The 144,179-nt window shown below is 42.6% G+C and overlaps 1 protein-coding gene across 1 annotated transcript; it reads right to left on the bottom strand.

The window, feature by feature from the left end:
* Positions 1–2,102: 2,102 nt before the first annotated feature.
* On the bottom strand, positions 2,103–119,083 carry TTBK1 (tau tubulin kinase 1). The gene is given in 16 exon segments (XM_071581948.1): positions 2,103–9,359; positions 10,881–12,475; positions 47,795–48,353; positions 50,927–51,102; positions 57,205–57,424; positions 58,350–58,504; positions 64,647–64,772; positions 65,480–65,572; positions 67,222–67,287; positions 80,777–80,881; positions 83,797–83,937; positions 85,318–85,391; positions 98,696–98,843; positions 106,508–106,666; positions 118,855–119,040; positions 119,042–119,083. Coding segments are annotated over 16 exon segments (4,257 nt in total). The 5' UTR covers positions 119,069–119,083; the 3' UTR covers positions 2,103–8,932.
* Positions 119,084–144,179: the final 25,096 nt, after the last annotated feature.

Here is a 144,179-nt window from a genome sequence, read left to right on the forward strand (position 1 = left end):
ATTTTCATCTGCCTGTTCCTGACACATACTTTAAGGAGCTTCTTAGGTGCCATTGTTTCTTTCTATGATTTTGGATTCTACACTAGAGTCAAATGTGTTTTCTTTTGGCTATAGGAGAAATAATAAAATCTGTCATCAAAGGAAACACCTTTCCAAGGGAGCACTTATTTTTTTATTCTTTTCTGCACTCTCACCAGTTTTTCACAACTCTTTAAAGCTGAGACAAGCTCATGGTGTTCTCCTGTCAGACTGGTGTACCGAAAGGAGACTAAGATTTCTGCTCCTCATTGCTCCTTAATTGGATTTACTTTAATTTGGATTTACTTTACCCCAGCTTGGCTTAGTTGCATCCCCAGACTCAAGGGGGTTGGCAGATCTCACCTGTGAACTATGCACCTCAGCGTATAATTGTGGTAACAGTGGTTTTTGGATGCTTAGTCAAATGCTATATATGATGAGTTGTGTAATGTAAAAAAATAAGCTACCATATTTACGTAACAAAGCCAACTTCCAGAAAATCATGTTGACTGGGACAGATCATATGCCTACTCTCTATGTTTTCATAATCTGAAATCTCAGAAAAAGCACTCATTTGGTGTGTTAAACCATGATGCTAGTTAAGGTCTTTTACCATAAACTCAAATGTTTAAAATAGGTATTTCAGTCACAACTGAAAACCAAAAACACAGGCAAAGGTTAAATTGTTGAGATGGTGACACTGAGCAGCACGAGGACACTCAGATAAAATCCTCAAAAAAAAAAAAAAAGGCATCAGAGAAATGGAGATGGCAACGGAGCAACAAGAGAATGAATCTGTTTCAGGGAGCCACAGACACCGACACCCACTTGCCAGCAGACCGTGTACATGCTGTGTGCCTGCGAGGTGGCCATTGAGTTTATGAATCTTTAGCTAAGTAATGTGTTTGAGCCCTGCCCTACCCGTGCCAGGCCACAAAGAACAGCTGTCTTCTTCTAAACTGTATTTCACCCTGCCTGCAGAGTGCCTAGTAAAGGTGCCCAAGTGACAGCGGTAAAAGGTTATGAACTTAACAATTGATGACAACAATCCTTCATAGCTTCTCTGTTCCCTCTTCCACCATCCCTTCCCAAAGCTAGGTAAGAAACTGTTACTACCTGTGTGGTCTGCACACAACAGACATGAGGCAACTTGTACGCAGGTTAAATGTCAGATTGTCAGAGGGTATTAATAGCCAAACCATGCCAAGTTACTGGTTTGCTTCTGCTCCACTTCCTACATATTAATGTGCAGGTTCAACTACAGCCCCAGCTGATTGGTACAGACAAGGACAGGGAAATACTGTGTTGATCCCAGTGGTGCTCAAATTGGGAAGATCATACAAAGAGACCAGTCAGGTGAAATACTGTCCCTGGCCAGCTCTAGAGTTCAGTGAAGTGGGACTGCATGGACAAGCTAGATGTGGGTCCTGCAAACATCTCTACGAATGCTACTTTTTTAGTTTTTAATTTTTTAATTTTTTTTTTTTAATTGCAGACTTTGCTCTCTGACAGGTACTGTTTTGGAAGTGGATGGCTGAGCCTGCTGCCTGTGGCATGGTTCTTGGTCAACAAGATTCATGGTGAAGGAACATGTCTTGCATGAATACCAACACCCCTGCTCTGACGTGTTCCTCCAAGCCGTTTCTCTGACTTTGCCTGCTTGCATGATTCACAAGCCACAAGAGAAGAGAGAGCCCATATTACCACTGTGACACAGGAAAAGGCTACCAGCAAATCACACAGCTCTCAGTTTTTGCACACCTGTTTACATGCACGAGGTAGGAGCTGCATTGGTGTTCATATTGAAACAATGGAATGCTCTTGGTCCTTGCTAGCATGTGTACTGGGCTTAGTCAGAGCCAACTGAGTTGACATGATGTAGGAAAAAAAAACCTTATGAGGAGATTTTATGGCTACCTGGGCACAACTCTGCAGGAGATTTCAGAGAAGGACTGGGGGGGGCACAGCTGCCACACAGCTGCAATGAAACTCAAGCACAGTTGTAGCAAAGGTCCCTTGGCAGCAATTCAAGTGGTATTTCTGCTTCACATGTGGCAACACCAATAAACGCGAGAAGAGACCAGTGAAAAGGTAGACAGGCTTTTAATGGCATGATCGAGAATCCCCTTTTAATAACAAATCTAATTACAACTGTGTCTGGTATGAACAAGAAATGGCATCATCATTTATTTATTTTTAAGATGTGATCTGAAATTATGACAAATGCCAGATGGATCTGTACACAGACAGGGCCTCTGTGATGCATGCCAGATTTTATGGCCAAGAAATTTGCCATGCAGTTGAACCGGATTGTGGTTCCTCAGTCGGAGTCCTACATTCTGTTTGCAGAGTGTAAACATTCTCCAGCTGCTTTCCTAAGGAACGCAAAGAAGATATGTAGAGAGATTTAGCCTTAGGACCCAGTCACATTTCCAGGCAGGCAGTACTAAGGAGCAGAAGTCCTGTCTCCTGAGTGTGCCGGAGGTGAAGGAAAACATCAGTGTGCCAGATACAATGTCTGGGTGTAGAATCACATGCTATTGTGTTAAAAGGAGATATATAAAATTATCTGTGTTTCCAGTTCCAGTTCCTGTCTGGAGAAGAAGCAGCCCAGATCCCATAGCACAGCAGTGTCGCTGACACTGGTTTTCACCCACACGATTAGGCCTGGTCTCCTTGCCTAAACCTCCTGGAGAGCTCATCCCACCCTCTGCAGGCTATGGTCCCAGAGTCTGTGCCATGCACCCCTGCCTCATTTACCTATGTGCTGAGTAAATGTTACCCCCTGCCTCCTCCAGTGACCCCGTGTCAGATCTTGTGCTCTGGGCAGGGGCAATATGAGCAAGGTCAGAGGCAGAGCAGCTACAGACAAGGCCGGTGCTGATACTAATCCTGCAGTACCCTCACCCCTGCAGGCCCCTCTGGTTTAGGAGCTAAGAGCAGGAGAAATTATCTTGGTCCCTACCAGGAACCCAGCTCTGGATTTGCTTTGGTGGCTCACTTCCTCCTTTCAGCACAGAGAGCATCAATATTTACTTTAAACCTGCTTTCCAGTCATTTGCAGCTCCAGAAATAAAAGGAATGTTCCTTATTATGACCCTGCATAGGTTGGTGGCCAAGTCTGCCTCAAGTTCTGCAGAATCCAAGAGAGTTTCAATTCCCCAAGGACAGAGGGGCTGACCTGCAGGGAGTACACAGTGACTTTGAAGACAAGATTTGCTAGAGGAGATGTATTGGGAATGAAAGGACAGGATAGTGATGGTGTACAAATAACTTATTTCATGGGATTCTGGCTGTACTTGGGATCACAGCTCACTTTAGGCTGCAATCACAGCTATCCCCTGGCCTCACAAAGATACCAACCCCAATGCTCAGAGAAGTCTTAATGTCAGTCAGCTCTGCTGTCACTGTCAGCATAGTCCCAGCCCCTTCAGGGTTCTGCAGACAACCTCAGGAGCCAGCACACAGCAAGTCCATGGGCTCCCACTCAGGAGCCCTGTAACAGGCATGCACTCCAAGAAGAAGGGGTCTGAACAGGAGCCCAAGCTCTCTCCCTCTTGTGGAGCTGTAGGGGCAACTGGCAAACAGAACCAAAGGTGGTTGCAAACTCCCATGTGGTCCCTGCGTGCTTTGTCAAACCATCCCAGCACTGGTGAAGCATGGTCATGTTTCAGTTAAGCCAGAAGAAACTCATTTGATACCAGACTCATCATGTCCACAATGGGACTTATACAGTGTTCACAAGATTAATTTAACTGCAGGTGATTGATGTGTAGAACAAGGTATTAAGTGAGCACTGGTGTGTACACATGTGGATTAATAGTGGAATCATGCCATAGGTCAGTAAACTATACAGAGAAGAAAGAAATGCACAAAGGGATTATCGAACTGCTGCTAGAGCTGGTCAGGCTATCAATAGTCATCTTCTTACATAGGATCTACATTGAAAAAACACCTCTGTGTTGGAAAAGAGAAACATGAAAGATTTTCTTGCCCCAATACAATTTGCTTCCAATTGAAATGTTTCACCGCCAAACTCTCAAAGCCTGTGTTAGTCAAGGGCAGCAGTGATACTCCAGATCCTGATCCATGCCCCACAGAGATGTGTGTCAATCTGGCAGCTATTATAGGTCTGATGGCAAGTATGCCACCTGCTAACCACCCAAGCTGGGGTGTTTTGGCCCCAGTTCGTGCTCAGCCGAGTGGAGCCTCACAGCTCATATGCACCTTGGTAGCGTGGTACCCTGTTCCTCCGCCCACATTTACTGCACACAGCAGTCAGTCCTGCACACTTAGAAGTCACATAGTATCAGAAGACTTCTTTGAAGGTAGCAGGATCCTTTTTAACCTTTAGCCACTATATATAATGGTCACTACTTATATTATATTGTTATAATAACATATATATTATAATATTCTTTATTTAGAAAGTCTCCTGCCTCTCCCAGGTTCCAAGCACAACTGACTCAGACATGTCTGCTACCAAAGCACCTTTTGCACCAAGGCAAGCAGAAGTGTCTGTGTTGCCAACCAGACAAATCAGTTAAGCAGCTCCATCCATCTGTGTGTTTGAGCCTCTCCACAGTATTAGTCTGACTGGTGGCATTTTATTTCCCCTGCTTACATAATCTGTTGTCACACTGGCTTAGCACTGAGAACTGTCTTTTAGATTCATCACTTGGCACATTTCCCCTGTATCCCTGTTTCTTTGCAAGCAACACCTGACCAGACAATAGCCATTGACTCTTTTTACCGGCCAGTTTGCCATCTTTCTAACTGGCAGATAAAACCACTGTAAAGCAAAGACTCAGCATGACACCAGGTAGTCTCAAAGACACTTACAGTCTCAACATATACAGGACTTCAAAAAACTCCCCTGAACAAGACCTGTCTGTTCTTACTGCCTATGCAGATGCACACACAAATGTAGGTGCAGTGGTACCTTGTCAAAACACACATGGGCACAATTACCTGCAGCTGGCCAGGACAGACCCTGAAGCAAAGTCACTGTTGGGAAAACAGGTAGTGTGAGGCTGATCCTAAAAATTCCCACAAACATGGGCAAGTTCTGGGAAATCTGCTTTTCTTCCCCTGACCCCACACAGATTTTCTTATTCTTCCTAGCCATTTCCTCCACTTTGGTCAGCTCTGCCTTCTCTTCAATCTTCTCCTCTCTGCAATGAAGGAAGGAAGCAGCCACACATCAACAGCAATCTTTGAGCAGCCCTGTGTGTCCTCGAGGCTTGACAGAGCTTGCACATGATTCATAGCAGAGAACACCAGGGTCTTGCCTCCCTCACCTTTCTGGGATGTGACAGCTCATCATGTTCTGTGAGGCCATACTAGATCATCTGGCATTCCTCAAAGACCTAACTTCTCCCTAACATCAGAGTCTCATCCCCTCTTGTCCCCAGACATGATCTCCTGTGTTTGCTTCAACTATGGCAGGTGCCCTTTCTACTCTCTGAAGGGTAGTGGAAGAAGAAAGGACCCAGAGGAATTTGTTAACCCTTTTGGATAACTGTTTTCTCAGTGACATTAGCAGAGAGCACCAGCTGCCAGAAAATGCCTTAAGAGAGACACACAAGAGGATTGCGAACTTCTGCAACCAGGGTCTCAGTGATGGGACTACCGTGGAGTATCACCCCAGAGGACATGACCTGGGGAGCACCATGCTTTTGATGTACTTTCCTGCTCCCCTCCATGCCAGGGGTAGCTGGGAAGCAGGACTGTGTTGGGGCAGGGAGTCTGGTAGCACAACCACAAGGAGAGATGACTCATGCTAGTCCCAGATCTCTGTGGGTTCAGCTGCACCCTCAGTCCAGCCCTGTCAAACATTGGGAATGGCTGTTATTTTCTGTGCTGCTGATCTTTCTCTGGCTTTCTGAAAACTGTCTCATGGCTCTCCAGCATATGACAACTTTAGCATGTGTCCTGGTAGGACCAGGAATCTACTGCACCACAAAGAGAGATACTTTGCAGGTGTCACCAGCATCCTGCCTGCTACTTGTGGTTGGGTCATGGTAGAAAGACCTCTTAGAATGCAGCTTGGTTTCTGAGAAACCTTTTTAGTAAGAAAAAGTCCCCACATTCCTTTGAAAAAATTCACTGGATGGCTGCTTCACAACTAAAAGCTTGCCCAATTTCTTCATCTGCCATTTTGGCTACTCCATCTTCTCTGTTTTCATGTGCCAGATGGAAGATCACAGAACTTTAGAATGGTTTGGCTTGGAAAAGACTAAAGATCATCTGGTTCCAACCCTGCTGCTTCCAGCCTTCCACTAGACCAGGTTGCTCAGGGCCCTGTCCAACGTGGCCTTGACTCTGCCCTGGAGCTTCTTTCCTGACATGGTTATAGCTGGGCCACCAAAAACTCTCCTTTAAACTTTCTCTTGAACAAATACCTTGATCGTGCGTTATTGGCTTCTCATGATGAGGCAGTTTTTTTAACCCTGTTAATAGTCCTGTAGTCTTCTTTCCAAGCTCTTTCAATGCCAGTTTTGGCATGAGCTCTGAAGACCTGGATGGAACATCTGGTAAAATCTTCATGGCAAAGTCTTACCATCTCAGCACTCTAAAATTAATAGCCCTTTGATAAATTAATAGGACCCCCATTATGAGTTATATTTCTAGAAATAATCTGTGTTTGGGTTTACTTTGTTTTCTAGTTTCTAAACCTGCAGGACATGTTTAGGTTCCATTCTGACCCACACTTCAAACTCACATGAAGTTATAGTGTCGCCAGAAGTGGTCACACTCTCTGTCCTCTCCTTCTTCTGTTGTGTAACCAAATGGTGAACCCCACTGATCAACTGAATCAGATGAAAACCAAACCAGCAAATCAGAGCTGTTGGTGTCATGCTAGATCAGCATTTCCAGACACTTTAACAATAACTGCTCCAGTGTAAGGTGGTAGAAGCAAGCAATGAAGCAGCTAGAAGTTGGAAGGATGTTGCTTTTGGTGGCAACATCAGCTCAGTCTATGAAACCACAACCTGAGTTTCCTCTGAGTTCCCAATGCTGCTCTGCAAAGATGAGGGCATGTTTTTAGAGTAGAAGCTGTGCTTGTTTAGCTGACCAGGGTGAGCCATGTCACTGGAGAAGACTGTGAGCTAGGTGAAATAAATTCTTAGTCTTGGTAACACTGAGACTGTTATATAAAAAGGTAATTCCTGTCCTCTGTTTCTAGACATTTCCCTGTTCAGGTGTCCAAGGACTACCCTTTTCTCCCAGCCACGCTGTCACAGTTCTCATGCTCCTTTGCAAGTCACTTCCTGTAGATATGAACAACTTCAGGATTTCCCAGACTCAGTAACCATCAGTGTGACTGTTTGCATTCATGTTTCAATAATCAAGGTTATCACTGTCCAGATTCCTCTTGTCAAGCTTTGTTGTCTGCAAATAGTAAATATTTGTGGGTAGTTGCAGCTGCAAGAATAGGTGTACAGAGCAACAGTATTTTTGTTCTGACTCATGCCAAGCTTCTTTTAGGCATGGCAATGGTGTGAAGCCCAAAGTATTTGGGTCTGGACTGTTTTCTTCAGAGGTGTGGGGAAAATTTTGTCTACTTCAAGAACTCTTCCAATGCACACAGGTCCTTCTCACTTTCATTTTCAAGCTTTCCTAATTAGTCTGGGGGCTAAAAAGTTGGTTGATGTAGTTCTAGCTGAGCGCTAAGCTTCTAATATTACATTCACATTGTTAGTTCTAACGCAACATGTGACAGAGCAGAGCACCAAGAAAAAGACAGAAACCTGACCTCTGCCACTTGACTCACCGTACTCTCAGAGAGAAATGCACAAGGTACCCACAGCATGCCAGCAAACCTCTTCTGGCAAAGCAGCATCTTTTGGGTGTACTACAGGGAAACTTTCAACCACAGCGCCAAAATTCACAAACACCAAGAGTGTGACAACAAAACACAAGAAATTTAAGTGTAAGGGGCACCCAAGCTAAAGACTATTCACATCTTCACAATGGAGCTGTGTTTGGTGGACTACAGGTCTGTGGCACCAACAACACTTGGGTTGAGAGGAACCACCCTTGCTGGGAGATGTGGTATCCACAGACCACAGTTTGGTACTTGAGACAGAAGTGGCTGCAGCGTGCTCCCTTCTACATTAATTAGCAAGAGCTCTTGATTTCCCAGCAACTTGCCAATATTACTTCCACCTAAGTACCCACCACACAGGCATCTGCTGAAACAGTAGCAAGTGTCACTGAGCCGCAATGCCAGATGGTCTCCTCTGTGGGACATACTGGAGTAGACAGGAGCATCCAGCAAGACCTGCCTGCCTCCCAATTCCCACTTGTAGAGGTATCTCTGGAAAGAAGAGCCCCCTCCACCTTGCCCCTTCTCTTATCTCAGCATGCAAGGACGCATCCATTCCTCTTGGCTAAGCTGGTAGCAATCCCTTGCTAACAGAGGTGGCAAGAGGTAAGCTAACACTCAGGTAGATGGCAGCGGCCAAGGCTGGTGTTTTTTCAGCAAGGAGAGGGAGACACCTGAAGGACAGGAGCCTTCCTTTTTAGCAGGCCTTGCTCTCATCACCTCTGCTCCTCTTTCCACAGCCAGGGTTGGTGTTGGCAACTGATATTGCTAACAGACAGAGGGGAATTCCTGGGGAGGGAGGAGGGTCAGGAACTGGGCAGGCTGTCTGGGTCACTGTTTGGTGCTGTGCAGTTAGCAAGCGTGAGCTGCAGACTGGATGTCTCCCTTGAAGAAGGGTCCATGGCTCAGAGGCTGTCAGGCTCATGGGAGCTGATCGCGGTGTGGGGTGAGAGTGAGTGAAGCATTGAAGTACAGCTACTGCTATACACTTGCAGGTCCAGCATGGAAGGCTGTGCTGCAGCATCTCAAGTGTATACTCTATGCAGAAGTTACCCAGTCTGTTGGGCTTGCAGAGGAAGATCATTATCTGGCAGCTGCCTTATTTTCCAGGGACACCTGCTTTCCTTTGGTTGCTGGACTCTGAGTCTGGGTTTTTCCTCTTTGTCGTTTTTTGGCCATGCTAGGAGATGGCAGAGAATCTCCTGTCAGCCCCAGAGCCTGAGCTGAGGGCTGAGGTCGAGGAGAAGGAGGAACTCGCTGAGGAGCAGTCCCTGGCTTATGCTGTCGGCAGGGAGAAGGACTTTCCCTCCGAGGTGGCAGTTGGCTTCTGGGAGAAGTACTAGGGTTCCTTGAAGAAAGGACAGGGCTCCGAGGGGATGCACCACTGGACCTCTGTGAGCTGCTCCGTGGAGGAAGAGAAGTAGAACTCGGTGAAGAAGGAAGCCGACTTTGTACCTGTGTTACTTGGCACTCACTTGGGACGCTTCCAGCTGGTCTCTGTGTCTGAAGCCTGCATGAGAAGAAAAGAGAGGATGAAGGTGAGTTTCTCCAAGGGGCTCTGGGCTCTTGGCAGGATTGGCACTGAACATTGCTGGGCAATTACAAGGAGTCTCCAGTACTAGGATGACAGGAGCTATGCTGTGAACCACATGGAGCCCTGGTTTGAACACCATCCTGTAACTTTCAATGCAGTTAACTAATAAGTGTTTGTCTTGATCCTTCAGAACCCTCTGGGTCAACACGCAAGCATGGTTTGGCTCATAGCACATATCTGGGACCCTTTTCCAGATACAGGATGGATGCAGCAACCTCTTCCAAGTCAGGAGATACACTTTGGAAATATGGGCAATGGATTGCACCAGTTGGCCTCTGATGGTAACTGTGATGGAAGATAAGCCAACTGAGGCAATCAAAACTGGCAGCCTCATTGCCCTTGCAGCTCTAATTGCAATAGCTAGGCCAGGTCTTCCTGCAGAGTTACGGCTGTGCCTAGCATGCTGCAAAACTGAGAGCTCAACACTAGGGGCATTGCTATTAGCAAGATCAGACCAAGTGAAAGAGCTTGTGAAAGGAAGGAAGGAAGGAAGAAATTGTGGTAGTTTTGGCTTTAGTCAGCATAGGTCCCCATTTAGGCCTCAGTTTTTAGCAGACCTCAAAGGATGTGACACAGATTAGAGGGGACAGGTATCATCTGACTTAAGCAGCTAAAGATGTATTTCATATCATCTGATATCATCAGGAAGTGTTGGGGAGTATAACAAGCAAGGGGGGAGGAGTCTCGCTCCTTTCGGTCCATGCTTCTGACCAGGAGGGTTCCTGCTCCCTGACTGCTGATATCAGGCCCTGCTGCTGGTCCACGCGGCTGTTTACCTAGGGATGTGAGCATATTCCTGTTAATTCCTTTTTCCCTCTTGCTGGGAGGTTTCCTTTGGGGAGGAGGTTTGGTTGGTTTGGAATTTCGCTTGTTAGCTGGGGCGACCTTGGTGAGCCTGTTGTTGTTTCCTGTCACTATGTGCTATTTCATATTCTGTGTTAAGCTCTCCTCTTCTCTGTATACACATAAAAACCTCACCGTGTTTAAAGCCTCGTTCCTGCTGTTTTCCCTCATTCTCCTGCTCTGGGAGTGGACTTTTTGACTGGGTACCAGGCAGTTGGCATTTAGCCAGCTCAAACTATGACAGAAATGGAAGGGAGGAAGGGAGGAAGGGAGGAAGGGAGGAAGGGAGGAAGGGAGGAAGGGAGGAAGGGAGGAAGGAAGGAAGGAAGGAAGGAAGGAAGGAAGGAAGGAAGGAAGGAAGGAAGGAAGGAAGGAAGGAAGGAAGGAAGGAAGGAAGGAAGGAAGGAAGGAAGGAAGGAAGGAAGGAAGGAAGGTTGGTTTGTTTCAAAGCCAGGACAAGTGAAGAGTGGCTTCAAAAAAAGAAGACAGAGCAGTGACAATTTCACACACCACTGAGCTGAAATGACAGTAGGAAACAAGGACAGACCATGCATTCAACCCAACACTTTGCATTTCTCACTGCTTTGGTCTTACCTGGAGGCAGCAGCTGCATCCAGCGGGGAGCTGCACAGCCCTGCAATTGTGACAACCATGGAGATCTCAGACCTTGTTGCCTCCAGTGGTGTTTTCACTGGCGTGATGGGACGAGGAATTCTGCTCTTTGTACTTGTGAGTCTCTCTTCTTTCCCCAGGAGTGCAGCCTTCTTCTCTCCCTTCCTTGGGATGGAATCATCAGAGTCATGGGTGTCCTCCTCAGAACAAGTGGCTGACAGGGTTTCTGTGGCTCGCCATCTGTCATCGCTGGAGGAGGCTGAGGAGGAGGCTCCAGAGGCCAGGCAGATGAGGCGGTTCTGTCTCTTCTCCATCACCAGGCGAGCCAAGTCAGGTTGCTTTGCCCTCTTATAAAGCCTTTCTTTGGCTGAGAGTGAAGTTGAAAGATCTGAGCCGGTGTCCTCTTCAGAGAACAAAATGGGTATCCGACTTCTATACCTGGAGCCCAGCAGTCTCCTGGGGCCCTGTTGTGGTGTGTCAAGGAGGGTCTCTGCTCGTTTAAGCTGTTCCGTCACTGATACTGACTTCTCAAGGCCAGGGTCCCTTGTAACCTCCTTGTCAGGCTCTTTCAAATCAAGTGAGAGCACCACTTTGCAGGAGAGCTTTGGCTTGTCCTCAGGAGGCTTTGCTATGCCATTAGGAAGGGCCAGCTGCTCGCCCACTGTCTCTGAGATGGTTTCAATGTGATTAGCTGAAAGTGCACAGCTCTCTGTCTCTGCCCCTTCTAGCCCTGAATGTATGCTTCCATTCTCTACCAGCACCAGGTTGTCCTCCAGCTCTTCTTCAATAATGACTTCCTCAAACTGTTCTGGAGGGCAGTACTCCTCATGCCGCACTGGATGGCCACTGGAAGACATGACATTTAAGTGGGTCTTTTCAGCAATATGAACAAATGTGCGCTCAACTTTGGTAAAGGGGGAGGAAGCTGTAGCCACTGCCACAGGAGGCTTTGGTTCAGATTTAAGAACTGAGGACAGGGTTCCTGGCTCAGATACATCCAGTTGGCTACCCATAGGCTGAGGCCGCTCACTCTGAGGTGTCAGTGCAGCAAAAGTGCCCAGATCAACTTCTGGAGCCAAGTCTGTGGCCACTGGAGACTTTTTCAGATCACCTGGTGAAAACAGCACTAGTGTTTTTGAGCCTTCCTCCAGCTCCACATCCCCATCAGCAGTGGACACTCGACCCTTGGATCCCTTCTGGTCATCAGCCAGGAGTGTGGATGGTGCACATTCCTGGCTGTGCTCTGTGCTTTTTTGACTCAAGTCACTACTGGAACCACTGTGCATGTCAATTTCATTGCTTTCCTCCTCCCCCTCCTCCTCCTCATCTTCTTCCTCCTCCTCATAATCTTCCTCGTCTTCTTTCTCCTCCTCTTTTCCATTCATTTCCAGATAAGGTTCCAGAGGTTTGCAAGGAGCAGTCAAGACAACATTTGAGAAATCAACTTTCTTTATTCGCTGGGACACCTTAGACTTTTCCCAGCAGTCTGGCACATCTTTTCTGAAGTCTTGATAAGGCAAACTTAGAGGGACCACCTTGGGCAGGCCATTCATTTCAAATGACTTCAGCATATATGCCTGCAAGAAGACAGATGTGACAAAAGAAGAGGGTTAGTTAGTTAGTATTCAGACACAGCATTGACACAGACAACATCAGGATCAATGGCAGCCAGAAGAATCCATGGAAAGTATCTAGCCCATTCTGCTTCCAAAATACATGCCTGAGTAGTGGTCACTTCATCATTTGATTCATACAAACCTTAAAAAGCAGATTCACAGATACTTACCAATGAAGGCAAAAAAATGTGCCAGAGAAGTCCACTTGTTAGCAGTCTTTAACCTGGACCTAAAAGAACTGTTTTCAAGCAATTCCTCAGGATTTTTTAATGTTTCCCAATCTTTTTCAGTATTTATACTTTTATTTTAGTATTCATATGTTTACATATTCAGTCCTTCCTTACTAGAATCACTCAGCAACACTCTTTTATACCCAAGCAATATTGAAATCAAGGGGCACCTCTGGTCTAGGGAAATTTCCTGATCACTTTGCATTACCATCTGCCATTGTCCCTGGAGCAGTAACCCTTGCAGCGTTAACTATGTTCCACTGCTGCACTGTCCATTGCCCCTTCTGCTCCTACATCCCTCCAACAACTCCTCCTTCTGTCTTCTACAGTTTTCTGCATTCACTAAAATCATCAGCAGGTAAGTCATGAAAGCTGGAACATAAAGTGTCATTATCAGAATCTGGTGTGTCCAACCATGAGAAGCAGAGGGTGGACAAGACAGGTGGTGGGGGCAGTGTTTCTCCAGTCTGTGGCAGAAAGGTGGCATCTGTAAGGTGCCAGGAACTGGTTGTAAAATGATTGCAAATGATACTACAGAAAAACAGCAGCTCACACACACACACGTGAACACACTTGACCAAACAAGCCCAAAGGGCAAAATAAATAGGAAATACTCATTGAAGCTTGGCCTAATTAACAATTGGTTGTAAGTGAAAATCAGCACTACTCTGCAGAATGGACTTACATCATTTAGATTATACTTCTGTTAGGGCTGGAAAACTGTAACCTCTCCATAAACTCAACTGGTCAATGTTACCCTTGAAAAGATTTAATCATGATCAGAAGGGTTCCAAACATCTGCGTTTTCAAGCAGCATTTGACAGCATCAGAGGATATTTAGGCTACACAAGCCTAACAACTGAACAAGGATCCACTCAACTATGTGAGCTCCAGAGCTGTCGACAGTTACCACATTCACCTTGACATGGGAATGAATCTTTTTGTTTCTAGGGAGAAGGAAAGTCCTCACTGGCTTCTCAGTCCAATGGCACAATTTCAAAGTGTGACGAAAATCTGCATGTTATTCTGTGCTGAGCAACTGTCCTAATATGTCTGAAAAACGTGAGATTTTTATGCTCATGTACTACAGGGACGTTTCCAATAGATTGGGGGGCAGCATCAAGCTGTACTGCATGGTGTTAACTTGTTATCCAGTTAGTATTTCTTTTTATATCTTATACATTAAAACACAAGTTGGTTTTGGCAATACCTCTGGAGTCCAAAGCTGCTTCTCTTCTTTCATTACAGCTGAAGCCTGGCCCTGAAGATGGCCCTGTATTGGCCTAATTTGGGCTTTCACTGATGTTTTTATCAGGATAGCAGATGTGGAACTTGGATTGGTGAGAGGCACTTACCACTCTGCAGAGGAAATATTATTCCCTCAGGCATTTCTTGGAAATTACTCCATTTAACAGCCTGAGATTGGATTCTGCTTGTTGGCTGCGTTTGGTTTTCCCAAGAAACATATCCACACTGCTGTCCCTGGAGTCCTGAACAAATGGGTGCACTCCTGCAGCGGGACTGGGACCTGACTTGTGCTGAGCTTCCCACCAGAAAAAGTTCCACAACCCCAACAACAGCTTCTCTGCTGCTCTACATCACCCCATTTTCTAGGTGCTGTGGTTGATGATGCAGATGGATGATTGCTGCTTTCTCTTTGCATACTGAAATATGCACCAATCTAGACTGTCTAGTTTCCTCCCAGCCCTTTGCTTGTGTCATCTCCTCTGCTTTGTGGTCAAGGCGAACTGAAGCCAGTTGGGCAATACATATCCTACATAGGCCAGAGATATGGTTTCTGTGCCCTGCAGTCTTGTCCCATCAGCAACCCTGTCTCCAGCAACCCCTCTTTCCTCAACAGCTCTTCGCCTTGCAAGACATAGGAAGCTTTTCTGAGAGTGAGACTGCACTAAGCAATAAGATATGACATGGAGCTGGACAGCAGGACCTTGCTTGTTATAAGAAAAATAATGGCTTTTTATTTCTTGTGCTCCGGTGCCCCCTTGCTGTTGTTGAGTAATGCTGTAGATACCTTTCTAACCTCCATTTAATTTCACTTCTACAATTCCTTGCAGTTTTTAGCAAATGGATTGCCTTTCTGTCTGTCATTTCAATTTCTTCATGTATTTTCTGTTTTCCCTGCATGGACACTGCACCCTAAGCACAACAGTGACTGCTTGGCTTCTACCTACCTTTGTGAGATTTGGACTGCTTAACCTGCTGCATGCAGTACCCCAAAATTGCCAGAATGCATTCCTTAAAGCAGCCTGAGACAATTGCTGCTTTGCCACTGTAAATGCACCATGGAGAAAGTTCAAAGAGCATAAATATCCAACTAAAAGAAACTTTGTTGAACTGTCTCTTGGGTTAAGTATTATTGTAACATATTTTCTTACCTTCACTACTATCATCACCTGAAGCTGTTAAGAAGGAAGACTATCCTAGGGCATGAAAATTTGAGACTTGTCTTCACTGTTGATGTGATCCGCAGCCAGCTGCAAGTGGTCACTCTGCTGAACTAGGTGTTCCTAGTTTGAACACCTCACTAGAGAGACTTGGGTCCTTTCTTGACAGACATCATGTGTCTTTTGTACTAGAGCACACTCAGCTGCTCTAGGAGTATTCATGAAAGGTCAGAGAAGAACTTTTCTGCTCTGCTCTTCTGATGAGGGGAACTGAGGGAAGGTGTCAGAAGATCAGAAGTGGAGAGGCTTAGCCTGTACCTTAAAACTGTGAAATAAAAAAGGTATAAGGAATCTCTGGAGGTGTCTGGTCAAATCACCCCTCAAAGCAGGACCACTTTAGAGCTGGCTGCAATGGGCCATGTCCAGCTGAGTCTCCTTCAAGGACTGAGATCACACAACCTCTCCAGGGGCCCCTTTTAGCATTTGAGGCTCTTTGTGGTTGAAAGAGTGGAGGTTTTAATAACTTAATGCCTATATCTAACTTTCCTTTCATGCAGCTTTTGTCCATTACATCTCATCCTTTCACTGTGCACCCCTGAGAAGAGCCTGGCATCTCCCTTCATCAGGCAATTCAAGGAAGAAATAAGATCCCACACCAATCCTTCTCTTTAGGGCAGAACAAATCCAGTTATCTTAGCCTCTCCTTATGTCAGATATTTCTAGTTCCTGATCATCTTGGCAGCCCTCTTCCAGGCTCACTCTACTGTGAGCAGGAACCGTGAGCTAAGGCAGCCACACCATTTTAAAAAGCTTCAGAGACTGGAGCTGGACAAATCTGAGTCAAAAGGACTTCCTTTACTTCCAGCAAGCTCTGATCTCTGTGTTCTTCAGTTTCTCAGAAGACACATTGCCTGTCCTTGTTATAATGAACCATTTTTTCCTACCTGCTTCAGCTCAGATCTCCACTCCTGACTCTCTCTTGACTTGGTCAACTGTCCAGGCATGCATATGGCAGTATATGTGTTGGAGCACGTGTTCCCCACAAAGTCTGCACGTTTCACCTTTTTAAGACTCTGTCTTTCCATAGAACTTGTCTGCATTTAAATTCAATTTGGCTAGTGAATGCTTTGTGTAACAATATGTATTTGGAAGCCCTGCTTTGCACAGAGGCCTGATGGGATGCACCTATCTCAGAGGGGTAAAATAATTCTAAGCACAGGAGCTAGAGGGGCTCATTGACAGACCTTTAAACTAGCTTGGAAGGGAGGAAGGGACAAAACTCGTCTCACTGGTGATGAGCAATGGGATGGTGTGTCAAAACTGGGGAAAATGAGCACTAATGGGATCACTTCAATCTGCTTCATGAGGTGTTGGCTACAATGTTCCACACCTGAAATGTTTCTACACTGATGCTCACAGCATGAGGAACAAACAAGAGGAGCTCCAAGCCTTGGCCCAGTCCCAGAGATTTGACATCATTGGCATACGTGAAACCTGGTGGGATGAGTCTTGTGACTGGAGTGCTCTGTTGGACAGTTACAGCTTCTTCAGAAGGGATAGGCAGGACAGAAGAGGCAGAGGGATGGCACTGCATGTGGTAGAAGGGTTAGAATGTATGGAGCTCACAGTTGGCAATGGCACAGCTGAGAGCCTCTGGGTAAGAATCAAGGGGCAAACAAAGTGGATGTCATTGTAGGAGTGTGCTGTAGACCTCCCAGCCAGGATGACGACACCCATGAATTATTCTTTGAGGAACTAAGGGACACTTAGTCAACTGCCTTTGTCCTTACAGGGGACTTCAACTTGCCAGAAATTACCTGGGAGCACCACACAACTGGTACAACCTAGGGCAGAAGACTCCTATTAAACGTGAATGACAACTTTATGGAACAGGTCCTAAGGGAACTGCTTCAGAAAGATGCCCTCCTGGATCTGCTGCTTGTTACCAGAGTGGATTTCATGAGTGAAGTGGAGATTGGTGGCCATCTTGGTCACAGTGACAACAAAGTGATGAACCTGGGGTTCTGGTCAATGGCAAGTTGAATATGAGTCAGCAGTGCCCTGGCGTCCAGGAGGGCCAACTGTGTCCTGGGGGACATCAGGCAAAGCATTGCCAGCTGGTTGAGAGAGGTGATTGTCCCACTCTGCTCTGGTTCCACTGGTGCGGCCTCACCTTGAATACTGTGTGCAGTTTTGGGTACCACAACATAAGAAAGATATTAAGCTATTAGAGAGTGTCCAAAGGAGGGAAATGAAGTGGTGAAGGGCCTTGAGAGGAAGTCATATGAGGAGTGGCTTGAGGGCACATTCAGCCTGGAGAAGAGAAGACCGAGGGGAGACCTCACTACAGTTTATAACTTCCTTGTGAGAGGAAGAGGAGGGGCAGGCACTGATTTCTTCACTGTGGTTACCAGCAACAGGTCCCAGGGGAATGGCCTGAAGTTGTGTCAGGGGAGCTTTAGGTTGGATATTAAAACAAAAGGTCTTCACTCAGAGTGTGGCTGAGCACTGAAACAGGCTCCCCAGAGAAGTGGACACAGCAACAAGTCTGACAGAGTTCAAGAAGCATTTGGACAATACCCTCAGACACAGGGTGTGACTCTTTGGGAGGGTCATATGCAGGGCCAGGAGTCAGACTCGATGATCCTTGTAGGTCCCTTCTAACTCAGCATATTCTGTAATTCTTTGAACTGCAAGTGAATGTATTAGAATTGCTAATAAAAGAACTGAGGTTGTTCCAACAGCTCGGTCTCCTACACCCAACTGACCTTATTCATGTAGAATGGGCATTCAGTGAGCATGGCTTTCCATGTAATCTATGGCAAAAGGGGCCAGAAGCACTGGAGACACCACTGTAGTTAGTCTCCCACTCTTTTAATGACACCAAAATGAGATACTCTGATCTTGAAAAGGGTTTGCTGCCCTTGGTGCAAGCAATGAAACAGGCAGAACAGATAAAAAGAGGATAGAGCGTGATTATGAGGGGACCTTCCCACCTACTAGATGTAGTCTATAAGGGTGCAGGCACTTCTCAGAAACATACAGTGGTTTGTCTATCTGGGAGGTACTAATGGAATTACGAAAGAATGGTTCACCACATTTCCTCTTCCAGGGGAAATTCAGAGTGGCAATGGCTTACAAATGTAAAACAAAACCGGCCATGATAGTTCAAGTTTTGTCCCAAGATTTGTCCCAATATTTCGTGTTCCATAATATCCCCAGGCTAATGGTCTTGTTGAATGCTCCAGTGGGTTAGTTAAGTGATTTGTTGAACCCTGTGAGCCTGGATGGCATCTGTGGCATCTGTGACTGTCTAACGCCATCTATCAGTTTTATAATAAGTGGAGTGGAGATGCTCATCTGAAAATGAGGGCCTTCTATGGCTCTGCTTTGATGCAGAAAGAAAGCTGGGGGAACACCCTACTGGCTTCTACACTGACCAGCCTGTGCCAGTTAAAATGCTTCAAACTGGGACAGGGACAATGGTATGAATGACCCTGAAAAATCTTGCCTGGGAAGCAAGAGATAGTTCAGGAAAAAGATATCGCATTAGTTCTGGCCAGTAGCAAGACTGAGCATTTGTCTACTTTTTGTCTTAATAGGTGAATTGTATCTTTATGCACTGCACATAGAGTGAAAAACTGTCATATGTAGAGCCAGAGTGCCTATAAGGTGGTAGTTTTTGGTGATAGTACGTATACTACTTGATTTGATGATAAATTTGGAAACCAAAATTCCAATAATAATGTGGATAAAATACTGTTATTCTTACTAGATGGAAGTTCAAGTCTTGCTTTCCATCTTATGCTGCAGTTAATACAAGTTTTTAGATTAACATAGGGTGTTAGTCAAATAACTGCATGTTTACTTTTTCCTCAGTCTGCCAACTCACCAGTACCTTTGGAAATATTAACTATATTTGACCAAAACTTGGGGGATCTTACGAAAAAACGACAAAAATCTGACTTGGGGAACTGAGGAAGGAAAATATATTTTAAAGTGGACTGACAGCAATACAACTATACGAAATTGCAACATCATTAAGCCACCATTAAAATTTGGGACTAATAGCGAAACAATTGATATGATTTATTCTCCTCCCCAGGACACATGCAACAGCTGGACCTGTGGTGGGGTGGGTTCTGGAGTCCCAGCTGGTGGCATTCCAACACTGAATGATGTTATATAACCTCACTGGGGAAATCAAAGCATTGACTCGTGAGAGACTAAAGGAGTTAAAGGTACAATTACAGGCAACATCAAAAATGGCTGTGCAACCAAGCTAATGTCAGACTTCCATTATTGCCTGAAAATGGAGTGTGTGGATATTTGAGTCTGTCTAATGATACCTGTTGCATTCATATACCAAATGTAACTAAAGATCTTTATAAACAACTGGATCATATGCAGTGTGCAGCAAGAGCGCTTACAGATTTCAGAATGGAAAATGAATGGTTCAACAAGCTTCTTGGTGGGTTAGGATTTTTGTTTACTGGCTGGCTAAAAAGCTTATCACAGTCTTTTGTTATTCTCTGTTGCAATTATTGTATTTTGTGTATTATTATTATTATCATATGATCATATATTATATGATCATATGATCAACCATAACCGGGGTAATGATCTGTCAGGTATGCATAAGATCTGTGTGGATGGAAATGAAAGATGTAAAAGGGGAGGACAAGGAAACACCTTAGAGAGGTGTGGGGATCGAGACTGCAAGTGGCTTTGATCTCGACAAAATATGGTATCCCTGAACAGCTGAAACAGCAAGAGAGAGAACTGTGTGAACAACTGGTGGAATAGCTGGAACAACAAGAGATAAGAAAGAAGCCGAGGAAGGAGCAAGCTGTGAGAATGGAATGTGTGCTGACAATTTCTCATGAAACTGAGTTTACATCTGGAGAGTGTGTAATATCCAATTAGAAGTTCTGGCAGAGTTATGGACACTGTCATGGACCTATGCAAAGTGACCTGGAAGGGATTTAGAATATACATAGAGTAAGTTATAGATTGAGGCATTCTTCTCCTTCTTCTTCTCCATTTTTCTTTTCTTTTGAGTGTGTTACATGTAGTTTAATAAAATTAGCTTTGTGTGTGACACCTGCAGCCTCTGTGCTCCTTGTCTGCTTCAACTCAATAATGGCAGAGAGATACCCTGCAAATCACTTATATAAAGTTAAATAAACTTATGATGTCCCCTGTGACCGAGAAAGAGGAATACACAGCCCATGATGTCCCTCAGTGTGAGATAATATTATAATTGGTTTTTGTATGACTGTGGCCACAGGGTGAATAATGTGATAAATGGTCAGTGTTGGTTTCAGTCGATGATGAATTGATGATGCTGGTTGAAAAAAACATGAGCTGGGTCCCTCACTGACCTTGGACCTGGCTTGAGCAAGGCCCAGCAACTGAATGTGGTCTGCAATGAATTGGAGGCTCATGGCCCAAAGTTGATTCAGTGAGGCACAGGAAAGCATCTGCGTCTCTGTACCAGCCATCAGCCTCACTCTCTCTCTTCACTGTCCATAACAAGCTGTGTTATAAATCTGGTCCATTGAGGAGAGCAGGATTTGTGCAAAGATGCTCTGGCAAAGGTCAGGCAGCCCTTACTGCTGCTTCAATGGGTGGAGATGACCAAAGTGATTATTTTGCCTTTTGTATCAATTTTAAATTCTGACCAAAAGTAACCGAGACCCTTATTAAGCCTTATTTTCATATTAACTTTCACACCCCTTAAAATGCAAATGAAAAGAGTACATGCCTTACATGTATGACAGTCACCAAAGTCCCACCTATGAAATGTGATTGTTCCACTCCTTTGGGAAGGGCCAAAAATTTTTGTATAAAAGAAGGGAGGTTTCAGAGCAAAGAAAAGCAAAACACAGAAAAAGAAGAGCTGGGAAACCACCTCTGCTTGCTTAGGATTGGTTAACAGACTATGTCTCTCCTCCCATGAAGGGATGCATTTAGGTGAGCTTTGTGCCTCCAACTGTATTGGAGAATATACATGTATATATATCACTATCACATCTCTGTCACTGTAACTTCTGCCATGACACATATTCACACTCTGTAGTTAGTGCATCCATCACCTGCAGTCCTGAATGTTGCTTCAATGAACCACAGTACTGATGAATCTGAATCATGGAAGTTCTTACTGAACTCAGTCAGATGTGTAGTATTGGTAAATTGTATTACATGTGAATCTGTGATTATCTGTGAACTTGTGATCAAGTTCTTACTGAACACAATCAGACCTATTGTGTCAATGCCACATTATTTGTGAATCTGTGCTCATGGAAATTCTTGTTGAACTCAGCCAGAATCACAGTGCTCAACTGGTAACAATCAGAAATCAAGCTCAGCCATACCCAGCCTCTCTGATCTCTGAGGACCAGCTCACACAAGGGGGGTTATTTTCTGTCGGATTTCTGTATGAATAATGCAACACATGGGACAGAGAGGGCTCAGTGTCCTCCAGAAAAGCCTGTTCTCCTCAGCATCTCTGCACTAATGTGGGGCAAAGCAGAAAAAAAATCACAAATTTACCTAACATAAATCCAGGAAATGCTGCACTTCTATCTACTGTTCTGTTTCAGACAATGCTCTAAACCATGTCTCCGTTGTGGCATCATTGCGTCCTTCCACAGTGCTTGACAGATGCACACATCTGCCATATACCAGCAGCCTAACAGCGGCAAACCAAAACATAATTTGAAGCAGAAAAGACAGGCTTTGGACCTTGCTGAAGGCAAACACAGAAGAATCCTGCCTGACCCTCCATACAATTCCCAGGAGAAGAAAGGGACCCACGCACTGCACAACCCCAAGTCAGAGACCACAGCCAAATCCCAGCTTTCCTCTCAAATCATCACCTGCCTGCACAAACTTAACTCTGCCTTTGAGGAGCTGAGGTCTTGTGATTCTTCTGCATGGGGTAAGTTTCCACAACCTTTTCCACAGATACCAGAGCATTTGCATGCACCTACTGCCTGCAGCTTCCCTCTCCAGCCAGGTTCACAAAAATACCAATTTAGTGACTATGCATCTCACACCAAAGCAGACAGGGTCTCTTGCTGTATTTCCTCTTCTAGCCTGATCCTTGACAGCCCAACAGCAAATGGGGTTGAACCACATACCTCTCTACAACAAAGGCAGTGTTCAAAAAGGAGTCACAATGAAAGGCAAGAATGGCTGGAGGCACAGAGCAGCACAGGCAGGAGCACAGTACTTGCAGGTCAGGCATAATTTTGCATCCATCTCCCTGGGGTTTTGAGGGGTGGAGGGGCTGGAAGTTCAGAAGTTCTGAAACACCTTGTCAAATGCCTGAAGGGTAACAGCCCTCCATTCACCCTATGCACACTTTGCTGTCTGCCAGGAGAAGATGCCCAGTTTAAGAAACCAAGAGAAACATCATAAACAGGCTATGCTGTGTTTGTAGGCATTGCACTAGCTTAAGTTTAGTCAGGCTGGATGGTGGTAACCATCAAGCCAGAGCTCTAAAAACTTATGTAAGTTTGGACTAGTTGTAATCTGCAGCTGTGATACAGGTTCAAGTCAGAGAAATTGGTACTAGCCCGAATTTATGTAAATTGAACTCATACTGTGGCCATCTCAAAGTACATGACATAGTTACGGAACTTCGTTTCTATTCTTTGATTTGAACTGCAAGTTTTTAGTGATCACATTCATAAAAGATAACAAAACTCTCACTGTTTTACCAGATCTCCTTCACCTCCCTGCCAAGGATGAGCATGGGACACCTTCCCAGAGCAAAGCGAGTAGAAATACAAAGCAAGAAGGCAAACAAAAATCTCAGCCATCACCAAAGAAAGCTAACAAGTAAACAAAAAACCAGCCATTAACAAGGTACTGCCTTTGATTCTTTAATAAGGTTTTAGTAGTATACAAGCTTTTTTTTGTTTTTTTTTTCTTTCTTTCTTTTTTTCCCCCCGATTGTCTGGATTAACATACATGGATTTAAAAAAGGCACAAAAACCATTGCACAGCTTCTGTTTCATTAGTTTTTGATGACATTGCCTGTTCATTGTGGTTTCAAGTGTAGGATTTTACAGTACTCTGCAGCATTTACAGCATGATCTACATACAGGTAATCAATGCATGCTTTTATACAGGAGACAGACTTCAAATTCTCTCTCAGTATTTCTATATATACAATAATACAGTCTTTTTCTTCTGAAAAAAAGCTTTAAATTTGTCTTGCATGCTTGGTGTACCAGAAGAATTAGTGCAAGCATATATTACAGTGTTATTGCAGTACAAAAAGGGGTTGACCTTAGACTCTCAAGGGATTGGATACAGGAAGAATAAAAAAGACTCAAGGAAAACAAGCTTTGGATCCCTTTAGTTAACTATATCCTTTCAAATGGATCCCTATGTAGTACTGCTTAAATGCTACAGCAGGCTGTGTTCCCTCCATCTCCCTGCTGCCTTCCCCCTGAGATGACCTTCCACAGCTTTTGCAAACCTTCTGTCCCTAGCAATCTGTGAGGACTTCTGGCAACTTGATGAATCCCTTCTGCTGTGCTTCAATGCTGGAGACATAGCTGAAGAGGACTGCACTGACATCCACTGCTTCAAGCTAATTCAAGTCTCAGCAGACAAAGTTTGTCAAGCAAACCAGGAAGCACAACAGGTTACCTAAGTCTTTTGCCTCCTCTCAGTAGCAATGACTGCAGACACCCACATTCACTTCCTACAACCAGTAGCAGTTGGTTAAATAGAGTTTGGACTCTCCTACTTAGCAGCAACAGAAGACTAACACGACACAAGGTAATGCAAAGGAAGGATATGCTGGTCCCTGAGATTCTTCATGGGAGCTGGAAAGTCTGAGAAGCAGAAAATCAAGTTCCCAATACAACATTAAGTGTTCCATTGGGAATGGGAAGAGGCCTTAGTCCTGAGAGATGCAGAGGGCACATAGACAGCAAGAGCTGTAGTCCGGTCTTCCCTGTAACAGTTTTTATTTGGATACAATCAGGACCTTAGCATATCCTGGAAGTGACATTATCCTCTGCCAACACAGACTAAGCTTGATTGGGACTGGAAGATCTGGCAGGATTAACAGCAGTGAGTGGAAAAAACCTAGAATCTAGGTTTCTGAAGCAGCTCTTTCTTCAAACCAGCATCAGATCCAGTAAAAGTAGCAGGAGCATTAGAGCTGCCATGCTTGCTTGCAGGATCTCTGTATTCCAAGAATCAGCACCATAAATGTCAGAGGCGTTCTTCTTTCCAGCATCTCACCATCAAATGCCCCACAGCCTTTTCCTTCATTCTTTTTACCAAGGTGAATAGGACAGTCCAGTCCTGTGCTGGATAAGTGCGGTGCTCCTCCCTATTTGTGCTTTCGTATGTTAGGTTGGTGCCAGTTTTCCTAGTGTCTTGGATGGAAGCAAAAGCTCTGTAAAGGTGGTATGTGGCCACTTAACTTCCCACCTCTGCACCCACCGGTGTCTCCAGCAAGAGCCAACACAGAACTCCCTGTCTGAGCAGACATGGGGACCACCTCATTTTTATCACTCGTAAGAGACTCTGGAAATGGTGAACAAAGTGGAAGGAAATGACAATCCAAAAATTGTTCTAGTCCCTAATTGTAAAGGCAACTTAATAGCAGCAAGAAAGAAGAATAATAACGTTATGGAAGTTAAACATCTTCCTTAGTCATAAAAATAACCAGAAGTTAGAAGTGCTGAATAAGAATCTGATCTGGCAGGGTTTTTTAGAAAGGACCAAGCTGAAGGGGCAAGAGTTCCATGGAAATCCTCCATATCTGACTTCTTCAGAGGAAGTTTGCCATTACTGTGTTTTACATTGCCAGATAATTAAACTGAGGAAGTTGGAGGAATTAAACTGAGGAAGTTGGAGTTGTTGGAGGAAGCCCTGGGGATTCTTACGAGGCAAGTGCACTAGATGAGGTAACTCACTTGAAACACTTTGCATATGAAAAGAAAACCCCATCTCAAAACATAAAGCAATTTTCTTTTCAAACACTAGAAGACATGCAAGTGAATGTAAAATGAGGATTGCTTCCAATCCCCAGGTTACACAGTTAGCAGCTTGTTCAACACATACATTCATCATAATATAATTTTTTCAACAGCAGGTGTGATACAAAGAAATTGCAATACAGCAAATAATACTAAGAAACATTTCCTAGACATTAATCTTTGCACTGTCCCATGGAACTGCCAATGCAGATTTGTGTGTTATACTGACCCAAACACAAAACATGTGGCATAAAAATGCAACAAAAAGGAAGGTAGTACTGCAATTATCAGCCTTTACATGTTTTATTTAATATTTTAATATTACCCAAAATAGGTGTTTGCATACTATAAATTATGTCCCAAGTGGCAGCACTGTTCTTATTGCCAGAATACTCTGCCACCAGCTGACAGCAAAAAGAGAGATATGTGTGAGTGTCACAACACATCGAATTATGAGAACTGGGCTGGGCCAGGTTGCTGAAATCAGGCCTGCAACATACAAAGGAGGCCAGGTGTGCCACTTGAAGCAGACATCATAAGGATAATTTCTGTAACTGGCTGAGATTTGTTCTTTGCAACCACATTTTGAGCATTTGGGTTGTGTGCAAAGTGGCCCATTACTGGCACAGAAACACTTCTGTAAGGCAGGACCACACATGGTCATTCACACTCCACATGTGGGTCATGCACACATATAAACATACATAGAATCAGAAATGGAAGCTCAAGCAAAAAGCATCACAACACGATCCTGGGAAGAATAATCAAATCAGGAAGCACACCTGGCTTACTCTGGTCAGCCTCTCCAGAAATTGTCATCTCCTCCAGTAACTCAGGAGGGCTGGCAACCATAGGGGAAGCAGCTCAAGAAGAAGCGTACCCCGTGTTCTCCACCTGAGAAATATCTGGGGCAATTTATTCACAATAAACACTAACAGGATTTTATGGATTTGCAAACTATCCATGATTTTAAAGGCTTCAGACCTTATCTGCTAGGAAATGCAATTTTAATTTTTTTCAGCTAGCCTCTTACAGCCCATCTGTTACTGCCAATCAGAGCTAGATAAATATATGATAGATATCTATAAATTGTTCTTTCACATTTGTCACCACAGGGGAACAATAAAAGGAAAAAAAAAGTTTCTCTTTTAAATAGACTGGGTTAAAAGAGCCCTTATTCAATGTGAAAATAGCAAAATGGTCTCAGCTCTCAGGTAAAGTTTTAATAGTGTCATGAATAAATCTCTAATGACAACCATTAATGAAATGTGTCATTCATCTAACCCAGTAGTTTTCAATAAAAACAAATTAGGTCATTGATGCAGTATTATGTGACTGTAATACAAATGTGACTGGCTACCACAGAGACCCCATGTAGCCTAAGGAAGAGATGCTAGACCTGCTGGACAAACATGGTTGGTACCTGTCACCAGTCCCTCCAGAAAAGCAGTAGAAAATCTTGCGTTTTCAAGAATAATCTTGTGTGCCACTGTCAAGCACTTAAAAGTTCCACATATACACATCATGGAAGATTGATAGAGATGTAAGAGGGAAGTATGTTAGAAAACAGGAAAAGGACTGAACACATCTTTCCATGCTTTCAAATCTTCAGTCTCACAGTGCATCTTATTGTTGAACTATTTTACAACAGAGGACTAAACTAGCAAGGGTTATCTTTTCTTGACTTAATTTATTTACAAATGGTCACAAGCACCAGATTCGAATAGTGCACTTTTACAAGAGAGAGCAAGTGAAGTTCCTGGTGATTTGCAGTCAAAGAAATGTCTCAATGATGGCTGTTGTATTTGATACACAGATCCCACCCACTGTCTTGACAATTTATATACCATGAAAAAATATTCTGCCTCCTGAAATTCCCCCTGTGCAATCAAACTCTCATGTCTGGCTTCATCCTGACATGTTCCAAAAAGGTTTCATTTGCTGCTGCCTTCTTCCAGAATTCCTGCATGTCAAACAGCAGAGAAGTGACTCACTGTAAAAATAAAGCACTTGGTGATCTTTTGGGGTAAGAGGCCATAGGAAGGTATGAGTACCATGACTATAAGTGTCGTTTCTGAAAACTCTGGAAAGGCTAAATTGAGGTGTTCACTCTGGTTTCCCATCTGACTGCAAGTGGCTTCTACTACAAAACATCACCAGGACTCTCAAAAGAGGCTGCACACCTTGGGGCAGTGTAGCCCATGGTAATAGTAGTACCAAAGCCTGGATATGCTACTGAAACAAAAGACAAATGAGGTAGTTAAACACTCCCTAAAGTGAAATCTTTGGAAGAAATGTTTGAAGCACGGAGGAGAGAAATGTCTCAAATGACACTTTTTTTGTTTCTCATCTCAAAGTGCTCACAGCCTATGTGAGTTAGAAGAGAAGGTGTACATTTAATGGCTTTAGAGCCACCCTTGGAAAAGAAACAGCCCAGCTACTGCAGTGCCACTCAATGTCTTTGCCCTGTGAGGGGGCTAGGGAAGCACCTTCGCTTATTATGGCTGACAAGTTTGAAACAATAAGCCTCTTTTCAGAGGTCCTATATCTACAAAATGTATCCCAAAGGAAAAAAGATTTTTGATGGCTTTTAAAAGGCACACCATCTTGTATAACACTCAGGTCTGACTGCTGCAGAAGCAGCTTGGCAGAGCGAAGTGCCAAATGGAATTGTAGAAGACATAAGGAGCTTGTTTAAAACAACAAGATACTTTTGTGGCCTAATGAAAGTGGCACAGGCTTGATAAAGGAAGAACAGTAATTATATGTGGAAAAAATGAAAAACACCAATCCTCAAGAAAAAAATCCACCGTTACATGATACCTCCAGATTAAGACAGGCAACATGAGGAAACACCAGTGTGTTAAAAGTATACAGTTAATGAAAAAAGTGTCAGCTCTGTTGCACTTGCAATTGCCCTGTCCTGACTGTTTTAAATACTCTATTTATTTCTATTTTTATTTGGATTCTCCCTGTTTCCCCAACTCTTATGCTGGAAAATGGGGACAGCCAGTTTTGCCAGCCCAGAAAACATCCATTTGGAAGAACTTGTGCACTTTGCAACAGGAATTGAGACATTTTCTCACTCACGGAGATCAGGCACCAATCTAAATGGAACTTAGAGACATGCTCACAATGATAGAAGTGGTGTTTAACCAGTTATTTACATGGTTTGCAAACACAGATGATAGCAGTGTCATAAGGGAAAAAGCATTGCCAGCTGCCTAAATTTACCTGCTGATGCAAACAATTTGGGGGAGTTTCCTAACAATTCCAGGATTTGAAACTAGTGAAGCTGTACTGAAAATGGAAGGTATCTTCAATATCATCTTTGAAATCAAGTTGCCTTTAAACAATGCAATCCTCACACAGATTCCATGTGGAGCTGAGACTTCTCCAAGTGCCAAAATGTGCCATTTCTTTTCAATTTCCTCCAAGGAAATCAGGGGCAGGTGAAGGCCTCTTGGCTAATTAAAGTAATAAAGGGACCGTATGGTGCATTGTGAGCTAAGGAATTCATAAGAAACTGGTGTAGGAGGCATGCTTTCCAGATTCTTGGGAATGGCAAAGGCAGGAGGTAGTGCAGGTACCCAGGAATGCAATGAGAAACTGAGGAATGAGATTTCATTAATGGCAATGGATGTAAACCTTGGGGGCAGGTGAATGTGTGGAGTGGAACACACAGGCAACCTGGGTGGAGCAAAAAGACTGTCCTATGGGGAAGAGATGGAATAGGCAAAGGGGAATGAAGAGGCAACTAGATCTAAGAGAACTTCTCAGTAGTAAGGTGAAGATGATGGGGTTCTGCCTCGTCATTTTGTCGTATGTGAAATCTATCAGCAGCTTGGGTCTACAGCCAACTACTGTTCTTGCATTCAGATTCAGATTTAAACATAGGCTGGGTGGCAACTGCTCAGCAATTTCTTTGGTTGCAGAGCAATAGATGAAATCTCAAAGGAGACAGGTTGTCTTGTCTCAATCCAGCCAAGAGGCCAACTGTCCAAGTACAGCTTCTTCATCCTGGGCAGGGAAGGTGTCAGCTGTCAACATTCTTCATAGCTCAGGTGGTGCCTGCTGCCTCCCAGCACTGGAAAGAAGAAGGTACACCCAAACTCTCAACCTCAGATGAGTACTTAGTAACTGTAAGGCAACTGGAACAACTTCCTATATACTCCTCAAAATTCATTCAGACACAAGATCAGAGAGGTGGGCTGATCTGTTTCTGGGGATCCTTGAAGAATCACCCCAAAAACTATGGGAAAAGTGCTTGAAGGAAATGTCTTGGAGTCAACATCTGTCATGCATCAAGGAAAGTATTGTCCAGTTTGGACCTCTCCAGAAACCACAAAGACACTTAGCTCAACAAATACAACTTTTGAATGAGTTTATCCCTTTCAGAACAAACCTTTCAGTCCTGCAGCAATCTTGACCACCACAATGTGCAGGTTCAGACACAGAACAAAGAGAAGGAGTGGAAGAACAAGAGCAACTTCATCATGCAGAGGTAGCATAAGGATGGGATTATATCACCCATATGGCTGTTTTACAGAGAATTTCTATCATAACTGTAACAAAAGAGACTTTAAACAGTGAAAGAAGTGATGCACCATAACTCCTTCACATGCCTGCCCCTCAACACTAGTAGAAAAGTATGGGAAAGGCAGACAAAGTGAGGCTCACACCAAGGACTTTGTCAACATGGATACTCCTAATGCAAACTGGCATCTGCAAAATTGCACCTATGTCAGTGTAACTTATTTTCAGTCAGCCTCCTCTCACTAAAACCTTCTCCACTGAAAGTGAATGTGTACTGGCATAACTATATTTACACAATTCATGCTAGCTTAACCCAAGCATTTGATGGCAGGCGGCTGGGGAGAGAGCAGTACATTGGAAACATCTCCCATTCTGCATAGAAGGAAAGTGCACGGAGCCAAGAGGCCAAGATATAAAAGGATGGCTTTTGTATGCACATACGAGTGATGAATATTTGTTTGCTGAAGTAGGTCAAGCTACTTGTCCTGATGCTAATGATCTCTCTAATGGAGTGGCAAAGGCTCATTTCAAATTTGGATTCTAAGGAGAACAAGTGCTATGTACAATGGAAAGTAAAAACAAGACTATCTCTCAGGATGAAAACCCTGTTCTTGGACTCTTCTGCAGAACACCATTTGCCTAAGATTCTGATCCTCAAAGGGAATTTAATTTTACTAGTATTGATTTACATTGGCTTATCTCAGCTGAAGAATTTGAAAAAACCCTAACAAACATAACAGGACAAATAACTACAGCAACTAACTTTTCAGCCCATATCCCCTGATCACTTTTTATGGCAACAGCCTTCCATCAGTTGGTTTGGGTTTTTTTTGCTGCTGACTTTGGCTTGCAGTTGTGCAGCTAGACAGGGAACAAAACAAGGAAATTAACAAAAACTGAAAACAACTGTCCTTTTCCCTGTACAGACCTATGCAGCCACATAAACACTGGCACAAGGGAAAGGGCTGAAAGGGCTGGATGGGGTGGAGTAAGGGTAGGAGGGTACCTCTTCGAGAACTGACACTTCTATTCCCCTAACCTTGACCATGAAAGTGCAGCCCCCAATGCAAAATGACCACTTGGAACTTCTTTTGAGCTTTCTAGGTGTGTGGGGGTTTGCCAACTGATTTTGGGCATATTTACATTTATAATTGCAGTCATTATAAATGAAACATGGAAAATAAATGCAATATAAATGCAGTTTACAGAAGTTTTTTTAGAATTGCACTGCAACTAGTTTAAATATTAATTTATTATATTTCCATATACATAAAAAAGAGCTATTTTCACATTTTTTAAATTTGTCAACTGTCCCTCAGCAATATGTGGACTCCACAGTAATTATTAAAGCACTAGATGAAGATGTTGAAAAAAAATTGCAAATTTACTATTTTTAATGCTCTTAGCATACTACTTTAACACCAGGATTCCAGCCATTATCACCAATTAATTTGTTCAGAATTAAATTGTAAAAGACATATTTATCATGAAATAAGACTTTCCATAAAACCCAGGTGACAGCACCATTTCCAGTTATTCCAGTACAGAGCCCAAATTTGATGGTTTAACAGGATTGGTTTAGAAACCAGTACCCCACCTTACAGAGTCTGAACAGCAAAGAATTCAGTCTTTTACAATGTATTTCAGTGGTTTACCACACACCTATGTCTTTAAAATCAACATCTTGCTTCTAGTTTTACCTTTCCTACTTCATCTTCCGGCACTTAGATGAGTATCTTTGCCTGACAGATTAAAACTCCTCTTGCTGTCAGGCAGCTAGACCTAACAGCAATCACATCACTTTTTAGTTCTGTCTTTAATGACAGAGTGCATTTCTTTCAGCTCATTCTATAAGGCAGGTTTTACAGAATCAAACATTCTTGTATCGCTTCTCCTCTTTTATGTTTTTCTTTTACAGAAATTTCCTTAGAAGACTTGCATATAATGTTTAGTAGTGATCTCACCACTACAAAATATCCCCCCTCTGCTCACACTTCCATTTTCCTGCTGATACATCAAAGAAGAATGTATTTATCCTTGTTTGCTGTAGCAGCATAATGAGAACTTAGATGCAGCTAATTACTTCACCTAACTCCTACATCATTTTAGGAGCCAGCACCTCCCAGGCACAGTTTCTCCCATTCTGTATATGTGACCCATATTCTTTGTACTCAAAACATGATCTTGCCTCTAGGTGAATGTAATCATTACTTCAAATGGAAGCAATTTATCACGAAATCCAGATCCTTCTGCAGACCTGGCCTGCCAGTAGTATTTTATCAAAACACCCACCTTCTGTCACTGCAAACCTTCTCCTCAGTGATTTCTCTTTTCTTCTTGACAGCCATTAAAGGCAAGGAATAGTGCTGAGCTAAGGGCAGGAGGTCAGGAATCCTACTGAGAAACAGCCCTTCTTGTAAGAGATAACATATAAACATATTTTGTTTGGTTAGTTGGCTTTCAATTTACTAATAATTTTAACTGAAAGAAAGTCTTGAAGTCTGTATAAATCAACCATCTTTATCAATCAGACTTTTGAACTTAGAAGAGCAGTATCAAGTGTATGTGGCAAAAGCAGTTCTATATATAATCATGATGAGTACCATTAGATAGATTACTGACCTTTAAATTTTATGTATGGAGCTACTTATTGGCTAGTCATTGTTTTTTTCTGATCGAAAGGGTTAGAGTTGATGAACACCCAGTTATCCTGTTTGTTCCTTTTTCTCACTGGTGAAACTAAAACCTGCTTGATTTTCTTTAAAAATAGAACAGGAGTAATTTTCATTCCTAAAATTGACCATGAAAAGTGAACATCAGTGCCTTGGAGGCTATGAACAAAATTTTTAAGATTTTGAGTCTACTCCTTTCACAAATTCCATTTTCTCTGGAATCTGTTGTTCCATTAAAGTCTCTACTGAAGATGAAAAAAATAACATCAGAGAAGAGTCTACTTAAGGAAATTGTCCTTTCTTATCTTTGAGAAGACCAAAGCCTTGCTCTTTCTGGTATCTGTGCTTGAGAAGAGAACTGTTAAATAGGATTAGGCTACTGGTTAATTCAGCCCAAGTATTTCTGGCAATGCTGAGTTCCTTTCTTAGAAACAAAACTGAATAATGAAATGCAAATAAAAACTTTGGTTGAGCCGGAAATTTTCCTGTTCTCTCATGGTCTTGGGGCAAATCAAAAGAAATTGATGTCACTGATTCAAGAATGACTGTGGGAAGAGAGTGATCATACCTGTGCTGAATCTTCTCAAACAGCATGTATTGGCCCCTCTATCTCCACCCTTGCACCCCTTGAGATGCTCTGTCAGCATGCCAGCCTGTCTGAGCATGTCCTGCATCACGCAGACACAATGGGACAGGTGTCTATGAACTTCAGAAAGCATTGGCCACCCTGCCTGGGGCTGCATATGGAAGGGTGACTCTGATATTAAGGAAGTCTTAGGTAGGGCAGATACATCTGCAGAAATTAGTACTTGGAAGGAACTGTTTATTGCAAGCCCACTGGAAACACCCTACCTATGCAGTAATATCTCCATATCACAACTTTCTTTGAACACCCATATTTATCTCAACACATTTTCTCATCTGCCTGAGCTTTCTACATCTTTTGTCTGTATACTGTGCTCATATATTTTCTACACAGTATTTTACTTTGCACTTGCATTTTCCTAAAGCCCTGAGCACCAGCAGTAATCCCTTCTTCTTCAATCTTAACATCCATACTGCCTCTTTTCCCAAAAGATCAGACCAAAGGCTCATGTCAATAGAAGACAGTTACTACAATCACTTAATTACAGGTGGTCTTCATACAGTCTGGTGTTTTACACTGCAGCTCTACTGAGGAGGGCAATATATTTCTGCAAGCACAAAAAATAAGGATACTTAAGACAATTTAAAATAACTTTGATCTCCCTTTTCCTCTGAGATTCAAGTCAGTTTTAGGCAAGGACTCCAGAGGCTCTGTATACCAAGAGCTGAGGCCACTTTATTTCTCAAGTGAGATCTGTTATCACAGGCATTTGCAAGCAAGGCCAAGAAGCAGGAATGCTCTGCCATTGAAAACCTGCAGGTGCCAAAATTTCTGGTATTTAGAAACAGCATAATATACAGCTGGATCAGTAAGAAAATCCTTGCTAACCAACTCTTGACAGTCAGTGCCTCTGGGGGAAGACAAGAAAATTTGGAACTGCTTAGGAGTGGAGAGCAGACAAACAGTTCCACTGCCATGTAACAGAGGCAAAGCCAAAGAGACAAAAATGTGTGGTGACTGTATGGAAACCAAAAGTCAACAAAACCGAGGTGATTTTCCAAAGCCAAACAACAAAGAGATACATGATTGTAACTCCACAAGAGGGACAAACCTGAGGTCCTGCCTCAGGTGAGCTTTCAGTGGGAGTCTGCCTAAATCTAGATGGAGTAGAACTGCTTACAGATTCAGCGCAGTGTTACGATACCAACAAAGATGCTTGAACCAATTTGCCGAGGAAGGTAATGCTCTCTCCAGTCCATTCATAATTTGACAACGTTTCTTGACTGCATGTATTCAGTGACCCAGCCCTGCACTTCCTACCCCAAGGTTGCAGGGTGTGTGAGCAAGTTTTTCAGATGAGCCCTGGCATCCACCTCTTTCACACATCACACATTCACCTTCTGCGTTCTCATCTTCGGCTTTGCTGCCACCCCTTGCCCAGGCTGCTGGGAGGTTTAGAAAGGCAGATGTTTTCAGTCTCTGTGGGGTCTTGTTGCAGGGCCTTTGGAAGTTACAGTACCTTAGGCCAGTGTTGTCTGGGATTCAATATTGCCTTAAGTGGTGACACATTGTGGGCAGGTGGGATCTATTATTGCATTATGGAGGCTGCTGCTTCCCTGAACAGGCTATGTTTTGTGTGTGAAGCGGGCCCACACCTGCTGGAGCTGGGACCTGGAAATGCGAAGGACGGAAGGCATGAGTCTGTGGTTTCCTGCCGTGAGGGGCATGTGCCTGCGGTGGGGCATGCGCACGGGGCTGCTCTCCGCTGAACGGCTGCGCTGTATGAAAGTGCCACCAACGTGAGGGTAGTGTTCTGTCTCCAGGGTTGAGGAGGAGAAAACGGAGGACGCCAGTCTTCTTAGGGGGCTGTATCTCGGGAGGGAGTGCTGAGAAGGCCTGTCCTCCTCCAACTGAAAAAGACCAAGAAGAGTGGAGGAAAAGGTGTCAGGCAAAGACTTCACTCGCCCCTGGTTTGTGATGCGCATGCTGCGGATATCTTCGCCGGTGGATGAAAAATGCTTTTGCACTACACAGGGCCTTATTTACTGCTCTGTGTCTATCAATTCCCAGGGATGCTATGGGCACCATGGAAGCTGACCATTACAGGGGGCGTGCCATGCTCTCCCCAGCCACACACAGATATGAGCGACACCAGCAATGTCGGGCTCTGCTACGTCAGTCCCCTCCTCTAGCTCTTCAGGCCACACGCCTCACCTCTTTTTTTCATTGGCATTGCTCATCTTGGCATGTCATTAAACTATTCATACATTTTGCATATAGGTAACAGTCAAACTCTGAACACATTTGGAAACCATGTGCATGAGAAAAGATGAAACACCTGGTGCTAAATTGATTATGTGTATTTAAAAGTGAGGGATTCTCAGGGGCTCTTTTCAATGAGTCTCGTTATAACTCGCTCCAGAGATTTGCAAAGGCAACTTTGGGGGCTGTTAGTAGACTTTTCTTTACTAGCACTTACAGTCCTGGCCTCTTGATACACTTTTATATTGAGAACCTGCAGGGGGAGTGTTAATACTTCCAGTTTTGGTAAGCAGAGGACAGACAGGAGCTGGAAAGACAGGCAGAGTATAGTTTTCCTTTCAGCGAGAAATTCAAAATACAGAGCCACGGAAGAACATGAGGAGAAGATGCACTTTTAGGTCCCTTTTCTGCTTCTGTGATCCCGGGATAGCCAGGAGAGGGAGGAAGCAAATGCACTGAGGACAGCTTGTGTCAGGTTGAGATCACAGTCCCTACCTTCCTTTTACACACTGAGAGAGGTATTATGGGAATGACTTCAGGTTCTTCACCTTGCAAATGCTAAGCACTTTCTCATCTTTCTACCTCTGTTATGAAACTAGCACTTTCACAGGGGTCAGCAACCTCAATGACCAAAACCAGACTAATTTTCCAGGATCACATTTCTCCTTTCAAATCCATTCCCTTCCTTGCACTGCATTCTTTTTCAGGAAGTCTCTGCAGGTTTCAAAATGTATTTGGGAAATGTGAAAATGCAATATTGTATTTTCTTTAAGCCAAAACTGCTCTCCTTACTTTACTGGAGATGTTGCCCTTGCACTAGAAAAAAAGCTGAATGTTATCCGGTCTTATCTCTTTCCTGTCACCTTCAATAATTTTGCAGAGCTTTGAGGCAGATATCGTAATAAGCACCTGAGAGCTACTCAGTTCATGGTGGGCATTAAATGTGAAAAGCAATTATTCACAGTCCTAAATGTAGTGCATGTCACTGTACATATCAGAGTCTCAGATAATAATAATGTAATGTCATACAGAGTACTTGACACAAAATCTAGACAGCAGCATTGATTTCTTATAAAGACAACTATCTCTTCTTTGCATAGATGGTGCAGAAATTCAGCCCTGAATTTCTAGTATGTAGGTGTACTTTATGCAAGCTGCACAACTAAGCATACTGGAATTTGTATTCTTAATGTTTGCTCCATGTTTGAGTTCATTATATTGTATGATTTCCAGGGTATATATATCATCCCAATATGGCAAAGACTTCTCAGATCAAAAGCTAGAAATCCTTTAGAGCACAGGACCAAGGACCTTGCCCAGGCCATGAAAGAGCAAATTTTAACTCCCCACCAGCAAATACACTTCAGTTTTCTTGCCTCTGGGCTGAAGCTGAGGTTAGAGACATGCCACTTTTTTAATTGATGCTCTAATGCTTCAGTTACATAGTCAATGCTGAAAGTGCTGCTCCCTTTTATCCCCATGCAGCAATCAGGCTGGACCACCTTGCACCAGGCCCATTCTGCTCTGTTTAGACAGGTGCAGTATGACACCTCACATGTGAAGTCCCAGAAAAATGTGATGTTAATAGCTCAATATATTTTAGAGATATAAAATGTAATGAGGAATTTCTGCTGAGCTTAAGGTTTTGATTGCTATTACCTGTAGATAGATGGATAGATATATAGATAAGACAGACAGATAAAGAGCATAGGTGAACATTACTTCTACTGTCACCCTTTTGCTGATCCGTTATTCCTAACACATGGACAGATAGAGACCATGAATCTAGAGAGTATGAGGCCAACTCTACATTCATGGTTCTCCATCAGATGACAAGCTCCTCTTCTCATGAAGGGAAGCTGGAGCAGTTGAACGTCAAAGAATCACATCATCTACAACAGGCATCAAATGCAGCTGAATAGGAATTACACTAAGCGAGAAGCAATGAGTCTTTCCCTCTTCTGCAAATGCCCATTTCTCACAGAGAGATCCGTCAGGTCCTCTTACAGCAGCCCATAGACAATGCTGTAGAAGGGAAAGGAAACCAAGACACATAGTATCTTTTCATATCTCATTTTTCCTTCCATCTTCTTCCTTCAACCTACCTCTTCTGCCCAGGGTTTTAAGCCTGAGAGCCTGAGAGCTTGCTTCTACCCATTGCTTGATTATTTCAGCCCAGCTTTTTTTTCTTTCTGCCTCAGAGCCAGTGAAGTTGTAGTTTATTTCCTCTTCTCCTGCTGTCTATAGGCCTCCCTGTGAGTGACAAGGATTTACCTCATCACTCCTCCAGGGTCTGAGGCCACAGAGGCCACTGGACTTCAAAAAAATAGAGAGAGAAACCTAGAGAAAGTCCTGCTTGCTTTCAGTCCTCCAGGTAACTGACCTGTAGCAGCCCCAGGGTTCTACACAAGATGAACCAGAGAGGCAGTAAAGATCACTCTAAATGCTGGAGCCCTGTCCTTATTGTGAGGCAGCCCTCTCCAGTGTCTCTGTGTCGCTTTCTGAGGACTAGTCATCCCCAACTCAAAGCAGAGGAGGAAGAGAACAGCACCATCCTCTGCCTGGCCGGGCAATGTGCCTATCAGAATTACCAACCCAGGCCTTCATGCTCAGCATCCATGTGTGATCTCTCAGCAAAGACACCAGCAGTGGGCTATACCTGGAAAGGACTCAAAAGCTCTACAGCTCTTGCCTTCTCAAGCTTGAGACATGGACAACTTTAAGCAAGTCTGCTTGTGGCATTCTCCTGGCTGCGTAAGGCTGGCTGTGGGGAAAAAAGAGGCCTAAGACAGCATCAAGTGTGATGTTTTTGAAGAGTGATTCTACTTACACAGCTGAGTTGGCAAGGAAATACACCAGTGCCTCTTCACATTGGGATGTTTTCTAAAGGATGAACTCAGCTCTGGGAGACAGGATTGTAACAGACAAAAGCAAAATGCACTCTGAACTCTGCAGAGTATATCCAAGAATAGGTAAAGAAGGTAATATCATCTCCCACTTTCACTTTTCATGTGCTTTTTTACACACAACATCATTTTGACAGGCATGTTTTACCAAGGTAAATCTCAAAACATTTTGTACAATGCCAACTGCACTAGCAGGAAGGGAGATTGGAAGTCAAGAAATACCTAGGAGCACTCACCTACAGTCAGAATTAATTTCTAAAACTTAAAAATGCATGAACATTTGCAATTCTTTTCAATGCAGAAGACAGCAGTAAATTGCCATCTCTGCAAAGAATCAGTGAATTTACTGATACAGGGACCCCTCAAGAAAATGGATTTTATCCCTTCTCCATAAAATCATATAATTTTTACTAATTTTTAATCAGACCTGTACTAACTTTGTATTTTATATTAATTTTTGATTTTAGCTTGTAGCCTAGTTTGTCAGTTATCTTAACCACGCATAGATTTAGACAAAGGGGAATTTAACCCTGTAGCCCTAAGATGAACTTTAAGAAACAAACCAAAACCGCTGTTTAGATTAGAGGGTGAGCTGTAAGAAATAAATCGGAAAACCTGTCTAGATGAGAGGCCCGAAGCTGTAACATTGTTTAGTTAAAAGGAAATATAGAGCTGTTAAGAGTCATTCAAAACATACTTCTTAACTTTAGGGAGGGGTTTTCAGTTGTAACGAAGTGTATAAACCTCAAAACACGAGAGTCTCGTTGAACATGTCTTTGGTGGAGTTATCCCCCATGTTCCCACCACTGAATAAAAGGAAGGGTTTTTTTCTATTCTACTGGATTTGACTGTTTCTTAATTCATTACTCAGCATATTTAAAAATTGGAGAGATTTTTAAAATAGATTATAAGGTGTGGTTTAAATTACTTCCAACAATAAGCGCAACCCTGCACCAGGAATAATACGTAAGCAGAGGTGCAGGTTCAATCTTTATTTGAGTAATTTTCAATGTGTTTCTGTAGCTTTATCTGCACATTAGTGCATAAAAATAAGCAGAGGCTTATTAGTACATCGCTGAAATGCATACAATAAAGCAAACCCCAAGAGCTCTGTTAAACAGATGCACTGAGTACTGTGCAGAGAGAAGGGCTTGAACAGGACATGCTTTCATGACAGACTGTTACAGTTTCAAAATCTTTCATGGAATCTTTTTATTTTCTATCCCTTACCAACACAGTGGTTTGGGAGTTGGAGGCCAGGATGAGATGGCTTTTTGAAGTCCAGCCCCCCAGTAAGTGCTCCCAAAGCCAGCTGTCTAAAGCCTAACCAGAGGGATGGCTGATAGCTTTGCATTGTAATGTGATGGTGGGGGAGAGGACTGGGGAAGGTGGGAAGAGAGAGAGGTTTCCTGGGTTTTGCTACACTTCTCTCCTCCATCTGCTTCGGTGCCAGTGGCCGCTTGCTGGGCTGGTGGAAGCACTGGGAGGGGGTTCCTGGCTTGGCCCCCAACTCTGCGCTTCCTGTGCTGTTCTTTCGAGGGAACAACCACCACTGCCTGGATTCACTGCAGGGGCCGGCCATCTGCAGAGATGTTGCTGACCACCCCCAACAATGCTTTTGGACAGAGTTTCAGAGCCAGCGCCTCTCCTGGCGTGGCATAGTCTTCTGCTGGCTGTGAATATAACTGCACCAAAGGGGAAGAGATAGGACTTGATTTGTTTGAAAGTTTTGGTTATGATGTTGCTGTTTGTTCTGTTCTGTTTTTTGGTTATAGATATGTATACTTGTAGTAAAGAACTGTTATTCTTTTCCTTGACTTTTTCTTATTAAAGTCTCTTAATTTCAAAGGTTGTGGTGGTTTTGGGGAGAGGCCCCCTTCCTAGTCCAGAGGGTGACTCACTTCCCTTGATAGAACCCTTGGTTTCTTTTAAACTGAGACACAGATCTGTTCTTCCTTTATACCAGTACTTCCCATGAGATCTATGCTTCACTGTAGCCATCTTTTTGTTATCTGAAACTAGGAGTTATCTAATATGTGAGAATATTTGGGTCAGAAATTCCTCCAGACTATTCAGAGCCCCTTCTGCACTTGACTTTCCTTGCAGCATCTGATCATATTGTGCTTCCTTTTACACCCACAGAGTTTCACGAGGACAGCACCATCTCTCACATAGACAAAGTGATGAAATATAGGCTAGATAAGTAGACAGTGAGTCAGACTGAAAACTAGCTGAGCTCCTGGCTTCCAAGTGTTTAGAGAAAAAAAGGTCCAGCTGGAGGCCAGTCACTAGTGGAGTAGCCAGAGGCTGAATATGCAGCCACCACTACTTAACAACTTCCTGAATAACCTGGATGATGGGACAGAGTACACCTCCAGCAGATTCACAGATGATACAATATTGGGAGGAGTGGCTGACACATCAGAAGGTTGTACTGACATTCAGAGGTGCCTGGATAGGCTGGTGAAATGGGCAAAAAGAAATTTCACTAAGTTTAACAAAGGGAATTGCAAAGTCTTGCATGTGAGGAGGAACAGAACATGATGGGGTGGCCACCTGTTTGGAAAGCAGCTTGACAGAAGTACCTGGAAGTCCTAATGGACTCTAAGATGTACACAAGCCAGCAAGGTGCCTTTGTGGCAAAAAAGTTCAAAAGTGAGATGGTCCTTCCCCTCTACTGATCACCTAGAGTGCTGTGTTCCAGTTCTGAGGTCCCCAGTACAAGAGAAACATGTACATACTGAAGACAGTCCAGAAGAGGGTCACAAAGATGATGAAGGGACTGGGAGACCTTTCATTTGAGGAAAGGCTTGAGAGATGGGACCGTTTAGTCTGGAGAAGAGAAGGTTCAGGAGAGTTCTTACCAACATTTATAAATATCTCATGGGGAAAAGAAGATGGATTCAGACTCTTCTTAGTGCTGTCCAGTGAAAGAATAAGAAGAAATGGACAGAAATTAAAATACAGGAAATTCGATTTAAATGTAAGAAAAAGTTTTTTATCACAACAGTGACTGAACACTGGAACAGGTTGCCCAGATAAGTTATAGAGTCTCCATCCTCTGATTGGATAACATCCTGAGCAACCTGCTCTAGGTGATCCATCCTGGAGCACAGGGTGAGATTAGATGATCTCTAGAGGTCCCTTCCAATCTCAGGCATGTTGTGATCCTATGATAATCCAGAAGTCACTGTCTTTTTGCCAGCAATGAGTCACATATTGGACCCAGATAATGGAGAAGCAGAAAAAAGCATTAGAGCATGGACTACACTATTGCTCTCAGTACTCTACTGATACCAGTGGAAAATCACCAGGTTTTGGGACACCAGAATGAGGTCACAAACTGGTGTACAACAAAGCCTATGACTTCAGTCATGGTAGTTCTGCATTTAGTGAAATTTTAACCTATCTTAAAGGCTCAGATCACATTCAAAGATAAGAAAGATGTACTCACATGCACAACACACATACACACAGAGTCTAATCCCAATTTCAATCAAACAGGGAAGCCCAAGCCTGAACTACAGGAAACATGTATCATTGCTAACAAGGTTGTCAGTATTTTCACTAGTCAAGTCCTTGGTCAACTTCTTGTTAGTGTCCCAGCCAACTGTCCCTTCTTATTTGCTGTACCTAAGGAGAAGAGGCTTCTGCTTTCCTTTAGGCACCAAGTCATTTTTTCTTTGAGAGTTAGTAGCTGGTTTTGTGACAGCAAATGCAAAAATATGAATACCACTGGAAAGCTGTGTGTATAGAGGTAATGGAAGGATCCAGACATCAAAGAAAGAACAACTAAATTCCAGTCAGCCAACGAAGTCCAGTGTTGGTCTGTATGCACAAAGCTAGGATGAGGAGTAAATAGAGGGCACTTGAGAACATAGGAACAAAAAAATCCAGTCGGAGAAAAAAGCCTTTCTAATATAGTAGCAGTAATCACCCAAAATTCGACTGATTTACCTTTCTTGCCTGCTTGTTAAGTATCACTGTGCAGTGATAAGCAACCTTTGTACTACATCATACCCAACTCCCCCAGTCATTTCACACAGGGGTGTACATTGTATGGCCAAGAAGGCATCTCTGGCCTTCTTTAGCCACAATAAATGTCAGTGAAGTGTCCTTGATGTTTTTTTACAGCTGATTCTTATCAGCTGGCTCTTATAATCATTGTATCTTGCAAATCTTGCACTGACCAACCCAGTAAGTGTACAGACAGAGAAATTCAGACACAGACCTTTCCAACTCTGCCAATCTTGCCTTATGTAATCTCTAGATATCAGGGGCATTCAACATGTTGGCTTTATACAGCAAACACCTCCACCTAGGAACTTTGCAACTGGATGCAGTCTCTGTGAGAAGCATTTTTTGCTTCTATTCCATGCTCAGCAGGACAGTCCCACTAGTGCCTGCTGTCAGCATTTCTACCCTTCCTATAAGTGCTGTAGCCTGATACAACCTTTGCAAGAAACACCTCGCGTGGCAGGCAAGGATTTGCTTTGATTTGTTTTAAGTAGATTCTTGCACCACGCATGTTTTGCTGCCAAAACTAAGAGTCTTTTTTCCCTTGTACCCCTCAAGGATCCAGAGAAGAGAAGACTCTGGGTAAGATCTGAATGGAAGGATGTTCTTTTAACATGATCTAATCCTGTGACTTCTCTGGGGACACCCCCTTGTCGCGGGGGAGAAGCTTGCCTGCCCTCATGAGGTTGAGAGCTATGCTGGAGGTGGTTTGTGCCGCCGGTAGGGTCTCCCATGCCAGACAGGTCTCAGCTGAAGGGTCAGACAGTGTGTCCACGGGCAGGATGGGCTCGCTAGCCGTCTGGCAATCATCCTAGGAGAAGGACAACTCCAACCCCAAACCCGGGCAGATGGCACTCGTTTAGCCCTGTAAGGCCATCCACCTAAGAGAAGGATACTCTAACCAAACCTACGTCCTGAGGTATTCGCTGTCACCGTCCAAGCTCGCTAGGCCGTGGCAGATGAACCTTAGGAGTAAAGGGTGGGGCCAGTTCTGCGCACGCTGTGCCTCACCTAAAAAATCCATTGCGCAGGCTTGAAGGGTTCACCCACATTGCAAAGCCCTGTTGCGACAGGTGAGGGTCGAAAACGGCAGGTGATAGGAAGCAGCTGGAAGCCGCAGACCCAACCCTGCATGCAGGCGGTTCAGGATATGGGTCATTAGAGACTTGACCCCGGAGATGACAGTCTCTTGTGGCAGCATCCTGAATGACCAAGCAGCCTTTTCTAGGGACAGCACTGCTTGCTCCACACGGAGAGGGGCCTAGCAAAGGTGGCCTAAACAAAGCTCATCTCCACACCCGGTTGGATAACCGTGGCCAACCGGCATCTTCTATGTGGTCAAACAAAAACAAAGAGATTTCAAAGGCATACACCTGCCTGCAAAGGTGTGCTCAAACTAACACTCTCATGTTGGAACATCAGAACCATGCTTGATACTGGGGATAGTGGACGTCCTGAGCGTCGTTCTGCTCTAATTGCCCACGAACTGTCACAGCTCAACATTGACATTGCTGCTCTCAGTGAAGTTCGTCTTCATGAGGAAGGTAGCCTTAAAGAACATGGTGCTGGCTACACACTCTATTGGTCAGGCAAACCCAAAACCGAAAGACACCTTTCAGGAGTTGGCTTCATGATTAAAAATTCCATTGCCTCCAAACTTGAAAATCTGCCGACAGGTCATTTCGATTGCATTATGTCCTTACACCTCCCTCTACACAACAAGCAACATGTTGTTCTTTTTAGCGTATATGCCCCAACTCTCCAAGCTGACCCAGCGGAAAAAGACAAATTCTACACAGACCTGCGCCGCCTGACCCAAAATGTTCCTGCAGATGATAAGATCATAATCCTTGGTGACTTCAACACCAGAGTAGGTAAGAATTCTGAAGCCTGGAAAAGAGTCCTGGGCAAGCATGGCGTTGGAAACTGCAACGACAATGGACGCCTCCTGCTAGAGTTTTGCGCAGAATGGCAGCTCACCATCACCAACACTATCTTTCAACAGAAAGACAGCCTGAAGACAACCTGGATGCATCCTCGATCCAAGCACTGGCACCTCATTGACTATATCTTAGTACAACAGAGAAATGTCAGTGATGTCCGTCATACTCGAGTGATGCCGAGTGCAGAATGTCAAACAGACCACCGCCTTGTGCGCTGCAAACTTAACCTCCACTTCAAGCCCAAACCTAAGAGAGGCGGCATTCCAAGGAGGAGGCTCCAAGTCAGCAATCTTCAGACAGCCACAGTGAGAGACAGCTTCCAGGGAAACCTTCAAACTAGACTTAAAGATAATCCCATAGATCCCTCTCCTGAAGCGCTTTGGCAACATATTAAAAGTTGCATCCTGCAGTCCTCTGAAGAGTCCCTAGGGTTCTCCTCCAAGAAAAACAAAGACTGGTTTGATGAGAACAATCAAGAGATCCAGGAATTGCTGAAGAAGAAGAGAACTGCTCACCAAGCACACCTTGCTCAGCCATCTTGCCATATAAAAAAAGCCGCCTTTCGTCTTGCATGCAGTAAGCTCCAACAGAAACTTCAAGACATCCAGAACAAATGGTGGCTCGACCCAGCAGAAAAGACACAACTATGTGCAGATTTGGGTGGCCAAAGAGGATTCTATGAGGCCCTGAAAGCAGTGTATGGACCCCCACACCAGGTTCAAAGCCCCCTATTCAGTGCAGATTGGTCAACTGCTTCTAACAGATAAAACCTCCATCCTGAACCGATGGTCTGAGCACTTTCAGACTCTCTTCAGTGCCAACCGTGTAGTCCAAGGCTCAGCAATTCAGCACATTACACAACAACCAGTGAAACATGAATTGGATGCAGTCCCTACTATGGGAGACATACTCAAGGCCACACAACAGGTGAAAACTGGCAAGGCAGCTGGGGTTGATGGAATTCCACCTGAAATCTGGAAGCATGGAGGTCAAGCACTCCATGCCAAATTTCACGAGCTTGTTGTGTGTTGCTGGGAACAAGGGGAACTACCACCAGATCTCCATGATGCAGTCATTATCACCCTGTACAAGAAGAAAGGAGAAAAATCAGTCTGCTCAAATTACTGAGGTATTACTTTGCTCTCCATTGCTGGTAAAATCCTTGCAAGAATACTTCTGAACAGATTAGTACCCACTATTGCAGAAGATCTTCTACCTGAAAGCCAGTGTGGTTTCAGAGCCAATAGGAGCACCACAGACATGGTGTTTGTTCTCAGACAACTGCAAGAGAAGTGTAGGGAACAGAACAAAGGTCTCTATGTAACCTTTGTTGACCTCACCAAAGCTTTCGACACTGTGAGCAGAAAAGGCCTGTGGCAGATCCTGGAACGTTTAGGATGTCCCCCGAAGTTCCTCAAAATGATCATCCTGCTACATGAGGATCAGCGTGGACAAGTCAGATATGGCCATGCACTCTCTAAGCCCTTTCCAATAACCAATGGTGTGAAACAAGGTTGCGTTCTTGCACCAACTCTATTCACAATCTTCTTCAGCACGATGCTCCAAAGAGCCACAGCAGACCTCGATGAAGAAAAAAGCATCTACATCCGATATCGTACCGATGGAAGCCTCTTCAACCTAAGGTGACTGAAGGCCCACACCAAGACCCTGAATCACCTTGTCCGTGAGCTGCTTTTTGCTGATGATGCCGCCCTCGTTGCTCACACAGAAGCAGCTCTGCAGCGCTTAACATCCTGCTTTGCAGAGGCTGCTGAGCTTTTTGGGCTGGAAGTCAGCCTGAAGAAGATGGAATTTCTCTACCAACCTGCACCTCAAGAAGTCTTCCATCATCCTCACATCACCATAGGCAATTCAGAGCTTAAGTCAGTCCAGCAGTTCACCTATCTGGGAAGTATCATTTCCTCAGACAGTAAGATCGACAAAGAGATAGACAACAGGCTAGCAAAGGCATACAAAGCCTTCGGAAAACTCCATAAAAGAGTCTGCTCCAATAAACACCTGAAGAAAAGTACAAAGATTAGTGTCTACAGAGCCATTGTACTGTCTACTCTTTTATATGGGTCTGAATCCTGGGTCATCTACCACCACCACCTGCGGCTTCTCGAACGCTTCCATCAGCGCTGCCTCCGTTCAATCCTAAACATCCACTGGTCTGATTACGTGACCAATGTGTCTGTTCTTGAACAGGCAGGGGTCAGCAGTATCGAGGCCATGCTGATGAGAACGCAGCTGTGCTGGGCAGGGCACGTCTCCAGGATGGAGGATCACCGCCTTCCGAAGATTGTGCTCTATGGTGAACTCGCCACCGGCTGCCGCAAGAGAGGAGCCCCGAAGAAGAGATACAAGGACTCCCTGAAACAACACCTCAGCCTTGGCCATATTGACTGCCACCAATGGTCCACTCTGGCCTCCAATCGGGATTTATGGAGACACACCATTCACGACGCTGCTACTTCCTTTGAGAATGCACAGAGAGTCAGTCTTGAGGAGAAAAGACAACGCAGACAGAACCTTTTCTTGCCAATGTCACCTAGGGAGACGTTCCGCTGTGCCTTTTGTGACCGGACCTGCCTATCCCGTATTGGCCTTTTTAGCCACCAGCACGCTTGCAGCAAGCGTGGGTAGTGCCCTTCTCAAATCTTCGTTTGCGAAGCCTAGCCATGATGATGATGAATCCTGTGAACACTGCCTTGGAGAATAAGCTCAAGAGGGAATGGGAGATGGAGGTATCATCTTCCAGAGAGGAACAAGCAGAATGCAAAAATGTCCATCATAGTAGGGTATTACTGTGTACATGCCTCAAAACTCTCCTGCTCTTTGCTGTGCATATGGATCCCATGTGCACGAGAGATCTTCATTAACATAAAAATACAGAAAGCTCTCAGGAGAGTAATTAGATTGTCTCTTGCACTGAACACTCTTCTGAGAAATGAAGATTAGATATGACAGAGAAACACTGAGCCTAACAGTGTATCATATTTTTCCAGGTAATCTAATGAATTACCTTCCACCAAAGACCAAACTTCTTTATAACACCAGAGGACCACAGGAGAAAAGCAAAACAGAAAGAAAAAAAGCCCTCTACAAGTATCTGGAAAAAACACAGTAGGTAAAGAACATTTCTGTAACTAAATGCATAGTAACAACAATGCCTCTCACTGAAGTAAGGCTGATGGGATGTGTGTGCTAGTTATTCTGAGTTTTATATTAGGTATTTAAAGCAAGTTTAATTTCAGGGAGTTATTTTATGATTTGCATTGCTGCAGGCCTGTGCAGTGCTGATATATAAGTAGAGCAATGGGCATTTTCTTGCCCTATTCTGCTGTTGCTGCTGAGAAACTATGTGGAGAAGATTTGATAGAAGTACTTCCATACAACTAACCAGTTATTAACAAAACACTGTGGTAGAGCATAAGAGAACTGACTAAAGATACCCACAATCCCAATTGTGCTCTCCTCTTATTCCTGTGCCAATATGGCTGAAAGATCTCAGTCACAGTTGATCCTTTGAAGGGGATAATGTCAGGAACTACATGGAGTACTTCTAAGGTGTTCACAACATTTGCAAGTACTGTCAGAAGAGCTTCACAAGAGCATCCACACTTGGAATCAAATACTTCTCCAGCACAGCTGAGGTGTCCTAAAATGATGCTATGCTAGGCAACAAGGTACAGACCCAGGGATCTTACCTGTCTCTGAGGACCAGTAGGTTCAGATTCTCGTCTCCTTTGTCGAAAAGCTGGTGCTGAATGTAAGGGGGAGTGGGCTGGACTTCCTGCCTGCTGTTCATGTCTACTGTCAGATACTGTTTGAGAAGGTCCTTCATGTCTGTGGGAATTGTCCTCCTCAGTCACAGGCTGCATACCCCGACTTCGCCCATCATGTGTCTTTGGCCTGACTGCAGCATCTGCCCCCAGGCGCCTTCTCTCTTCACCATCTTCAATAGGCCTTAGTTCCTCAGGCTCCTCATCCGTGGTTCCAGACGTGCTTGGCTCAGCACCTGGGTGAAAGTCTTTCAGTTCTGTCTCCTTATCAATGATAACCCACTCCTTGCTATCAAAGTCCTCCTCCTCTGCGAGTGGCACTGAGCGGAAAGCATTGCTGAGGGCTTCGTGTTCCACTGAAGCAGACACATCCATCCTACCACTTGCCTGCCGGTCAGCCTGGCCAGCATCAATGGACAGCATCTGCGCTGGCTGGGAGGAGCATACAAGCCGTGATGGAGAGCCAGGAATATCCATTCGAGATCTAGAGACAGAACATGAAGCTATTAAAAATACATCAGGTTTGTGGTTAAAGACAGATGATAAAAGAAAACCTGTATAGTCCTCACTCATTTCTTGGTACACTTGAGAAAGGCAGGCTTAAGCAAAAATATTTCTTTAGAACCTACAATGGCATAAAGATGTTCCCCTAAAGTACTTCAGTATAACAGCCAATTCAGCATCTCTTTTCCTCATAGACAGGATCAAAACTATTTTCCCCCAATGACATGTTTCCCCTTTGGTAAGTTCTACTGGCTTGTGAAAAAAAAAACCAAAACAAACCAACAAAACCAAAACACCCCTAAATCCTAAATCTACTGTCTGATTAACTAGTGTCTCTTCTGGGTTCCTATAACCAGCTTCACTGTGCTCTCTCTATGGTAGCCACTGAGGCCTCTGAGGTGGCCACACAAGCTCTTCGAAGACAGCACGAATCTTCCATCCCATCGTGCATAGATAACCCCAAAATACTTTGAAGATGCAGAAAGAAAACATGGCAAGCATCCTTTTACAAAAGGTAGCATCATCTTTGGTGGCTGACAGTCTGAATAGCAGCAGCTTCTGCAGCCATGCAGAAATACCTTTCAAAAAGGCCCTGGAAGCTCCTTGTGCTTCAATAGCTCTGACAGCACCTCAGCTGGAGAAGCCAGTGGCAATACTGTTTTTCTGCTCCACAGTGTTCTGATCCATGTTTCTCATTTGGCCTGCATCTGTTTCTTGCTTTGCTTCTCCGCCTATCTCAGAGGCAAGCAGTTTGCTACACAAAGACAAAATGTGTGCTGCACAGATTTTTGGACAGCTGCAGTGTGGTTTACAAAGTGATTTCAACAAGGATCATCTAGGAGTCTTGCAGATTCTTCCAGGGAATGCTTTCCAATTTTTGATGAAGAAAGGGGAATTAGAGAAGGAGGTGAACCAAAGGTTGATGTAGATAAAGTCGAGAGCAAAAACAAAGATCTCAGCAAATGCCATGTGGTGGATCTGAAAGAAGCAAGGCTATACTTGTTAAAAATACTTGTCTTAAAAATATATTGCTGTGAAGATGGAGCACTTAAGTATGCAAACAGAATGAAAAATGATCTATACTGTGTGTGTGAAGAGCTGGATTTTAAAGAGCTATTGCTAAAAAAACCCCAAAACTTTGAATTTAGCCAATATCTTCATGCATTCCCCAGCAGAGGAGAGACACCTTGAGAGGAATAGTTTACGCCAAAAAGCCAAAAGAATTTCCTAGTGCTGGGAATCAATACTGTGTCATGAAAAGATGAAAACAGAATAAAGAGAGACTGTGTGGCAGAATGGGATTGTATTTGCACCATACTTGGTGCAGGCTACTTGGAAGATGAAAAAAGGAATTGATTTTAAAAACAGAAGCTGAAGAAAGAAGACAGGAGAAAGGGATGCATTTAGCATGATGCTGAGTAGACAAGGAAGAGTGGGAGAAAGAAAGAAGGGAGTTAAAAGCATTCAGTGAATATACAGGACTAGTGTTGTTGACTGCTTATAATGCCTTGTTTCCCTTCCTATTTTAAAAAGTCTTTCTTCCAAGCAAATTAAAAACCAAACTGGTAGCAAATTATTCAAACCCTAAATTATTAATAGCAACACAAACAGTCTCTTCTAAACTACAGAAAAGCATTAGATTACCCCAGCCACTCAGAATAAAACACTACCTAATACACTGCAGGTAGTGCTTGGGGTTCTTCCTCTCTCTAGTTCTACATTCTACTACTTTTCCAGCTACAGTCTCCTTATGACTATTCCCCTTGGCTAAAGTCTGTCAGATTTTCTCTGAGGAGAAGGTCTGTTTCTCCCCTACCTCTTTTAGAGTGGCCATTCTTCCACTACATTCTGCAACCACAGTTCATGCCCTGACTTTCAACAGGAAGCTGAAAGCAGATGTGAAGGGCATTACCAGCACCAAGGGTTTATGCTTTGTAATGTGTTCTCCAGCACATAATAGCTTAAAAAACTTCTTTTCATTATTTTTAAATTATTCTTGGGGTTTTTTGTTTATTTCTTCACTGTGGATCTGAGAGAAGGTACTCCTAATACCTTCAAAATCAAGGTGAAATGTGTACTTTTCACATGCAAACAAGCGCAACACTATATGCTGAAAAGTGAATACTACTATCACTACTAATGAAAAATAATAAAATAATAAAGTAATGAACCCACCAGATCAGGATTTGCCAGCTAGCTCCCAAAATACATGCACCCCTGTATGATTCATCCTTCCCTCCCACCTCAGGGCCAGCCAAAAGCTTTTAACTGTTACTTTATCTCTGACCTGATGCTTTGCCTTCCTTCTGAAAACGTCCATCCTTCCATCTGTGGAGTTCTTCCCATTCAGGGACAGGATGGGAATCCTTCCCACTAACTCTCCTTATTAAGAGACATGAGTTAATGCCTCATGAGAAAAATCATAAAGCCTATGAACTCCTCCACTCAGAAATGAACTTTCAGTGTCTATGGATCTAATGATTAGACTGGTCTCAATGGTCAATCCTCAAGACATTGCTAAAAGCAGTAGAAGGCTACAGAGGGTGAACAAACCTTCTTTCATGTGGATCCACTTTGCCATCAGCAGTGGAGAGGCGTTCTGACTCGGGGCTGTTCACACGGTGGTATCTGAGGGAGCGGACTTGGGCAGTGGGGGACTCTGGAGGCACTCGGACAGGTGAACTGGGGCAGACACCGTTCCTCTGCTCCTCTTCCACCATGCACTGAGTCTGTAGTGGGTAAACACAAAAAACATAAAAATCTGGCCAAGGAAGGACATTGATTTCCCATCCATCACTGTTGCTCTGTGCTTTCTTCCAGCACACAATTTCTGCTGCATTTTCACAATCCACACAAACAATTTCTGAAGGAATGCAAGGGTCCCTATATCCTGGCACTTATCTAGTATTAAAATAAGGAATGGATTTTAAATCAACTCAAATATTTAAACATCTTTACAAGGTAGCCTTTGCATTTCAACTACACTCAACAGTTGATCAAAAAGGAGTTATCATGGGTTAACTTACTGCATACACAACCCTAACCGCTTATCCAAGAGTTCCTGTTTGTCAACATTCATCTATGCATGGTCCATGCATTATACTGTGTGGGGAGGAAGGGGTTGAAAATGGAAGATTTGGCAAGGAGATAGTGTTATTTTCGCTCAAGATAACTCTGCAGTTGAGAAAACAGAGAGGGACCTGGGAATACTGACTGACAGCAGCCAACCATGAGCCAGCAGTGTGCCCAGGTGGCCAAGAAGGCCAATGGCATCCTGGACTGCATCAGGAAGAGTGAGGCCAGCAGGATGAGGGAAGTAATCCTTCCTCTGTACTTGGCACTGGTGAGGCCACACCTCAAGTACTGTGTCCTGTTCTGGGCCCCTCAATTTAGGAAGGATATTGAGGTGCTGGAGTGGGACCAGAGAAGGGCAATGAGGCTGGTGAAGGGTCTGGAGAACAACTTCTAGGAGGAGTGGCTGAGGCAGATGGGGCTGTTTATCCTGGAGAGGAGGAGGCTCCTGGGAGACCTTATCACTCTCTACAACAACCTGAAAGGAAGTTGTAGCGAGGTGGGTATTGGTCTCTTCTCCCAGGCAACCACCAGTAGGACAAGAGGACACAGTCTTAAGTTGACCATGGGAGGTTTAGGTTAGACATTAGGAAGAAGTTCTTCACAGAAAGAGTGATTGGACAGTAGAATGGAGGTGGTGGAGTCACCGTCCCTGGAGGTGTTTAAGAAAAGACTGGATGTATGTGGTAGTTTTAGCTAGGCCTCAAATTAGCAGCCTCAGAGAATCTATGTAGATTAGGAGAGACAGGTATCACCTGACTTAAGCAACCAAAGAAATATTTCATACCAGATGACGCAAACCTGAGATATGAATACAGGAGTAGGAGGTGTTCACTCAGTTCCATCATGGCTGAAGTAGAGGCAAGACACACAGCTACTGTCTTGGGCCCTTTTGCTGCCGCCGCTACTTTGCATTTTGTTTGCGTTCAGGGAAGTAGAAACATTTTGTTGTTATACTTTCTGTTTCTTGCTGGGTGTCTTTCAGGGTGCTTATGAATCTAGAGTGATGGAATCTGTTTTCGGTGGGAGGTAGAAAATTGTTGTTATATTTAACTTGTGTGTGTGTTGTATTATAGTTTTCTTTTAATTTTCTCTTTTCTGTATAAATATATATAGTTAGTTTAAGTTTAAACCTAGTTTGATGGTTTTTTTCCCCTTTCTCCCTTTTCTCAGTGTGGGAGGGAAAAAGACTGACTCTGTGTTGGGCAGTTGGCATTTTGCCAGCTCAACCCAAGAGAATGTAGCCCTTAGTGCCACGGTCTAGTTGACATGGTAGTGTTAGGTCATAGGTTGGACTCGATGATCTTAGAGGTCTTTTCCAACCTTGTTGATTCTGTGATGCTAAGAGTATTTTTCAGGGCATGAATTTTCACATACTGTGTTTCCTTTGTGTTGTTTTCTGTCTCATGAAAGAAATGGAATTGGCTCAAAGAAGAGAACAGAATGTTGCTAGAGACTTAAAAGCACTCTTTCCCTCAGGTTTGGGGGAAACAGAGATAAAAGTTTAGAATTGTAAAAACACAGCCTGGTGATGAATTTGAGAATGCATCAGGCCTTTGATATGTTAAACTCAGACTGGGATGGCACATTTGCCCCTGCTAAGTCTGGACTTAGCAGTGTATGTGTGTCCCTCCAATGAAGGAACGAATCTATCCTTCACACTTTAGCTGTAAGTCATGGATGTCTTGCTTAACCTGCATCTATCGATTCACATAATTGCAATGCACAAACTTTTACATCTGATGAACTTGATGTGACTAAGCCATCTCCTAATTATCAGGGTGGTTTATGTTTGTTTGTTTGTTTAAACCATGGTCCTCTAAACAAAGTCCTTCAGGACATACACTCAACCACAACATCTGTAAGAGCCTTCCATAGACTCAAGATCATGCAGGAACATGAACATGCTCATGAACACTCTATTGGTACATATTTCCTTTTTCATATGGTCTTAGTGAATTCATTTTTTTTAATTTAGCAGAAGATAAAGGAGCAAAAGTAGGTGACTAACACAGCTGCTTTCTGCCTTTTGCCTTCCGCAGCGCTGATTCCCCTTGGAAGAGAGAGCAGGCCTACTCAGGCAAAAGCATAGAGGCAGAATGGTCAAAGGGCTACAGCAGCAGTCTAGGATTTGCATTGAATACTGCTCTGTTGCCAGCCATGCAACATCAGCTACTACACACTGCTCTGTGTGGGAATGGGTTTGGATGTGCTAGTACAAGTTCCCAGTATGGAGAAAGCTTACCTTTCTCTGCTGCCTGCCCTACATTCACTTGTCCTCTAAAATGCCATAGGCTCTGAACAAGAGCAGCCTCTCAGTAAAATGCTGCTGATCAAGACAGTTGCTTTTGTGCCAGCAATGACTACATGGCAATTCAGTCTGTGTCCATAAATTAACAGACCTAAACCACTCAGGCTGGGTTTGGAATGCGTAACTAAAGGGCCTTTGCAGCCACAGAGCCTGGAAGAGAACTTTCAGGCATTAGAGAAAAAGCAGAATAGATGATAATGATATAATCTGTAATCCATTCATGGTCAGGAGAAGGTTAGTGACAAAGCAAGGTCAAATGCATCTATGAAAAGAGCAAAGTGCTGATGTAACTGACAGGTTGCACGCAACTTGGTAAGATCCAAGAGCAGAGAAATGGGGGATGGTGTGGGAGAACAGTGACAGTAAACCCTGTCCTCAGCACAGAAATGGGAGAAGTGGGACAGGAGATCTGAATTGTGTGAACAAAGAAATAAGGGTGACCTTAGACAGTTATTAGGAATTGAAAAACATGGCAAGATTCACTCATTGCCTAAATACAAAGAGCAAGACAGGGAGAGCCAGTTAATTGTAGTGCTACAAGACTGAAAGATGAAGGATGGTGATACTGTGAATAGCAGAAGAGTGTTTAACACACCAGCTGCCCTTGCAGTTCTGAAAGACACAAGGGATGCCTCAGATTACAAGCATTTGATGCCCTTGGGCATCAAATCTGCAGCATCGTTTTCTTCTCCATATAGTGACTTACTTAAATACAAAATTATTCTCTCTTAGAGAACACTCAGACTAAAGATAATAAGTCTAACAAAACATAAGGACAGGCTAAAGAAAACAAACCCCATGGAGAGAAAGGACTTCAGCTTTGGAGAGCATGATGCCTTGAGGCCTACTGCACAGACTGCTGCATAACTACAGACTTGTCACAACTGAAGTGCTCATTGGCACACTGACTAAATCCATAAGCTCCTTTTGCCAGTAACCTGACAACAAATAGCATATTCCCTGGTGGGAAAATGTTATACACAGACAACATAGAAATGTAATAAATAATATTCTGCCTTTGCTCCTCTGTAAAAAGAAAGAAAAAACCCATCCCATCACAAAGAGCTGTGTCAGCTGATATTCTTGCTGGAACAGTTCTGCCTGAAATGTCTCACAAACAAACATCTAGCCAGACACATCCTGCTGGAGCCTACCTGCCATATCAGCAATTAGGCCAAACAGTTCTTACAAACAAACTCCCTGCCTGCTACCAGAGAGTTTTGCACAAAATAACCAGCCAGAAAATGTTTCCTGCTATTATGAAGCCTGCAAGCTACACACAAACAGATAATGTGTAAGCTTTTTTGAATGCTATAAAACTCAAAGAAAACACCTTGAGAATTCTGAGAAGGAAAGGAAAAGACAAAAACTGGTTACCATAACCAAAAAATCTCTCCTCACTTTCACTTCTTCATTTTTATTCATCGCCACCACAAGCCCAGGCTGCTGGGCTGAAATGCTGACTGCCTGGAGAAAGCCAAAACTTACTATACTACATATGTGAGTCCTGCATCAAAATCTGACTTCATTCAGCCCAGAAAGCCTGCAAAACAGCTCATCATGAAAGCCCGATTTATGTATCACAAGCCACAGACTGCATCCTCACAAGCCTGCCAGACCCCCTGAGGGTACAGATGACCATCTCATATGACAGAAAGGCAAAGACCAAGGAACAGAGAGGAAAAAAAAAGGTAAAAACTGCTTCCTCCCCCCAGCTATACCAATATTTCTGCAAAAAGGTAGCTTTCTGGTGGCAAACTTTTTCCTTGCTTCTAAAAGTAACCTTAGCATTTTTTAAACTGTTCCCCATTTTCTCTCTCTCTCTCTCTCTCTCTGCATCTCTTGGCAATTAATTAATTTTAAAAATTAGTTTTTGAAATTAACGAATAACTTGTTTTGAGTTTTAATATTGTTCAGGAAAAATATTTGAACCTAAGTTATTTCTGCAATAATTAAGCAGATTGTAACAGAGAGTCACCTGTTATGCAGTGGATCTTGTAGAAACCCCTCGTTACTCTAGCTGCTCTCATGACAGGGCTTGTGAATGACAGTGCTGGGTACTTAAAACATGACATAGAACTAGCATACAGAAAGGACATTTAGGACTCCATTGTGCACATCTCAGTCTGACTGAAAGCATCAAGGCACCTGATGCTTTAAAGGAACAGCAAAACACAACAGAAGTTTCTGTATGTTGTGTGAACAGAATTGTCCCTCTCTGCCAGACTTTTCTTATTTCATGCACCTTCAAATGGAAACTTCTGGGAATGCACACAGTTACCAGTGAGAGATGAAGAAGTGATTTGAAGTGGGTTCATAATTCCCAAGTGCTGCTGCTAATGTTCCATACATACAAGACATTGATTTGAAGTATTTGCATTGGAGAATTTTAAGCAAGTTAGATCAGATTATTTCTTGTCCATGCATGTTTTTTCTAATAAGACTAAGAATAGTGGAGATATCTACATTGCTAAAATAAGGACTAACTTTGTGCTACTAGAGACGGAAGTGAATTCTAGTCAGGCCCAGAAGACTGACAGATTTAACATGTTAGTCCACAAATGTCCATTAAAGACAGGTTTGTGACATGAACCTAATATGCCCTGACAACATTTAAGATGGATGAACATCACACTACTAACAGATCCTGTATGTATCTGATGTACTGCCACAAATACTAACCTACTCACAATATGTAAGGTGATCTAATAAATAAAGTAGTAGATTCTGATACTAAACATTTACTATAATATCATCATCATATGGGGATGACTCCAAGAAATTAATTAAGATTTACTAGACAGAACTGAGAAACATCTTAGAGATTAGGAGGAAAATCAACTGAAGTATACACTTCCTGCAAGCTAAAAAGTGCACTACGGTTTTGGAATGCAGAAATATGAGAATATTAAGTGATGGTTTCTTTCACCCCTCACAAGGGTGAAGCCATCATTAAATGCTCCTTATAGATTGTCCTACCCTTAGAAAGTAAAGTTTAAAAATAAAGGAAGTGAAAAATTAGTGAGGATTCAAGACACAGAAAAATACAGCTTATGAAGACATCTCTGATTAAATTTATTTACTCAATAGGTTGGGACACAATAAAATTTTCGTTTATAATTTCCAAGCTTCGGGCATTTCTGATATTGTATCAGCTATGCAAGGACTAGAATTTCCTTGCTTGAAGTATCAAAATCCTAGATAATAATATGATTGTAAAAAAGATTCACTTTAGCATTGCTGGCCCCCAAAATGTCACTGGCACAAAGATCCAAATTAATCCCAATGGTTTTTACTCTGTGAAAAAACTTCCACAAGGAAACTCCTCAATGCTGTTTGGCCTGTACTATATAGCATGCTACATCAGTGGATCTGAGTGGCTTCTAGCAGTCTGTGAAACCATGGCCCTAAATCCAACAGCCACAGGAGATAAGAAAATGTTCTTTACTTTGCTGATGCTGATCCTGAGTTTGTTGCGATTCACATCTGTCTCTTCCCAAACTTCACCCTCATTGAAAGCAGTGTTTGGAGCCTGACCAAGACCTTCCACTGGCCGGCTTGACAGGATGGGAGGAGCATTTTCTTGATCACTCAGATGTTCACCCTGTAGGACATCCTCAGTGTTCTCACGAAGCAAGTCCCCAGGTACTGGAGTGACATTAACCACCCTGTGGAAAAGATGATACAAATTATCAGTATACAAAGAAGAAGGTCTATCACTCTGTCCCACAGGAATTCCTTAGCAGATTTTAGGGTATGACCAGGTTGAAAAACAGGCAGTCAAGCTTTTTCCTAGATATGATAGCCTGAACAAGAACATGAGGATTCCATCTAACATAAAGCCACAAAGCCAGTGAGTTGTATCAGTGAAAGCATCTTGGGACCCTTGATACACAAGCTGAAAGCTTTTTCAGAAGTGCCCATCACAAAGTATTGAGCTTAGAAGAAACTTCCCCCCTTTGCATGAGCAAATGAGGCTTAATAGGCTTTACAGCTTTTATCTTCTAAAATATTACAAGGGATTCTTGTTATCCCCTAATGTCAGCCCCCTCAAAAGTACCAAGACAGACTAGTGAACAAAGCCTTACCATTTTTTAGTTTGGATTCATCTCCATCTCTGAGCATGGATGTACCTTTGCAACAGCACATGAAATATTCTGTAACGGCTGAGGAACTGTGCTTGAGGTGTGACCAGTACATGTACTCAGCTGTATTTAGCTCAGTATCGATCCCAAACCCACCCCACAGCAAGGCATCAACAACCTTACAGCAGGCACTCTCACAGAAGCTCCAGGAATGTATGCCATATAATATGCAAAATATACAAGTTCCATTGATCCTGCTCAAAGGTTTCCAGGCATCTCTTAATGTGACTCCAACCCACACACTCATCCTCAGTAGAAAATGCATTTTCAGCACAAGAGTCTGAAACTGGGTGCCACCACCTCAGACATATGTTATAACATATATAAAGTCAAATCAAGTGGTAGTTGCCATGTAGCTCCAACTTCCCAGGATCATACTGGTCTTGAAAAAATGAACTTGTTACTGAGTTTGCTGTCTATAGTCGACTGGTGCAACTGCAACACTTACCCAAACATGGCTGCTGTTTGCCTGGTGTTTTGCTGTGGTGGAGTTGAGGTGCTAGTGGACAACAAGATATCTGTACCAGCTTTCTCCCAGTCAAAGGCTTCATTTTCAGTGATGCCTCTTTCTTTCATGCTATTCTCAAAAACGGACATGATTAGCTGTAATAGATTTACAAGAACAATTTATGTTAAGTAGCTGAGGGTGGCTGTCAGCAAAAACCTGAAGTATGCACATGAGGACCAAGTGCAGTTTATAATCTCCATTTGCCCATGAAAGGTACTAAGAAATGAAAGCAAATGTTACAAAATTGCAAGTTGTTTCTTAGGCTGGTTTTGGCATGGCAAGTGAAACTTCTTCAAATCTATAAAAGAAATGCAATATTTTGACACTGATTTGATGAAATCTTGCAGTTGCCTTGTTACTCCAAATCTAAATCTGTAACTTCAACTCAATTTTTCTGTAGATTAGACATGTGCAGAGTAGTACATTTGGTATGTAAAGTTCAAGGGCTGCCAGAAGAAAAAAATGTAACAGGAAAATGCAGTCCTATGGTGCAGACTCATTGCAGTGTCTGGCTCAAATGCTTGGTCAGGAGCTCTATGTTGTGCTTATGCACAAAGTAGGCTGACGTATTTGACTGTGTAACAAAACTGTAAAAGAGATGATACAACTTTCTGTATAAGACAGCAGGTACAAATGTTCATGCTGATGTGCTTTATGCTTGTTGCTTTCTAAGAATCGACATTAGGAGAAAACTATTGTCAATAGTGCTCCATGCACCAATGGATTACTCAGATAAATATGATGTTCTGCTGTCAAAGGGAAACCAGATGCTATAGACTAACAAAGCTCTATGTGAGGTCCCACATTTCTAATAAAATTATTCAGCTAAATAATGCAGAACTGACAGGATTCAGTCTAAAATCCATACTGATAGAGAACGTGGTGGCAAACACATTTAGCTTACAGTATAGAATTAGCACTAAGGTATGAGTAAAAATTACCATGAACAAATATCCTATTTCATAGAATCATAGAATCGATTGGGTTGGAAAAGACCTTTGAGATCATCAAGTCCAACCCTTGGTCCAACTCCAGTCCATTTACCAGATCATGGCACTCAGTGCCACGTCCAATCTCAGTTTAAAAACCTTCAGGGCAGGTGAATCCACCACCTCTCTGGGCAGGCCATTCCAATGCCTGATTACTCTCTCTGGAAAGAATATTTTTCTGATCTCCAACTTAAATTTTCCCTGGCAGAGCTTGAGCCCGTGCCCCCTTGTCCTATTGCTGAGTGCCTGGGAGAAGAGACCAACCCCTACCTGGCTAGAACTTCCCTTCAGGTAGTTACAGACAGTGATGAGGTCACCTCTACGCCTCCTCTTCTCCAGGCTAAACAACCCCAGCTCCCTCAGCCTCTCCCCATAGGACTTGTGCTCCAGTCCCTTCACCGGTATTCATATTCCTGTTCTGTTTATCAGCATGATCAGAATGACAAGAGAGTCTGTCATTTCCTACTACCATTCATTAAACTGCAGTAAAATGTTTATTTGCAGCTTTCAGATGAGCCATCTTTTTCTTCCTTTTTGTGACCTAGAACACTAGAGTTAGGTGCTCCACTTATGCAGTAACATTTGATTAAAAGAATTTCCATAGCTGGTCAGACCAAGGTACACGTAACATCTCTCCAGTGTGAATATGACATAGTAGTGGTAGCAGCTTCTTTGTCTTGAAAGGGATTTTACTGGTGTGACAGTTAAATATGATAGGATTGTGTTTCTGCTTGTTGGACTCCTCTCATCTCTGATGGAAATGGGCATTAATTTGTCTAATTAATTATTGAATACAGAAGCTTTTATATTTATACCTACCTTCTGGCAAAGAACACACCAATTACGTGAACTACCTTCCTTACTCATTCCAACCTGTGACCTGCTAATTTCATTTGTCAGTTCCTTATTTTTATATCAGAAGAAGAATAATACAATAATTTTCCATTCACTTCTTGAATTCTGCCTTTGATTTTAAAGATGTCATGGACATGTCAGTATACTTTTTTTTAAAGTGTACTGTCCTAGTCCAATCAGTCTTTCCATATCTGAATCTATCTCTAGCTTCCTCATTACCTTTCCCTAAAGATGTCCTTTTTGATATGCAGGAATGCAACTGCAGATGGTATTTAAGAGTATGTTTCACACAAATCTACACGGTAATACAAGGATATTTTCTGTTCACCCTCTAATGCTACTCTAATTATTCTTAGGATTTTTCTGACTGCTACTTTGGCAATGCTTTAACTAATACTGGCAAATGTCTTTTAGAAATTAATATCCACACCTCCTTGAAGATGCCTTGCAAGAACTTCACACATTTGTAGACAGATGCCCTTATAAAAGTCCTACCAGCTTTGGTTCATTAGATCATCCTCACCCTTATGTCCAGTAATCCCAGTCTTATCACAGCATCTGATTTTTTGTGATGGACATGTCAGTGTCAGGGACTGGTATCTTCTGAATCTGTTTAAAAACTGGTACTGCTTCTGCCACCTTCCATTCCTTTGATACTGAAGCAGTCTGAAGTAAGAAACCACATGCTAAAATTACAAGTTCAGCTGTCTTATTCTTAACATTCCCTTCATGCCATCAAGGACCCACTCAGTCAAAACAACTGTTGCTACTTTCTGCTATAAGTTATTCTGTAACTGTTGCATTTGACTTTGCAGGCCATTAGGGATTTGACAGCCTTTTACTGTATTCCATGTAGAGTCTTTATTCACGGGCCAAAGGATACTAGTGTCCTAATCTTCCATTTTTCCATGGACTTACTGAATCTTCTCAGCTTTCTCTGAAACCTTCATATGTTTGATGAAAGGTCAAAACTTGACGGAAGGATAAAAGTAGAGTTGAAAACTTCATAAAACAGTCCCAGGTCTGCAGGATTCTGTGTCTGGGAGTGAGAAAGAAGCTAAGTACCAATGTTCACAGTTATGACCAAGATGTAAGGGGTATTAAATCAGGCTGGCAGGCGGCAAGTTTAGCACAACAGAAGAAAGCAGTTCTTTTCACAGCAAAAACTTAAGCTGTGGTGCCTCCATGTCACATGGTGGATGCTAAAGGTTTACAAGAACACAGGAGACTGGATAAGTTAGAATCATAGAACGGTTTGTGTTGCAAGGGACCTTTAAAGGTCATCTAGTCCAAGCCCCCTGCCACAGGCAAGGACATCTTCAAGAAGACCAGGTTGCTGTCCAGCCTGACTTCAAATGTTTCCAGGAATGGGTCATCTACAACCTCTACCTGTTCCAGTGTTTCACTGTCCTCGAAGTGAAGAATTTCTTCTTCATATCTAGTTTAAATCTACCCTCTTTCAGTTTACAACCATTATTTCTTGTCTTATTTCAACAGGCTCTGCTAAAACGTCTGCCCCCATCTTTCTTACAGGCCCACTTTAGGTACTGAAAGGCCTAAATAAGGTCACCCTGGAGTCTTCTCTTCTCCAGGCTGAACAACTCCAACCCTCTCAGCCTATCCTCACATGACAGGTGCTTCATCCCTTTAAGTTGATGGAAGACAAGTTCACTGAGGGCTATGAAGTACAGAGATATTTGCGGTTTAGGCAAATTTGATCTTCAGGCTTTGAAAGCTTCCTGGGTAAATGTTACTGAATGCTCATTCTTTTACAATCTTCCCACAACCAACACTATTGGAGACATGATAAACATTTCCTTCAGCCTGGTGAAGCTGCCCTTTCATTGTAATTCAAAGTCATTGTCCTCACTTAGAGATTAACATGTATCTTAAATTGAAATATATTAGAGAGCTAAGGAGGGACATGGTGATCTGTAACTTCAAATTTTATTTACATATGTTTTATTCTGTTTCCTTATGTCTAATCTTGTCATTCCAATTTTTAAATGAATGATGACTTTATATATTAGTAAACATATTTTTCCAGATTCCTGGATTTCCCTTTGGGTCTGATACTGGTGACAAATTCAAATGCTCTCTGATATACTCTTCAATCTTTCACAGTAATACATCCAGATAAATCAACATAAAGGCATCTCTGGAACTGAGCTCTTTGGAGAATTTGCTGCCTGGAATTGACCTCCAAGTCAAGATAGAAGAATAACTTTAGGTGACAAGCTGCAGATGCCAGACTTTTGTGGGGAGTTTCCTTTTGGAGGCTTCTTGTCCAAGTTACACCTGCAGGAAACTGAAGGCAAAGATGCAATTTACAGCTTCAGTCAAATCCCCTACTGTGAAAGACCTGTTTGGGATTTGTACTGTCCTAGAACTGTCTGGAAGGACCTCCTTCCATTTCCATCTCAAAGATGGCTTTTCAGTACCATTAGGACACAATTATTTTAAGCTAGAATAGAATATAGGAGGATGTACGTTCAAAAGGAGATTTGGAAATCTGTAATCCAACCATCTGCTAAAACCAGAGCAAATGAAAAGACAGATCAGATTCTTCACCCAGTCAGTCTTTGGAAATCCCCAAGAATGGAAATTCCACTGCTTCTCCAGGTACCTGTTTCATATTTAAGAACTCACATTCTGATTCTTCTCCCCCTAGGTATAGTCAAAATTTCTCTTTCTGCTTCTATTCTCCCCACAACTGTCCTCGAGGCAGTAAAAGACAGCAACCAAATCACCTTTTTGACTTTTCTTCTCCAGGCCAAACAAATCCATCTCCCTCTGCATCTTCTTAGTCCACCATCATCCCTCTATAGCTCTCCATCTTAATGATGAATGTTCTTTTCTGCTGCACTATGCAGAAAGTATTTGCATTTGCTTGGGTCTTTTTTAATTTTTAAAAAATTTTCCTTGCTACGCCACAATACGCACATGGCTAAAAAATAAAGGCACTGTTGGAAAGAGTTTGCTGGAACACTCTCCTACCACTTTCTCACTCATTTGATGCACTATCAACAGGAGCAGGCTAAGATTTGCTAATAAAATGTTGTTTCCATCACTCTGTCTTTAATGTACAGAGAAAACCACTGTGATAATATCCTAGTTACGGTGGCCAGGACCAGTTTATCACTGTGTGTGTTTAACCAAAACAGTGTATTTCACACCCTCTATGTCATTTCTCATTAACTGTCAATAATGGACCATTTGCAGCAGCTGCCCAGGGCACACCTGATACCTCAGGCTACAAGTTGTGTGTTAGAGAACTCTGTGAGATGGGAAGCCCTCCTGTCTTCCCACTAATGACTCAGCCATGATAACTCCCCCCAGGGAAGCATTAACACCTTCACACCCAGCCTGAGGGTCATGTCTGCTAATGGGCCATCAAGGATTCCAGGAATATCCCATGACTCACAGAGTAAATCACCCATTGTGAAACTCCTCACCCTGGGGGAGGTACTGGGAATTCCCACCTGATCCTAAGCATATATAATCTTCAGATTTGGGGATTTCTGGTACCACTCGTCAGATGCAGAGGAGGATCAGAACCTCAACAGGACTGCGACTGCCACTCTTGACCAGACTCTGACCATCATCCTCACCAACAGGTTTTCCTTTCCTTTTACTTTGGACTCAGCAGGACCATGTGGCACTCAGCACAGGGGTTAATGAACATCATTCTGTTCATGCCCTGGGGTGCTAGGTTATACATCTGGGTTTTGTGGGTTAAAACCCATTTTTTCTCTGTATCATTGTATTTATTGTATTTTTTTTATTAAATTGTAACTCTAACTTCTAATCCCTTTTGAGTTGAGTTTATTTCTCCTGCTGGTTTAAACCAGCACAGATAAAAAAGTGTGATGCAGAATCAAGTTGCTCCAGTTCTGTTGTATTAGTTGAGCTACAGTAACTGATCGCATACATGCTGATAGCAAACACTGAATGGGAGAAAAAAAATACGTTAGATGAATATTGAAGAAAGAGGTAATAATGGCTAAGGCCCATAAAAGTCTGCAAGAAAACAAAAGAGTTGGTGTGCACGGTTGAACTGTTGGTATATGCTCTTTGTAGATCTTGGCAAGCTGTGCTAAAATTCTGTCACATTTGGAGAATCTCAAAATTTTTGTGTTTTAATGAAAGCCAGAAGTACTGTGTTATTTGGGTATTTTCTAGTGTGGAGGACAGGATTATTTTGGACAGGGTGGTGGAAGGAGATGAAAAAACTTTTGAGATTTTGGAGAACTGTACAGTCCAGCATTTTCCTCCTGGTCCTAAGAAAGGTATTCCTCAGCCAGATATGAACACATGCATGGAAACCTTAAAAAAATCCAAAGATCAATCCAGAATGCCATCCATCACACTGGTAGCAAAGAAAGACTCCCACCTGATAGTCTGGCTTGGTGAAGTAGTCTAGGCTTGCAATGTGATCCAGAAAAAGGTGGAACTCTGAAGGCATGTGTTTTAGCAGCATTCTGTGTTCATACTTTTCTTTTATCATGCCAACCTGCTCCTGAAAAAAAAAAGTCTCAGAGCCAAGAATCTCTTGTATTGCTTCACATTTATACAGACTTATTTCTCCTGGAATATCACCTAGTCTTATCATGCCTGGAACACAGCCTCTTCCTAGATCCAGCACAGTGTCTACACAATTCTCCTGTTTGCTGTCCCAGACACAAGAAGGTTGATCACTGCAGGCAGAGGTCAAAGGCGAATCCCAAGTTAGAAACACTCCTCAGAGTCCCTTAAGCAGAGCATTCTGCACAGGAAATCTACTTCTTGCCTGGGACTTTATTGTCTAGCAAAAAGTACTTCCAGGACATCATGAACAGCTAGCTTTAGTCCATCTAACTTTCCAATTTCAAATCCTGTATGGCTTGTTTGGCACCGCAAAGCATTATCTTCCTGCCTTTCTAAAGGCTCTTTTTATTTGTCAAAAGGACAGTCTAGTCTTTCCATTTTATTGTTTGCTTTGCAAGAACAAAGTATCACTTGATCAAATATGATTAACCACATGCATTAAAAAAATGACTAATTACTCCAAATAAGAGAAGCCCACCCTGTGCATCAGAAAAGCAGGTTAGTATCTTGCAGCAAGATCTGATGAAAAGAAGACTCTGGCTTTACTTCAGAAAAAAGCTCACTGAGTTGTAGGAGGAATAACAGAGTCATAATTAAATTGGAGCACCCTTTCTTAAGCACAGACATTGGGTTTCTTACCTTATCTTTGATCTTTCGCCATGGAAGCTGACCAACTGCAAACTCCACCAACATGTAAAAGAGGGACCACAGATCATCGTGTCTACCCATCTCCTGGAGAAAAGAGAGACTAAGACTGAGGAGCAAAGTTCCACGCTGCTCAGTAGCCCAAGTGTGGTCTCCAGATGAGCTACCTCATTTAAAAGGCAGGAAGAGAAGTCATACTTCCCATTCAATGACTAAAGAAGCTAAATTAAAGACTAAAGATACAAACCTAAGATTTTATTAAATTTGGCAGTATCAATACAGTCACCTGAATAACCTCATTTGTTTTCACTTTTGTGCCCATATACCAAAGGGACTTTTATCTATACTACAAAGCACAAGTTTTTCGTAGGACTGTCCCTCACTTAGTATGCCACAGGAGTGAAATATTAATTATGGGATGTGGAATAACCTAGATTAGGAAAAAAAATCCCAAAATTTGTGTAGGACATATTTTTAATTATTTTTAACTTAAATATAATTCAAACTCTTTTCACAAGACAGCATTTGCTCAAGGGCTTTTGCAAAACACTCACCATCATGCACCACAACAATTTACAGATTTGTAACACTTCCACATACCACTCTCCTCCTGGGCTAGTGAATGGGAAATTGAAACACAAGGATTAAGGCTGAAAATGTTCAAGCATATGAATTCATGTTTAGTGCTCAACATCCAATGTCTAGAACATGATTTCTCAGAATAGCTTTCATTATGCAGCAATTTTTGAGTCTAATTATACATTCAGCTGATACTAGCTACAGCTGACACTATTCAGCTCTTCCAAAAATTATACCTGAGGTTTCTCAGTGTCTCCAAGGAAACAGAGAGAACTCATGATGGCATTCAGTTGGCCTCTCTACATCACACTTTCCACCTTCTGCAGACAATAACTTCTTTCCCTAAAAGAACGTGACACTTCCTCATGTGTCTCAGATCATTCTACAGACTCATCCCAAGTAAGGCCAGAAACCTGAAGGTAATGCAGGAGGGCTGATAGTTTCCATCTGGCAAGCACTTAGCAGAACTTAGAATCATAGAATCATATAATATGCTGAGTTGGAAAGGCCCCCATAAGGACTGAGTCCAACTTCTGGCCTTGCACAGGACATTCCAAGAATCACCAGAGGCCTGAGAGCATTGTTCAGACTTACTGTTTACTGTCTGCAAAGAAACATTACTCAAACAGGACACAGGAGTGTTTTGAGAAGTTTGGATCACACTTCTTGAAGTGTTTAAAATTAAACAGGGCAGACACTATGTAAATAATGGTTCATTTCAAGGATAAATAACTTAGTGCTCACTAGGCAGCTCTTCACCTGGCAGCACAATGTTAATATTAAAAATCATAGGTGAAGAATGGATTTGGGGACCTGGCACTTGGTAATTCCTGCCAAGTTCTACTAGAAAGTAGCAGCAAGCAGCCTGGCACTTACCCAGATTTCCCCTTCAGTTTGGGGTTTTTTTGCCATTAAAAAATGTCTGATAATGTGATAATTATAATTATTAAGGGTGCCAGCTAGAGAGGATACAATAACTGAATCATAATTTTGATTTTACAGTCAACAGCCTTGACCACCTAATGGAAATCATCTGATATACTAATTTCTGTAGATAAGAAACCAGAACTCATGGCTCTTACTCCCTTGCTCCTGAAAACTGGTTTCTGAAGGGAAATAATCTCACTCTCAACTCGTTATAACCAAAAAACACTCACTCTGTTTTTGTGTGCATTCACAGAGGCATAGCGGACTGTTCCTCGAAAACCAGCAACATTGCGAGGCTGAAAGGAGATAAGAGAAAATCTGAGATAGAGCAGATGACTAAATCCCCTGTGCAGCTAACTCCTGAGAATTTCATGTCTATACTGTTATTTCATATAGACCCAAGAGATACCAAGTTCTTACTGCCTTCTTGTGCTCTACCAGTCAGCTAAGCAGACAGTAGTCAGTCTCCAATTCTGCGTTTCTAGAAAAGATTATTTTACAGAGAAGGCAAGGTGGTTACACAGATACGTTAGAACAGTATTAGTCTAGGCATAAAGATAAGAACCTTATCCAGGATCTTATTTTCCTTTTTAAACTCCAGGTCAAGGGAAAAACTAGTAAAAAAGTGCAAGTGCAAAACTGAGTCATGAATAATATGAGCTAAGCAAACCCTGAAGACAGCCTGGGATCAAGATGAGAAGAGGGATCGCCTACTCTGACACTGACACAAGGCAGATGACCATACACGTTTGTTGATAACTGCTTGTCAGTATCTGCTATATGACTTCAACAAATAAGAAACCTTTGACTTTCAGAGTTCTCACTTTCTTCCAGATTCTTGTCAGTATACCCTAGATGATGTCGTTTTATTTTCTCTTTCTCTGATACTTTCTCATGTCTTTGGGAAGTGAAGGCTCAATATAAGTGGCTGTGGAAAGGCAATCCTGGGACTATTCCTTCCACCTGAAGGCTTTCTCTGTTTTGGGGGCTGAGCAAGTCTTCCAGCTTTCTACTGCTGCCTTCACAAGAACATTACCCATGTGAGTTCACTTAATGTCATTTTTCTGAAAAATTTGCATCTAAATAATGACATCCACCAAATTCTTGCAGCTGAACTAAAAGCACCAGAGTTAATGAGAGTTAACAGAGTGCTCTCAGAATTCTTGTGGCAAAACCAGGTTGAGGGCCAGACTTCTTCCATCGTAAGGCTAAGCTTGGGCAAAGAACTAAACATACTCATAATGAAGATCCTATTCTAGCAGAAGACTGAGGACAATAATAACAAACCTAATTAACTTATCCCATGTAGGTCAGTTGATTCAGCTTTGTTCTTTCAGCTGTGCCTATGCTTTCAGAACTATGCCTAAAACTCTATACTTTGGTTCTAGAGTCCCCTTCTGCCACTTTAAATACATACAATTCAGTTGTTTCCTTTTTTGGGTACAGGGAAGTTGCTCTGAATTCCAATATTCTCAGAAAGAATAAAACTTAAAGTGTTTGTTAAGCAAGTTCACCAACATCATCATGCCATGAACATATACACCTGCATGGTATACAATACAGCTCTTAAGTTACAGCGACTCCAAGCAAAAAAAGCTGCAAATCTATCGTACAATTCCTTTATGCTAATCAAAGACTTCACAAGGAGAACCTCTATGCACATCCTATAATCTAATGCAGCATTTAATCTTGCAGTACACCAGGTTGAGCTATAATATATTTATTTAGCAGCAGGTAATAGAGATATTATATTGGTGATCCTCTACCTGGTTTCTCTCAAAGCATGTCATTTAGGATTGCACTGACATATGACTGCAAAACATTTTTCAGAATTCCAGTGAATTCACTGATGTGAGTTCCTGAAAAGCAGAATATGGGCCATTGGAATACATCTGTTGAATCAGCCATCATCATAAATTTTTCTCTACATACTCAAAAGCAAGAGGACATTCCTCTTTTCCATTATGAATGGAAGCTATGCTACTTCTTTTATGATATGCTTTGATACTTTTCATGAGACATGAGTGTATTGTGAACAATTCTAACATGTAACCATAATGTTTTCAGAACAAATATTATTCAATGGAATAATAAGTTCATGGAAGTTTGTCTTTCCTGTTCTTTCCTGACTTCAATGTCTTCAGCTATCAACTGTGTATGTACTGAACCAAATACCACGCACACTGGTTTCAGTATGGTTGGCAACGTCTCTGAAAATCATTTTAGATCAATACTTACTATTTTTGGCAGACAAGCTATCTTTGCAGTCTTTAATTAGATCTGTTCTGAAACCAGTGCTAGGTAGTTTCCAAATGTATTCCCCTCCTTTTTCAGAAGCAAATCAAAAGTCCAGCCATCTTTTAACTGCGCATCTATCCCACAGCCAACATGACTGGCTGCTCCTCAAGCCAGTCCTGGTGATGAACCTAAAGGACTCTCTAGTTCTCTTTCACGTGGTAGTTCAATGAAGGGTACTGCAACTGCGCAAGACTTGGCAATTGCTTTGACAAGACCTTTAGGGTCCTTTGAACAAAATAGGGAGATGCTAATAACTGTGTAACAGCACCTTTTTCCCCTAAAGGTTGCACCTCTTTTAACCATATTTGACTGCCCCGCCACTCATATGTCATGCCTTTTGACTGCGTCACTAATCATTGCAATCAAATATTTCCTAGGTTGTGGAGATACCTTGTTTTTCATCCAAACAAACAACTTGTGCCTGAGCATTTGTTGTAGCAACTGTTATTGACTTCTGTTCTGAATTCATCAACATTAATTTTCCAGATGATTTCTTTACTCAATTTCTTCCAGTTAATAAATTTTAACCCAGTACTGTATTGTCCAGCAAGGGAAAAGAGCCTGGATAAAACATCCTTGTCGTTCAGACCAGTCCACATTTGACACAGATTAGAAATTGCTACAGTTAGGAGGTTCAGACTATGGCATCCTATATAATCTAACTGATTTGAATCTCAAAAATTATGAATATATAATATGATAGCAATAGAATTTTCAACTGTATATGATTCATTTTTAACTTTTTACACATCAGTGTTACTATCAAAAATGTTATAAAGTATATCTCTCCTCATATTTATATTGTGTCTACCACAAAGCTAATATACTTTATTACATGGCGCTGTCAGGGAGATGTCAGAGATATGAAGTACATTACATTGTATTAGAAGCTTGATTTAAAATGAGTTTTAACTTGGGAGAATGTGTTAGATCACTACCACAGAGCAAAAACTATACTCCATGTTCTTTTTACAGTATTAGCAATGCAGACTACCTCATAGACAAAGACAGAACTAGGTAATAAAATCCTATATGAAGTGGATGCATTGTTGCAAACCGTGCTCTTTTACACCCATCAGCTTTTCATCATTCTCTAGGTCAAACACTCGTGATCATTCGTATTTCAAGTGCCAACAGTGTCTCCCTTATGAAGGAGAAGTCCACCTCCCTTATGAAGTCAGTTTTTCCTGTACACTCTCTTTATTTGAGGAGTGCTTTTATTTCCTCATTAATCTGAACCCTGGCTCCTTATACCATGCTCATTCATAGAGATTAAAATTTTTGCTTTTGCCTCACTGGTCCCTAGATGGATATTTTGAATGTCCCAGTTTCCAGCTTCCTTCCTAAAAACTTGTATTGGTATGCCAGAAGTTTCCTCCTGCTGTTTCTTAACACTGTGATTGGCACATGATCACTGGTTCCTTCACTACTTTCTGGAAGCCTATGCAAACACCTCATGAGATTCACCACCTTTGCCCCTGGCAAGCCTGCTGTCATCTAAAGATCATTAATCCACCTCTCCTGGAACCAGGAAAAGGATTTTCAGCAGTAAGAATATGAAAAGAATGTTAGCACAGATTGATGAGAAGGTGGTAATGGGAGAGAGGAAATGCCAGATCACAGAAAGCGTTTGGAGATATATCTTTGATTGAAATAACTGTTGGAAAGCTTGTGCTAAGCAGGAAAAGTGAAAGAAAGCTTTAATTGAAGTGAAAGAAAGCTTTAATTGAACTAAAAGGAAGTATCTTCTATGACTTCTAGGAATCTTCTGCTTTGTCAGTTAGACTCATGGGGGAGATGCAGGGATATGCATCTCCCCTTTTTCTGTTGGGGACAAAGTGTGCACTTCTTGTATATGTTTTGACTTCCTAATTTAAACAACAGCACTTTGTAGAATCATTAATGACAGTAACATATTTTATCCCAATGGGGAGTCAGAAATCAATAGAGGAAGCTGGACCCAGAAATGTAAGATGAGAGAACTACCCTTCCCTTGCCTTTGAAATGACAGAAGTGACAAAATCAGAGCCTCTGGTACCACCCAAATATCTGCCAGCCCCTCAGGCAGAATCCCAGTTGTTCTAAGCCTTTGCATCACATTTAGGTAGCTGTCATGGTCCTGCTGAGAAACAAACATATCATGAGGGAAAAAAGAAAATCAGGTGTAATTTGGACTTCCATATATAACAAAAGCACAAAGCAAAATGAAAACCCAGAAGCATGGTGATGGCTCACTCACAACTCATAGCAGAGATGGTTACGAGCAGCTGATGGGAAGCCAACGCATCAAACACAGCCTCAAAAGAAGAGCCCAAAAGAACTGTAAAACAGAGAGAAACCCAAAGAAACACATGAAAAAACCCAACAAAATGAGAAAAAAATTAAACAAATGAATTAAAAAACAATTCAATATTGGATCCCAACAGAAACCGGTGCCTTGTTTAGCTCTTGCCATCTCCCACCATCCTTCCCAGATCTGTCAGCCCATTCTGTATTTAGTTTCATTTAGACAAGAAGTATTGAGTGAGCCTGTGTGGTTTATGAGTGCTCACTAAGTGGTGAGGGGCATCCCTCTAGAGACAACCTTCCCCCTGCCTGCATATCACACCTAATAGAATCAAAACAAAGGTGAGAGCAGAAACGCATACAGCTTTACCACAGGTCAGTTGTATGGTTCTAACATGATTTTCCTTCCTAGAATTAGCTGATGTATATGCCTCCCTTCGTTGCCCAAACAAACAAGCAAGGGGATTTGCTCTTTTTCATCTCTTGCCCTTTTCGTCCAGAGCAAGTTCTAATATTAGTGCATGGGTTTCTAAAAATGAACAGCAACAACCCCTTGCCTATTTGAATTGTCACAGGTTCTCATTCAAGATATTAGTTTTTGTCTGCAACCATCACCTTGCTTTCACACCATCCATCTCCATACAATCCTTGGCCTGTCAACTTTACAGGCTTCATAGCTGCCAACTTCAGGCATGTTCCTCTTCCCTGATGACTTCTGCAGTGCTCCACCTAGAAATAGCAAGATCCCTGTTGTCTGTGGGGGGATGTAGAAAGGGGGTTTTTGAGAGAGAGCAGGATGAACGTCACAGATGCTTTTAGGTCATGTGAGATATCACTCTATCTGTGAATGGCACAGTATGGAAATCTGAGGGCCATCCTGATCAGAAGGAAGAGCTAAAATTATCATATATAATATAACCTTAAAACTCAGTTCAGTGAACTGAGGAAAGACCTCGGCTGAGAGATACTTATTTCAACAGAAATCAACTAATCAAAAGCAATCCATACAACAGAGTTTCTTATTTGGGTCTTACTACTCCTCTTTACTAAAAATGTGCAAATTCTAAGAATTCCATAAATTTTACAAGAAATTTAGTTTTGAGAAAGTTATTTAAATCTCCTACTACTCCTTCCAAAGCAAAAGACCCTAAGGAGATGAGTTAAAATGCCATAGTTCCTACTTTACTTTAGGAGAGTTCAAATTTTCCAAGGGATGTTAACATCCTTAAAGATGAAGACAACTTTGTCTTTCTAAATAGCATGCATCAACCTCCTCATTATGCAATTCCTGAACCTGAATTTGTGCTAAAGATGAGAATGCCTTTCTCACATTAGAAATAGGGCTAAGAATAAGCTTTTGTGTTTTCAATCAAAAGCTTTTTCAACCCTGAGATTAGCTCAGTTGGTTAAAACTTGGTCGTAATAATGCCAAGGTCATGGGTTCAATCCCATGTATGGGCCATTGAGTTTAGAGTTGGACTCGATGGTCCTTGTGGGTCCCTTCCAACTCAGAATAGTCTGTGATTCTTATTTCAGTTGTAATCCTATTATTCAGTTATCATGATTTTTAACAAGAGAATTTTGGCCTGAGAACTGTGCTTCTTTCTTACATGCAAGGTCCCATAACGGAAGAAGTAGCACAGAATATCTCCATGGAAAGCATGGGGACTGCTAAGTAAGAAAGATAAGTTTTTCATGTGCTGTAACAGAACAGAGGAACTGCTGAAATGAAAACATTTTAGAGAGCATTGTAGAGTGTTAGTCATATTTCCTTTGGGATTTACAGTTCATAATGCTTTCCTGGAGTCAGATGGAGATGATAGTCCTTTTCTATCAAAAGGAAGAAGACAGTTGTGGCAATCACTGAGATGCAGACAGGCTTAAGTTCAAATCTCCCCACTGACTGAACAGACACAAACCCAATACCTCTCTCCCTGCAGAGTACACCCTCATCCCTAAACCACAGGATGCTTTGAGATGGAAGTTTAAGAACATACAGGTTGATAAGGATATCTTCTGCCCTGAATAAATGAATAATTATTACCAAGAGAGGAAGAAAGTGTATGACCTGGCAGCAACTGCACTTATCTGATGGAGAGGAGACTTGATCTGCAATCCAACTCAACATTCACTTGCCCGGGGAGCAAAGCCCCTGTTCTCTCACCACCAGACATAGTAATAGTTTTATATCCTCCTTCTGTTCTCCAGTGGGAAGAATAATCAGAGCTTCATGTGGAATGGCATCAAACAGAAGGAACGACACATTCAGATGAAATGTAACCCCCACCCAGCTTGGCAGTAAAAGCACTCAGAATTGGAAAATGGGATCTGAGTCCCTTGTAGGCATCTATAGGATTGAGTTGTCCTTCCTTTCCCTTCACCTCTTTAGCACAAGAGCTCTAACTAGACAGGTGCTACACAAACTAAAACCAGCAATCTCAGGTAGATGATCTTAGGTCATCCTCACTGAACCAGGGCTTCCAGGAGAGGAAGGCAGAGAAGCAGCTAGTTGCAACAAGACACAAGATTCACTGTTTGCTAAAAGATTTTCAAATCAATCAGCTAGTCTGCTTTTCACACACCTAATTTCAACTGCACTTGTTTTCTGTAGCTGTGATGTTTTAAACCAGAACAAGTCTCCCTTTTCAAGTCCAAATTTGCTACTCCAACAATGAAAGTAAGGGTAACCTTAACATAATTTTCATTCCCAGAGACTGCATTTATATATTAAATGTGTAATATTTTTTGAGACTGAAATCCATTTGTTTACTTTTTCATCTATGTGTGAATGAATGTGACTATGTTGTGCTTTCAATCTTTCCTGTGACCATCTTTATACAATACAAAGTTTGAGACAAAAAATTATATCCCCTCCTAAGCTAATATAGTACTACAGCTCTATAAATCTGTTGTGTAATGCAAAACATTCATCCCCTACATAATACTACTGATTTACATACATTTCAAGTACAAAGTTAGTATAAAACTACTGAGCTTCTATTTTTGAATATTTGTCATATTAGGATGTAGAAGTTGCTATTCTTTACCTTATTTTGCAGCTCATTTTCCAGTCAGGGGAAAACTACTTAGTAGAAAAACATACCATCATCTCCTCTTCTAATACCTTGCTCACTGCAGCAAAGTTTATTTTTAGCACTACGCACAGACATTTGGAAAATAAATACCCTTTTCTCAATTAGGCAACACATCTCTGCAGCCTCCCTCATGCTCTTCTAAACAGGCTATGCACTTTCCTGCCTAGAACATCTCTCTGCCCACTGACTCACAGAGCCACCCTCACACAGGTAGTTGCTTCAGCAAGGCACTGAAAACTACTGCAGTGCAGTCTGATCCACGAGGAGATCTAGATCTAATCTGCTGCAGCTGACTAAGCTAAAATAAAATGCTTGCTGAGCAGAACATTCCAGTGCCAGATCCTGCAATGGGAGAGAGACTTCAGGAAAAAAATAGGCTGTCCTCTATTATCAAATAATTAAGGTGCTAAAGCCCTGAACACTTTCAATTAATATTTGTGAAGCCACAGGAAAAATGTTTCTGAAGGCCATGTGTCACAGACAGCGGAAAGGTATAATGCTTTTTGTACTGCACATTAGTGACAGAACTAGCAGGCCCATGCCAAGACCAGTAACAATCAAGAAGTTGTCCAGAACCTGACCTACATTAGCACAGAAGACCTCCATGACTCAGAACACCTCCATTATATAAACATACATTGTTCATCATCTGCATAACAATGTTCATGTTTATTTCCCCCCTCAAGTTCAAATTTACTTCTCAGCCTTAGTGCTCCGTATCAAAGACATTCTGCTAGTCCAGCTCTCTGCTATGAAAATTAATGCAAGATGAAAAACTTGTGTCCTTTCTATGGAAGATAATTACACAAATTTAAAAAAAACCCACAGTTTTTCAATTCATTCCTCAGTTGCTTCGTTCTGCTGTCCTACGATATGCATCAACACTGACTGCTTATACTGCTTCACAGCAAAGGCAGGTCATATGACTAGGATGTCAGAATTAATAAGAGTGCTCATGTCTCTATCTGAAGCAGGGCAAAAGATTGCATCTAGGGAAAATAACAGTTAAGTCCCTCAAAAAGATCTCTGTATCCTGTGATACCAAATTTGTTACGGAAGGTCTTGGGATTCTCTACAAAATGGACTTTATGGGCAGGGTGGAGTAAGGGAATAGGAAGAAAACAGGAAGAGAAATCTCGACGTGTATCTCAGAAGAGATGTATCCGTAAGCACTTATTAAGTATTACTTTACAGACTTTTATAAAATTCCTTTTATTCATCTTCTTGTGCATGTTATAAATACAATCTTTTCAATCCCTCTTCACACGAGTTTGTCGTTACTGTTTTCTGAATACTGTTCAGATCTGCAATACCTTCTTTGAAACCAGATGGGTGGTATACACATCATTGACTGTTATCTCATCTAGATTTGTATAAAGGCATTAAAAGAGGTTCTGTAGTTTTCATCATCCTATTCCATATGGACCATAACAATTGCATCACTGGCCCTATTTGTCTCTGGTAATTTGCTTCCAGTCCTAAAGAAGACATTTCTGGGTATCTTTCAGGTAGGATACATGTAGTTGGGCAGATGCATTCTGTTTAATACGGCATGTGAAACACTAATTTTTAAAAGGTATCAGTATCTGAGGGGAGGGTGTCGAGAGGATGGAGCAAGGCTCTTCTTGGTGGTGCCAAGCAACAGACCAAGAGGCAATGGGCAGAAATTGATGCACCTGAAGTTCCAGCTGAACATGAAGAAGAGATTCCTTACTGTGCAGGTGACCAAGCACTGGAACAGACTGCTCAGAGAGGTTGTGGAGTCCCCGTCACTGGAGATACTCAAGACCCGTCTGGATGCAATCCTGTACTCTAGGATGACCCTATTTGAGCAGGGAAGTCCGAGCAGATGACCCACTGTGGTCTCTTCCAACTTTACCTGTTCTGTGAATCTGTGAATCTCTCCAGCATTAGGTCGCTCACCCAAAGTTTGGAAGTCTCAGGTTCAAAATCTTCCTCTCCTACCAGAGTTTCCACATTCTCACTTGACAGCAGAATACCACAAACACCATGTATTTTAGCCACAGGAAGAATGGGAGCAAGAATATTGGAATCTCTATCATTGAAACTTTACAAGCTGCACACAAAATTAAGACATATTTCCTAGAAAAGGGATCTCAGGAGACTTACAGCCCTGGAGATGGCCCTGTTTACTGTGACTGAGTAATTTTTCCGTTGCCTTCAGTCAGAAAATACACAAGTCTTGAGCACCAAAAGATGTTACTAAGCTTAATGGACCAGGAATACTGTGTGAATTTATACCCAACAGTGCTCCCGCAAAAAATGGAAAATTCCACATCAAACACGCCCTCAGATGATAGGTCTTAATCAGAATTTGCCACCTTCTGAACAGGAGAGAGAAGGGCTTGGAGGGCAGGGGAGGAGTAGGAAAGAAATCAGCATCTCCTCTGGCAGTTTTGGCAAGCTGCTGTCTTTTCTTTCCTTGGAAGTGTTTGAAAACAAAATCCAATGGAAAGGTTAAGGGGTTTTTTGCATTAGCAGTCTGTCCCATTTTTCGTAATTGCCAGAGTCCTCCTTGCTAGCCAGCATGTTGACTCTGAACCAAATGCCAGAAATGCTGATGGCAGTCAAAGCAATGGCCTTTAGCCAGGCCCTAAGCCATTCCCAGCACACAATGGACACCAAAAGGCTACATGACTGATGCACATCTGCTCTGGGTGTCCAAAGGAGTAACTACCAAAACCAGACTTGTACAACCCACACCAAAATATCAAGTAAGGAGACTACTGAGAACAGCTGAGCTTCCCCAATTGCTAACAGAGGGAAAAAATGTTGCTGATGCTTCCTTACATACCTTCTGGCCCCAACCATCTTCTGTCTTTATAGAGCAGTGTAAGTTTCTACAGACTTATCCAGGAGACTTTGCAACATCTGGCACTGGGCAAGTGGTAGAGGCTGAGACTGTTCTCATGAAAGAAAATCTATGCAACAATAGTTTTTCTCCAAGGAGTAGCATTTGTGCTAATATTAGCATCTCTCATAAGGTAGATCAGTTTTGTTTTTGTAGAAGCACGGGATAAATTCAAATTCAGAATATATTTAGATTTAATTATGTCAAGTGGCCCACAACTTCACAAATGCTGAGCAACCAAGTTGAACTGTCAAGTAGCTATCCTCTGTACAAACATACACATCAATATCACTGTAGTGCACAGTGATACAATAGCACAATAGTACTCGTCAGAAGCCCAGCAGAATAACAGCCCTATAGGTAAAAGCTACTGTGATAGCCCTTAAAATAATGCCTGGGAAGATAGGGTGGTAACAGCTGAGGATGGAGAAACTAATGCTCAGGGAAGATTATGCAGAGTAGAACGCTTTAATCAGTCTCTAGAAAATCAGATAGAGACCTTTCTAGTGACAGACTGTGCTATTTGACTACTAAACAGCTTTTTGCCTTTACATTAAAAAAAGAATTAATACTGTTTGGCATCAGTTAATTTCACCTAAAATAAATACAGAAAATCAGTGCCAGCACAGATCTCTAGAGGATTTAGTTCCACAGAATCACTGTGGAAAAATTGCAAGGCAAGATGTAAGTAAGTTCAAAAACCCCAAAACAACAAATCCACAGCATCCTAAAGCCTGGCTCATGATCTGTATTACTAGAAAATTATTCAGGTCTGAAAAGGTGGTAAAATTGAGGCTATGAATTTCAGGGGTTATGAAAACAGCTAACACTTTTTATGGTAGTATTCATAAAGTATGACAGTGCTCCTGAAACTGTAGGAAACTTCACAGAACCACTTGAGCAGAAAATGTCTGTTAATAATTAAATATGAAAGAAGCAAAATTCAGACAGGCTTCCAGAAAAAAGCTAGCCCCTTCCCTCAGCTATCTTGTGTATTGTACCTCAAAACCAAATCACAGAAATAATAGGCTCAGGTTGATCATATTAGAAATCTGGAAATTGTATTCTTCATGGATAAAGGAACAGAAAGAGAATGGAGAAAGAAGAATCTACCTTAATGGACTGAAACAATCTCTTTCATAAAATAATTACTATAAACTCTTATTAAAAAACCCAACAAACAAACCCCACCAAAAAAATTTATTTCACTTGCCTTCATACCACCCTTCACCTCAATCTCCTTCCTAATCCTCAGTGCATTACTTGGGCAGCAATCACACTATACTTTTCCAGACAAATGTTAGTCTGATTAGCAGGACTCAACAGTGCTATCAGGTGGCAGGGACACAAAAGGACTGAACAGCCTGATGACTACTGTGTAATGCTAAATGGCATTGAAATGAGTACTTTTGTGTTTTTTATTGTATCATTTCTGTCAAAAAGACTCATCTCCTGAAATGGGGCATGGGAGAATAGGTACATTTGATATGAGACCTTCTCCCTACGATCCTCATATATCCCAAACAAACTGAGACATTTTACCACTTTCAGCAAAGCATACCCCCACCACTCTGAGACTGCATGTATATTTTCAGGAAAAGATTATATGTCATTCATCCTTCTATGAGACCCATCTGTGACAAACAATCAACCACTAGATTGACCAGAATTAAGAACAACCTTCTCAAAGTTCTGAATTCTGACAAAGCCCCTGCTCACCCACACCAACCCAAGCATGACACAACTTGCGAGACACAGCTAAAGAATCTTTTGCCCTGGAAAATACCAAAGCTGGATGTAAAGCCGTTTCCAAAAACCAGGTCTGGGAGGACAATAAAAGTGAAGTAATTTGAAATTAGGGAGAGAAAGGAAAAAATAGAGGATTCAAAAGAAGATACATCTGGAAAAATTAGTTACTTTAATTGTAAAGAAAGAACAGTGTTTGCACAATGAGGTTTGAAATACACACATAAATCACAGCAATTTCACTTAACCAATGAAGAAATTTTGCAGAAGACCAAATGCCAGTTTTAATCCATAATGGGCTTGAATTCTGACTGCAGAAAAAGGAAAGGAGTGGGGCTGCATTTTGTAAAGGACAATATGGAGAATGGTTATCTCCAAATTAAACAGCATTGACACAGAAGACCAGTAGTACATAATGTGTATCTTTTTAAGAATAAGATGCAGGCACAGCCTTTGGACCTCCTCTCATCTACAGATAAAAAGAAAACACTTGCAATGTTCAACTGAAAAGGCTTATTTAAAAAGTAAAAAAATAGAAGAAAAATCCCCCAGCTATGTTTATCTACTAAAGACACAAAATCTGCTCACTGACCTTTGCTTTCTTCCCACTCCTCAACCATACCCTGCACTATAGAGCCTCTGTATTAAGCTCACACATTGTCAACATTTTCCAAAACAACAATTATCTTGCAGATGAAAAAGGTGTGCAGATCAAAAGGTATAAGCCTAGGATGATAAACAGAGAGACTGTTTGAGTCCTCTCTGCTTGCACTGTGTTCTGAAATAAATCTAGGAATTCTCTGACACATACCTAGACCATCTTGAAGCTTTACATATTCTTATGAGTGACACCAGATAACACAGTGCTGATAAAAGGACTAAAGATAACACCCATATTACATGGCACAAGTTATGCTCCCTGCCCTTACCTCCACTCCAGGCAGGCACACTGTAATACTCCTGGCTAGGAAATCTGGACAGAGGCAATATATACAAAAACAAAACCAGGCAATGGTGAGAAGAGGTTGCAATTCACAGTAAGCTCAGGCTCAGAGATCAGATCAGCCACTAATTCTAGCACTTTTTTAATAAATAGTTTTAAGAATACACCAACCTGTTTCCCTAGATCGCAGAGAACTGAACTAGACCAGTTCCCTGTGGCTATGTGAGTCACATGGCCAGCATAGGGCTCACCCTCTTTGTTAGTCCATATTTTACTCAGTAAGTATTGAAAGCCTGTAAAAAACCTGATTAACCTAGAGGAAATAAAATAAAAAAATAAAAGCCGCATCCCTCTTAAGATAAAAGCAAGCATCCCTTCTTAGATACCCAACTCAGCTGAAGTCACCTGCTGCTTCTCACCTTCTGGAAAACACAGTCCAATATAATGACCAAACATAACAACTACAAAACAAATAGAACTACAAAACCTCTCCATGCTTAATCAGTTGCAGAAATGAAAAGTAAAATTCATTGAAATTTACTTACAGGCCGAACTTCACCAGTGGTGTTGGTATACTGACGGGCTAGACCAAAGTCTAACATGTAGCACTTTCTGTATGTTGAAGGTAAGCGGCCCATGGCAAAATTGGACTAGGCAAAGAAGAAAAGAAAAAATTTAAATTAATACTAGCAACTTGGGTAAGAGTGGCCATTTGTTAACAAAACTTTGTCGTATAGCTCCACATGCCTCTGATGGAAACAAGTCGAAGAGATTAAATTTAAGATGCATCTTAAACATCATGATTAGAGAATCACTCCTCTGTTAAGAAGTTCACTTTGCAAATAGGACACTATGGAGTCTCAACTAAAATTCACATTAGCTTTGCTAAATTTCAGCTGCTCTAAGAAAGAACTACATTTAACACTACTAGCTCTGCAGTGAGAGCTCCAACTCTTGCATAACAAGCTGGAGTTACTGTAGACAAATGCTTCTGTTCATGGTTCAGCTGCTAGCATGCATTATTCTGCCCTAACTCCCAGCATCTCTACCCACTGTCTTGCATTGCCTAAATCTATCTGAATATTCAGGCATCTAAAAACCACTGGGTTTGCTACTCAGTAAATAAACCAATAACAAGCAAATGGAGCAGCTCCTGTTTTTAACTTTCACCTTAAACTTCTATCCTGTACCATAATGGATCGCTGCTATAGGATTTGTGACAAATCACATCAGTGACTGATTTTCAGCTGAATCTGATCACCAAAAAGCAGCTGATTTTAAAAGGAGCAAATGAGGCTGCTGGAAGGAAGGTAGTCTTGTGTATGGTGTAGCAACAACTGTTGACGTCAAGCAGTGAAAAACTGTAGGAAAAAGACTCGCTTCTATGGTGACACTTGGAACGACTGTGCTTGACTTAGGCAAATGACCAACACTGTGTGTTTCTGACACTGGAAACTGTGCTCCAAGTTTTTTGCAATTGTTCAGAAAGGATTAAGAGGATGATTTAACTACTTCAAATGCATAAAATAGCATTTATTGAAGTGATGGGTCACAGAACTCCTTTTACAGTAATAATCAGGTGGGCTCCAAGTGACTGTTCAGAACTAGATCGCTTCATCATGGGATCTTGACTGTTACAAGTATGACTGACAACTACCAAGCCACCATGGAGCAGCCTCTGCTGATGAAAGCTAGTTTGCTATGCACTTAAAGGAAGCACAATGCTATATTACTGTTCTGTACTTATGTACTGTTCTGTACTTATGTACTTATGTACTGCCATACAACAGGTGAAAACTGGCAAGGCAGCTGGGGTTGATGGAATTCCACCTGAAATCTGGAAGCATGGAGGTCAAGCACTCCATGCCAAATTCCATGAGCTTGTTGTGCGTTGCTGGGAACAAGGAGAACTACCATCAGATCTCCGTGACGCAATCATCATCACCCTGTACAAGAAGAAAGGAGAAAAATCAGACTGTTCAGATTACCGAGGTATTACTTTGCTCTCCATTGCTGGTAAAATCCTTGCAAGAATACTTCTGAACAGATTAGTACCCACTATTGCAGAAGAACTTCTACCTGAAAGCCAGTGTGGTTTCAGAGCCAATAGGAGCACCACAGACATGGTATTTGTTCTCAGACAACTGCAAGAGAAGTGTAGGGAGCAGAACAAAGGTCTCTATGTAACCTTTGTTGACCTCACCAAAGCTTTCGACACTGTGAGCAGAAAAGGCCTGTGGTAGATCTTGGAACGTTTAGGATGTCCCACGAAGTTCCTCAAAATGATCATCCTGCTACATGAGGATCAGCGTGGACAAGTCAGATATGGCCATGCACTCTCTGAGCCCTTTCCAATAACCAGTGGTGTGAAACAAGGTTGCGTTCTTGCACCAACTCTATTCACAATCTTCTTCAGCACGATGCTCCAAAGAGCCACAGCAGACCTCAATGAAGAAAATGGCATCTACATCCGATATTGTACTGATGGAAGCCTCTTCAATCTAAGGCGACTGAAGGCCCACACCAAGACCCTGAATCACCTTGTCTGTGAGCTGCTTTTTGCTGATGATGCCGCCCTCGTTGCTCACACAGAAGCAGCTCTGCAGCACTTAACATCCTGCTTTGCAGAGACTGCTGAGGTTTTTGGGCTGGAAGTCAGCCTGAAGAAGATGGAAGTTCTCTACCAACCTGCACCTCAAGAAGTCTTCCATCATCCTCACATCACCATATGCAATTCAGAGCTTAAGTCAGTCCAGCAGTTCACCTATCTGGGAAGTATCATTTCCTCAGACGGTAAGATCGACAGAGATTGACAACAGACTAGCAAAGGCATACAGAGCCTTTGGAAAAACTCCATAAAAGAGTCTGCTCCAATAAACACCTGAAGAAAAGTACAAAGATCAGTGTCTACAGAGCCATTGTTCTGTCTACTCTCTTATGTGGGTCTGAATCCTGGGTCATCTATCGCCACCACCTGCGGCTTCTCGAACGCTTCCATCAGCGCTGCCTCCGTTCAATCCTAAACATCCACTGGTCTGATTACGTGACCAATGTGTCTGTTCTTGAACAGGCAGGGGTCACCAGTATGGAGGCCATGCTGATGAGAACACCTCAGTCTTGGCCATATTGACTGCCATCAGTGGTCCACTCTGGCCTCCAAACGGGATTCATGGAGACACACCATTCATGACGCTGCTGCTTCCTTTGAGAATGCATGCAGAGTCAGTCTCGAGGAAAAAAGACAACTCAGAAAGAATCATTCCTCACCGATATCAACTAAAGAGACGTTCCGCTGTGCCTTTTGTGACCGGACCTGCCTATCCCGTATCGGCCTTTTTAGCCACCAGCACGCTTGCAGCAAGCGTGGGTAGTGCCCTTCCCAAATCTTCGTTCGCGAAGCCTAGCCATGATGACTTATGGTAAACAGTCAACATGTCGAACAATGAGAGTGTGCAAGGAGACCTAAATGCATCTGCTTAGATCTGCCCATATTCAGACTGTCTTTACTGACTCAAGCAGAACAGACAGACACACAAGCAAAAGGAAAACTTCCAGAACAACATACAGGCTTGATGTCACGATGCAGGAATCCCACAGAGTGAATGGCTTCTATTGATTCTAGAATCTGTTTGCCTAATCGCAGCGTTGTGCTCAGTGTGAAAGTCCCTCGAGGCTGACTCCTTCTGAGATCTGCAAGATTTCTGCCCTGAAACAATCAACAAAACACTTAAACCATCACATGAAAGCATAGCATTTCACAGCTGTGAGTACTAACATGCAAACCCCAAAAAGCAGACATGCTACTCAGTCAGGTGCTCACCTTGCATCTGCTTTATTTCCTTTATAAGATCTTCTAGTACTTCATTTTATCTTTTAGGCAATGTATTTGCTGATAAGTAGATACCAGACCTTTATCTGGGGAAGTCTGCTGAAGTACAGGTAGGTATCTAAGTATTTACCCATATTGACTTCATATCAACAGTGTTCAAGCAGAAGTAAACACACAGCAGAAGCTGAGCTACTGCTGAGCTTGGGAAAGATGGAGGAGGCAGAGATCATGGTTTTTCATAGAGAAACTGTGCTCCTTGTGTGACACCAGTGGATCTCACCGCACTCTGACCTCTGATTACAAGACACATATTTTGAATGCTGCATCACAGAGCTCAGCAGGAAATATTTCAAACAGCTGCCACTGCTGCACAATAATCTGGGTTGCTCCTGTGAGCGTTCTGAATAGAGTAATTTCTCCAGAAAATTGTCAGAAAGCCATCTCAAATAGAAAAGCAGAGCTATGAAATATTTTAGTGCATCTTGACAACTGGAGCCATCACAACAGATGTCCCACCAACACTACTCCTTTTCATTGTCTCCCATTCCATCCTTTTTCTGCATACAACAGTCTTTAGACCAGTGCTCGGCCTTACTCTCTGTATCGGGAATTCATAGTGTTGACATTTTGGTCTGTGTTTTCGCTCATGCCACCTGTGAAAGATTTATTCTTTTCCTGACAAGTACTAAGCAACAAAAGCTGATAGAGTGAAGGCTTCATCCTTGAAGACAGAGTTTGCATAAGCTAATATTATTTGTGTCTCTCCTATTGGTTGACAGCCTTTAGAGGACAGCTGAAGGAGGGAGCAAGGAGGAAGAAAGAGGGCAGGGCCTGAGACCTCTACCTAGGCGGTGCTGGCCACACCTCCCTAGATAGACGTCACCAGCAGGCTCTATACTATAAAGGTGAGAGGACTCATACTCTGGGTGTGTTTTTTTTCTCAAAAAAGACAGCAGGGACACCTGCTGTCCTGAGTGTCCTGAGTTGGTAAGAGAACCTACATGAGTAATCCTTGCATAAGCAAGGAATATTTACAAGCAGGGCTCCTGTTTTTCCTCCTCTCTCTCCCTTTTCTTTGGGTTCCTGCTAGTCACCTTTGTGAAGAAAGACACTAAGTTTTTCTGAACTCTTAATGGTGCTCAGCCTCACTTTTTCCAGCAACTGTGGAACCCACCTGTCTACACTCTCCCACTGCAAATCCTTCCCTGTGATGCCATCTCTATGGGACAGAAGGGAGAGGCGAAGAACAGAACTCACCTGAAGCTGCATGACCACATAATTAAATTTTTCATTTCTTCCACAACCAATAAATCTGCAAACATGATCCTTCCCTGAAAAGAAACAGAAACATACAAAATGGAACATAAGACAACAACTCCGTGATTGTGATTTTTAAAAAAATGGTTTCTGATCCAGGTCTGCTAACCATAAATTGGTATCCACATAAGGCATTTTGCAAACAGACTAATTATGTTTCTACTACCCGGTCTCATAGCTCAGTAGAATACTGACATTCAACAAGAAAGCTGCCTGTGAAATGGCCATGGGTGGAAATTAGTATCAGGGTTCCTTGAATCCTCAAACTGACACACTGAGTGAGAGTGTGACAAACTGCAGTTTATACAACTACCATCTGCATGCTACACCATCACAGCTACCATCATCTCTGAACTAAAGCATGAGTAACACACATGATCACATGGTTTCACAGATTCACTGGCAGCAGAGCTCAACTCATTTTAGTAAAGTTTATTCAATACATGCTGTTGTTTTGACCACCACTACACTTGCCTATTAGCACTGCTTACCCTGAAACAGCTAATATAATGCTACTTCAGCATGGACAAACCCTGATTTTAATAGTCAAGAGGTATACGGAAAAGAAAGATGCCTATGGAAAAATTCCACTAAAACATTAAACAACAGACGGAAATAAATATAAGCAGCTCTGTGTCAAGTTCTGGCATGGTGCTAGAAGTACAAACTACACCTATTCAAATAAAATCAAACTAAATCAGCCACCCCACAATACTCAACTAGTCCTCAGGGAGGGAGTGGATGCCATGGTTTCAGACTCTGACCTGTAGTTGATTTGTGATGGTTTGCTCTCTGGATTTTCAGAAGGGGAAGCATGAGACATGTGTTCCCCTAATAGGAGACTACTTATAACAGTGTAAGGTTGATGCACACCACAACAGTGAACTCTTGGTTCCTGATGGGGTTTCTGTGCAGGCAAGTGGGTGAGAATCACTGCGTAGCTTTGTCCTATGTGTCTTTGTAGCACTTCAGCAATGGTGATTTTAGTTAGTTTTTAAACCAAAGCTTATTGTTTGATACTTCCCAGTTTTGAATAAAAAAAGGGAAAACAAGAACACATACAGTTATCAGTAACTGCACTGCCTATAAACACCCTCAGGACCCTGCTATTGCTATCATTGCAACATACATCTGGGGAATCAGAAACTGGTGGGGACAGCAGGACATGATAGAATAGGGATGTGGAGGGCAGCAGGAGACAAAGAAGTAGCTTTCTCACTAGAGAACCAGAGCTTTGATCAGAGCAGGAGATAGAGCTGTAGAATATGCAGCTCCATTCTAGGACTCTTGATAAGAGCATCAAAATTCTGCCCTCCGGAGCCCAGCAGCATCACACAGCAGAACACCCACACTCTCTCTCCTACCACAAGGAGGTAACAGAACTGCTGGCAACTCTAACTGAAGAGACAGGGACTCTGGCTCCTCTTAATCCCCTTGGAAGAATAGGCTTAAAACAAACAAACCTATCCTAGTATTCCTACGTCTGGTTACATGAACGGGAAGGTTATATTTCTGTAGAGCCTTCATGTCTCTGGCATGGACATTATCTAGTTACAGGACTGAATGTGCGAGACCACGCTGAAACCATCATGGAATGTCACAAATCACCATATTTCAGGAAAAGATATTCAGAAATTAGGCAAGTACCTTCTTCAGTATATGCCAAGGCAGCCTGCACACTCTTCCCTGATCCTTGTTTCTCACATAACAAGCCCATGGCCTGTGTGTGCCCATGGGTACTGGGTGCCACTGTTTTCCTACTATTGGCAACTTCATTGTGAATGTTGATTTTGACATACAGGTTTTTGGTTTTCTCAGGGAACTCCTTGAGACAGTGTGTGGATATACATGTCCTTGCCTGAGCATTAACAACAGGGGACCTCCTCCAAGACTCAACTGTCCTACACATCTTCCTGCCATGGGTTCCAATACAGATGGCTATGCTGCTTGCTGACGTTAAGAGACCCTCAAATCCAGATTAGTGGCTACAAAGTCAACATATCTGAATAACCTCAGAAAGAACCAGTTATGTTACTTTAAGAGCTCAGGCTACTTCTGTGCTTCAACAAACTGACCATCTACACAGGTCTCAGATAGGACGGGCAGGCCAGTGCAAGCCCACACCCATCCCAGACGTGATTCACAGATTTGCACAGACCAGTCTGGCTTACTTACAGACATAGTGAGTCCCCCTTGGCTTTTTTTGCCTTTCAGAGCACCAGGAGATGGATATTAGGCAACAGCCAAAACAATGCCTGTTTCTAGTGACAATGCGAGCTATTGTGTAGTAAAAAAGGATAAATTAGTAATTTTTTTAAATGCTTGTTTTAAATAATTGCAAAGCACTGATAGGCAGGACACTATGTGCTTTTTATTGCTGTAAAACCACAGACAACATTAAAACCTAACCCTCTGACAGGTGGAACTTGGCCATCTAAATCACTACTTTCAGCAAAACAGGAGTGACAGCGTCCAGTAACTCAATATACAGCCTAATTTGATACTGCCTCTTCCGATTTCAAGTGTATTTCTGAGACCTTTTATTTTTTTGTTTTTTTAAATCAGTTCCCTCCATAACGCTATTGTTTCCTTGATAACACAATTTTAATTAAAGAAAAAGCATTTAAGTTTTTAATTTATCTTTGAGAATTGTCTGTATGTTTAGGATGGCAACATGTTTCTGCTTTCTGTAATGTTTGAAAATTATTAATTGACTGACAGTTTCTGATGACCTGCATTCCCAACCTGACTTGATTTTATACTGAATCCTCCTTTTCAGCCTGAAACAGGCTTGGACCTGACCTGTTGGAGTTGGGAATTTAGGCTCTCCCTGGAACAGCTCTCCCATGCACTATTCTGCAACACAAGTAACAACAGGAAAATAAGAAGAAAGGAGGTGAGGGAAAACAGTGCCAATTTCTGCATGAAATAAAAAGAATACAATAAAGTGTAGAGAAAGCAGGCCATATTTAGAAGCAGTGCATATACAGACAGCTGGTCATATAGATGGCATAAATACTTGCAGCATCAAACCCTTTCATCTAAAGGAGGCAGCAGATTACAACTGTTTCCTCTCTTGGAACAGTTCATGCAGTGCTGAAGTAGCAGATGGAGGCTGACAGTAAGGTGTGAGGCACTCCTGCAGATCAGTCCTGAGGCTGATCAGAATACTGAAGCACACAAGAACAATCATGTTAATAACCTCCTGTGTAGCCAGGATCATGGAACTGTCATATTTCCCTTTAAGACAGCAGGAAATAGCGTCCTGTGCTCATAAATGCCCTCCTCAAGCATGGAGATCATACCACACAGAGCAGCAAAGTGTATTTTATATGCACAATAGAAAGAAAAGGGGGGGGAAATGGGTTTTTTAGGAACAGTTAGTACGGGAAACCTCACAACTATTTTAGCGCCAGATAACACTTGCTCCTTTGCTCGGCTGTTCTGCTAAATAGCCACTCTGATATTACAAAGGAACACAAATTACACCACAGAAAATATGCTCTATATCTGTATTTGTTTATCACTAAAACAAAGAAATTATCTTCCAACAAAGCAAAGAACAGAACAATAGACTATAAAGAGTTTTGTTCTGTTAACTAACATTGGAGGAATAATTTTGCCCGACGCTCATAAACACTGATCTGAGAAAAGTTTCAGAGCAGTTTGTTTCACAAGCATTTAGTTAGGCAAAATTTTTCAGCCACAGAAAAATATTCTATGAACATAATAATATTATGTTCATATTCTGTGAACATAATTTCCCACATAATACTGGATAAGAATTACAAATATTTCAGCCACTGAAATGGTCTTCACCATCCTTGTTCTGAGGAAAATTAAAAATTACAGTCAATAATTATATTCACATGTATAAAAATAACTTCAAGTATTTGGAAAACCCTTCCACCCTAGGACAGATATTCATCACCTTGTAGACACATGATTACAAGCTACATTTTAATACTTTAAAACTTTCATTATATGAAAAACTTTCATTACACAGCACTTAAAAACCCGACATTATGATCCTTCTTTGAATCTATTTTTTCACATGGATCTATTTCAAACTGCTGGACACCAATATTCATTCCAATCTTCTACTCATTTAAGTTCTGAAATATTCTTCATGTATTTCCAATACAGCAATGAAACTTATCAAATAAATACTAGGAAAGAAATATGTGACATTATCGTTGCAATTTGAAGTTGGTCTCCATATTTTGTGTTTTCACCTGCAGAAAAACAGTAACCACTCTTCTTCACAAAGGAGTTAAAAAATTTCATCTTTTCATTTTATGCTAAAATTTTATGATTCAACTCCATGCATTATCTGTCTCATTTCTCACAGTCCACCCAAAATACTGAATTAACTTCTATTACATGGATTATCATAAATCTTAGTGCAATTGTTACTCTTATTACTGTCACCTTATGAATTCTTGCATTTTCTCCTGGACAAGACCAACAATGACATAACTGCGGAAATTCAGCAGTGCCCACCAGGATGGTGGCAGGGAAAGGAGAATGTAACATTAACAAAAAGTATCAGAGGATTGGGTTTGTTCAGCCTTTAGGAAGGCAACAGAATGGGAAAATATCTGCTGCTCAGAGCCACCAAACACAAGAATGTCGAAAAGACAGAGTCTGACTTTTTCTCAGTAGCTATCCTGGTTTCGGCTGGGATAGAGTTCACTTTATTCCTAGCAGCTGGTGCAGTGCTGTGTTGTGTATTTAGGACAAGAATCATGTAGATAACAGAGGGATGTTTTGGGTGTTGCTTAGCCTATCCTAAATCAATGACTTTTCAGCGTCCCTGCTCTGCTGCACAAGAAGCCAGGAGGGAGCACAGATGGGACAGCTGACCTGAACAGGCCAAATATAATTCCATACCACAGAATGTCATATCCAGTATATAAACTTGGAGGAGTTGGCCAGGAGCCACAGATTGCTGCTTGGGAATGGGCTTGGCATTGGTGAGAGGGTGGTAAATCACTTGTTTTCCTCAGGTTATATTACTCTTTGATAACTCCTTTTTCATCACTACTATTATTGCTATTATTTCAATTAGTAAACTGTTCCCATCTCACCCTACGGGTTTTACATTTTTCCACTTCTCCTACCCATACCATTTGAGCAGGGAAGTAGTGAGTCAGCACCTATGAGGTACTTAGTTGCCAGCTGGGATTAACCCACGACAGAGGCACACAGAGCAGCACCGGACATGAGCTGCAAAATGGGAAATTCCCATTAGATGTTATTTCTTCTTCTCCCATGAGGATGGTCAAACCCTGGAACAGGGGCCCAGAGAGCCTTTAGGAACTCCATCTTTGGAGATTATCCAAAAGTTCAGTGGAAAAAAGGCCAGAGCAACCAGACCTATTTCTTTTCTTCTTGGAGCAGGAAGTTGTACTAGAGATCTCCAGTGGTCTCCACTGCCAGTCTAAATTCTCCTCTGGATCTGTGTGTGTCACATTCACTTTTTTTTAAGGCCTGCCTCTCACACCAGCAGCAACCTCTGACATCTCTAATCATAAATGCAGCTTAATTCCAGAATCATAAGTCAAGTTTTGTTTTATTCAGATAATACACAAAGCATCAAAATCAACGGAATATTACTTGTCAAAAATAACTGCCATGGCACAGGGATCCAGCAGCTCGACCCCATAGATAACGGCCTAGAAAAAGCCCGAGTGCTTAGTGACATAACTTGCTTTAACATTTCGCACTGCTGGAGTCTCAATTTTATGCACAGCTGTGGAAAGGTAGACAGCTACAATTACTTGCACTGGCATTTGGAAAGCTGCAGTTGTTTCTCAATTCTCTGCATTGTAATGCACATTTTACAGCTATTCTCTTCTTTATTTGCCTGTCATTGTCAGCTTATCACACATTTGTATTGCAAGGATATTGAATCCACTTCTGTACAAATACTGTAAAGAAATGCAGGATCCAGAAGGATTAGAAAATGAAATGGGAGTTTTACTAACTTTACTTGGAAATGGTGTCTGTAGCTTGGCAGAGCTGACTCGCATACAGTTCTTTTCCTTTGCAGTTAGCAAGTTTCATCTCTGGCCAAACAAACTAGCTAACTTCAGGGACCTGTCAAACTCAACTGAACAAAGGAGTTTTGAACATGAAAGAAAAATTCTATGCTGGAAGTGTGGCTTAAATAACTACATTATTCAATAGCAATTGACTAGGATTTAATCAATTGGGTTAACCTTGCTAGTGCTTCTGTAATAAATGAATGAACTAATGGACACAAAACCAAAAAGGCTGGCCATCATCTTGCAATCAAATGGTAAAAGGTAAAATTGCCTGGCCTCGCATTTCCTCTAGTTGTTTCCCAAGATGACTAACAACTTTAAGGTGAGTAACTGATCATAGATCCTACATAGGTCAAGGCACAACAGTGCATGAGCAAGAATTCAACACAGTCCCCCAAAAAGCGTGTTTTAAATCCTTTTTCATCCATCTTATGACCTTTCCCCATCCTATGATACTATGGTTGCATAGAAAATATGTGGCCCAAACGCCAGTTTGTTCAAACACTGTTCCACATAGAAAAATGCAGTGCTGGGTAGAGAGGCTCAAGCTACATCAATCTCTGAATCTATCATCCTGTGATAGTCTAAAAGGCCACCAAGGGTAATTTACTCTCCTTTCCAGTCTTTACAGATAGCTTGGTTACATAAATCTAGCTAAATACTGTAGAAATATATAAACCGTGTCTGCAAAAGTAATAGAAGCTGAATGATAGGGGTTAAAGGCACCACTTTAAGACAAAAATCTCATATATGCCAAAAGAAAGAAAAAAAACCCTAGGACTGGCACATAAGAAGAAACAAGCAAGATCCTTTTTCTTCCATTATTTTGCTAGAAAACTTACCTGTCCAGTCCCTGGCAATAGAGAGGGAATGAGCAACACAGACTTGCTTCCCTATCTGCTCTAACAAAATCAGGCACTCAAAAATCACAATGCCTGTGACCAGGCTGCATCTTGCACAGCTACTCAATATGCAGAAGATCTCTGCACTGCAGGATAAAAATAATCAGAGCCCTATGCAATGAGATTGGTTACACTGAAAAGAAGGCATTTACAAAGAAAGCTTAGCATTGAAGAAAGCTTAGTAATATCTGGCTGCTGAGTGAGGTCAAAAGCAAGTATATGGGGCCTTGTAGCCTCACACCAGGGCAACATTACCACTGCAGATGAACTGAAAACAGTGCTCAGCAGCAGAATAATCTAGCCATTTTAAATTAAAATCTACCATATTTTGGAGAGCCTGTGGACCAGAAGACATACAAAGTGCACACTCTGTGAGAACCTTTTGTGCTGTCCTGGTCTTACAAGTCCCCAGAGTGCTTTCAAAGAGACCTATCAAGAAGTGTGCAAGTACAGGGAAAATACTTTTGAATTCAAAGCATCTGCTTCTGAGGCTCCCACAGTCTGAGCTGAGAATCTTGAGAGGACACAATACCTGGCTGGCACATAAGACAGTTTCCCCATACCCCTCTTTGCAGCAGCCCCCTGGATTTAACCAGAGATACTGTTTTACAATTTTTGCAATAAAAGTTGCCGCTAGAAAAGCAGACTGACAGAGACATCCCCTGCCAAGCACCTCAAAACTATCCCAGAGCCCTTTTAAGAGAGACATGGTATATTGATTAAACCTCAAATAAGTCATAGATGGGAAACTGAGTCCACAGAGTACTTCACTGAAGCTCCTTGCCAGCTGCATGTTGCTCCAAAGCAAAACCGGGGAGGGGAAAAAAGGTCACAGAGAGCAGGCATGTTTCTGTCCATTTCTGTTTCAAAGAAAATAAAATAAATCAGTATTTCAAAGGGTTAGCAAAGCATTGAGAGGATGGAAAAACATCTGCTCATCTAGAAGTGACAGTGCTCTTCCTTCCACGTGTTCAATCATAGGAAACCATCCCAATTTTTCTCCTTGTGATTCCAAAGAACAGGATCCTCAGAGTCCTAATTTATAAAAGCAATGAATTTTTAAAGCAAGCCCCCATACTGCCTTAAATCATCAGAACTTCCATGTGTCAGTGTTCCAAGAGCGGCTTTGGGTCATGTAAGGTTTTCTGAGCCAAAGACTCAGAAGTCCCATTCCAGGTGCACACCAAATAGTCCCCAAATCATAAAGGAGAGTCCAAACAAAAGAATGGTCCCTCAGACAGAGGGGGCAGACTAAAACTAATCTAAAGCAAAATCCCCCAAATACATGAAATTTATACTGTAAAATCCACAATATATCTTCTTTTTTCCTATTTTTACTTTGATATTTTATCCCTATACTTACCAACTACATGTACTACATTTCTTATTTCTATCCACCATTAATTAGTCCTATAATTTCCATATGGCATGTATATAAGAACTTATGACTGCAAAAATCTATTCTCTAATGTGGCTCCTTGGACTTTTCATGACACATGGTAGCTGGGAACTGCAGAGCAGCCTTTTTCAAGTAAGGAAAATTTTCTGATCCTCCAGATAAACTTAGTCATGCATATTCCATCCATGAAAAAACAGACAAGTCAAAGATAATCATGCCTGACAGCAGTGACCAGCAACTCCTGTAGTTAGGCCAAAAGGATTGCTCAGGCTGGTGTTGATAAATGGCAAACGACTTCATCTACAGCACACAGTGGGTAAACACATGGTTCAGTCTCAAGTAAAAGAGAGGTACAAGGTCATAAGCTGTGTGAGAGCTGCCGGGACCAGCTTATCACTGTGTGGGTATAACCAAAACCCTGTATTCTACACCCACTACATCATTTCTCATGTGTTAATAATGGATCATTTGCAACAGCTGCCCAGGGCACATCTGACACCTGACATTACAAGAGGGTCTTACAGACCCCTGTGAAAGAGGGTCTTCACACCTATGACTCAGGTGTAATAACACCCCCGGGGTGGGGGTGGGGTGGGGTGGGGTGTGGGCGTGTGTGTGTGGGTCATTAGCACCTTCTCACCCAGCCTGAGGGGTCATGTCTGCTAATGGGCCATCAACAAGTCCAAAAACATCCCATGACTCACAGAGTTAAATCAGCCATTATGAAACTCCCTGCCCTCAGTGGAGGGGAGGTAGTGGGCATTCCCACCTGAACCTGAGCCTATATATAATCTTGGGGTTTGGGGACTTTGGGGGTCACTTGTCAGATCCAGAGGAGGATTAGAACCTCAACAGGACTGTGACCACCACTCTCGACCAGACTGTGACCATCATCCTCACCAGATGGTGTTCCTTTCCTTTTACTTTGGACTCCATGGGACCACGTGGAGCCTAGCACAGGGGGTTATGAACATCATTTCTGCCCCAGGGTGCTGGGTTATATACATCTAGATTTTGTGGGTTAAACCCCTTTTTTTTCTGTATCATTGTATTTATTGTAATCTTTTTATTATATTTTAACTCTGACTTGTAATCTCTTTTGTGTTGGGTTCATTTCTCCTGCTGGTTTACCTTTAAACGAGTACAGCTGTAGTTGCCTTAATGTCATCACAAGGTGAGGATTTGGAAAGAAAGATTCATTTTCATGGAACGGGCCTGGAATCACAAGTGATCCCATCTGTTTGGGACGGGATGAGGCAAATGAGGATACCAGTAAAATCAGGTGCTATGGAGGGTGCAGGCCTCCTTCAGCAGCAAGGACAGTTGTACACATTGTCATACTGAGGTCAACATTCCTAATGATACCAAAAGGAATGCACCTGTTCCCCAAACAACCTTACCAACATAACCAGCAAAACAGCTTTGGTTCAACAGTGCCGTGGGCCTCTCAGAAGAGAGGAGCAATAAGACAATGTAAGCCAAACAGTGCTTGACAAGGATGAAAAAAAACCAAAGCTATCTTAGAGTGTTCTGATGAGAATTGGCCAGATAGAGTAGCAGCAGACAGAATGTCCTGAGCCCTGCAAGTCCAGCCTGAACAGGAAAATATTCTACAGCAATTTTGTGGAATGAAAAAGTTTTTATTTTGACTAGCACATCCATGAAAGGCAAGAAAAAGACAAAAATTTTGCTAAAAACCCCTTAGGTAAAGGTGCAACAACAGGATAACTGAGAGCTTCAGCTCATCAGCTCCTTGAGCAAGAAAGTCTCTACGTTGGCTTCTCAATTGTGTTTCACCCAAAGTGTAAAAAGGCACCATTGTTGATGTTTCCCAGATTCAAGACAGTAAACAGATTCAGAAGTTCGGCCAGAAGATGATCTATGATCCTTGCAATTAACAATGCCAGTCAGAAAGAATTTTGTTTAGATATTAATATGTTTATATTATTATCTAAACAGATAAAGAAAAAGCAATATACAGCTAGAAAAATCAAATCAAATATGAGCAGAACAGAATGACTCTGCAGAGCATTTAGGAAATACTGATGTGACAGTGATCTTACACAGCCAAGTACAAGTATCTGAGAATCACTTGTATTGGAAGGAACCACTTGAGATCATCTAGCCCACTACTCTGTTCAAGTAGACACAGGTAGAGAATGCCGTCCAGGGCCACATCCAGTTGGGTTTTCACTACCTCCAAGGACAGAGACATAACCATCTCTCTAGGTAACCTGTGCCAGCATTTGACTACCCTCAGAGCAGAAAACTACACACAGTATTTATTAGAAGGTGTAGAGATTCCCTAGAAGAGTAATCATCTGATTAGTTTCCCCGTTGTTCTGTGTGGACTGCTAGTGCACATAGGACATTATGAGGGACCTACCTGCAGCTGTGTTCCTTATGTGCCTATTCCACAAAGAGTCCCAGAAAGCCTAACTGTTGGCAACAGGCTGAAGTCCACACTGATCAGGAGCTACTGCACTGAGAGGTAAAAACAATGTCCTGAGGTGGGTGTGCAGTATGAGCTAATGGCCAATCCTCTCTATCCCAAACTCTGCCAAGCCCTAGCAACTTGTAAGACTCTGATAACAAGCTCGAAAAGAGGAGCAGCTCTTTCAGTCCTTTAAGGTTGCTGTGACACCTAAGTAGAAAAGAATAAAGGTGTACTATTTAAGAGGGACTGCAATGTTCAATTATACCAGAAAATACAGAGGAATTTTAGACAACACTGTTGCCTTGCTTTTTATCTAGAAACCCATGATTTGGTTATATCACCTATGGTAATACCACCAACTTCCTCCATCCACCAACTGTTGCATAAAGGCAGCATTGCCCTTTCTGAAATGTTTCTCACCTCTTCGCAACACTCACAGTGAAAACATACACAATACACAATTCCCAACACTTTCAACCTACTATTTTATTTTAACTTCATCATTTATTTCAGTAAAGCATTTGGGGATTAACCTTGAACCCAAAAAAGCTAAATTCTTCACAGAACAGTTTAATTTGTAAAAATATGGTTGAAGTAATGTGTCATTCTTAAAAAATGCAGGATAGTTGATGCATAGCCAAATCTGCTTCCTTGGTCTTTTCTGTCCTTTAATATTTACTAACTGCTTTGCCAAGGGACTTGTCCTAATTCCACATACCACCACTCCCTCTTCCAGTTATCAGCATCATGCTGTGAACACATGGAGGTGTTTTTTCAAGCATTTGGTATTCTCAACTATTTTCCAGAAATAAACACTGATGGCAATACACATGTATTAGTGAACGCCTTGCATATTTTCTGATGCTAGTCTTGACTGGGTGATTTCAGGTCACACTTTTCAAGCATTCTCTGCCCTGGACACTAGCCAGCATGATAGCATTGTCTCTTGGTACTGCAATATCCATCATTCTACACAGTCATACCCTCAACTCAATTCAGAGCAGTTCCAAGTATACAACCAAATAAAAAATCTGAATTGCTGCCTTGCTTGCCCTCACTGCACTGTTTTCAGACCTCAAATACCTGCTCTGCTCTTCTCTAGGAGCTTGTGTATTCAGGCCTTTCATAGATCAACAGTAAGATTCCTCTAATGAGCTGGGCTGATTTCTCCTTTACACAGCTCAGTTAAAGAGGCCTATCAATCCTTCTCTTAGAAGATCTGAAATGTGGAAAAGTATTTGACCTTCAAAAATAATTCAGTGGCTTTTCCCTAGAGGTGATCTGTCACAAACGTTGAGTAACCCATCTCACAAGACCTGCAACAGTCTCACTCTCTAATTCAATCATAACTCTGGAGATTTTGTACAAAGGCAGAGGTATAAACACAGGGCCACAACACTAACTCTGAACCATGAGCCCTGTTGATAAGGATCCTACACACTGCTGCAACAGAAGGGGTTTCCCCAGCCCAAGTGAGAATCCTGCAAAAAAGGAACATTCCTTCAAAGTCATATTATACTAGAACACAGGAACTGTACCTGTCAATAGATGGCCTTGCCTTAATAAGGAAATTCATGCACAGTGCACTTCAGCAAACAGCTGTTCTCGGTTCTTCAAAGGCAGATTGGAAAATTCCTTCTTTACATCCTCTCATAGCAATGAGTTTTTAGCAGAAGACCCCTCACTGTTCCTTCAACCAGCAACAACTGCAGCAAGACAGCTCCCTGGCACCCTTTGGTGTTAAAATTTTTCTCAACACAATTGCAAAAGCCCTTGGGATACTGGCTGGTTTCTTTCACCCTAGACTTTAAAGAAGAGCAAATGAAGTTTTAACTTTTAGCCTTATTTATTATAGTTTCATTTCAGCAAACAGAAAACAGCACTCTAAAAGAAAGCAAGTCCATCTTTAGTGTTGTATCTTCAATGGCAGGAAGGCTGGATATGAGCCAAGGAAGGTTCCCATTTTGCTGCTTCCCAGTCAGTTTGAAATCTGCTTATAAGCTTTTCCAGGTTCAGCTACAGAAATTGATGGTCCCAAGGCTGACTTCCACATCCAAACAAATATAAAGCTGTGTTAGGGAAAATTAAGAATAGATACATCACTTTACACTTTGCCCTCAGGACAGTGAGGTACATGAAAAATTAGGTAATTGCCATTGTCAGTTTCAGTATACCTTGTGTTATCCACTTTTTGTATTCATCTACTAGTCAACCATTTCATGGAGACTCCATCATGCTTATAGTGCTCCTGGTCCTCTGGGAGGCAATCAGCTAACCTCCCTTCTTAGTCAGATGCTGCTTCCTCTATTTCCTATTTTTTAAACAGTATTACTGGATTGCACAGACCAGTGTACCAATAGTTGACTTTAAGTCTCCTCATTGTTCTTAGAGCCTGGCAGACAAAAGTAGTTCCTGTTGTTGGAACTCACTGGAGTTGCTGAATGACTTAACATCACATGTAGATGAAAGCTGAAGAGAAAATTAACATGCACAATGACTTTTAGTGCTTCCAAAGGGCTTTCTGCCTTACCTTGCAGCTTTTTCAGGACAGCCACTTCCATCTTGAGAACTTGCTTGGGCTGCTGGGCTGATTCTACCTTCAAGGCCACATTCTCACGGGTCAGCAAATCCATCGCCTCATAGATCTCCCCAAAGCCACCACCACCAATCTTCTTCAACTAGAAAAGTACAAACTGGTTTGATACAAGGTACACAACAGAGAACATTAAATTGGTTCTCACAAAGCCAGCCACTAGCTTCTTAACTGTGTAGGGAGAACGAGCTCAGCTCCCAGTCTGTACTGCGCCTGAATCCCTTCACTGCACAGCTAGGCAGAAGTCCAGCTATCCACTTGACTGTGCTATGTATAAATTCTTTGCTGTAACAACAAAGAACAAGCCTAGCAAGTAATGACATGTGCTACTTTTGAAAGCAAATGATAATGCCTATTATTGCTGTAATATTCTTGCCAAAATTCAAGGAAAGACACTTCAAGGAGGCAGCAGAACCACTATTCAGACCATGGTAGATAGAACTGTCATTGTCTCTCAACAAATATGTTTCTGCAGGAAAACCTAACTATTGTAGCTGGAACTAAGCAATAAGTTAAATGAAGTTTACATCTCATTCAAAGAATTTGAAAACACAGAACAAAACATCCACTGGAATATTTGACAAGACTGACCTGCTCAGCTAGTGAAGTTACTTCAGTGTCACATTTCAGAGAACTATCAACTGCTTTATCTCAAAACAGTTGCATACAAGCCATCTGTACAGCTTCATTGTTTCTCATTCTCCTTCTCTATTTTTTAATTTTTAGTTTGAAGGTCAACAAAATTATGCTTTTTGTATCTCTGATGAAAATTAAAGACTGTTTCACAATAGTATACCACTACTTCAGTTGACATAAACTCAAAGCCAAAGATGTCTAAGTTTCAGCATATTGGATATGTACCTACTAGAAATACATCATCTGCCTGTTCTAGAGTAGCCTCCCACTCAGAGAGCAAGTTGGGATTCTCTGCCTTTCCTGGAAGGTGATTCCTTGATCCTCCTTCTGCTGCAACTTGACAGCATATGTACATACATTTATATATAAGCACGGATTAGACAGACTCCTAATGTGTTGCAAGTGTCAATGTCTATGCCAGGAAGAGTATTTTGGATATATTTAAAGCATACCGTGCTGTCCAGGAAGAAATTCAGGTTTATAGCCAATATAGATCAGGGCTCCCTTGATCTGCTTAACATTCATTGATTGAACCTAGTTGCAACCCTTCCCTGCAGCACTTTGTGTTCCCTCTGTTAACTGCTCTGGAAGCCCTGAGTGCTGCTTCTTTTCAGTGGCAGCAATAATACTTAAAGAGAAAAAGAAGTTTCAGTCAGACAGTCAAAACATGGATCGTTTAATGAGGTTTAGATGATACACTTCTGCACCACAGAGGGTCTGTCCTATGCATCTGTCCAGTTTGCTGAATAAAGGGCAAAACCTACCAAGGGCAGGTTTTTTTCTTCCTAAGGTGACCCAAAATCATTTGCTTTTCTGGATCACAGGTCAAGAAAACCAGTTCTGCATGAAGAATGTAGTCTTTTCCTTATTAAGAGCCTGACTGTTGTCTCTGAAGCTATTTCTTTTTAATCCTACAAAAGCTGCTATCCAGAGCCATTCTTCTTTTACACATTTTTTCTCACAACCTTCCAACAGGCTAAACAGGCATATTCATACAGTAAACAGCTCAGTAACTAGATCACCACATATTGTTTATAAATAATTATAGTACAGCCCCGTTTCTACTTGGAAGTTCACATTAAGTGAGCTGGCTATTAAAACCTTTCTAGCAAAACAATGCCACATTTGGCATAACAACAATATGCCAGCTAATACCTTGGGATTCAGTACACAAGCTCTCCTGTTGCCTGATGTATTAATGACATAGAAGAGAAAGGCAAAGGGACAGTGAAAAGCTAAAGAAGGCAAAAAGTTTAGTTGGAATCTGGAAGGACTTTGAGGAAGATTTAAAAACTCTCAGTTGCAATATGGCAAAAGTCAACAGTAATAAATATAGTACAGCATAGCTGGGATGGAGGAGAAATACAGGCTACCCAAACATTTCACTGGGTACATTAATTCAAGAAATGGATGTGGGGAGAAAAATTGCTGAGCCAGCACAGACACACATAATTATCCTTTTCCATTCATTGGCTCTAAAAGGGACAGCTTCAATGTCCAACACAGTTGTCAAAATGCAAAGGTACTACAATAAAAATGGAACAACACAGTAATATTAGGATCTGTAGGAAGGTCCAGTCACATACAATGAAAATATTGAACACCTTGCTGCTAGTGGCTCTCACTGAGTTAGAAGTCATTCATTTCAAGAATAAAATAATGCTCAGGAGCCTGGAAAAACTAATGACAAACTAGGACTACTACCTCAGAACAAGCAAAAGAACTTGTGCATCAGAGAGGCAGGTTCAGGAAGTACAATATCGAGACTGCACACCTGGGAAAAGAGCAAAATTGGAAGACAAATAAAAGTTTATAGAGAAACAAATGCGAGATGACATGAGATCAAGATCGAAACTTCTGCTGAATCAGAAAACTGATTTTATACACACATTCCAACCAATGGAATGCTGTCAAAGCTGCCTTTGCTTGCTTGCATCCGTTCTAACCCTCTCATAGAAATTATTCTCTGGCATACATTTCCCAGTACACCGGATGGCAGTATTCAACATTACCACCACAGACACCCTTCTTGATTTTTCAGTAACATCCAGAGGCCATCAGCAGCTATTTCCTTTACTTTGTTGCAACTCAAGGTCTTGACTGAAGTCAGGGGCTCATGACACATGCATTTCCTAATTGCTTAGGTATTCTGTGGGAACTCACTGTCTGAGGTGAACACAGCACAGCCTTCTGCTGAACACCGAGATGGCTATATACCACTCAAAAACCCCAAAACTAATAATGAAATGACAAAGTCAAGAAAGGGCATGAAACATCCAACTAGGATGTCCTATGTTGTAATCACGAGTCATCAGCCCATGCTAAGCCTCACTGCCCCAGGAATACTCTATTCTTATCCTGTTTCCTACCTTCCACCTGCCCATTTACTGTTAATACTGGGATACAGGCTGACAACACCAGCAGGATTCATTCTACCTAAATGCACAAGTCCCTGTGCATGAGCTGGGTGTCCATATTTCCATTACAGCTGTGGAGTCAAGTGAATAGTTCATCTGGTCAAACACAGGTTTGTACTTGTACATAGACATTCAGTATCTACACAGGACAGAGATGTCTCCCTTTGAAGTCTCCTTTAAATATTCTGAAATATTTTGCATTTATCCTGAAAAAGACTCTAGTAGTACAATCCTCCAGAGCCTATAAAAAACCCCAAAACAACACCACCGCACAGCCTTCTCACTAAGCAGAAATCAGTATTCTCACAAAGACAGTTCAAAAAACCAGGGCCACACACAGCCCCAACCAAAAATAGCCTTGAAATACAAATTTAATTTTTTATTCCAGAAGCATATATGACACCACTGCTCTAAACAAAGTTTGCCTTCCAAGGGTATCATATAAAGACAAGACCCTTCCAGGATAGTACTCCAGGACCAAGGCAAGAGTGGTTCAGTCTCAGGATTGGTGGCAGAGTCAACAAACAAAAACTTGTGCTCTTAATCCAGAACAAAGGACCAAATAAAAAGTCAGCAGTCTATAGTGAACTCAGCCAGGGTCAAGGCTGTCATCCATAAGCTTCAAATGTTTGACAAGGTCATACAGTGACTACTGTGACTGCCTTTTAGGAGCACTTGTATTGTCAAGCCTGCAATCCCTGCAGCCCAAATCAATGGGCTCCTTGACCCAGAGATGGCTAGTAGGCCTCATCTGACTTGACAGGTGTGCAAGAGTCGAGTTGACCTACATTCATCAAACTCTCAAGAGTTTACTCAGCTTGCTCAAGATGACTGGATCTCATCTCAAGGGAATATTCTGATCTCAAGGGAAAATGACTCATGTATAACAGGTATGAACTGAGAAGCCAATCAAGAAGCCAACCAATCACATTCTAAATCATAGAAAACTTGTCAAAGCCCACTTAAAGCAATTTAGAGTGAGACCAGAACAGGCTCCAAGACTGACAACCTTCCTTCTCCCAAGCTCCCTCTTGGAATCATACATGGCCCTTGTGAGCCAGACAAGGTAAAGAATCCACAAAAGCATGTGGGACTTCCATCAAGGTTTCCAAAATAAACAGGTGAGCTTCAGTTCAATAACCTCAGAAACCTGAAAGAAAAGGAAGCATGGATTGCACCTAGCAAAAGAACATATGTATGTACATGAGTCAACACTTATATTCAAAGCTCAGTGCAGAAGGTGCCAACTTTGTCTTGCTAATAAGTGTCAGTTGTGAATCCCCAACAAAAAGCATCTAGATGAAACAAAGAGATACATCAATTCAGCTTTAACATTGATACCTAGTTCTAAGTAAGTACAAGTTACGTTTGTCTTTGTTCCCTCCTCTGAACAAAGCTGTTCACATCATCCAGAGCATACGAGGATCAAGTTACCCTCTGGGGTCTCAGCAAGAGTCATGTGGTTCCAGTACTGCCTAGATTTTGTCCAGTCAAAGCATCAAAAATATCTGCAAGGAAAGAATGATGACTCAAAAGAATACTTCTAAATCCAAAAGTTTTGATAAAAAACGTAAGTACTCCCTGTCCGCATCTTCATAAATAAGAAGAAAAATATTACTGCTGTCAGACAGCCAAACTTTACTGACTTCAAGTGACAGGAAAATTAACTACCAACAGGCTAACTGCAGAGAACTAACATCTTCATTTGTCAAAGCTTTGTCAATCAGCATACAGGAAGAGAGGAGGAAAGGAATTCACGGAATACATAAGACCAATCTAAAATTAGAAATTGGCTCAATACAGGATGTATGTCAGCACTAAGAGCTACAAGGTTCAAGAAGATGCCCTGTCAGAGACAGTCACAATGAGAGGACAAATTACACAAAAAACCTTCTAGCAGCTGCACTATACCATTACATAAATATGTCACACACCTGCCTGAGCAGGATCCATCATCCACAGCAAACCTTGGGCCATACAGCTTGCATGCTTTGAGTTAGACTTAGAAAGGTCTATGATAAAGGAAAAAATGCTAATAGTAATGTTACAACTATATGCTCACTTTAACTTTTTCCTCTGTCACTTGATCCTATGCTATCCATTTCCTTGAGCCAACACAGCTATTTTCATAGTTTTCCAGATTACTCTGTGCCCCACACAGCTTGTGGTTCTGACTGGTCCCACACCAACATCAAGCACAGCAAGGGGAGAGCACAGAAGGCCTGCCCAAAAGGCCTTGCACTTCTTTGGTGGGGGGAAACGACTGTTCAGTGAAAGCTGACAATGCTCAACTCAGCTAGCACAAGGCCAAATTCCCAGGTCTACTCAGAGCTGGGAATAAGATTTTCTCATTGCTATTTACAGCCTTTAGCAAGGCATGTCATTTCTAAAAGCCTTCAAGTGGGTCAATAGCCTCACTGCAGTATTGAAGGCTACTGTGAGCCAATATTATAAAACACAAAAGTCTGTTCCTCTAGTCTGAGGTAGTTTTTGCCAATACAGCTGCACATTTTTGTCTTTTCTGAGGCAGAGCTGGTGAGTAGAGCTTCTAGAAGTCCTCTGTCACAGATTAATGCAACAGTGAAGCACTAAACCCCACTCACATTTAGTGGCTCTACCAACTTTAAAATTATTGTGAAATGCTCCCCAGTGAGTATAACTGAGCATATTTTAGAGTGTATTTGAAGTTTTTGGTGCTTTTCAGAGTTCTGCTGTTTCCAAGGACAAAGTTTCTTTGTTTAGACCATGTTTCAAAAATAATTCCATCATTTACAGAAGTTTTAGCACTCCTGCCTACGAAGGAGAAACTCTAAGTTTGATGAATAGGGAACGGTAAAAGCCAAAGCTAGCTAGGGTAAAGCTGCAACTTGTATATTCTGAGACACTGGTAAGCACAGATGTTATGGGTCTAGCTAGGCCTAAATTCAGGCTGTAGTTTTCAGGGTGGGCCTTAGATTATCAGCTGACTTGAGCTGGGTCAGGCCAGTTGACAGCTGAGTTCTACTGGCCATATTCCATACCATATTCCGATGTCTTCTCAAATATAAAAGCAGGTGTAGGAGGAGTTTAGTTCAGTTCCTTCACAGCTGCTCATCTGGGAAGGATGTAATGTGTTGTTTTCTTGGACCAGGCCCCACTGCTGCTTGCTACTATGATATCTTAGGACAACAAAATGTTTATTCTTAGCCTTTCTCTCTGCTTGGGTCTATCTCTCAGGGGATTGAGTTCTCTTGGGTGATTTGTAGCTAGAATGGTGGGATTTGTGTTCTGTGGGGAGTAGGAAGTTATTGTTTGTAATTTCTAACTTTTGTGGGTGTGTTATATTGTAGTCTACTTTTAATTTTCCCTTTTTTGCGTAAATATATAACTAGTTAAGTTCAAGTGTCCAGTTATTTTTCCTCCCTTTCCTTGACAGGGGGGAGGGAGCTTTGTCTTTGGTTTATACTTGGCACTTTGGCAAAGTGGTCAAACCAGAACAACAGAGCATATTTCAAGTTCTATATGTCAGTTCACCTGCACATGTATTATCCTTCCAAAACAAGTATATGTCCTCCAGCTCAGAGCTGCAAGAGTACAGCAACACTTTCCTTCAGCTGTGCCAGAAAGTTTTGGGAGGGGGATAGAGGTTGTCTCCATTGTGGTCTCTAATCACAGAGAAAATTGAGATTCTCCATTCACTCTCTAAAAGCAAGGAGAATGAAGAGCAGCTTGAATTGCTTAAATAGGCTGTTCAGGGGTAAGCCAGACAAGAAAGCGTAAGCTGTGGAGAAAGCAGGAGCAAAGTGAAGAGAAGAAAGAAAAGGGAGAGCAACAAGAACAGAGCAAGCTTGAACTGTCCAGGTCAACAGAGATACAGGCACAAGTCAAGTCTAATGGAAGGATAAAGTATTGTTTGAAGTAGGCTGTTGAAAATAACCTGTTCACAGCCTGGAACTGAAATAAATTCAGAGTCATGAATTTTTTAAGTCCTTTGCTTTTCCACTGTAAAACTCGCAGGGTCACTGTACCACACCTAGTCAGCACAGACAATGACCTAGTGCTACTACTACAAATCACTTGTAGTTCAAGCTAGCAAGACTTCTGTTGTGAGTTTAAGGATTCAGACAGTGCTGGTATTCTGAGTTAAAAATTGAGACAATGGCACACATGGGATTTAAATAATTTTTTTCAGCATCTTAAAAACAAAGCCCATCCAGCTTTCACAGTGGGTTAGATAGTTTTCCCATGAAGAACTAAGACTCTTAATAATGTGATATCATTTCAAAAAGTATCCAAATAAATTCACACATATTGTACCAACTAGTTAATCATAGAATTTCTGACTTTTGAATGAGCTGACATTTGAACACTAAACATTTGGGTTTACATTATTTTATTTTAATGCAATTTGTTTATAGGCATGTCTGCAGTATTCTTTGGCACAGTAACTAAAAATCTAAGTTTCTTACTAAAAAATTACTCATTCTGCTGCAAGAGTTCAATACTACCTGAAAATTCTTGGCAGGTTTAGCCTTCCAAAAATACCAGACAGTCTAAAAACCATCACCTTCTTGCAGTATCTTGCTAACATATCAAACCATACCACTCTGCTGTTGCTTGCCAGAGTCCAGGATTAAGTAGACAAGTTACTGTACTACTACAGGAGGAGGAGGTCTGTTTCAGCCTTTAAAGGAAGCACAAAGCTGGAGCTACTCACCACTTTCCAACGATCTTTGACCACATAATTGGCCGGAAGAATGTCGACCTGTTCCCCTCCACCACTCATGTTTGGTTCGTCCTTGATGACTGCTGCTAGGCACTGCATTTGCCAGCCAGAGAGTATTTTAGTAGCTCCCAATTTAAATGAGCCATTTATCTGGAGAAAGAAGGGGCAGAGGGAAAAAATGACAAAATTATTAGCAGTCAAAATATAAGTACATGCTACATTTCTACAGGTTTTGTATATGACTAAATGAGAACCAGTCTCTTAGGAAAGAAAGCAAACACCTTACAAACACCCGAGCTCACTCCATGCCTAACTTGCCAGACACAACCATGCTTCAAGTCAGGAGCACAAACTAAAATGGTGGCAGTTATTAGCTACACCATGCAGGAGTCCAGTGCTCTTGGGCCTGACTGTCAACAACGCATAGAGAATCTTATACCCAAATGCTGCAAGGGCTGTTATTGTTACCAGGCAAAAAGCTCCTGCTTTAACAGAGCAGCTGCTACATAAGCAGTTTTTATGTTTCTTATTGGATGGCATTCAACACAATCTGGAAAGGTTTGCCAGGTATTGCATTCAATAAGACTAAAAGCATCTGAATATGGTAGAAGGTCTTTACAGAGTCAGGATTACAGATACATCACTGTAATGAACAGCCAAGCATAGAAGATGGAGATTCTTAGAAAAGGCTTCACAGCAATGTACAAATTAGCATACACACAGTACTAAAGGTAAAGGTAATCAAATTAAAATACAGAGAGATAACTTGTTCCTATGGTGTTTGTCTTGTACCTCATGCCCCTTTTTTCTGCTTTTATATGGAGGTCCAGATAGACATTTTTGTAAAAGATAAATAACAAAAAAATTTTTAAGTGTAGGCTTTCTGAAACACATTCACCCTGCTTTTCTGGAAGTAAATTAATTGGAAAAGGTCTAATAAAAGATATTCTGAAGACATTTTACTGGCTTAAGATGTAGGCTGGATCTTTTACTAAGAATGGATCTTGACAATTCTGTGAAACCATCAGCATATTTAAATTCTGCTTTTAATTTAGGCATTATTGTAATGCCTTTCAAATCAAAAAAATACAGTGTCAATATTGTTCAAACAGCATCAGAGCCTGTAGCTCTATGCTAGAGATGAATTTGCTAGTAGAAAGGAAGTGGCAAGGGATGGTCAGTGGGGGAATGATAAGGCACTACCTCTCTTCCTCGATACATGGCAGACAACATCACTTCTGCATGTTTAATGCTATGTGGTGCTACAGGGAAGTAGAAGAGAGATGGAAGGATTGTATCTTCAAATTCAGGAAAGCTGTTTCTGATTCAAATGGTGACCAAACATAGGAACTTTGACATATCTGCATTACTCTTCCCACCTTTTAAAATGTATCAATCACTGAATGTAAAGAGACATAATTTAAAATACAGTGACTGTGAAAACAAAAACTTTCAGATTGCCTTTTCCTATGGGAAATTTTGTACCCTGGTCACATGAAGACAAGTAAGAGAGTTGAGCAACCGTAAGACACTGTAAAACTGACTTCCTAGAAGTAGCAAGTGAAGCAGAAATGAAAGCAGCTGTGAGGAAGAAACACTGACAACAGTAGGACCAAATCCTGTCTCTTGGCCAACCTCAGCATGAAGTGTGAAATCAGCTCTTGCATACTGCTATTTCTTTGAGCCAATTATGGAGAATCTTTATAGTTTTATAAATTTAGTCTTGGCCCTTACAATAAAAAAATCCAGAAAATCGTGTTCACCAGCTCACTGAATGTGGCAAGAGTATTCTGAGGAGCCATTTTATCTGCCTTCCCTGCTCTTATTTTCTATCTTAGATATCTATTCTTGGCCAGCTTAGGTTGGGATACTGGCCTAGATGAACCTGTGGTATGACTCAAAGAATCAACGCTAAAAGCTTCATATACCTAACCCAATTACCTATCTTACAAGGTTTTCTTTCATGCAAGCAAAATTTTGAACAGCTTTATTGGAAAAAGTATTTCCTAATTTTACAGGATTACAACACTCGTAAAATTAAGCTTATAAATAACAACCATGCCCTGTGGAAATTCCTAATGAATACATGGGATCTTTCCTATGTTACCATACTTCAGTCTCAGTATACTGTGGTAGGAGTGCTCAAAATACAGACAAACTCACACAAACATCAAGTTGAAAACTCATCAGATGTAAAGTGGTTAATAAACAGCAGAACAAATCTATGGACGTCCATCTCTCACCACCTGGTCCTGAATAATCCTCACTGTGGAGGAATTACAATATCTCACTTTATTTCAGGACACATCCATACCTCTGGAAGTCTACAAATTCGAACAATCAGAAAAAGTGAAGTTTATTTAGACTGCTGTAACCCATGACCCACCATAACCACCTTATGAGCATGATCTGCCTTAAGAGCGGATCCCAATGGTGTAGAAAGTGGATGAAAACAACAGCTTTTTTGGTTGAGACAAAGCTGGACATCTGCAAACCCAAAAGCAACCCCAGTAAACTGCAGTCTAGAAATCAGATCAATCTCCTAGCCCAGTACCTGCATGCAAGAACAACAAAAATAGTTGTAAATAGAATTTAAACATGATTTAACTGTTCCCAACATGAACTTTACTGACAGATGGGGTGGTGAAACAGATGGGGTGGGGAATAAGATGAGAACAGTAGGATTGAGAGTGCTTAGAAGTAAGGAAAAAAAATCATTGGAGTTTCCAAATGCCACCGCTCAGCAGCACTGGGGCTTAGTTAATGGCAGCATTAACTGCATGCACTCAGTGTTCCTCACTGTTTTTCCAGTGTCATCTGCTTCCAGCACACAAGACCAACAGTAAAAGATGAAATTGTTCACTTTGAAGCAAACAAAAACCCACCTCAAATCCTTGTATAAGTAAGTTGTACCATGCACTAGCATTCTGTCATTAGGGTAAGAATACATACGACAGTACAAGAAAGAAATGGATTAAAAAAACACACTGGACTAACAGCCCCTCAGCCCTGCAATATACCATACCTCCTGCTGAACTTGAAACAGCAATGAAAAACAATTCATACACTGTTGGGGTAGATGTGACAACAGGAGCTTGTAAGGTTCTGAATTGTTCCTTGAAGACACCTATTTTCCTTCATTGTCTGCCCCTGCTGTAGCGGACCATGCTTAGAGGGCAGGCTCAAGTCTTCTTCTCATAGGCATGCAAGGGCAATCAGCCTTAGAAATTCTGGGCTTGTTATTAACAGCATTTCATTTCTGTAAAAAACAGAACACCTAAAGGTGAGGTTGCAAGATGCTGGGACTGTTTTTCATCTTTGAAAGGTCTATGACCACTAAGGAGTGATACAGTAAAAACAAAAAAAAAAAGCTGCAATCAAGACAGACAGGTCCAGATTCTCGGCTAACATGAGGCTGCACTGAACAGACCTACATAAAATATATTGAATAACAGATGCACCTTGACAGCATTAATATTGTTAGCCAGTTGCAGAGCCAACTGAATATATTATTGCCTGCACAGTGAAAGCAACAACTTAGAACCTGAGGAAAACAAACAAAACCCCCAAACATACAATAACATACTGCCAGAGACTGTACTCACATGCATTACAGAGAAGTTAGACACATCAGTAATTTTTGTGCCAAAGCAATCTATCTACAGGGAGAAACAGCACAGCTAATTATGGCAACAAATCATTAGGAATGCACACCAAATAAGTATGCCTACACTACTAGCATTTTATGTGATCCTAATCCTCTCCAAATACATCTTGGCAGTAAAGGGAAAAAAATGGGGAGAAGGAGAATTTGAGAGGAAAGTGTATTACCTTCCACCAATCTCAGTGACAGAGTTGCGTTAAGTTTCAAAACAAGCAGAACATTAAATCCAACATGAGGGAATCCTTGTAATATCATAACCAGCTTAATCTCTACTAATGTAACAGGCAAATATTACGGTTTGCTTACAATAACCATTTAACTGCAGCTTATGTACCTGCAAAATCAGCATAGATTGCAAAGTCTGAGTAGTCTGCTGGTAGGCTAAACAAATATATATGAATAAAAGCAAAAACTAAGAAGAGGTTATACTTACAATATCAGACTCAATCTACACCTGATACCACCGGAAAACACCATACAGGGGTATGTTTACATCACCTGATCCTGGACCAGAGTGTGTAAATGAATTTCAGGTAATTCAAAATGTCCCTCTCAGGCAAGTCCTCTCCCTTCTCTCTGAAGAGTGCTTTTGTCAGGAGCCTGTTATTCATCTTTCATCAAATGTGGCCACTCCAAGTCACTTTTCACAGCTGAGGTCAACAGTGACCTTCTTTGGAGAACAGTATTTTATCTTGAAAAAACAACTCAGGCATACAGCAAACTGATAACATCTATTTGCTCAACAGTCTTGTTACAACCTATTATATTAGGTTATGAAAAGGCCCACAGCCTGAGATCAATCATTTTAAACCTCCATTCCAGAGAAAATAGTGCTCATCTTACCCATTCAACACGTTTTATTGCAGTCACCATAATTATCAAGGATTACATAAACTTGTTCAAAAGCTATTAAGAGGTTAGAAACATAACAATAAGTTCCTGATTAGAGATCTGATAATTTGATTCAAATTCTGGAAGACAGGATATTTTGCTGGGAAAATTCATGCCATAGATTTGCCATATAGACTTCATATTACCAAGACCCTTCATAATAAAAACTAGTGTAAGTGGGACAACTGCCACTTGCTGCACTTGTATGTCGTATCAGACTAAAATAAGACTAAATGGGACAAATTTTTTTCAGTTTTCAAGCCCAGTGGTGATCACAGCAGAGATTCTGTTTGTTATTAAACAGAAGAGATCTACTGGGACTGACAAAAACATGACAAATCATGCCAACTGTTAGTCACTTAAATCATCCCTCTACAGCCCTTCTGCAACCATTTTCCCATTTGTGTAAGGAACTCTTCCCCCTAGCTGGAGCATGGTCAGGGGAGCAGGTTCAACCTTCCTCTGTCACTTACAAATCTACAGTTTCATTCTCTCATCTTCAGCCTCACCTTTTTTTCAGTTTGCAGACAGCTGCCTAAGGAAACTTTCCTGTCTGACCATTCAGGAGCCACTCTGGCAGTCACATTCACAGAATCACAGACTATTCTGAGTTGGAAGGGACCCACAAGGATCATTGCGTCCAACTCTTAAGTCAATGGCCCACACAGGGGATTGAACCCATGACCTTGGCATTATTACAACCAAGTTTTAACCAACTGAGCTAATCTCAGGGTGTTGCACCACTGGACTTCCGTACCCTTATAGGCTGTGTTCCTCTTGTGTTCTTCGTGCCAGTTACACATCCTTCTTGGTCAAATGGTGAAATTTGGTCTGGGGTCTGGTTGCATTTTATTTGGATTCTACAGAGTTTCTAAATGAACCAGACACCCAGCGCTGCAGGTCCCCATGTCCTTTGTTTGGCAAAGGGTCAGCACCACTTTATGGCTCCTTGCTTGGGGTCCAGACATTTCCCCCTTACCCCAGACACAATCTGCAGCTTGCACTGAAGCTGCACACCAGCTGCCTGCCTTGTTGTGTTCCTCAACGGTCCTCCCTCTCTTTTAATTAAGCATATCTACTAATATAGTAAAAGGAAAAAGAAAAACCTCCCAAGGTGTTTAACCACTGCCCTTCCACATTATTAGAAGTAACAAACTGAACAGAATTACAACTAACAAGATTGCCAAAGGGCAGAGTACAAGGTTATAGATTCCCATGCATAAATACTTAAATGATTCCCAATAGAAAATCGTGAAGGATTCTCAGAAGTCAGTTATTCATTGACTGGTTGATCATCACTACTTGCTTCATGTGAGAATGGTGTATTCAATTTTCCTTACCTACATCTTTAACAGCAAACTAGGAACACAATAATGCAGTACATGGCCCTTCCCATTTACGTTCTAATTTGGATTTTTGAGAGAATGCCTTAATTAACACTTCACCTCCAGGTTGTATATCATGTACCTCTGTTTCAGTGGTGTAGTTTGATACCACTGGCCATACTTTGCTCTTTGAACTCTTTCTGCATATATAAAACATACTGGGTCAAACATTCAGATCCATCCAACAAGCTGGACTTTGCTGGGATGCAAGCTCCTGGCACAGCTAAATGCCTTCGAAAGAGAGTTTGTGATTCTTTTTATATTGCTGCATAAATTCCTGGAGCCACCCATACCTTTTTCATTTGGTTAGCTATTGCTTCTGTCCCTCCATGGGCTATTATCATGAAACTACCTAGCTACAGCGATTAAAATTTCATAGGCAGAATCAGTTTTCCTCCAATTGCCCTTATTCCATCATCACTTTGGGTTGTTTCCAACTTTTCCCACTGTCTCTTTTCTTCTGTTGTATAGTCCTTCTCACACATAGTCCTGTGGTCTGTCAGATTTGGCTGTTCCCTCTGGTGACCGTCAGAGCCACAACAGCTTGTTGTCCCAGAGGTTGCCTGGGTGCAGCCTTTGCAGCTGCACCAGTGAGGGCAATTTCTACTGATTCCAGTAGTGCCTCTGGTGTGGGCTGAGCATTACAGCAATTTCTGCAGGTAACTACTGATTCTAGCAAATTGCATATTTCCTCTCCGTTACATACTCTCTTCCCCTGCTGATGTGAAAAATCCCCATTGCATAAGACTCTTGCTGCATGACACAACCCAAAAACATAACAAGAGCAGATACAGGATGTTAACTTATTTTCCTTTAAAAATTGTTGATGCAGTGATGCCACAACAGCTTAAGCTGGTTGTGTCAGGAAAAAAAAAACAACTAAAACCAAACAAAACCTCTCAAAACAAACAAACAAAAACCACACCAAAAACCACTAACAAAACTTTAAAATGTGTTCTTCAGGACAGATTAATTGTAATATACCACATTTGTAATTTGATACTTAATTTCCAGGGTTATGCCAGGTTTCTACATATCACAAAACATACATGGTCAGAATTTGTTTCTATAAAAAAACATAATAAACCTTATGTCATATTTCAATGTGAAAATAATTTGCTATTTATAGCTGTAATAAAGTAATGGAAAAGTAAATTTTGTACGAGTTGACTAATGCTTATAGTAATTTTTCAAACCTATCTCAATCTGCAATGAGTAATTGCACGTTCTGACCTCAGCTTGCCAAAGTAAGCTGGCTACTGGTGAATGCTTCTAATAATAAATACTCCACAGATAGAACAATTACTGATTCAAGTACAGCCAGGGATGTTTGGAGGGGGAAAAAAGGTAACCCAATGAGAAATACATGTAGCAAGGTTAAAGAAAAGATGTTTTGCAAAAGAAGCAACAAGCACACTAGAAATACCAGCTTCTGAACAGCCATCAGATTGAAAATATGCTGCAGGACCTACATGACCAGACAGCCCTGAGCCCTAGAAACCAAATGCCTCCTGTCACTTCCCTCAGATCAACTGTCACAAGAGTGAGAAACTATTTGCCTACCTGCCCTTTGCATTTCCACCATTTGTTTTTAATTTTCTGTCCTGCTAGCTCAATGGACAAAGCCCCATAAGCCTCATCTCTGCTTGAGAAGCAACCACTCCTGATTCTTTATGGGCATTGAGAACAGCAGAAAGAAAAAATGCATCTTTAACAAAATGCTTCTAAAGACAACAAAACTCATGCTCAGAAATCTATGAATAAGTCATACAGGTCATGCATACAGAACACTGCTGTAGAGAGAAACAGAAAAAAAGGGAGACAACTCTGTCCTTGCCTACTGGTGAGAGACTACAGCAGAGGCTGATAAAGGGCCAGGATCCATGTCTCATGGTCACTAAATATCCTGGAATGGAGAAAAAGGCTGAAAGGAGCCTTCCAGCCATTTGAAAACTAAACTCTTTCAAATGACTGTATCTTAGCCAAAAGAAACAACAAAAAGCCATGGAATATAGTACAGAAGTATCTCCCTATGATGAAAATTGAAGAAATTGAAGGGCTCTGCCATTCTAGCTCATCTTCTGCCAGAAGATGAAGCCTGACAACTGTAGATTAGTTTTTCATGGGTGTTTTCTTTAAGGACAGGAACTAGAACAAGAGAGAGGGTGGATTCCTGATCTCTCGCTCTTTTCAAATCAAGGTGGGGTGCCTTTAAGCAGGCATGCTTTAGCTCCTGTAAATTTTACTAAACACAAAACCAACAACAACAACAAAAAACAAAGCCAAAAGTCACATTTGAAATGTGAATAAAAGTGGAGAATCAGTGGGAGCACTGTTACACCACATCACCTACATTCCTTCCCCCATAACTTCTACAAACAGACACTTATCCTGGGTCAACAGTTTCAGGTTCCTGGTTAGTCAATCTAAAAGCCTACCTGCAGTGGACAGACAAGAAATAAAAAGACTGATAGGAAGAAAGATAAAAAGTAAGATGCCAAGGATTTTTGGCTTTTGTTTATTTTAAAGAGCTCTGCAGAGCATCTAGAAAATCAGAATCTTCCACAACAGACATGTTTAGAAAACTGAAGATTAAAAAGTAAATGGAGTGACAGGCAGAGGGGCGAAGTCCTGATTTACAGACCTATTAGGAAAGGCTAGAGTGCTTTAGGCGAGACCCCACAAGCATGTAGATTCATCTCACTAATAACAATGTTTCTGGATAGGTGTGGTATGAGACCAAAGGCCTTGAAAATTAAGGTGTCCTATGATTAAACTGCAGTTTCTCGAAAACTACTAACTAGCTAAAAGAGAAGAAAACACATAGGAATGCAGAGCTAGGTTTCATAATGGAATGCTGTTACCAGTGGCATGACACAACTTGTGTACATAGGAAATTATTCAGGCAAACAAAAAAAAAAGGCTGAAAAACTGCAGACTGCAACACCAAGGAGGGTATAAGTAGGGCAAGCATATTGTACGTGTCTGCTTAGCCTTTCCTTAAGTGTCATCTCTTGGTCATAGGTAGCTAAAGGACTGGAGCAATCCGGAGTTTTGGCCTGAGCAGTTGAATTTATGATCCTATAATCCAAAGCCTTTTCATTAGACATCAACATCTCCTTATCCTCCTGCAGTTTTTTCATACCCAACTGGGAGGCTACCAAAGCTTTCTACAGACAGCCTCCAGACTGAACGTGAGCCTCAGAACACTGACTGTTGCATGGACATCAAGGAATTCACTTCCATCTGTCATGGCTAACACTAGATTTTTTTCATAAGGCTAGGATGCCCCACAGGCATTCTCTCTGCTCCTTGTTGTACCTATCTGACTCAAGTCAGCTCGTGATCTACAGTTTGTTCCTTTCATATTGTTCACCAAATTAAAGATGGCACAGCCTGACACCAAAAGGAAAGAGTTTCCAAAAACATCTTATTTGATTAGATCTACAGTCCATCACACTGTCAACATCTTCCTTCTCAACTACATAAAAGATCCTTTCCCATGTATGCAGCTCTTGAGTGGTGGAGAAGGCCTAGTAGAAAACAGTGAGTAAAACTAAAAGGGATTAAGGGATTATGAATCTGATGAAAAAAGCTACTGTGGAAGTTTTATTCTTCCCCATCAAGTCTATTGCTGTATCTGCCTGTATCCAAAAAATGAGAAAAGTTCATATGGAAAAACTCTTGACATATTGAGTTCCAAGTCACATTGTTATTACTATATTATTTTCAATATTTTCGAGGATAACTGTCATGGGTCTCAACAATGTGATACACTGGTTGTATGTGGGCACTGTTGTGGAGAAGACCAAGAGTTGGCCTGAACAAGAAGGACTGCCACAGAGTTTGAAGCTGGGGAGACTCCTATAGGCAAGGGAATCTCAATTTTGCTTCAGACACACAGCGTAAAAATCACATCGCCTCCCTTACCTCCCACTTCTCCTTCCTAATGCTTCAATAAATATCCAACAGATTCTCTCATTCTTTCTCTGCCCTAGGAAGGGAGGTCTCATAGCTGGCCTTCCTTATTCCTCACTCCCAAAGCAATCTTAACATTTATTTCAATTCGACAGTGTCCCCCAATAACATTTAAGGGGATTTCATGATGTTTCAGAGGAATTCCCACAATGACATTTAAGAAGATTTCATGTTCCAGAGGAATACCCATTTTTGATTATTTTTGACAGAAGAAGGGAAGTACTGGTCATGTTACTTGTTCAATAAACGAGCAGACCTAAAACAGCTTTTCAGTAAGTGCTTCTGCAATCATTTCAGCAAATACTGGGCTGTGCCTTGCAACGTTCAAAGTGAAAGATACTAAAAAAGCCAACACTCCCTTAAAAATGAGGGAACAGTTTACAAAGTCCTTGAGGACTTTAGAAACCCTTATTCCCTATACAGCCCTATTTTCTCTCCACTGCTCTGTTTTCAAAGTGAATCAATGTTACTGAAAAGTAACATGGAGCTCTGGCAAACAAACTAATCTAGGAAGTTCTCAAGATAAAGAGCCATTCCTGAAGTGTTTTTCTGGACCCTGCACATATACCAATTGCTTCCATTGGAGGAGAGCTCCACACTGCCTTTCATAGTGTAGAGATACACTTGCCTTCACCAATAAACATTGGAGTTAGGGTAGAGAGGGAAGAGGAAGGATATTCACACATGGGCCACCAGCACCACTTCATTAGCATCAACCCTGGGAGCTGATGAAATAGGTTTCTTAACACCAGAGACACTCCCTTCTGGAAGACCAAGAGTGTTGATGGGGATCTGGCTTTCCTCTTGATGACTATTACAAGAAAAAAGGCTAGGCAGGTGTCCCCAAGACTGATCCCGATAAAAGTGTCCTATAAGGGAATTCCAGTGTTTTCCTTTGCCAGTCAGAGAAGAGGAATTTTGCCTATTTCTTAAGGAATGAGATTATCATAAAGCACACAAAAGCACATAGAACACAAAAGTAATACCAGTGGACACCACATATACCATTCATGAGCATTGCATCTCCAAAGTTTCTGATCCCACATACATCAGCATGAGAATGCTCATTATGAGCTGGATAATTACTGGGACACAAAGGAAAAAAAGCCAAAACGTTAACACATCATTCCTATTCTACCTCTCTTATACCTAGAGAGGTCTCAAAAGATGGTGATACACTAAAATGTGGTGAATAACTACTAGAGGAGACAGTACTGATGCTCTTAGACAGAGCAGCTGTACAGGCTCAGCAGCTATAAGCATTAATGCTGTTGGGAGCATGAGCACACCCTGTTGCACACACAACATGCAGTTAAATTTCACTCACAAAAAGAAACAGTCCTTGGGCTCAAAATCTCTCTTGTGACCCACTGAGAAGTTTGTTGCTAAAAGGCAGCGTTTTCAGTGACAGTATAAAGAATGTAAAGAAATCCATGTAAAACGATAAAATGAGGAAACCTTTCCTTCTATCAATCACTCAGTAATCCCTCCTTGCAAGCCTAAGGAAATTCAAAACAAAAGATATTAATATAGAGCTGTTTTGGACTGCTCAGAAACATGACACCAACAGGTTTTGAAGTCTCTACCCCACAAAAACCACAGTGGGTCTTGAACTTGGCATGCAAACAGCTCAGCAACACTGTCGGCGCAGCAATGTCACTCCAGCATAGAGCATTCTGGTTCCCTGTCAAATACAAGATGCACTTCAAGGTCATGGTGTTCATCTTTAGAGTTCTCTGTGGGTCAGACCCAGGTTACCGGATACCTCTTCTCACAGAATGCAGGGAAAGCATGACGACTACGGACACATTCAGCAATGCCAACTTGGGTGTCACGAGCAGTAAGGACACAATGCCAGACTTCGAGCCCCAAAGCTGCAGGAGACCTGGAGATGCACACAGAACATCCCACGTCCCATCCTGTGAAAGAGGAGAAACTCTTCCTCTTCCCTCAACACTGAGCACGAGGGAGTTATTACAACGTAACCCGATGGAAACGCACCCTCCCCAGAGGCCTCTATGGAACGGTCTGGCTTTTCACATGCAGCTGAACAGGCACCTGGTGGCCCCGGAAAGGATGCCACGTCAAGTCTCGGACGGCACCTGGCCCCCTGAGGAGGCTGACACCCTCCGTGGGTTTCCCTGGGGCCCGGCCCGGCACAAGGCCGTGGGTGCCTTCGCAACTCGGCCCCGCCTGGCACAGGGGCGCGCGGTGGCGGCCCCGGACACCATCCTGAGAAGCCGCTCCCCCGGCAGAGCGTCTCAGGGCTCAGAGCGCCCTCGCTCCGGCCCCACATGGCGCAGCGAAGTTACGGCCCGCCCCCACTGCGGCGGCACCCCAGGGCACCGCCACCCGCCGGCCCGGGCAGGTGGCGGCGCTGAGGGACGGCCGCCGCCCCAGGGCCCCCGCCCTGCCCTCACCTCGGGCCATCCCGCCTCCCCCCGCCGAGGAGGTGGCCGCGTCCGCCCCTGCACTGCAGCTGCCGGCACGTCGCCCCTCTCGACAGATGGTTCGCCCCACCCGGCCCACCTTCTCATTGGTGGCACCAGTCCGTCACTCCGCTTCTGGCCCGCCCAAGCCCGCGGGCACGCTGGGAGCTCGAGGCCCGTGTGTGGGTCCCTCGCCCTTCGCCATGAGACACCCAGTGGGGCGATGAACTACATCTCCCACAGTGCTCCGCGCACACCCGCGGAGCGGCCGGGCCCGGTGCGGTCTCTTTGGCCCTGCACCTCCCCGGCCGCTGGCAGGCCGGTCACTCCCTCCTTCCAGCGCCCGCGACCGCTGCGGCCCGGCTCGACCCGGCTCACCTGGCCTCGCCGCCGTCCGTGCCTCCCGCTGCGGCCGGCGCAGGCAGTCCATGCCCCGCGCCCCTCAGTGCGGCTCGTCGGGCGCGGTGCCGCCGGCCCGGCGCGCTGCGGCTGCGGCTGTGGGACGGGCCGGTCCCGGGCGCATCCTCCCCTTCAGAGCCGCGGCGGGCGGCGGGATTCGCCCACAATGCACCGCGCGCCGCCCCGACAGCATCAGCCTGACATCACCCGCGGGCCGCACCCGCCAGGCCGGGCCCGCCCCGGGTCCGCCCCGCCGCCTCCGGCAGCCAGCACCGGGCACCGCGCTGGTGGCTTATGGGGCTGGGCACTGAAGCGTGCCGGGACACCGGATACTGGGCAGCGTACTGGTGTGGTACGGGGACCGTGCCCAGTCCTGAGACCGGGAACAGGAACAGCGCGGCGCTGCCCTGCCCTGGAACCAGGAACGGCACCGGCACCGCTGGCGAGATCACGGACGAGGACTCACGCTCGTCTCTGCAGTGCTAGGATCAGCACTGGCATCACCAGCGTGCCCCTGGACACTGCACTGCCGGAGAACTGGGACCAGCACTGGCACTATCTGCACCGGGCCATGTGACTGCACTTTTGGGATCAAGGCCAGAGTCAGCATATCTCCTTGGGGCTGGGCTGCATTGCACTGGGACTGGTGGAGTCAATCCCCAGCAATGCTGGCCTGCAGGTTTTCACCTCAGTGCTCTGAGATCAGGAACTGCAAGGGACTGGTGCACTACACTACATCACCGCAGTCTGGACTGGACACACTGCTGGGACCGGGACCAGGACCAGCACCACCAGCATTGGCCCAGACACTGCACCATCAGGATCAGCACTGTTCCCCATCTGCATTGGGGCAGACCTTGCCCTGCGAAGGCTGGGAACAGGCCCAGCAGCTCACAGCTGGGTCCAGCAGCAGCGCTACCAAAACTGCACTACCAGAGAAATGGCTCACATGAGTGACCTCTCCCTGCATGCAGCCAAACCATGTGCCTGTCTCTGTTCCCCCACCCTGCGATGCACAGCTGTACCCCTGCTCCAGAGATACGTCATTCTCCATGCTCTACCTCACTGCAATTCATGTTATACTCAAGGCACAGATAAGCAGATGGCTCCTGTGGATGTGCTGTGCAGTGTGCATGGCTGTGCTTTCTTGTACCCTTTCAAGTTGTATGTGTGCAGCAAATTGCCTGTATTCCAAGGTGGACCTCATATCTATGCCCTAAACTGTGGATGTGCATGTCCTGTGCCTTATATGTTGTAACAATTCATTTTGGATACATGTCTGGAATAAAGCTAATCACAGTCATAAGATACCACAAACAGCATTTATTGCAATAACAACAAGCAAAAGAGAATTAAAAGGTTAAAATACTTAATACAAAAGAGACTAGAAAGAATAAAATATGTAAAACTTAAGGATACAAAAGGATACAATATAGTAGAAACATAGTTGATGCTGCAGCAGTTGCTTCCTATTTCTGATGCTTACTTGAGCAGACAGGCCAGGACTACAAGGATGGCAGAAGCTGGATGGCACTCATGCTTAGCGGGCATGCCTGCGGAGCTAACACAGGCTCGGTGGAAGGATGGGTGTTGCTCAGCTCTCTCACTCCTGTTGTTCCTATTTATCAGCTATCCATTATACTACGTAGGGCCAGGACGCAGTATAAGGTGATGCCTGAGAGGCAGCCAAACACCACCTATTAATTACATAAGTGGCAGCAGTCTGCGCATGCTCGCCTGTTGGGTAGTGGTCGTACGACCCCTGCCCACCTATTCTTCCATCTTTAGCTTCCTCACCCCCTTGTTCAACCTTCACCATCGTGTTCCCATGCGTGCAGCCAAGTCAGAGAGAAACAAGGCCTTGATAATGAAGAACATCTAGTGTTATATGGTTACTTTGTATACTATTCTGCCTAGTTTCCCAGCACGTACTTTCTCACCCTTCTATGCTCCATTGATCATCTAAATTTAAAAGTACACCCCCTTACATGCCACTGCATGATCAATGGTAGCAAGAGGGTGATACTATATTACTTGAGATTGCAATGCATGTATCACATAGTTCAACATATAAAGTACATAGGTTAGTATACGAGGAAGCATACACAAAATACATATCAATACACAAGTAACTAAGAACACACTTAACATCACTTTTTGTAACCAGGGCCACCTTCATTTTCAGTCTCTGAAGGGGTTCCATTCATTGTTGACATTGGTTTCCATGTCTTTCTCAGTTGCTGGCACTTTCAATGTTTTCTTGGTAATTAACAGTACTTGAGATGACCCTTTTTCAGTTAGTATGCAGGTGTTGTAGTTTGGGATTATTATGTAAATTCTCTCCCCTGCCACTTAACTGCCCAGGCCAGCGGTTAACAAAAGAAGCAGTTAACTGTTGATCACTTGGGTGGGGGAAGGTTTGTCTCTTTTGGGTTTTTTTTTTTTGATATTCTTCCATGTCTTGGCTCGGCGGAACATGTCTTGGCTCGGAGTGGGGGCTCGAAGGAGGCAGGCTGCCCTGCTGGTTACTGCTGGGTTTTTTTCCTGGCTGTCTCGCTGCTGCCTACCCCGGACTACTTTTCGTGCCGCGCTGCTGCTGCCTGCCTTGGATTTGCGTCTGGTTGCTTGTACCTTTCTGCTTCTTGGATGGGGAACACAGGGGGAAGAGACTGAGTCCATCTGAAAGCTCACTGCTCGTCTGTCTCGCTGGAGAGGGACTGAAACTCACTCTGCAGCCAGCTGGGCTGTGACATGGACACTTAAGTATAACCTTTCCTCCCGGAGGAAAACCTGCTGGGTTTTGTTGTTGTTTTGGTTTTTTCTTTCTCTTGTGGTGTTGGGGAAGTGGTTTGCACTAGTCTGTTTACATATATATATATATGTATATATCAGTTATCCTTCTTGTATTAAAATTCCTTTTCTTAAATTTGATAAAGAGTGGTGTGATTATCGTGGAGGAGGCCCCTCCCCTGCTTGTGGGTAAAACATTTTGGTTTTTTCCCCTCAAACCGAGACATTTCCTGGCGCCCAATGTGGGGCAGCTTGTAAACAAGAAGGATAACTGCTATTTTGTGGCACCATGTGGGTCTTGAGTTTAGGGTTCATCAGGACCATCCTGTATAATATATTGGCTTTTTGTTGGTACAAATTCATGCCAAAAGGAGCGGCAGGTTTAAGTCTTATCAACAAATCAATGAGTAAAACTCAAATAGCCGCAATTATTATTGAGTTCTTACTCTGGATTTATGGTGCCATGAATTCGATGCCTTTGGATGTCATGTGGGTGGTGTTCTCCAGACTGTTTTCCTGCCGCAACCTAAGCTGCTACCTCTGGGGATTCAGTGATAATAGTACGGACCCTTGGGAAGGAACAAAGGGGAATTTTTTCTCCCAACCCTTTGTCCATTCCCCATTCAAGTCTGCTACAACAGCTTTTGAGATGGTTAAATTCTCCCTGGATGCCAGAGATATCTTGCTCTTTATGGTTTTTCTGCAAGGTTGTATCCCTGCGGCTTACAGAATGTTTGAAGGTAGGGCCAGGGTTTTTTGAGAACGCATTCAGAAACCTAGCCCAGTGAAGGGGGAAAAGCGAGAGAATAAAACCCCTGATGCCACAGTGAATGGGGAAAAGCAGGAGAATAAAACCCCTGATGCCACAGTGAAGGGGGAAAAGGAAGAGAATAAAACCCTTGACGTTACAGTGAAGAGGGAGAAGGAAGAGGGTAAAACCCCTGACGTTACAGTGATGCAGGATGGGGCTAAAAAAGGGAAAGAGGGTAAAACCTCTGATGTTACAGTGATGCAGGACGAGGCTAAACCAGGAGGACAGGCCAAGCCTATGGAAGTTGCCCCTATCCAGAAAAGGAAATATAAAACCAAATTAGACCATCCAGCAGACGATGAGGGGGCTGCTGCACCTCCACAGCAAGCAGACCGAGAGCCTGAGATTATCACTGAGTCATTGTCATTTGATAATCTCCGTAGTTTGCGGAAAGACATTGCTCGACACCCGGGCAAGCCCATCCTGACTTGGTTGATCCGAGTTTGGGACCTTATGGGTGAAACCTTACAACTGGATGGTGCTGAAGCCAGGTTTTTAGGGGCTCTGGCCCAGGATGTGGCTATTGAACAGGTGTTCGTGAGGGAATCAAAGCCCCTTTCACTCTGGGCACGACTTCTAATGAGTGTAAGAGAGAAGTTCTTTTATAGAGAAATCCTGCAGGAACATCATATTAGGAAGACTTGGAAGACGATGGAAGAAGGAATTTTACGTCTGAGGGAGATGGCAATGATGGACGTGCTTTTTGGAAGGGGTGGGCAAACCAATAATGACCCTGACAAGGTCAGATGCACACCACATATGTGGTGGAACCTTTCACACTCGGGGCCAGCTGAATACACCGATTTCCTGGCATCCATGTATAGGGAAGAGAACCAAGAAACAGTGGGCGCTGTAGCAAATAAGCTGCGGATATATGAAGGCATGACCCACAGCCCAATGCAGGCCCATATTTCTGCTGTAGAGACATTGGTTGAGAGTCTCAAGACGCTGCCTGCAGAGGTAAAAGCGATCAGAGAGGAAATTAGGGAAAGTCTCCAAGTGGCACCAGTGCGAATGAGAACCTCTGAAGTCAGAGCCAGACGCCCCCCAGCCAGAGGAAGTGGACAGACCTCACGAACCGAGATGTGGTACTTCCTGGCCAAACATGGAGAAGACATGGGACGGTGGGATGGGAAACCCACCCGTGCCCTTGCAGCCCAAGTACAAGAACTGAAGGAGAATGGAAGAAGGTCAGTGAGAGTAAGTGCAGTCCCAGTTTCCCACGGGCAAGAATCTGACCCACAGGAGGGCACCTCCCAGGTGTACTCATCGAGAAAAGGTTCTGACCGCTATGACCAGGATCAGTGTTAGAGGGGCCCTGCCTCTAGCCAGGTAGAGGCACGGGACAACTGTGTCTATTGGACTGTGTGGATTCGATGGCCTGGTACATCAGACCCACAAAAGTATAAGGCTTTGGTTGATACCAGCGCTCAATGCACATTAATGCCATCAGGACATGTGGGCTCAGAAACTATTTCTATTTCTGGGGTGACAGGGGGATCTCAAGAGTTGACTGTGCTAGAAGCTGAAGTGAGCTTGACAGGGAGAGATTGGCAGAAACACCCCATTGTGACTGGTCCAGCCGCCCCATGTATCCTGGGCATTGACTACCTCAGGAATGGATATTTTAAGGACCCAAAGGGGCATAGATGGGCTTTTGGAATAGCCACTGTAGAGACAGAAGGGATTGAACAATTGAACTCATTGCCAGGTCTCTCAGAAAGTCCTTCTGCTGTTGGACTGTTGAAAGTTGAGGAACAGCAGGTGCCTATCGCCACCACAACAGTGCACCGTCGGCAATACCGAACGAACCGCGATGCTGTAATTCCCATCCATAAGATGATCCGTGAACTGGAGAGCCAAGGGGTGGTCAGCAAAACCCACTCACCCTTCAACAGCCCCATCTGGCCTGTGCGTAAGTCTGATGGAGAATGGAGATTGACTGTGGACTATCGTGGCTTGAATGAAGTTAACCCACCGCTGAGTGCCGCTGTGCCGGACATGCTGGAGCTCCAGTATGAGCTGGAGTCCAGGGCAGCAGAGTGGTATGCCACTATTGACATTGCTAATGCGTTCTTCTCCATTCCTCTGGCACCAGAGTGCAGGCCACAGTTTGCTTTTACCTGGAGGGGCGTGCAGTACACCTGGAACCTGGAAACACAGTCCCACCATCTGTCATGGACTGATCCAGACTGCACTGGAGAAGGGTGAGGCTCCAGAACACCTGCAATACATTGATGACATCATTGTGTGGGGGGACACAGCAGAAGAGGTTTTTCAGAAAGGAGAGAAAATCATCCAGATCCTTTTGGGAGCTGGCTTTGCCATCAAACGGAGTAAGGTTAAGGGACCAGCCCAAGAGATCCAGTTCCTGGGAGTGAAGTGGCAGGATGGACGCCGTCAGATTCCAACAGAAGTCATCAATAAGATCACAGCAATGTCTCCACCTACCAGCAAAAAGGAAACACAAGCCTTTCTGGGTGCCATAGGGTTCTGGAGGATGCATATCCCAGCATACAGTCAGATCGTAAGCCCTCTCTACTTGGTAACCCGTAAGAAGAATGATTTCCACTGGGGCCCTGAGCAGCAACAAGCCTTTGACCAGATCAAGCATGAGATTGCTCAGGCTGTAGCCCTTGGACCAGTCAGGACAGGACCAGACATACAGAACATGCTCTACTCCGCTGCCGGGAATAATGGCCTGTCTTGGAGCGTTTGGCAGAAGGTGCCTGGTGAGACTCGAGGCCGACCACTTGGATTCTGGAGCCGAGGCTACATAGGATCTGAAGCCAACTACACCCCAACAGAGAAAGAGATCCTAGCCGCCTATGAAGGAGTTCAAGCCACCTCAGAGGTGATTGGCACAGAAGCACAGCTCTTTCTGGCACCTTGACTACCAGTGCTGAAGTGGATGTTGTCAGGACAGGCTGTCCCTACACATCACGCCACTGATGCTACCTGGAGCAAGTGGATTGCCCTGATTACGCAGCGCGCCCGTATAGGAAAATCAAATCGCCCTGGGATCCTGGAAATAATCACAAACTGGCCTGAAGGTGAAAATTTTGGTCTAGCAGATGAAGAGGAAGAGCAGGTGACACATGCGGAAGAAACTCCACCATGCAATCAATTGCCAGAAGAAGAAATACGCTACGCCCTCTTCACTGATGGCTCCTGTCGCATTGTAGGGAGTAATCGCAAATGGAAAGCAGCTGTATGGAGTCCCACTCGACAAGTTGCAGAAGCTACTGAAGGAGAAGGTGGGTCGAGTCAGTTTGCAGAGCTTAAAGCCGTGCAGTTGGCCCTGGACATTGCTGAACGAGAGAAATGGCCAAAGCTTTACCTCTACACCGACTCATGGATGGTGGCCCATGCTCTCTGGGGATGGTTAGACCAATGGAAGAAAACCAATTGGAAATGCAGAGGGAAACCCATCTGGGCTGCCGATATATGGCAAGATATCGCCACCCGAGAAGCTGATTGTGAGAGTCCGCCACGTAGATGCACACGTGCCCAAAAATCGGGCCAATGAGGAACATCTCAACAACCAACAGGCAGACCGAGCTGCGCAAGTGAAAGTATCACAGACAGATCTGGACTGGCAGCACAAGGGAGAGCTGTTCTTGGCTCGATGGGCCCATGATGCCTCGGGCCATCAGGGCAGAGATGCCACTTATAAATGGGCACGAGACCAAGGGGTGGATTTAACCATGGACATTATCTCTCAGGTTATCCATGACTGCGAGACATGTGCTGCCATTAAGCAGGCTAAGAGAGTGAAGCCCCTGTGGTATGGTGGACGCTGGGATAAGTATAAGTACGGGGAGGCCTGGCAGGTTGACTACATTACACTGCCACAGACCCACCAAGGGAAGCGCTATGTGCTCACCATGGTGGAAGCAACCACAGGGTGGCTGGAGACACACCCAGTGCCTCACACCACTGCTTGGAACCCCATCCTAGGCCTGGAAAAACAAGTGCTGTGGTGACATGGCACACCAGAACGAATTGAGTCAGATAATGGAACTCATTTCAAGAACAGCTTAGTTGCTACCTGGGCGAGAGAGCACAGCATTGAGTGGGTGTATCATATCCCCTACCATGCACCAGCTGCCGGGAAAGTTGAATGGTGTAATGGACTGTTGAAAATCACTTTGAAGGCGTTGGGTGGAGGGACTTTCAAACACTGGGATCAACACTTAGCAAAGGCTACATGGCTAGTCAACACTAGAGGCTCTGTCAATCGAGCCGGTCCTGCCCAATCAGAACCCCTTCACACTGTAGATGGAGACAAAGTCCCTGTAATACACCTGAGAGGTATGCTAGGGAAAACAGTCTGGATCGACCCTGCCTCAGGCAAAGGCAAACCCATTCGTGGGGTTGTCTTTGCTCAAGGATCTGGTTCCACCTGGTGGGTGATGCAGGAAGATGGAGAGACACGATGTGTACCTCAAGGGGAACTTATCTCTGGGTAAACGACTCATATTACTGTATTTGTAAACACTTAATTATTTGAAAGAAAATTTAAGTTTAATGTAGAGTATCGGCATGGAGGAGAATTTAGGGGTGGATAATGTTGTAGTTTGGGATTATTATGTAAATTCTCTCCCCTGCCACTTAACTGCCCAGGCCAGCGGTTAACAAAAGAAGCAGTTAACTGTTGATCGCTTGGGTGGGGGAAGGTTTGTCTCTTTGGATTTTTTTTGGATATTCTTTCCAGTCTTGGCTCAGCGGCACGCGGGAGTGGGGGCTCCAAAGAGGCAGGCTGCCCTGCTGGTTACTGCTGGGTTTTTTTCCTGGCTGTCTCGCTGCTGCCTACCCCGGACTACTTTTCGTGCCGCGCTGCTGCTGCTACCTGCCTTGGATTTGCTTCTGGTTGCTTGTACCTTTCTGCTTCTTGGACGGGGAACACAGGGGGAAGAGACTGAGTCCATCTGAAAGCTCACTGCTCGTCTGTCTCGCTGGAGAGGGACTGAAACTCACTCTGCAGCCAGCTGGGCTGTGACATGGACACTTAAGTATAACCTTTCCTCCCGGAGGAAAACCTGCTGGGTTTTGTTGTTGTTTTGGTTTTTTCTTTCTCTTGTGGTGTTGGGGAAGTGGGTTGCACTAGTCTGTTTACATATATATATATATATATATATATATATATATATCAGTTATCCTTCTTGTATTAAAATTCCTTTTCTTAAATTTGATAAAGAGTGGTGTGATTATCGTGGAGGAGGCCCCTCCCCTGCTTATGGGTAAAACATTTTGGTTTTTTCCCCTCAAACCGAGACAGCAGGGGGTCAGTGTTTTATTATTTAACAGAAACTTAGTTCTCAGTCTGGAACATATGAACAGCACTGTTTAATCCTTTGGGTCTGGAAAGCACAGGGAATCTCTGGAATTTCTGCAAGTAGGATCTAAACCATTAAACAATTTTTACAAATTACTTTTATCTTATGTGAATACAAGGATTTATTGGAACTTATGCTGGTTTTTTTCTTTTAGCTATAGGCAAGGCTTGATTCATGGCATAGATGTCTCTTGACAAATTTTTGTTTATTTGTGTTTTAGGAGTACTATTCATAGTTTACTATTTGCTTAAAGTTTTTAAGGAGCGTGCAAATTTCAGGCAATTTTTGGAAAGAAACAACGAATTTTAGAAATCTGGTATTTTACTCTATTAGAGGGACTTAGCTTTTATAATGTGAAGTGGCTAACTGCCAGTCACAAACTTATGGGCTTATTAGCAGCTTATCAAAGGCAGGGTGTGTCTGGAGTTTGGTGCAACACCAAACAGCATCCTGGTCTTACCAGCTGCTCCCATGGAGAGCTTGCATTCTCTGAACAGATTTTTGGCCCAGGTGGGGACAGGCTATCCTGCCACAGTCTGCCCCTGACTGCAGTCAATCACCTTCTTCTCATGGAGTGGTAGTGCAGGTACCTCGTGTCTATGTATAAAAGCATTTTTATTAATGCTAAACTGTATATGGGTGTAAAAAAACAGTCAATGACATTTCTATGTTTTGTCGGCTATTCTGTATGGTTTCTAAGAAAACCATTCTGCTGTAAGAAATCCAAAAATTGTAAAAAGATGAAGAAAAATATCTAGGATGTAGTTAAAATTCATTTAACTAAATTATTAAACAAATTATTTAAACAACTTAAACAAATTATTTAACTTATAATGTTACCAATTTATCTCAAAGATTGTAGACGAGGTGCGAGCCAGATTCCATGGGAGGGTCTACAAAATCAATTTTCCATTTGCAGTGCTGCAAACTAAGGACTTGTTTGCTTTCTAGTACTGGATTTTTCTTCTGTGCAGCTTAACACTTTACAAACTGTTCAATGACAGTAGACAACAAAATGTTTTAAAGATAAACAAATTTGATTTCATGATCACGTGAAATCTTGTGTTGAATCAAACCAGATCCAGAGAAATTTCTTTCGTAAGTTACAGTATTTGGAGAGAAGACACAGATACTTTAGACAATGTTTTCACAGTGCTACAAAACTACTGGAACAAAACATATACATTAATATGAACATTGCAAAACAGTTAATATAACAAAAACAATACGAGTTTTCAATTCTATTGTTATAGCATTTTTCTTATGAACTATTTGTAAAAAAAGAAAATTCAGTCTTACTTAGACTTGTTTAAAAGATACTAGTTTAACAATCAAGTTAATAAAAATTCAGAAGATAATGAAAAACAACTAAAAATATAATAACTAGTATTATTTAAATTAGATTAGCCATCTATCTTTTTGGAGTCTTTTTAGTTCATGTACAATGATCTTCACCAAATCTAATCATGCTATTAAAATATTTTAATTTTTTATCTCAATTTGGATTTAAATTCAAAGTTTGATCTTTAAATAAACACCACAGGTCAATCTAAAGCTATTCAAATTTTTCAGTGTGCTTCAGAGGGCTGATAATTTTGCTTTACAATAATTCTTTTTATAACAGCTTTTTTTTTTCTCTAAGTGTTTGGAGACATGTTTGCTATTATAACTAAGGCTTTGTTTAGGATGATGGCTGATCTAGATAAAATTTTGCAAACACAAAGTATAGATTACTTAATATTATCCATTTTTTATTTAATTCAATTTGCAGTGATTTTTTTTTTACACTAGACTTACAAGTAAGTAAGGGTTTGTTTGGTTTTTTTTAAACAGCATTAATAGACAAAACTTCAAACTTCCACAAGCATCACTCTGGTACAACATGCAGGCTGATTTTTCTCACAGTTTGGCACGCTTGTGTTCTTGTCTCTGCCTTGGTCTGCTGAAGGGGCTTGTCATCTTCTTCAAAGGTGGAAACAAGAAAACTCAGACAAAAAATTAGTTTAATGTATATTAATTACTAAAACCAGATGTATTTGTTAGCAGAGGTAGTAAAACTTTTCTTCTATTTAGCTTGTAACTTAGCAACATTGTAACAAAACAGTTTCACTCTCTCACTGTTTTGTTTTTTGTTTGTTTTATTTTTTTACTTTGCCAGGCGGCAACAGCAGGGAAGAGAGGGAGATACCATGAAGTAAGCTTGTCGAATATATCTCCGAAGCTTAGTAAGACAAATTTTTGGTTTCAAATTTAATTTATAGTTACTAGGAATACAACTAATACATACAGGAAAAGTAATTTAAATGCATTTTTTTTCCATTTGTAGTAGTCTCTGTTGTTGCCCTAGTCCCAGGAGCAGAGGCCTTCTTAGCTCTGGGGTAGTGAGTCCAGGATCCTTTGCTGCAACCGTAACCGTGGTGTAGCAATGCTTAGATTAAAATAGGTATCTATAACCCCCACAAATGCAGCGTTGTCTGGGTAGAGGACTAATGAAATCTTGGAAGAGAACCAATGAAATCAGTTTACTATATCTCCCCACCGCGCAATAACTTTATCTCTGCCAGGTAGGCATTATGCACTTGTCTCACTTGCACTGCTTAAAAGTTCAGCCACCACGTGATACAAAATGACTACAAGGTGTTATCAATTTATAAATTTATTTTCTTGAGAACATCAATCTTTATTACGTATTCAAATATATTTTTTTTCTGTTACTGCTCTGTAAAGCCTTGGCAGCCTTTTGCTTTTTGTAACATTATTGTGAGTAGGCATCCCTGGAATGCTTGCTCTCCAAGGCCACTTTGATATCAAGTAATGTTAGTACAGTTTGCTTGTTCTTTATTGTGCAAGTGATAAAATTTGTTTTAATCTTTATGAACACGGCAAAAGCAGGGAACTACACTGGGGCTTGGCTACATTCTTACTCAAGTTTATGGTTTCTTTTTAACCGAGTGTGTGCTGACACCGAGGACAATGTTGCTCAATGTTCCTCAATGTTGAGGATGCTCTGAAGCATACTGGGTTCACTGAACCCCAAGGAGGTAACAGCACCCTGGTGTTATTATGTATAGTAACTGCAAACAACTCACGAGTGAGTGGGAACCATCCTGGGGTTTGTATCATCTTTTGTGTACTATCTCTCTCTAATGGGGGTGAGCTAGCTTTTCCTAGCTCAAACTCTGGGAATACAGGGTCTGTGTTGAAAAACTGATTAACTGTTTCATGCATTTTAACCCAGGGATATATTTGATTTTGTTCTGTAGCTCTTTTAATCTGGTGATTTGTCTGGTACTGGTGATTTGTCTGTAAAATCATCCTTATCAGAGCTATCACTGCTACTCCATGTTACCATCCCACTTCTCTGGATCTCAGTCAGGGGAGGTTACCACAGCTTGCACTCGTAACCCCTGGTCACTTCGCCCTATTTTCTTTCGCCTGCGCCTGACAGCTCTTACAGCATATTTTTCGGCTAAAGCAACACATTTTTCCTCTATCTTGTTCTTTTCATCTTGAATCTCCAGTAGAGCCTGACACTGTACCAGCTGGGCAGCCTTTACAGCGTTCAGCTGCTCTTGCAACTTTGTACTCTTTTCTAATACTACTTGCAGTTTTTCTACAGCTGACTTATAAAGCAGTGAGCAATGCATCCCCCATATGTCCAACATGTTCTCGACGACTATTTGGTTTAGTAGTAGGGATTTGTATGAACTGTTCCCAGTACTTCAATACTTCTATCGGGGTCTGTTGTCCCCAATGCTCAGGAGAAATCTTTGTACAAGCTTACCATTTGTTCCACAACGTATTCCATGGTTCCAACCCCCACTCTACTAATTCACAGGGAGGTGCACTAGTTCTCTTGGGTTCTGTGGTGCCTGCGGCTGACCCACCTAGCACCTTCTTAATCTCTATGTAAAATTGCCCAGTGACACGTACTACACATATAATGAACCAACTTAACTGTTTCAAGCCTAACACAACTCCCACACGCCTGACACTGCCACTAAAATCCAAGCTCTAACAGAATAAGTGAACTATGATTTACCTACACTAAATATCGACACCAATTACATCTTACACAAACATAACCGACACAAACAATATTAACCATTACCACACAAAAAGTTAAGGCTGTCCCATGGACAAACAAAAAAAATCAACACAACTCAGTGTCCTACCACCCATACACACTAAAATCTCCTTACACAACACAGACTCTCCCTGCACAAAACACACCAATAGGGATGCAGCTTTACTCTGCTCCCTGCACAATGTCGGGCACAACTGCACTGGCTGTATACTCCACCAGTGAAGCCCCCTTACCCGAACATACCGGAACAATTGCACTGGCTGTATACTCCACCAGTGAGGCCCCCCTACACAAACATACTGGGAACAACTGCCCTGGCTAGGCACCCCACCAGTGAAGAAGCCCCTTATAATCATTCATATAGGGACACAACTACACAATACTGCTTTATCCCGTCATGTATCCTTCTCACAGCGCCAATTTGTGTAACAGTTAATTTTGGATACATGTCCAGAATAAAGCTACTCACCGTCATAAGATACCACAAACAGCATTTATTGCAATAACAACAAGCAAAAGAGAATTAAAAGGATAAAATACTTAATACCCAATACAAGAGACTAGAAAGAATAAAATATTTAAAACTTAATTAAAGGATACAAAAGGATACAATATAGTAGAAACATAGTTGATGCTGCAGCAGTTGCTTCCTATTTCTGATGCTTACTTGAGCAGACAGGCCAGGACTACAAGGATGGCAGAAGCTGGATGGCACTCATGCTTAGCGGGCATGCCTGCGGAGCTAACACAGGCTCGGTGGAAGGATGGGTGTTGCTCAGCTCTCTCACTCCTGTTGTTCCTATTTATCAGCTATCCATTATACTACGTAGGGCCAGGACGCAGTATAAGGTGATGCCTGAGAGGCAGCCAAACACCACCTATTAATTACATAAGTGGCAGCAGTCTGCGCATGCTCGCCTGTTGGGTAGTGGTCGTACGACCCCTGCCCACCTATTCTTCCATCTTTAGCTTCCTCACCCCCTTGTTCAACCTTCACCATCGTGTTCCCATGCGTGCAGCCAAGTCAGAGAGAAACAAGGCCTTGATAATGAAGAACATCTAGTGTTATATGGTTACTTTGTATACTATTCTGCCTAGTTTCCCAGCACGTACTTTCTCACCCTTCTATGCTCCATTGATCATCTAAATTTAAAAGTACACCCCCTTACATGCCACTGCATGATCAATGGTAGCAAGAGGGTGATACTATATTACTTGAGATTGCAATGCATGTATCACATAGTTCAACATATAAAGTACATAGGTTAGTATACGAGGAAGCATACACAAAATACATATCAATACACAAGTAACTAAGAACACACTTAACATCACTTTTTGTAACCAGGGCCACCTTCATTTTCAGTCTCTGAAGGGGTTCCATTCATTGTTGACATTGGTTTCCATGTCTTTCTCAGTTGCTGGCACTTTCAATGTTTTCTTGGTAATTAACAGTACTTGAGATGACCCTTTTTCAGTTAGTATGCAGGTGTTGTAGTTTGGGATTATTATGTAAATTCTCTCCCCTGCCACTTAACTGCCCAGGCCAGCGGTTAACAAAAGAAGCAGTTAACTGTTGATCACTTGGGTGGGGGAAGGTTTGTCTCTTTTGGGTTTTTTTTTTTTGATATTCTTCCATGTCTTGGCTCGGCGGAACATGTCTTGGCTCGGAGTGGGGGCTCGAAGGAGGCAGGCTGCCCTGCTGGTTACTGCTGGGTTTTTTTCCTGGCTGTCTCGCTGCTGCCTACCCCGGACTACTTTTCGTGCCGCGCTGCTGCTGCCTGCCTTGGATTTGCGTCTGGTTGCTTGTACCTTTCTGCTTCTTGGATGGGGAACACAGGGGGAAGAGACTGAGTCCATCTGAAAGCTCACTGCTCGTCTGTCTCGCTGGAGAGGGACTGAAACTCACTCTGCAGCCAGCTGGGCTGTGACATGGACACTTAAGTATAACCTTTCCTCCCGGAGGAAAACCTGCTGGGTTTTGTTGTTGTTTTGGTTTTTTCTTTCTCTTGTGGTGTTGGGGAAGTGGTTTGCACTAGTCTGTTTACATATATATATATATGTATATATCAGTTATCCTTCTTGTATTAAAATTCCTTTTCTTAAATTTGATAAAGAGTGGTGTGATTATCGTGGAGGAGGCCCCTCCCCTGCTTGTGGGTAAAACATTTTGGTTTTTTCCCCTCAAACCGAGACATTTCCTGGCGCCCAATGTGGGGCAGCTTGTAAACAAGAAGGATAACTGCTATTTTGTGGCACCATGTGGGTCTTGAGTTTAGGGTTCATCAGGACCATCCTGTATAATATATTGGCTTTTTGTTGGTACAAATTCATGCCAAAAGGAGCGGCAGGTTTAAGTCTTATCAACAAATCAATGAGTAAAACTCAAATAGCCGCAATTATTATTGAGTTCTTACTCTGGATTTATGGTGCCATGAATTCGATGCCTTTGGATGTCATGTGGGTGGTGTTCTCCAGACTGTTTTCCTGCCGCAACCTAAGCTGCTACCTCTGGGGATTCAGTGATAATAGTACGGACCCTTGGGAAGGAACAAAGGGGAATTTTTTCTCCCAACCCTTTGTCCATTCCCCATTCAAGTCTGCTACAACAGCTTTTGAGATGGTTAAATTCTCCCTGGATGCCAGAGATATCTTGCTCTTTATGGTTTTTCTGCAAGGTTGTATCCCTGCGGCTTACAGAATGTTTGAAGGTAGGGCCAGGGTTTTTTGAGAACGCATTCAGAAACCTAGCCCAGTGAAGGGGGAAAAGCGAGAGAATAAAACCCCTGATGCCACAGTGAATGGGGAAAAGCAGGAGAATAAAACCCCTGATGCCACAGTGAAGGGGGAAAAGGAAGAGAATAAAACCCTTGACGTTACAGTGAAGAGGGAGAAGGAAGAGGGTAAAACCCCTGACGTTACAGTGATGCAGGATGGGGCTAAAAAAGGGAAAGAGGGTAAAACCTCTGATGTTACAGTGATGCAGGACGAGGCTAAACCAGGAGGACAGGCCAAGCCTATGGAAGTTGCCCCTATCCAGAAAAGGAAATATAAAACCAAATTAGACCATCCAGCAGACGATGAGGGGGCTGCTGCACCTCCACAGCAAGCAGACCGAGAGCCTGAGATTATCACTGAGTCATTGTCATTTGATAATCTCCGTAGTTTGCGGAAAGACATTGCTCGACACCCGGGCAAGCCCATCCTGACTTGGTTGATCCGAGTTTGGGACCTTATGGGTGAAACCTTACAACTGGATGGTGCTGAAGCCAGGTTTTTAGGGGCTCTGGCCCAGGATGTGGCTATTGAACAGGTGTTCGTGAGGGAATCAAAGCCCCTTTCACTCTGGGCACGACTTCTAATGAGTGTAAGAGAGAAGTTCTTTTATAGAGAAATCCTGCAGGAACATCATATTAGGAAGACTTGGAAGACGATGGAAGAAGGAATTTTACGTCTGAGGGAGATGGCAATGATGGACGTGCTTTTTGGAAGGGGTGGGCAAACCAATAATGACCCTGACAAGGTCAGATGCACACCACATATGTGGTGGAACCTTTCACACTCGGGGCCAGCTGAATACACCGATTTCCTGGCATCCATGTATAGGGAAGAGAACCAAGAAACAGTGGGCGCTGTAGCAAATAAGCTGCGGATATATGAAGGCATGACCCACAGCCCAATGCAGGCCCATATTTCTGCTGTAGAGACATTGGTTGAGAGTCTCAAGACGCTGCCTGCAGAGGTAAAAGCGATCAGAGAGGAAATTAGGGAAAGTCTCCAAGTGGCACCAGTGCGAATGAGAACCTCTGAAGTCAGAGCCAGACGCCCCCCAGCCAGAGGAAGTGGACAGACCTCACGAACCGAGATGTGGTACTTCCTGGCCAAACATGGAGAAGACATGGGACGGTGGGATGGGAAACCCACCCGTGCCCTTGCAGCCCAAGTACAAGAACTGAAGGAGAATGGAAGAAGGTCAGTGAGAGTAAGTGCAGTCCCAGTTTCCCACGGGCAAGAATCTGACCCACAGGAGGGCACCTCCCAGGTGTACTCATCGAGAAAAGGTTCTGACCGCTATGACCAGGATCAGTGTTAGAGGGGCCCTGCCTCTAGCCAGGTAGAGGCACGGGACAACTGTGTCTATTGGACTGTGTGGATTCGATGGCCTGGTACATCAGACCCACAAAAGTATAAGGCTTTGGTTGATACCAGCGCTCAATGCACATTAATGCCATCAGGACATGTGGGCTCAGAAACTATTTCTATTTCTGGGGTGACAGGGGGATCTCAAGAGTTGACTGTGCTAGAAGCTGAAGTGAGCTTGACAGGGAGAGATTGGCAGAAACACCCCATTGTGACTGGTCCAGCCGCCCCATGTATCCTGGGCATTGACTACCTCAGGAATGGATATTTTAAGGACCCAAAGGGGCATAGATGGGCTTTTGGAATAGCCACTGTAGAGACAGAAGGGATTGAACAATTGAACTCATTGCCAGGTCTCTCAGAAAGTCCTTCTGCTGTTGGACTGTTGAAAGTTGAGGAACAGCAGGTGCCTATCGCCACCACAACAGTGCACCGTCGGCAATACCGAACGAACCGCGATGCTGTAATTCCCATCCATAAGATGATCCGTGAACTGGAGAGCCAAGGGGTGGTCAGCAAAACCCACTCACCCTTCAACAGCCCCATCTGGCCTGTGCGTAAGTCTGATGGAGAATGGAGATTGACTGTGGACTATCGTGGCTTGAATGAAGTTAACCCACCGCTGAGTGCCGCTGTGCCGGACATGCTGGAGCTCCAGTATGAGCTGGAGTCCAGGGCAGCAGAGTGGTATGCCACTATTGACATTGCTAATGCGTTCTTCTCCATTCCTCTGGCACCAGAGTGCAGGCCACAGTTTGCTTTTACCTGGAGGGGCGTGCAGTACACCTGGAACCTGGAAACACAGTCCCACCATCTGTCATGGACTGATCCAGACTGCACTGGAGAAGGGTGAGGCTCCAGAACACCTGCAATACATTGATGACATCATTGTGTGGGGGGACACAGCAGAAGAGGTTTTTCAGAAAGGAGAGAAAATCATCCAGATCCTTTTGGGAGCTGGCTTTGCCATCAAACGGAGTAAGGTTAAGGGACCAGCCCAAGAGATCCAGTTCCTGGGAGTGAAGTGGCAGGATGGACGCCGTCAGATTCCAACAGAAGTCATCAATAAGATCACAGCAATGTCTCCACCTACCAGCAAAAAGGAAACACAAGCCTTTCTGGGTGCCATAGGGTTCTGGAGGATGCATATCCCAGCATACAGTCAGATCGTAAGCCCTCTCTACTTGGTAACCCGTAAGAAGAATGATTTCCACTGGGGCCCTGAGCAGCAACAAGCCTTTGACCAGATCAAGCATGAGATTGCTCAGGCTGTAGCCCTTGGACCAGTCAGGACAGGACCAGACATACAGAACATGCTCTACTCCGCTGCCGGGAATAATGGCCTGTCTTGGAGCGTTTGGCAGAAGGTGCCTGGTGAGACTCGAGGCCGACCACTTGGATTCTGGAGCCGAGGCTACATAGGATCTGAAGCCAACTACACCCCAACAGAGAAAGAGATCCTAGCCGCCTATGAAGGAGTTCAAGCCACCTCAGAGGTGATTGGCACAGAAGCACAGCTCTTTCTGGCACCTTGACTACCAGTGCTGAAGTGGATGTTGTCAGGACAGGCTGTCCCTACACATCACGCCACTGATGCTACCTGGAGCAAGTGGATTGCCCTGATTACGCAGCGCGCCCGTATAGGAAAATCAAATCGCCCTGGGATCCTGGAAATAATCACAAACTGGCCTGAAGGTGAAAATTTTGGTCTAGCAGATGAAGAGGAAGAGCAGGTGACACATGCGGAAGAAACTCCACCATGCAATCAATTGCCAGAAGAAGAAATACGCTACGCCCTCTTCACTGATGGCTCCTGTCGCATTGTAGGGAGTAATCGCAAATGGAAAGCAGCTGTATGGAGTCCCACTCGACAAGTTGCAGAAGCTACTGAAGGAGAAGGTGGGTCGAGTCAGTTTGCAGAGCTTAAAGCCGTGCAGTTGGCCCTGGACATTGCTGAACGAGAGAAATGGCCAAAGCTTTACCTCTACACCGACTCATGGATGGTGGCCCATGCTCTCTGGGGATGGTTAGACCAATGGAAGAAAACCAATTGGAAATGCAGAGGGAAACCCATCTGGGCTGCCGATATATGGCAAGATATCGCCACCCGAGAAGCTGATTGTGAGAGTCCGCCACGTAGATGCACACGTGCCCAAAAATCGGGCCAATGAGGAACATCTCAACAACCAACAGGCAGACCGAGCTGCGCAAGTGAAAGTATCACAGACAGATCTGGACTGGCAGCACAAGGGAGAGCTGTTCTTGGCTCGATGGGCCCATGATGCCTCGGGCCATCAGGGCAGAGATGCCACTTATAAATGGGCACGAGACCAAGGGGTGGATTTAACCATGGACATTATCTCTCAGGTTATCCATGACTGCGAGACATGTGCTGCCATTAAGCAGGCTAAGAGAGTGAAGCCCCTGTGGTATGGTGGACGCTGGGATAAGTATAAGTACGGGGAGGCCTGGCAGGTTGACTACATTACACTGCCACAGACCCACCAAGGGAAGCGCTATGTGCTCACCATGGTGGAAGCAACCACAGGGTGGCTGGAGACACACCCAGTGCCTCACACCACTGCTTGGAACCCCATCCTAGGCCTGGAAAAACAAGTGCTGTGGTGACATGGCACACCAGAACGAATTGAGTCAGATAATGGAACTCATTTCAAGAACAGCTTAGTTGCTACCTGGGCGAGAGAGCACAGCATTGAGTGGGTGTATCATATCCCCTACCATGCACCAGCTGCCGGGAAAGTTGAATGGTGTAATGGACTGTTGAAAATCACTTTGAAGGCGTTGGGTGGAGGGACTTTCAAACACTGGGATCAACACTTAGCAAAGGCTACATGGCTAGTCAACACTAGAGGCTCTGTCAATCGAGCCGGTCCTGCCCAATCAGAACCCCTTCACACTGTAGATGGAGACAAAGTCCCTGTAATACACCTGAGAGGTATGCTAGGGAAAACAGTCTGGATCGACCCTGCCTCAGGCAAAGGCAAACCCATTCGTGGGGTTGTCTTTGCTCAAGGATCTGGTTCCACCTGGTGGGTGATGCAGGAAGATGGAGAGACACGATGTGTACCTCAAGGGGAACTTATCTCTGGGTAAACGACTCATATTACTGTATTTGTAAACACTTAATTATTTGAAAGAAAATTTAAGTTTAATGTAGAGTATCGGCATGGAGGAGAATTTAGGGGTGGATAATGTTGTAGTTTGGGATTATTATGTAAATTCTCTCCCCTGCCACTTAACTGCCCAGGCCAGCGGTTAACAAAAGAAGCAGTTAACTGTTGATCGCTTGGGTGGGGGAAGGTTTGTCTCTTTGGATTTTTTTTGGATATTCTTTCCAGTCTTGGCTCAGCGGCACGCGGGAGTGGGGGCTCCAAAGAGGCAGGCTGCCCTGCTGGTTACTGCTGGGTTTTTTTCCTGGCTGTCTCGCTGCTGCCTACCCCGGACTACTTTTCGTGCCGCGCTGCTGCTGCTACCTGCCTTGGATTTGCTTCTGGTTGCTTGTACCTTTCTGCTTCTTGGACGGGGAACACAGGGGGAAGAGACTGAGTCCATCTGAAAGCTCACTGCTCGTCTGTCTCGCTGGAGAGGGACTGAAACTCACTCTGCAGCCAGCTGGGCTGTGACATGGACACTTAAGTATAACCTTTCCTCCCGGAGGAAAACCTGCTGGGTTTTGTTGTTGTTTTGGTTTTTTCTTTCTCTTGTGGTGTTGGGGAAGTGGGTTGCACTAGTCTGTTTACATATATATATATATATATATATATATATATATATCAGTTATCCTTCTTGTATTAAAATTCCTTTTCTTAAATTTGATAAAGAGTGGTGTGATTATCGTGGAGGAGGCCCCTCCCCTGCTTATGGGTAAAACATTTTGGTTTTTTCCCCTCAAACCGAGACAGCAGGGGGTCAGTGTTTTATTATTTAACAGAAACTTAGTTCTCAGTCTGGAACATATGAACAGCACTGTTTAATCCTTTGGGTCTGGAAAGCACAGGGAATCTCTGGAATTTCTGCAAGTAGGATCTAAACCATTAAACAATTTTTACAAATTACTTTTATCTTATGTGAATACAAGGATTTATTGGAACTTATGCTGGTTTTTTTCTTTTAGCTATAGGCAAGGCTTGATTCATGGCATAGATGTCTCTTGACAAATTTTTGTTTATTTGTGTTTTAGGAGTACTATTCATAGTTTACTATTTGCTTAAAGTTTTTAAGGAGCGTGCAAATTTCAGGCAATTTTTGGAAAGAAACAACGAATTTTAGAAATCTGGTATTTTACTCTATTAGAGGGACTTAGCTTTTATAATGTGAAGTGGCTAACTGCCAGTCACAAACTTATGGGCTTATTAGCAGCTTATCAAAGGCAGGGTGTGTCTGGAGTTTGGTGCAACACCAAACAGCATCCTGGTCTTACCAGCTGCTCCCATGGAGAGCTTGCATTCTCTGAACAGATTTTTGGCCCAGGTGGGGACAGGCTATCCTGCCACAGTCTGCCCCTGACTGCAGTCAATCACCTTCTTCTCATGGAGTGGTAGTGCAGGTACCTCGTGTCTATGTATAAAAGCATTTTTATTAATGCTAAACTGTATATGGGTGTAAAAAAACAGTCAATGACATTTCTATGTTTTGTCGGCTATTCTGTATGGTTTCTAAGAAAACCATTCTGCTGTAAGAAATCCAAAAATTGTAAAAAGATGAAGAAAAATATCTAGGATGTAGTTAAAATTCATTTAACTAAATTATTAAACAAATTATTTAAACAACTTAAACAAATTATTTAACTTATAATGTTACCAATTTATCTCAAAGATTGTAGACGAGGTGCGAGCCAGATTCCATGGGAGGGTCTACAAAATCAATTTTCCATTTGCAGTGCTGCAAACTAAGGACTTGTTTGCTTTCTAGTACTGGATTTTTCTTCTGTGCAGCTTAACACTTTACAAACTGTTCAATGACAGTAGACAACAAAATGTTTTAAAGATAAACAAATTTGATTTCATGATCACGTGAAATCTTGTGTTGAATCAAACCAGATCCAGAGAAATTTCTTTCGTAAGTTACAGTATTTGGAGAGAAGACACAGATACTTTAGACAATGTTTTCACAGTGCTACAAAACTACTGGAACAAAACATATACATTAATATGAACATTGCAAAACAGTTAATATAACAAAAACAATACGAGTTTTCAATTCTATTGTTATAGCATTTTTCTTATGAACTATTTGTAAAAAAAGAAAATTCAGTCTTACTTAGACTTGTTTAAAAGATACTAGTTTAACAATCAAGTTAATAAAAATTCAGAAGATAATGAAAAACAACTAAAAATATAATAACTAGTATTATTTAAATTAGATTAGCCATCTATCTTTTTGGAGTCTTTTTAGTTCATGTACAATGATCTTCACCAAATCTAATCATGCTATTAAAATATTTTAATTTTTTATCTCAATTTGGATTTAAATTCAAAGTTTGATCTTTAAATAAACACCACAGGTCAATCTAAAGCTATTCAAATTTTTCAGTGTGCTTCAGAGGGCTGATAATTTTGCTTTACAATAATTCTTTTTATAACAGCTTTTTTTTTTCTCTAAGTGTTTGGAGACATGTTTGCTATTATAACTAAGGCTTTGTTTAGGATGATGGCTGATCTAGATAAAATTTTGCAAACACAAAGTATAGATTACTTAATATTATCCATTTTTTATTTAATTCAATTTGCAGTGATTTTTTTTTTACACTAGACTTACAAGTAAGTAAGGGTTTGTTTGGTTTTTTTTAAACAGCATTAATAGACAAAACTTCAAACTTCCACAAGCATCACTCTGGTACAACATGCAGGCTGATTTTTCTCACAGTTTGGCACGCTTGTGTTCTTGTCTCTGCCTTGGTCTGCTGAAGGGGCTTGTCATCTTCTTCAAAGGTGGAAACAAGAAAACTCAGACAAAAAATTAGTTTAATGTATATTAATTACTAAAACCAGATGTATTTGTTAGCAGAGGTAGTAAAACTTTTCTTCTATTTAGCTTGTAACTTAGCAACATTGTAACAAAACAGTTTCACTCTCTCACTGTTTTGTTTTTTGTTTGTTTTATTTTTTTACTTTGCCAGGCGGCAACAGCAGGGAAGAGAGGGAGATACCATGAAGTAAGCTTGTCGAATATATCTCCGAAGCTTAGTAAGACAAATTTTTGGTTTCAAATTTAATTTATAGTTACTAGGAATACAACTAATACATACAGGAAAAGTAATTTAAATGCATTTTTTTTCCATTTGTAGTAGTCTCTGTTGTTGCCCTAGTCCCAGGAGCAGAGGCCTTCTTAGCTCTGGGGTAGTGAGTCCAGGATCCTTTGCTGCAACCGTAACCGTGGTGTAGCAATGCTTAGATTAAAATAGGTATCTATAACCCCCACAAATGCAGCGTTGTCTGGGTAGAGGACTAATGAAATCTTGGAAGAGAACCAATGAAATCAGTTTACTATATCTCCCCACCGCGCAATAACTTTATCTCTGCCAGGTAGGCATTATGCACTTGTCTCACTTGCACTGCTTAAAAGTTCAGCCACCACGTGATACAAAATGACTACAAGGTGTTATCAATTTATAAATTTATTTTCTTGAGAACATCAATCTTTATTACGTATTCAAATATATTTTTTTTCTGTTACTGCTCTGTAAAGCCTTGGCAGCCTTTTGCTTTTTGTAACATTATTGTGAGTAGGCATCCCTGGAATGCTTGCTCTCCAAGGCCACTTTGATATCAAGTAATGTTAGTACAGTTTGCTTGTTCTTTATTGTGCAAGTGATAAAATTTGTTTTAATCTTTATGAACACGGCAAAAGCAGGGAACTACACTGGGGCTTGGCTACATTCTTACTCAAGTTTATGGTTTCTTTTTAACCGAGTGTGTGCTGACACCGAGGACAATGTTGCTCAATGTTCCTCAATGTTGAGGATGCTCTGAAGCATACTGGGTTCACTGAACCCCAAGGAGGTAACAGCACCCTGGTGTTATTATGTATAGTAACTGCAAACAACTCACGAGTGAGTGGGAACCATCCTGGGGTTTGTATCATCTTTTGTGTACTATCTCTCTCTAATGGGGGTGAGCTAGCTTTTCCTAGCTCAAACTCTGGGAATACAGGGTCTGTGTTGAAAAACTGATTAACTGTTTCATGCATTTTAACCCAGGGATATATTTGATTTTGTTCTGTAGCTCTTTTAATCTGGTGATTTGTCTGGTACTGGTGATTTGTCTGTAAAATCATCCTTATCAGAGCTATCACTGCTACTCCATGTTACCATCCCACTTCTCTGGATCTCAGTCAGGGGAGGTTACCACAGCTTGCACTCGTAACCCCTGGTCACTTCGCCCTATTTTCTTTCGCCTGCGCCTGACAGCTCTTACAGCATATTTTTCGGCTAAAGCAACACATTTTTCCTCTATCTTGTTCTTTTCATCTTGAATCTCCAGTAGAGCCTGACACTGTACCAGCTGGGCAGCCTTTACAGCGTTCAGCTGCTCTTGCAACTTTGTACTCTTTTCTAATACTACTTGCAGTTTTTCTACAGCTGACTTATAAAGCAGTGAGCAATGCATCCCCCATATGTCCAACATGTTCTCGACGACTATTTGGTTTAGTAGTAGGGATTTGTATGAACTGTTCCCAGTACTTCAATACTTCTATCGGGGTCTGTTGTCCCCAATGCTCAGGAGAAATC

The sequence above is a fragment of the Pithys albifrons genome, chromosome 2 (assembly GCF_047495875.1).
Source record: "Pithys albifrons albifrons isolate INPA30051 chromosome 2, PitAlb_v1, whole genome shotgun sequence".
In the NCBI taxonomy this organism is placed as follows: Eukaryota; Metazoa; Chordata; class Aves; order Passeriformes; family Thamnophilidae; genus Pithys; species Pithys albifrons.